The sequence below is a fragment of the Emys orbicularis genome, chromosome 5, assembly GCF_028017835.1.
Source record: "Emys orbicularis isolate rEmyOrb1 chromosome 5, rEmyOrb1.hap1, whole genome shotgun sequence".
Taxonomy (NCBI): Eukaryota; Metazoa; Chordata; order Testudines; family Emydidae; genus Emys; species Emys orbicularis.
Window position 1 is genome coordinate 140,110,971 of NC_088687.1, and position 126,657 is coordinate 140,237,627.

General features: G+C 53.3%; 1 protein-coding gene across 1 annotated transcript; it reads right to left on the reverse strand.

The window, feature by feature from the left end:
- Positions 1 to 32,677: 32,677 nt before the first annotated feature.
- On the reverse strand, positions 32,678 to 111,538 carry ADAM33 (ADAM metallopeptidase domain 33). Its single transcript, XM_065404748.1, has 23 exons — positions 111,418 to 111,538; positions 106,813 to 106,895; positions 89,062 to 89,138; positions 72,410 to 72,488; positions 67,920 to 67,996; positions 64,788 to 64,974; positions 64,099 to 64,164; positions 50,955 to 51,026; positions 50,203 to 50,369; positions 50,007 to 50,091; positions 49,139 to 49,281; positions 47,295 to 47,472; positions 46,664 to 46,753; positions 45,982 to 46,177; positions 44,527 to 44,635; positions 42,604 to 42,808; positions 40,745 to 40,822; positions 39,600 to 39,708; positions 38,828 to 38,975; positions 37,816 to 37,918; positions 35,518 to 35,751; positions 34,738 to 34,892; positions 32,678 to 32,729 (listed from the first exon to the last, which is right to left on the reverse strand). Exons 1-23 carry the CDS (start codon positions 111,536 to 111,538, stop codon positions 32,678 to 32,680), a joined length of 2,814 nt encoding a protein of 937 aa, XP_065260820.1.
- Positions 111,539 to 126,657: the final 15,119 nt, after the last annotated feature.

The following is a 126,657-nucleotide window of genomic DNA, read 5'->3' on the forward strand; positions in this document are numbered from 1 at the left end:
CTATCTATCCTACTGCACCCTTATTTTGCATATTCGTCACACACTGTGGCCCACATTTGGCCCTGGGCGGGTTGAGAGGTCTGCACAAGAAGCGAACAACAGTTTGGGATTCCTCAGCACACAAACGGGCTGAAGTTCCATAGAATCTCTATGGATAGAAATTTCATGCTCTAATAAGAATAACACATTAGGGATCTATTATAGACCACCTGACCAAGACAGTGATAGTGATGATGAAATGCTAAGGGAAATTAGAGAGGCTATCAAAATTAAGAACCCAATAATAGTGGGGGATTTCAATTATCCCCATATTGACTGGGAACATTTCACTTCAGGACGAAATGCAGAGATAAAATTTCTCGATACTTTAAATGACTGTTTTATGGAGCAGCTGGTACGGGAACCCACAAGGGGAGAGGCAACTCTAGATTTAGTCCTGAGTGGAGTGCAGGAGCTGGTCCAAGAGGTAACTATAACAGGACCGCTTGGAAATAGTGACCATAATACAATAGCATTCAACATCCCTGTGGTGGGAAGAACATCTCAACAGCCCAACACTGTGGCATTTAATTTCAAAAGGGGGAACTGTGCAAAAATGAGGGGGTTAGTTAAACAGAAGTTAAAAAGTACAGTGACTAAAGTGAAATCCCTGCAAGCTGCATGGGCGCTTTTTAATAGAGGCCCAACTTCAATGTCTCCCCCAAATTAAGAAACACAGTAAAAGAACTAAAAAAGAGCCACCGTGGCTTAACAACCATGTAAAAGTAGCAGTGAGAGATAAAAAGATTTCCTTTAAAAAGTGGAAGTCAAATCCTAGTGAGGCAAATAGAAAGGAGCATAAACGCTGCCAAATTAAGTGCAAGAATGTAATAAGAAAAGCCAAAGAGGAGTTTGAAGAACGGCTAGCCAAAAACTCCAAAGGTAATAACAAAATGTTTTTTAAGTATATCAGAAGCAGGAAGCCTGCTAAACAACCAGTGGGGCCCCTTGATGATCGAGATACAAAAGGAGTGCTTAAAGACGATAAAGTCATTGCTAAATGGATTCTTTGCTTCAATCTTCACGGCTGAGGATGTTAGGGAGATTCCCAAACCTGAGCCGGCTTTCGTAGGTGACAAATCTGAGGTACTGTCACAGATTGAAGTGTCACTAGAGGAGGTTTTGGAATTAATTGATAAACTTAACATTAACAAGTCACCGGGACCAGATGGCATTCACCCAAGAGTTCTGAAAGAACTCAAATGTGAAGTTGCGGAACTATTAACTAAGGTTTGTAATCTGTCCTTTAAATCTGCTTCGGTACCCAATGACTGGAAGTTAGCTAATGTAACGCCAATATTTAAAAAGGGCTCTAGAGGTGATCCTGGCAATTACAGACTGGTAAGTCTAACGTCGGTACCGGGCAAATTAGTCAAAACAATAGTTAAGAATAAAATTGTCAGACACATAGAAAAACAAACTGTTGAGCAATAGTCAACATGGTTTCTGTAAAGGGAAATCGTGTCTTACTAATCTATTAGAGTTATTTGAAGGGATCAACAAACATGTGGACAAGGGGATCCAGTGGACATAGTGTACTTAGATTTCCAGAAAGCCTTTGACAAGGTCCCTCACCAAAGGCTCTTAAGTAAAGTAAGTTGTCATGGGATAAAAGGGAAGGTCCTTTCATGGATTGAGAACTGGTTAAAAGACCAGGAACAAAGGGTAGGAATTAATGGTAAATTCTCAGAATGGAGAGGGGTAACTAGTGGTGTTCCCCAAGGGTCAGTCCTCGGACCAATCCTATTCAACTTATTTATAAATGATCTGGAGAAAGGGGTAAACAGTGAGGTGGCAAAGTTTGCAGATGATACTAAACTGCTCAAGATAGTTAAGACCAAAGCAGACTGTGATGAACTTCAAAAAGATCTCACAAAACTAAGTGACTGGGCAACAAAATGGCAAATGAAATTTAATGTGGATAAATGTAAAGTAATGCACATTGGAAAAAATAACCCCAACTATACATACAATATGATGGGGGCTAATTTAGCTACAACAAGTCAGGAAAAAGATCTTGGAGTCATCGTGGATAGTTCTCTGAAGATGTCCACGCAGTGTGCAGCGGTGGTCAAAAAAGCAAACAGGATGTTAGGGATCATTAAAAAGGGGATAGAGAATAAGACTGAGAATATATTATTGGCCTTATATAAATCGATGGTACGCCCACATCTTGAATACTGCGTACAGATGTGGTCTCCTCATCTAAAAAAAGATATACTGGCACTAGAAAAGGTTCAGAAAAGGGCAACTAAAATGATTAGGGGTTTGGAACGGGTCCCATATGAGGAGAGATTAAAGAGGCTAGGACTTTTCAGCTTGGAAAAGAGGAGACTAAGGGGGGATATGATAGAGGTATATAAAATCATGAGTGATGTGGAGAAAGTGGATAAGGAAAAGTTATTTACTTATTCCCATAATACAAGAACTAGGGGTCACCAAATGAAATTAAGAGGCAGCAGGTTTAAAACAAATACAAGGAAGTTCTTCTTCACGCAGCGCACAGTCAACTTGTGGAACTCCTTGCCTGAGGAGGTTGTGAAGGCTAGGACTATAACAGCGTTTAAAAGAGAACTGGATAAATTCATGGAGGTTAAGTCCATTAATGGCTATTAGCCAGGATGGGTAAGGAATGGTGTCCCTAGCCTCTGTTTGACAGAGGATGGAGATGGATGGCAGGAGAGAGATCACTTGATCATTGCCTGTTGGTCCACTCCCTCTGGGGCACCTGGCATTGGCCACTGTCGGTAGACAGGATACTGGGCTAGATGGACCTTTGGTCTGACCCGGTACAGCCGTTCTTATGTAAGTTACTACAGGCAGGTCTGGAGGAAAGACCAGAGCCGCTCAACTGGTGCACGTTGCATGGAAACACAGGGTGTCTGAAACTGATAAGCAACAGCAGCTGTGTCACAAGAATCTGCAAACGCTCCCAAGTGAAGCCAAGGGAGGGAAACGCAGCTTAAAGACGGCTAAATCCACAGGGCCCCATCTGAGCCAGCATCAGGTGCATCACATCGGGGGCTGCTAATCGCCTCTCTGGGATGCCAGCAGCAGCCGCAGGAAGGATTACAGTATTCACTCCCAGGGAGCAGGCAGAGGAGTGTTTAAACCCTACTGGGGATTCCCTGGAGCAGAGCCAAGGGAATAGCTCTCCTCCTGCAGCTTGGCCATTGACGCAGATCTAGGCACAACATCTACACACTGCTCTTCACACCTGAAGATCATGAATGAAACTGGAGCAGAGTGACACAGGCAGAGATTCCAAGGCCAGGAGGACCCTTGTGCTCACCTAGTCTCACCTGCAGTGCAGCACAGGCAGAGAACTTCCCCCAAACAATCCCTAGGGCAGATCTTTCCGAAAAAACATCCAACCTTGATTTGAAAACGGTCAGTGATGGAGAATCCACCCTGGGTAAATGGTTCCAACGGTTAATTACCCTCACCATCAAAAAACACCCTCTTTCCTGTCTCAGTTGGTCTAGCTTCAACTTCCAGCCACTGGATCGTGTTAGACCTTCCTCTGCTAGACTGAAGAGCCCATTATGAAATATTTGTCCCCCCCCCCTAGATATTTATAGACTGTCATCAAGTTACCCTTGAACCTTCTGTTTGTTAAGATAAATAGATGGAGCTCCTTGAGTCAATCACTATCAGGCACCTATTTTAATCCTTTCATTATTCTCATTGCTCTGCTCTGACCCCTCTCCAATGTATCAACGTCCTTCTTGAACTTTAGACACCAGAACTGGACACAGGTTCCAGCAGCCGTCGCACCACTGCCAAATACAGAGTAAAAACAGCCTCTCTGCTCCTACTTGAGAGTCCCCTGTTTATGCACCTCCAAGATCACATTAATTCTTTTGGCCACAGCATCACACTGGGGGCTCATGTTCAGCTGATCAGCCATCACAACCCCCCCCCAATCTTTTTCACAGTCCTCACTTCCCAAGGGAGAGCCCCCCATTCTGTAAGTATGGGCTCTATTCTTTGTTCCTCGATGAGTACATTTACAGAGGCTTTGTCTATACTACACAGCTTTTAGAGACACAGCCGTGCCGCTACAGCCGGGCTGCTAAAAGGCACACAGTGTAGCCGCTGTTTGTCAGCAGGAGAGAGCTCTCCCGCCAACAAAAAACTTCCACCCCCAATGAGCGGTGGTAGGTTTATCAGCAGGACAAAGCACTGTTCACACCGGTGCTTTTCGTCGGCAAAACTTTTGTTGTTTGGGGGTGTGTGTTTTTTTTTCACACCCTGAATGGCAAAAGTTTTATCGACGAAAGTCCAGTGTAGACAAAGCCTTAGTCATAATAAAACACGTATTGTTTGCTTGCGCCCGGTTTATCCAGCTGAGGGCCTTTGGATGCTTCCATAATGCCAATGCTTAATACTAACGAATGAGCTGTTGCCGTCCCATTATCTATACATTACTCACCCCATGTGAGTGGATGAGGAGAATGTTACAAGCAGAGCTACTGAGCATCTGTCACGGACTCACAGGACTCATGCTCTCTCTCGGCTCCGTACAGTTCCTGGGGGGAACCCCCTTCAGGGCGACAGCCCTTCTCGGGGGTCCACTCTCTCTCGGGGGTTAAGCCGTAGGCCCCTTCGCCTCCTGGAACTGCACCTCTCTGAGCCTTCAGCACGCCTGTCTCTCGCCATGGACCCCCTCAGGGAGTCCACTCGCTCTGGACCCCTGGGGCCTCCACTCCCAGAGGGAATAATGCAGTCCTGTTCTCTAGACCAGAGCGACTCTCAGCCAGTGTAAAACAGGAGGGTTTATTGAGTGTCTGAACACAGCATAGGAAACTCTCAGGGCCCTCAGGCCTGCCTCCCTAAGCACAGTACATCTAAGTCTCCCCTGCATCCTGGTAGACTTTGCCTGCTCTCTCTCTCCAGTCCAGAGACCCCACACTTTCCAGCTGGGCCCCAACAGCTCCTCCCCCGTCCTTTGTCTTCCGTTCCAGGTAAACAGGCCGCTGGGGCCCTCTCTCTTCCGTCTTTTGTTCCCCTCTGGCTGGAACGGGCTGGTCAAGTCACCGGGATCCTCTCTCCTCAGCACTTTGTCCTCCCACTGGCCAGAGCCGGCTGGAAGTACCAGAGGTTACTCCAACAGGCTGTGAAGCCAGCTCCAGAGCCCTTGAAGCACCCCTCTGCTCTGGAGTCCTGCCCCGGACAGGGGTGGAAGGAGTGTCTGAAGGACTGCCATGAAATTGGACAGTGAGTGAGAGAGTGCAGAGCAGGGCCAGATGTCCAGGCTCCTGCTGCATCTCAGAGACCCAGTTATTTAGCAGCTCTGAGCCTGTGGGGTATGACCCATCAGTCACCCCACTTCTAGGTTACAGCTACGGGGGGAACAGCCCTGATCTCTCTCCTTCTAATCTAACCTATTATCTAATCCGGTTTGCAAATACTTTGGGGTTCTTCTAGATGAAGGGGAACAGACTAACGAAAGTCACCACAGCTAGATGCCACCAAGCAAAGATTTTTGCCATGTGCTATTGCAGTCTCCTAAAGTGAGCTGTAGCAGTAGATGACGCAGGACAGCAACTAGAGGGTTAACCATAACACACAGACCCTTGCCGAGCCTTCTTTACCTGCTCCAACTCCCGAAGAATTAATTTCAGAGGCAAAGCTGTCTTTGGTGGGTCAGAGATTAGCTCTAAGAAATGAAGACGGTATTTTGTGATTCCATCACCTCCTCCGAAGATTTGGTAACTCTTTAAAATGGCACATTTTTCATTAACCAGGGAAAATAAAGGTTAGTTTTTCATCTCCCTGGGCTGCTGTTACTTCCAGGCTGAACGCTGAAGTGGCAGACACAAAGCATAAGTCAACGACAGCTCCTTTAAAGACCTACCAGTACCCAGTGAAAAATGGGGAATTACTTTCTCTAATTAGAAATACAGTTAGCTCAAAGCCCTTCACCGTTCTACTCTGTCCAACCCTTCTGTCCGGTCTCCGAGGGTGAAATTGACCCTGGCCCAGAAAGTCAACATATATTCCATGCACCATTTAAGCACTACATAAGCCTTACTTTGAGGATTTAAGTGGTGCATCAGCTTCTTGTGCGGAAAGGAATTCCCCCCTCATTATTCTCTTGTTCTGCTTACTTAAAATCCCTCCTGCAGTATCAGCTGGGTCTGCAGTTCTGCTCCACTTCCTCTCCTGAACCATTGCGTAGGCCTGGCGTGTGCTGTTAAACAGACACTGGGATGGCGTGTTCACCCCACACTAGCCTAGAAGGGGTTAGTGATGCTGAGTAGGGGCAGGTTAACCAGATAGGTCACAGCTGAGGGGAATTAGGTGGCCTAAGTGATCCCCTGAATGATGATGGAGCCAGCTGAGAAGGAACAGGCAGGGTTAGGATAAAGCCAGGAAGCTGGCAGCAGAAAGGGGCTGCAGGAAGGGAGCCGGTAGCCACTCTCTGGATATTAGAGAGGGAAGGAAGGAACCTTAGGGGAGAGGTTGTAGGAAAAGGCTCAGGGAAAGAGCAGCAAGCTTTAAGATGGTACAGACCTTGACTGCGGATTAGAGGGTTCCCTGAGCTGGAACCCAGAGTAGAGGGTGCGCCCAGGTTCCCCTCCCAACATCCGGCCAGGGAATGGGAAGACTGCCTGAGACAGTTTGTATGGAAAGACTTTGATACCCTGGTAGGAGGAAAGGACTATAGCGACTTGGCCGGAGTCACAGAGAGTGAGAGAGCGAGAGGCGGCAGGGTGCACAATGAGCTGCAGAAGGGGGCATCGGACCTGAAAACAGCTAATCTCCAGAGCGGCCAGGAGGAGACACCCTAGCAGTAAGTGGAGCCCCGCTACAGTAGGCCCTAGCATTTCACCAGTGGTTGCAGTAGTTCCTGGAGGACGGGCCTGATCCTGCTAACCCCCATGCACAGAATCCCCACTGACCTGAGGGGGAGTTCTATGCATGGAAAGCTTTAATCCTACCTTTACCACTCCTATATTACACTTGCATAACGCTCGTCGTCTTCAGAGCTCCAGGCTCACTATAATTACAAAGGAGGTCAGGATCCAGATGCCCATTTTACATGTGTGTTGTACAGCTCCTAGCACAGTGAGGCCCTGACTGTGGTCAGGTCTTTAGAAGTCACAACAATAGAAATGGTGAAAAATAAGCACCTTGCTGCTGAATCAGTGTTTTAGTGGCAAGCAACTAGGGGATCAGGATTAAGATTTAAGGTCTGGGGTCTCAGTGCTGAATGTACCTTCCCCTAACCCAGCAAAATAATCTCTGGGCCAGACCATCTGTTGGAGGAAATCTGTTCAGGAAACACAAGTGTAGCCTTAGAAGATGATAGTATCCACTTCACTTCAAGAAAAGGACAATTAGATACTAAGCAACACAGACCTTTCCGAAATGAAAGACAGCGGGGGGAATTAATGAGCATAAATGCAATCCAGTAATTAATTGATAAACGGCATTAGAGAGCTTCTTAAAGAAGAGGAGCCCAACGTGATTTATCTTTCCAATGCCAGAAGAGAATTTCTCTCTGCTTTCACCTTGTAGATAAGGACACCGAACAGGGATCCTTCAACTTTGAAGCTTAAGAGGAATCTGCAAATTGAAGACAAAACGCAGGAGAAGAAAAGGAAAAAAACCCGCCCACATGTGGGAGTGAGAAACAGACAGGCCCGCTGCCAGCCAAACAGGGAGGCTGCTGTTCCTGATTGAGTTTTATGCATTTGAAAAGTGCTTTGCGGGAGCAGGAATTAAAATCAGCGCAAAATAATAGCGTGTTCCAGGGGTGGGGAGGAACCAAAGTGGGGAAATTCCAGTGGGGAAATCCAGCCTGTAAGTCTTCACCACAAGGTGGAGAGTGGAAAGGTGCCACCAGGGAGAAATCTGGCCCACGGTTTCTGCTGCATCACTAAACTTAGCCACGTTGCATTGCATTCCCTCCCAGTATATGGGCTGCGTTAGCAAACAATACCGTAACGCTTAAATGTGCAGTTGCAACGTTCTCCTCTGTGGCCTGGCAAACACACACACCTGGCCCACTTCAGTCCACAGAAAACAGCTGCTAACGGCTTCTTCCTCATCCGTTTGTCTCCCAGGCAAGTGTCCTAACCACTAGGCTGTCCTTCCTCTCCAGTATAAAGAGGACGGCTGCTAGAAAAGGGCACGACCAGGGAAATTGCGATATCCCATCAAGTTCTGGCTGCTGTAATGGCTGGTTGGGGCTGTTGGCCTCTGGTGCAGTTGACCGCAGCCTTGTGGTTAAGGCATTGGAGGGGGCCCCAAGAGATCTGCATTCAGTTCCTGGTTCTGCCATTGATTCCACGTGACCTTGAAAGAGTCACTTTGTGCCTTAGTTCCTCATCCATGCAAGGGAAAGAACAGCATTGCCTTTGTCCTGTCTGTTTTGTGAGCTCTTTTGGGCAGGGACTGGCTCTCCCCAGGTGGCTGTGCAGCGCCCAGCACTGCTTTACATGCCATTGCAATGCAAGTAACAACCGCTTCCTCTCCGGCTGCCCCAAAGGCAAAGCCAGCAGGTCGAACGGCCCTAATTAACCCTAACCAGGCCCCCTTGCCAAACAAAGCCAACTTCTTTAACCCCAGCTAGTCCTGGATGAACCACTGTCATGGACGGGAGGATAATCAAGGGTTTTCTTCAGAACCAGTTTAGATTGGGGGGCTGACAGCTCAGAAGGGTTCCATCCCCAAACCCCAAAGAACCAATAAGGCGCCTGCCTTTGCCTCGCATTCATAACTATGATCATAAATGCCTTAAAGAGGACACTGCCATGTCGTTCCAGCAGAGCTGGGAACCCAAAACTCATTGCATCAGGCTGAACCCATGAGAAACAGGAAGTGAAACTGACTAATGGGAAGTGAGATCATACCAGTCTGATTTACATAAGAACATAAGAAAGGCCGTACCGGGTCAGACCAAAGGTCCATCTAGCCCAGTATCCTGTCTACCGACAGTGGCCAATGCCAGGTGCCCCAGAGGGAGTGAACCTAACAGGCAATGATCAAGTGATCTCTCTCCTGCCATCCATCTCCACCCTCTGACAGACAGAGGCTAGGGACACCATTCCTTACCCGTCCTGGCTAATAGCCATTAATGGACTTAACCACCATGAATTTATCCAGTTCTCTTTTAAACTCTGTTATAGTCCTAGCCTTCACAACCTCCTCAGGTAAGGAGTTCCACAAGTTGACTGTGCGTTGCGTGAAGAAGAACTTCCTTTTATTTGTTTTAAACCTGCTGCCTATTAATTTCATTTGGTGCCCCCTAGTTCTTATATTATGGGAACAAGTAAATAACTTTTCCTTATTCACTTTCTCCACACCACTCATGATTTTATATACCTCTAACATATCCCCCCTTAGTCTCCTCTTTTCCAAGCTGAAGAGTCCTAGCCTCTTTAATCTCTCCTCATTTCATTGCCCAAGCTGAGTGACGTGCAGGAACTAAACAGCTGCCCTATGATAACAAAAAGCAAAGTTAGACTCTCAGCACCGTGATCCTGTCATTAGCTCTGGGCCAGTGGATCCCTATGCTGAGTGCCAAGAAATTTTGCAAGGCTGGAAAAGACTTAAACTGGAGTCTCATAACACTGATTTTATTGGGGCGCCGCACTGGCAAAGGGGCTCATTACAGATCAGGCCCTTTGTTTTGGACCGAACTTAGCACAAAGGGGTCTGTCTGATCCATGACTGGGGCTTATAGGTACTACCACAATAGAGATACTAAATGATAATCGTTTTTCACAGCTCTAATACTCCAAGGTGGTGTTAGGTAACCGAGAGATGTGGATTCCTGTTATATAGACAGCCAGATTTTCAAAGGGATTCAGGCTCTTAACACCGATTTTAGAGGTAGGCACCTAAAGGTGGTTTGGCGTTGCTGCACTCAGCGTTGCAATGCCTGACTGATTTAGGAACTTAAATTTCATTTTTAGAGAGGGATTTAGACACTTAAGCCTGGTCCACACTAACCCCCCACTTCGAACTAAGGTACGCAAATTCAGCTACGTTAATAACGTAGCTGAATTCGAAGTACCTTAGTCCGAACTTACCGCGGGTCCAGACGCGGCAGGCAGGCTCCCCGTCGATGCCGCGTACTCCTCTCGCCGAGCTGGAGTACCGGCGTCGACAGTGAGCACTTCCGGGATCGATCCGGGATCGATTTATCGCGTCTAGACAAGACGCGATAAATCGATCCCAGAAGATCGATTGCCTGCCGCCGAACCAGGAAGTAAGTGTAGACGTACCCTTAGGAGCCCAAATCCAATTGACAGGAATATAGCTCCTGAGTGATGCTTTCAACAGGCGTTAGATCTTAGCTGCATCGTTAGCCTCCTGAATACCTTTGAAGACGTGGCCCACCAAGCCAAGGTTTCTGCTGCTTGCACCCCAACAGTACATTTGGCCCATGTTTAAGTTTATTTTGCCCCCCTCCCTTTAAACCCCTCCCCAAGGGAACTGAGTTGTGGGTGTGGCCAGATTCTGATACGACTGCTTTTACACCAGTTTAAATTCAGTAGGCCAAATTCCTGATGGTGTAACTCCATTCACTTCCATGGAGTCATGTGAGCAGAGAATTTCGCCCAACGACTTCAGCGGAGTTATACCAGAATTCCCACCTTTGAACAAAGAGCAAACCCAAAGAGCTTCATCCTACAGGCAAAGGTCAACAGGAGAATCATAGTATATCAGGGTTGGAAGAGACCTGAGGAGGTCATCTAGTCCAACCCTCTGCTCAAAGCAGGACCAATCCCCAGACAGATTTTTGCCCCAGATCCCTAAATGACCCTCTCAAGGATTGAACTCACAACCCTGGGTTTAGCAGGCCAATGCTCAAACCACTGAGCTATCCCTCCCCCAATAGGAGCTTGGGTTGCATAGGATTCAGGAGTGTGTACCCTACCTGTCCCTTCAACTGTTCTTTATGCGGCCACAGCATACCTCAGCATCAGACAGGGATGGAGCCATTTTGGTCAGTGCACAGAACAAATTCAGCAAACTCACAAGCAATCTCCAGCGTCCAGCTACCTTCAAATCAGTCACTCTAAATGTCCTGGCTTCATCTCTGGAGGCATCACTGTCTTAGCATCTCAGCCCACAAGGTGATGCTAGCCCAGCAGGGAAGAGGTCACCCTCTTATCCACGGGGCTCTGAAAACAGTTCCGCCCTGCTTCTGTCTCCTTGTATCTGTTTTTCTGAACTCTGTGGAAAGCAGAGAGGTGTCATCTAGATTCTATTAAAATAAAGCCTTCCATTAAAGGGGGGAGGGGGGAAGGGAAGTGCCATGTCCTTGAGGGTCGTGTAATCTAGCAAATCACCCAGGAGCCATTAACACCACGTAAATGACAATAATGCAGAGAGTTAAGCGCCAAGGCGATCCCAAACCCATCAGCTGCCCCCATTATTCTGATGTCACATAGGCGCAGCATATAATCATCCAAATTGTTCCGCTACAAATCATCAGCCGTCTCGCTTTCGCACGTTGTTGGACACTGGGAACCAAGGAGAAAAGATGGACTCAGCCAGGCGTTGCCCTGTGTTCCTGTGCACAGTTTATCCGGCCTCGGAGAGAAGGAATCCCCAAGTAGAACACACACGCCCAGCTGTTGCTAGTAAACAGTTCCTGCTGGTGAGGACACTGTAACTAGCAATCTCCCTGGGAGGGGGAGGATCAGGAGTGGAATTTGCATGAGCCAGACCCACAATCAATAAGACTCTCGATCTGATTTGCTGTTCGAGCCGGCGGGTGGAACAGCTCGGTCTGTGATTGGACTAGATCTTAACGCTAAGCAGCATCAAGCCAAGTCAGTGCGTGTGTAACAATGTCACCTGTGCAGACTGGGACCTCTGGATCCAAAAGCATGAGGCGGCTGAGCTAGAAGACCAAGGCAGTTGTAGACCCACACTGTGTATTGGAGGGTTATGCTTTGAAGGGAGACCATACAAGAACCGTAGTGATTCAGAAGGTGGTGCTCTTCCCTCGGCACTGAGCCAGTTCTCCGGTGTAGCCAGAGGCGCGCCAGCAGTGCACAGAGAAGACCAGCCTTGTGTCACTGAAATCGGAGTAGCCCAGACACTAAATCTACCCCACCCCCTTTTCCAGGACAGTGAGGAAAGGAACAGGCCTGTGCTCGGTTGCTAAAAATACTTACTCGCCCCAGGCACGCACGCCACGGCTCTGACTCCTGGTGAATACCACTTAGGGATGGACACGCTGCCTTCCCTGTTGTTGACACCCTCTCCCCCCCCACACACACACCCTGATTGTCACTCACGACAATTAGGGGTGGAGCCTTGGGCTCTGCCCCAGGGAGAGACTTCTTGTCCTTGTCTCGCAAGAAGCTCCATCCTCTCTAGGTTAGCAGACCCTGTACCAGCTGAGCCTAGACAGGCCACAATGCTGGTGAGAGCTTCTAATTCCAACATGCCAGGGTTCGGTGCTTCATGCTCCCTGACAGAGATTGATCTGACCTCTAGATTGTAAAGTGCTTTGAGATCTGACAGGAAACCGACCAGAATGGCTAGACCTTGCCTGCACTCCTATCTTCATGCAGCCGACACTCCAGATGCCATGCGAGACTTAGGCCTGGTCTACACTACGAGTTTAGGTCGACTTTAGCTGCGTTAAGTCGACTTAAACTTGGACACGTTTACACGACGAAGCCCTTTCTTTCGACTTAAAGGGCCCTTTAAACCGGTTTCTTTACACCACCTCGACGAGGGGATTAGCGATAAAATCGGCCTTAGGGGGGTCGGAATTGGGTTAGTGAGGACGGAATACGACATTAGTGGCCTCCGGGAGCTATCCCACAGTGCTTCATTGTGACCGCTCTGGACAGCACTCTCATCTCAGATGCACTGGCCAGGTAGACAGGAAAAGCCCCGCGAACGTTTGAATTTCATTTCCTGTTTGCTCAGCGTGGAGAGCACAGGTGACCATGCAGAGCTCATCAGCACAGGTAACCGTGATGGAGTTCCAGTCCCAGTCCCAGGATCGCAAAAGAGCTCCAGCCTGGACCGAACGGGAGGTACGGGATCTGATCGCCATCTGGGGAGATGAAGCAGTGCTGGCCGAACTCCGAAACAGTAAAAGAAATGGCAAAACATTAGAAAAGATCTCCAAGGCCATGAAGGACAGAGGCCATAACAGGGACGCACAGCAGTGCCGCGTGAAAATTAAGGAGCTAAGGCAAGCCTACCACAAAGCCAGAGACGCAAACGGAAGGTCCGGGGCTGAGCCGCAAACATGCCGCTACTACGAGGAGCTGCATGCCATTCTAGGGGGTGCAGCCACCAGTAGCCCAAGCGTGTGCTATCAGTCCCTCGCTGGAGACAGGGAAGCGGGTTCGGCGGATGAGGAAGATGAGGATGGAGAGAACATCATAGATAGCTCACAGCAGCAAGGAAGCGGAGAAACCAGTTTCCCCAACAGCCAGGATATGTTTGTCACCCTGGACCTGGAACCAGTAACCCCCGAACTCACCCAAGACCCTGTGGGCACACAGGGGACCTCTGGTGAGTGTACCTTTGTAAATATTACACATGGTTTAAAAACAAGCGTGTTTAATGATTAATGATTAATTTGCCCTGGCAATCGCGGCCAGTACAGCTACTGGAAAAGTCTGTTAACGTGTATGGGGATGGAGCGGAAATCCTCCAGGGACATCTCCAGAAAGCTCTCCTTCATGTACTCCCAAAGCCTTTGCAAAAGGTTTCTGGGGAGGGCTGCCTTATCCCGTCCGCCATGGTAGGACACTTTACCACGCCAGGCCAGTAGCACGTAGTCTGGAATCATTGCATAACAAAGCATGGCAGCGTATGGTCCCGGTGTTTGCTGGCATGCAGACAACATCCATTCCTTATCGCTCTTTGTTATCCTCAGGAGAGTGATATCATTCACGGTCACCTGGTTGAAATGGGGCGATTTTATTAAGGGGACATTCAGAGGTGCCCCCTTCCTGCTCTGCTGAACAGAAATATTCCCCGCTGTTAACCACGCGGTGGGGGGGAGGGGTGAAGTGACCATCCCAGAGAATTGGGTGTGTGGGGGAGGGGAGTTAGTTGGGTTTGTGCTGCATGTTAAACCTGAAACCGCAGCCCCTCCTTTTACATTGCAAACCCATTTTAAATGGCCAACCCAACGGGTGCTTGGTATGGTTAATGAGAGCAGTACTGTTTTAAACCATCCCCACTTGTTAACAAGGTTAAAAAAGCCAAAAGACTGTGTCTTACCATGGCTGCCTGCAAGCTGAAATCTGTGGCCTGGCACTGCGTGAGTGATCTCTCACACCAAACCGGCAGGCCCTCAATATAAGAGGAAAAATGCGACCTTGTAACGAAAGCACATGTGCTGTGTGATGTGAACAGCAAAATCTAACGTGAAAGAGTGTACCCATTGTTCTCAAAAATGTATCTTTTTTAAACAACTCTCCCTTCTCCTCCACCAGCTGCAAATGTTTCACCTTCACAGAGGCTAGTGAGTATTCGAAGAAGGAAGCGAAGGACGCGTGACAAAAAGTTCACTGAACTACAGACTGCCTCCCACGCTGACAGAGCACAGCAGAATGCGTGGAGGCAGTCAATGACTGATTTTAAAAAAGCCCAATATGAGCGAGAGGAGAGGTGGCGGGCTGAAGAGGAGAAGTCGCGGGCTGAAGAGCAGAGGTTGCGTGCTGAAACGCGGGCTGAAGAGCAGAAGTGGCGTCAACTTGTACTCATAAAGCAAGAGTCGATGCTCCGGCTGCTGGAGCATCAAAGTGATATGCTCCTGCGTATGGTTGAGCTGCAGGAAAGGCAGCAGGAGCAGAGACCGCCGCTACAGCCCCTCTGTAACCAACAGCAGGAGCAGAGACCGCCGCTACAGCCCCTCTGTAACCACCAGCCCTCCTCCCCAAGTCCCATTGCCTCCTCACCCAGACGCCCAAGAACACGGTGGGGGGGCCTCCGGCCACCCAATCACTCCACCCTAGATGATTTCCACAGCAATAAGTTTTAAAGTTTTAAAGTGCAGTGTGTCCTTTTCCTTCCCTCCTCCCCCACCCATCCCGGGCTACCTTTGCAATTATCCCCCTAGTTGTGTGCTGCTTCCCTCCTCCCCCACCCATCCCGGGCTACCTTTGCAATTATCCCCCTAGTTGTGTGCTCAATTAATAAAGAATGCATGAATGTGAAGTAACAATGACTTTATTGCCTCTGCAAGTGGTGCTTGAAGAGGGGAGGGTAGGGGAGGTTGGGGTGCTTGGTTTACAGGGTAGTAGAGTTAACCGGGTGCGTGGGGGGGCTGCGATTTCATCAAGGAGAAACAAACAGAAGTTTCACACCGTATCCTGGCCAGTCACAAAACTAGTTTTCAAAGCCTCTCTGATGCGCACCGCGCCCTGCTGTGCTGCTCTAACCGACCTGGTGTCTGGCTGCGCGTAATCAGCGGCCAGGCGATTTGCCTCTACCTCCCACCCCGCCATAAATGTCTCCCCCTTACTCTCACAGATATTGTGGAGCGCACAGCAAGCAGCAATAACAATGGGGATATTCTTTTCGCTGAGGTCACAGCGAGTCAGTAAGCTGCGCCAGCGCGCTTTTAAACGCCCAAATGCACATTCCACCACCATTCGGCACTTGCTCAGCCTGTAGTTGAACAGGTCCTGACTCCTGTCCAGGCTGCCTGTGTATGGCTTCATGAGCCATGGCATTAAGGGGTAGGCTGGGTCCCCAAGGATCACGATAGGCATTTCAACATCCCCAATGGTTATTTTCTGGTCCGGGAAGAAAGTCCCTTCCTCCAGCTTTCGAAACAGAAGAGAGTGCCTGAAGACGCGAGCATCATGTACCCTTCCCGGCCAGCCCACGTTGATGTCAGTGAAACGTCCCTTGTGATCCACCAGGGCTTGCAGCAGCATTGAAAAGTACCCCTTGCGGTTTATGTACTCGGTGGCTTGGTGCGCCGGTGCCAAGATAGGGATATGGGTTCCGTCTATCGCCCCACCACAGTTTGGGAATCCCATTGCAGCAAAGCCATCCACTATGTCCTGCACGTTTCCCAGAGTCACTACCCTTGATATCACCAGGTCTCTCATTGCCCTGGCAACTTGGATCACAGCAGCCCCCACAGTAGATTTGCCCACTCCAAATTGATTCCCGACTGACCGGTAGCTGTCTGGCGTTGCAAGCTTCCACAGGGCTATCGCCACTCGCTTCTCAACTGTGAGGGCTGCTCTCATCCTGGTATTCTGGCGCTTCAGGGCAGGGGAAAGCAAGTCACAAAGTTCCATGAAAGTGCCCTTACGCATGCGAAAGTTTCGCAGCCACTGGGAATCGTCCCAGACCTGCAACACGATGCGGTCCCACCAGTCTGTGCTTGTTTCCCGGGCCCAGAATCGGCGTTCCATGGCATGAACCTGCCCCAGTAACACCATGATTTCCACATTGCTGGGGCCTGTGCCTTGTGAGAGGTCCATGTCAATTTCCTCATCACTATCGTCGCCGCGCTGCAATCGCCTCCTCCTCCTCAGCTGGTCCTCCTGGTTTTGCTTTGGCATGTCCAGGCTCTGCATATACTCCAGGACAATGCGCGTGGTGTTCATAGTGCTCATAATTGCCGCGGTGATCTGAGCGGGCTCCATGATCCCAGTGCTAGCTATGGCGTCTGGTCTGAAAAAAGGCGCGAAACTAGTATCTAAAGACCAGGGGAAGAAGGGAGGGAGGGAGGGAGGGAGGGGCAGGCGACTGACGACATGGCGTACAGGTACAGGGAATTAAAATCAAGAAAGGTGGCTGTGCATCAGGGAGAAATACAAACAACTGTCACACAGAATGCCCCCCCCCCCCAGAGATTGAACTCCTAAGCCTGGGTTTAGCGGGCCGTTGATTTGACGGAGGGAGGGGGGAAGGAAATGAATACAGAACAAATCTATTTTTTACATCTTAAGACGACAGTGCAGCATGACTGATAGCCCTCGGCATTTTCTGGGTGCTTGGCAGCAAATACTTGGCAGCAAATAGTATACTACGACTGGTAACCATCATTGTCCAACGAGGACGGTTAAAGGCAAGGGGTTGCTGCTGTGTAGCAATGTAGCCCCACGTGTGCCAGCCACATGTCTGCCAGCACCCAGATCGCCCTCGGCCTTTTCTGGGTGCTTAGCAGACAATACTTGGCAGCAAATAGTATACTACAACTGGTAACCATCATTGTCCAACGAGGACGGTTAAAGGCAAGGGGTTGCTGCTGTACAGTAGCCAGAAGGATCGGTAAAGGCGCTCAGGCTACAATAATCTATGAGCATTTCAGGCAACCTGTAAATTTACTTGCTTTCAGACCTGAGGAAAGCTCTTCTTGCAGATCTGCTGAGCACCCAGATTGCCCTCGGCCTCTTCTGGATGCTCAGCAGACAATACTGACAGGACGGTTACCAGTCGTAATAAACCATCTACTGCCAAAAGGCAAGGGGCTGGTGCAATGCAGCCCTACGGCTGCCAGCCCCACAGCTACCAGCATCCCGAGCGCCGATGAAGGCTACTACTCATGCTGCACCGTCTACCGCCAAAAGGCAGTAAGCTGCTGCTGCTGTTTAGCAATGCAGTCCCACGTTTGCCGGCACCCGGAAGACATATGGTGACGGTGAGCTGAGCTGAGCGGGCTCCATGCTTGGCGTGGTATGTTGTCTGCACAGGTAACCCAGGTAAAAAGGCGCGAATCTATTGTCTGCCGTTGCTGTGACGGCGGGGGAGGGGCATGACGCAATGTACCCAGAACCCCCCGCGGCACTGCTTTGCATCATTCGGGCATTGCGATCTCAACCCATAATTCCAATGGGCGCCGGAGACTCCGGGAACTGTGGGATAGGTACCCATAGTGCAATGCGCCGGAAGTCGACGCTAGCCTCGGTACTGTGGACGCGGTCCGCCGACTTCATGCACTTAGAGCATTTTATGTGGGGACACACACAGTCGGCTGCATAAAACCGGTTTCTATAAAACCGGCTTCTATAAATCCGACCTAATTTTGTAGTGTAGACAAGCCCTAAGGGAGAGCACTGAAGATCTCTGGGTGTTTAAAAATGCCCAGTTCCAGCTCTGCCCACCCTGGCTTCACAGTCCAACCTCCCGTGAAGAGCTTTTGATTGCATTCTAGTTGCACTTGGTGGACGCTTCTCTAATAAGGCACAGAACGAAGCAGCTATTCCCACTAGAGAAAACCACCCTTTTAAAGATTAATGAAGAAACTTCTTCAGCTGATTGTTTGGCGGAGAGGTTTTTATTTAAAACCATTGTGCTGGTTGCGCGACGCCTGGATTTCATGGCACCGCATTGTTGATTTTCCTTTGTCATTATCTGTCAGGCTTCCAGAGCTGAGCTGGATGACGATCCCAGGCAAAGCTCTGTCGATTACGACGCTGATTTGAAACCTTTCTGCATCTCGCTTAAATTGATTTACTTCTGCTTGGCTCTAAAAGGGGAAGGGAAAAAAATCCACAAAGAACAACCCCCATCCCCATGCAAGTGAACATCAAAGGCAGCTGAGCTGTTTTCAGAGCCGCTACAAAAAAGAAGCCCAAATTGTAAGTCCAGCGCTAATAGAAAGTCCGGCTCGCCATCCCCACAGAGACAGGGAACAAGCACAGCAGGTGTGATTGTAATCGTTGTATTGTGCAGCTAGGAGCCGGGGGAGGTGGGGATACAAAAGCAACGTGCATGCAAACCCTCTTGGGCCGCAGCTCGGCAGCGTGGGGAAAATAACTCCGAGTACCCCCAAGCTCAGACAATGACTAGACTTTCATCTTGCCGCAATGGTTTTTATGCTGGAGGGTGGGGGAGGAAAAACCAAGCGCCTTTGGAAACATTCGCACCCAGCAGAAAATTAGCCCTTTTATCCAAATTACAGGTCATTTTGTGTCCATTAAGCAAAGCCAGATGCAGACTGGCCCTGCGGGTTGGGTTCTTGTCCTGAAGAGACCCCTGCACCTTGGAAACTCTCAATAGTTTGCCAGCTTCGAGCTGCAGTGGTGTGTCGTGAGCCCATTGGAGACCAGGCTCATCCTGTCACGTGTTTGCTAGACAGCTCCTCAGATCCTTTCTTAAGACTCACTTCTTCCAGGTTAATTACAAAGAGGTTAAACAGGCGACGACTAAAAAGAACACTCTGAATGGAACCAACATTATCTGGATTATGTTGCCCTGTTGTGCCGGGCCCAGTGCGAACACACAAGAAGAGACAGCTCCTGGCCCAAAGAGCTTTCCACCATGAGACACAACAGACAGGACAGGAAGCAGGGGTGGAGAGATGAAGTGAGTTGCTCAAGGTCACACAGCTGTTTCATGGCCAGAACCAGGAAGAAAACCCCAGGCTCCAAACCCCAGGCACTCCAAAGTGCCCAGCCCACTGGATCACCAGCTTCCCAAGGAGGCAGTCGCTAGCAGAGCATGGCTTTGCTCTCTCAAGCTCTGGTTTACAGGCCCAGCGTGTTCTTGCTAACGACAACTAGCCGTGCACTGGCTTAAACTGGGCCACCATCTAGTCAACCTGTTTGCCCCCCTCACCCTGCCACCGTCTTATCATACAGACCCCAGTCCTGCAACAGGATCTTCCCTAGCAGACACTTAACTCCGGCAGAGTCTCATTGATGACAACGGGGCTCCCCGAAGGGCACAGTGCAAAGTGCATCTTTTGCCGGGGCTGCTGTGGGAGGTGGGGTGTGGAAAAAGACACCCCCTTTTTATGATGGTGTACAGCCACATAAATCAATACACCATCTCTTTGTGTCATTTCATTTGTCTCTTTAGAGTCCCTTTGGGTGCTGGAATGATAATTATTAATAATAAGGGCCATCTGGTCAGTTTCACATTGATTGCTCTTTGTACATGCAAAGTCTCACCCCAGCCATAACTACAGAAAGAAAGGCCGCGAGGCAGGGGACGGCTAATGGAATACATAACCATTCAGCAAGAGGTTTGGGGTTTATACCCACCCTGCTTGGTCATCACAGGACGCTAGCCTCTGACAGAGGAAACACAATAGCAAATGAGACCGACGACCGTACGGAGAGAGCGCACTGGAGTGGGATTCAGGAGAGCTCGGTTCTATTTTTGTGCCTGCCGCTGCTCTGCTGACTGACCTTGGGCAAGTCATGTCCTGGCCCTGTGCCTCAGTTTCCCCATCTGTAAAGTGGGGATAATGATACCGACTTCCTTTGTAAATCACTGGGCTCTACTGCTGAAAAAGCACCTTCTAAGAGCTAGTGTCCTGTCTCTGACAGTGGCCAGCAGCTGATTGAGCGGCAGGTGTAATGAACCCCCTACTGGGGGGCAGTTCAGTGCTCATCTCTGTGAAATGAGTTTCACGGCCACAGGACAGATAATAGCAACCAAGTGTCCACATCCCAGTGCAGCACTCCGCCCCCCTCCCTCTATGGGTGACTAGCTCACAGGTTCCCTGGTCACACTGCTCCTGGGCGGGTTGTCAGCAGGAGGGACTGGACACGGGATCTCTACGTCTGAATGCATGGGTCCGAGAGAGACCGCGCTCTTAGCTTTGGAAGCCTTCAAGGCAATTGTTGTTGCTCTTTTCATGAGAATGAGATGAAGAAACCACAGACACACAGCAGGGTCCAGAGACCCAACAGACCAGACCTGGCTATGGACACCTAGCTGCCCTGCAACGTAGAGCCCAGACAGCACCACCAGAGGGCCCACACACTACTTCACGGGATACTACCCAATTCCTAGATACTACAGCCATAAACACACCATACGGGTCAAAACATCACAAGCTGCAGAGACTGTGTCTTCCTCCGTGTCAAGTTGCATCTGAAGAAGTGGGTTTTTTTAACCCACGAAAGCTTATGCCCAAATAAATCTGTTCGTCTTTAAGGTGCCACCGGACTCCTTGTTGTTTTCCTCCATGTCCTGTCCCACCCTGAGCATACTTACAGCCAACATACAAAAATCTTTTCAAAGCGCTTCTCTCCTGCACTGGGCAGCCCCATAGATTCCAAGTGTGATCATCTGGTCTGACGTGCACAACAGAGGCCATAGAACTTCCCCAGAATCATTCCTGTTTGAAAGAGGGCTTTTTTTTTTTCTTAAAGGAAATCCTCCACCGCTTGTTTCGGCGAGGTCCCAGGCAATCGTCACAGCATAGCTGGCTAGATCTACAGCAACACGGCATTTTGTGATGTCTTTCAACGAGCCGCTCTGGCCGATCGAATACAGAGCAGCAAAGACTCACTGCCGCCCCACCCCGGAAGTTGGCTTTGTCACCGGCGCACCCTCACCGAATCGCATGATCCGTTCCGCGACACTGCTGCTCTCCGCCGGGCCCAGCTGGTGGCTGAGAGCGGAACGTACGCTGGATGTATGGAAATGGACTTGCCTGGCCTTCGGGGAGTGACTTCAAACACATCGGTCTGCTTTTCCAAGGAGACACCGAGGGAGCATTTTTGAAGGGCGCTGCGTGGTCGGGTGTAGCGCTTTGCAACTTCTAGAGAGCTTTGCCAGGTTTCCCCCTGCAAGAATTTGCTTCATAGTAATGTCACTGGGAAAGGGAGTGTGTGTCTGGGGCTCCTTTCCTTCGAGCAGCTCTCCACTGCGCCAGCACAGGCTGTGCCAATTCTACGGGGTTTGATGGGCACTCAAACAGCTCTAGGATTGGAGGAGCGCCGCCTCTGTGCTTCTTGGATGCCTGTGACACTCTAGGACCTCATTTCAGCTGGATCAGTGACCCCAGCTTGGGCGATGTCAACTGGAAGGTCCCCTTCTGCAACTGCCTCACCCCAGAAGCTCCCGGTCACATGGGCAGCTTTGTCAGCAGGAAGGCCAAGAGCTAGAGGACCCACAGAGACTCAGCTCCCCTTTCTTTCCCTAGAGGTGGCCCTGAGCATGTCACCCAGAGACAGTCCCCGAGCTCAGGCTTGCTCAGATGAGGGCAATGTGGCCTCATGTGCAGGATGTCAACTGATCACTGCAGAGGTAAGGAGGGGATCTCCTCCCACGTCTACTACACTGCACCGTTAGCCTGGTGTGTCATAGGAGCATTCACCTTCCACTGAGGTCTGTGTCAGTGGCCACTGCTGGAGGCAGGAGACTAGCCGTGGTGAGCCAATGCTCTGGGCCCCCCGGCACACACCAACTGCTACCCTCTGTCCTGCCTCCTCCTTGGATAGGACTAAAACAGGATCTCGCACCCAGAAGGAAAGGCCAGACTCCTTTACGCTTCACAGAAACAAGAGTGGCTCCGGCTGTGAACCAAGTTCAGATCCAAACCTCCTCAGGGTTCGGAGGCGGATTGCACCCAGCACTATGGTTCTCCTCCATCTCTGGAGATTGGACTTGCTGGCTCAGGCCTGATCCAGACCCACACTCCCCAGAGCTCAAAGGACATGGGTTGGATGTTCCGGCTGGGCCCATCTCTAACGGAAGCACGGCACCGCGGCCTTGTGGCCGACCCTTTTTCTCATGCAGGCCCCACCTGAACGGTCTGGATCATCTTGTGTTGCTGGCGGCTCACCGGCTTTGAAACCTAGCAAAGGCCTTGTCCATCGTTATCTCCCAGGGTGGGGCTGTGGCTTGTATCTGTTACTAGCACCAGCGGTTGCTTCGAGCCTCGCACTCCCTTTGTCCCCGGCTGGTCGGCAGCCGATCCTAGACGGGAACATCTCCCGGCATGGGCTGCCCTTTCCTGGCCTCCGCCGTGACTCACGGGTGCAGTTACTCATCCCTCACCGAGCTCTGCACACCAGCCGTCGGCTTCCCCATTCACACCCATTGCACGAGCAGCTCATTGGACGGCGAGGTCTCCTTGACTACCAGAACCTCTGAAGCCCCAGGTTCTCTCTGTGTCTGAAGAAAAGATTTTTAAAGAGAGACAGAACTTTATTTTATTTTTTGGCCTGGAAAGCAGATGCCATTCCCCTTCCCTGCCGAGGTGCTTGTTGGCCAAACCATCATGCAGTCTCTCGCTCACACACACACACACAAATTTGGCCACCTCTGGTGCAAAAAGCAGCTGCTCTTTACCAGTGCATTGCAAAACCGTCCAGCGCAATGGGACAGGAAGGGACCCATGCCATGTCCAATTGAAACCGGGGAGGTGAATTTAGACAGGGAGAATATAATTATCCACGTGCCAGGACCCCTGGGTTAACTGCTGGGTCTACTGTCTGCAGAAAATGATCCCGGCTCATTACTGAGCAGACAGGACCTCTTCAGTCCTTGGTTTTGCACCTTCCCACCTCCCTGTTTACATCTCATTCAATAGACAGCCCGTCCACCACAGCTCACGCCACCACCCCCCTGGGGCGGGGTCCATATGGGCAGAGGGGGAAGCATCCCCTTCTAAGTCGTACATTACCCCCTGCAGAAGTAGCCCTCCGGCACTGCACTGGGGTCGTGCAGACAGTGTGGGGCAGCTCCCCCTTACTGAGTGACCTGCATTGCTCTCGGCTTCACGGCACGCCCTCGCCCCAACACAACCGCCTGCAGCGCAGCACTGGCTTCATAGGGGACAGCGCCCCCTACAGAGCCACCTCCCCAGAGCGACCGCGCTGGGGCATTATCCACCCTGAGTCAAAAGGGAACTTTGCATTTCCCGGAGGGCGTCCCTCTGCATGCTGACCTGGCTTCCCACTGCTCAGCTTGCGAAACCTGCTACGAGGCAGCCGCCCAGCCACCAGGCACCGCCTACCATATGCCCAGCGACAGCAGTGGCAGGCTCAGAACGTCGCCCAGGCTAACTTAAGTGGCAAACACGCCACAATGGTTAAATGGCCCATTTTTCTCAAACAAAGACTGAGGGGCAAAGATTTCTTCCTTTTCCAACAGAAAACAGCGCCCCGGGCTGGCTTCTTACGCCTGCCTCGCACTCGGAGCTGGGCTTTACCACAGAAAAGAACAGGGACTCCTCCGTTTGGAAAGCCGCCTCTTCCTTTGACACCCGGCCCACAAAGCGTTCCAGGGCCGGGCTCGTTTTTTACTTCACAGGACAGGGACTTGAAAGACGCGTATTTCTTTAGAAACATTTTGAAATTAGGGAGATAAGAGACAGGCTTTAGGCAACACATCAGTGGCAACACTCGACAGGGTTCCCAGCACCGCGTTCTCCAGGGGCAGGGATGTGCACACATATATATAATAAACTTATACATTTCTAACTTTGATGGAGTGAATTAAAATCAAGCTGTGCTTTATACTTTCATTTTTAATAGGACCACTGAGGGCACAGAGTAGCAAGCCCCGGAATGTCTGTAATGGGCAGAGAGCGATTGTGTTCTGCGGATGAAAAAGAAAAAACGAGGAGAGAGAGAAAGCGACGGATGATTCAACTTTCCCTGCTGCCGGAGACGGGCCGTTAACCGCGTGGCTGCTGCACGGCTTAGCCCGGGTATTCCCTGGGTGGGATGTTAAGGAGGTGCATGATGGGTGATCCGCCAGCAAAGAGATTTGCTGGGGGTTTGGTCCAGAAAATCCCCCAAAGTCTTGTTGTGACGGGGGTGCTCTGCTCACTGCTGAAATGGCGCCTCCTCCTGGCTGCTCTGGGGATTAGCTTTGTGGGGCCGATCTCCCTTCCTGTGCTTGGACGCTGTCTCCCGCTCTCAGTTCACAGCCTCTCTCTCGCTCCACGAGCTGCTGCTGCCTCCTTGTGACTCGGCCCTTCGGCCAGGTCACTTAGTGTTTCCCCCTTCCTGGGTAAAGTCCTTCAACGTCTCTTCTGCTCCAGGGGCCTCCGGCAGTCCTCACGCCCACGGTGACTCAGGCAGTCTTCCTGACAGTTCACTGCCCTGCCGGTGCCACTGGTGGGCAGGGGAACCCAACCCTGCCCTCTAGTCCAGGTTCCAGCCCAGGGACCCTACACCACCCAGCCAAGGTCTGTTCAGTCCCCAACCTTGCTGCTCGCTCCATGGGCTGTTTCCTACCCCATGTCCCACAGGCTCTCTTCTGTGTAGGCCAGGCCCCAGGAGCCTACTCCTTCCCTGGGTTAGTCCTTCCCTCTCTACTACAGAGGGTGACTGCAAACTTCTTCCCAGCAGCCTTTGCTGCTGCCAGCTTCCAGGCTTTATGCTAGCCCAGCCCACCTCTGCCCATGGGAGCTCCCTCCTAATTAGGCTTTCCTCTCATCCTTAATTCCCCCCGTTTGCAGCCTAATTGGCTGACTAGGCCCGCCTGGCCTACCTCAGCCCTCTCTGAGCCAGTGTGGAAAGTCCACCCCATCACACTCACCCAGAGCCACTGGAACATTTTGGGTGCCATTGTTTTTCTACTTCATTTCTCCTCCGTTTCCCGGATTGTTATGGAAGCAGCTGGGGGGGGGGGGGCGGAGGGTCGTGCCCAAGTGAGATCACAGCCCCGCTGGGCTGGGCGCTGTTCAAACACGAAGTAAGAGTCCCTGCCCCAAAGAGTTCGCGGTACAGATAGACAAAGGGTGGGAGAATGGTGGGATTAGTAGCCCCGTTCCACAGATGGGCACGGAGGCCCAGAGAGACTGAGTGACTCACACAGGGAGACTGTGACAGAGCAGGGAAACAAACCCAGAGCTTCAGCTTTCCAGTCCGGCTTCTTAACCACCGGATCACCTTCCTTCCCCCTCCCTGCCCCTCAATCCAGCCGGCTCCTTCTCCCTTGCCCCTCCTCGCCCATTCTACTCCTCCCTCTGGCCACAGTCAGCGTCCTTGAGCCCTCTGCTCTTGAGCCTCAGTTCATAAGGATGCCAGCCTCCCACTTCGATTCCCTGTGTGCCCAGATCCCAGTGCCACCGTAATGCACTAGTCAGCGAGTTACACATCCTGCTCTGTGCCTGAGCTAGAGAGACTGCAGGCCTGCCAGGGCATGTCTACACCAGAGGTCCCCAAACTGGGGGGCACACAGCCCTAGGGGAGCATGGAGGAATGTCTGGGGGTGCAGCGAGTCCAGACCAGCCCCCACGGGGGCAGGGAGGGAGCGCCACCCAGCCACAGGTGCCAACTTTTTTCTGTGCCAGTGGGTGCTCGCGCCCCCAGCCCCGCCCCCGCCCTGAATCCACCCCTGCCCAAAGTCCCCACCCTAACTTCGCCCCTCCGTGCCCCTATTAGACCCCTCCCCAAATCCCCACCCCAGCCTAGCTCCTTCCTCTGACGCCTCTGGTGCTAACCCCCATCTGAGACAGGATGCTAGGGTAGATGGTCCAGGGGTCTGATCCCATCTAGCAATGCCTACTCCAGTACGTCCTGCCTTTCCAAGGCACTATTGGGAATTATGGGCCATCTTATTTGCTTCATGCCATGCTGGTGGGACATCATTGACTGCAAAGAAGAGCCATCACCGTCAAATCTGTGTGATGGACGGGAGACTCAATTGCCTGTACTTAGAGACTTTCCTCTGGACATCTCAAAGGGCTCTGAAAACCTTAATTAAGCCTCCTGTGGGATGAGTACCAGTCTCATTTTATACATGGGGGAAAGGAGGCACAGAGGGGTAACCGGATTGGCTGGGAAGAGAACCTTTGCCGAACCCCCAGATCTGTTAGCCTTTGGGAGGTTCAAAGTTTGATCAGCAGAACAAGTTCTCATGTGTGTCACACGGCTTCCTGCTTTACGTTCATGGGCGTTTAAGTGAGTAAACTAGGGGCGCCTCCTCTGTACACACAGCTGAGCGTGTGCGGCTCGGCAGAGGTTTCATCAACCTGGGAGGCTCCTCTGAATCTTGGGCTGCCGGCCAGGGAAGTGCTGTGCTTTTTGGAGCTTTCACCATGAGCTTCTGAGGTACCAGAGCTCACAGCAGACCCCCTTATTAAAGGGAGAACTTGGATGGAGAGTACTTCAGTCTCAGCCAGTCATCACAGATGTTCAGCATGCTTCATGACCACCTAACATACAGAATAGGATTAGAGATGGGAGGGAAAAGCCACTTAGGAGGATGGTCCCTGCAGAATTCTAGCTGCTCTTCAGACACAATGTGTAGCTGGAGGCCGGTAGAAATGTTTCCTTTCGCAGTCATCTGCCGCCACCAGGTGGATGGTTTGTGAAAAACGACCCAGTTTATTGAACCGTTCTGAGTTAAATCCTTTCACTGGCAGGTGCTTAAGCATGCGATTCCAGTTAACCCCCCACTTAAGTACTGTTCTGAATAGGGGCCTCTGGGGGCTAAACTTCGGGGCTGCGTTATACTGGATTTGTGGGGAGCTCCCAGCACCTTGGAATGCACTACCCACATTCAGGGTCCAATGTGGCTCCCCTGTTTACAGATATTTCCCATCAAGTGATGGAGAACAGAGCAAGAGAGGTTTCCAGCATAGGATAGAAAAGCAGAATGGTGCGCCAAGCTCCCCAGGAAGAAGTTGCTATTCTTCCCCTTTGCACAGCAAGGAAAGATGAATCTGATGGTTGCAGCACTCTTTGGGCCACGGCAGCTCACCCAGCATGGAGATCTAGCTGAGGAATGCTCTCCTCAGAAGAGTCATTGTTTGGGACATTTAACCCAGAACTGAATGGCCGAGAGAAGGGATATTTGGAGCTCCTGTTCTCCCTGTGTCATCACATAAGATTCAGGGGATATTCAAGGAGCCCAAAAGGAGGCAAATTCACAACTGATCCAAGGAAACACTTTTCCATGCAAGGCATCATTGGCCTGCGGAACTCACTGCCACAAGATGTCACTGAGGCCAAGAATGTAGCAAGATTTTAAAAAGGATTGGATGCTTATCTGGATAATAAGAAGAGTCAGAGTTATAATAGTTAATGCTGACAAAGAGAGCTTTGGCAAGGAGATACAGGCCCCTGGCTGCTGGCGAACCCAACAGGGTTTGTCCGTCTCTAACATCTCAGCCTTTGTAATTAAGACTTATGCACAGTAGCAAACATTCAGCTCTTTGACCTACTGCTAAACACTGATATTGACCAGGATTTATAAGCAGCAGAGGGGAGAAAACTCTCAGTCCCGCTCCATCAGGACTGAAGTGGGCCAGGTTCTCAAGGGCAATCCCATCCCTTTGCATTGCTCAGGGGGCACAAAGGAGCTGGATCCTGGCTAGCTAGAATCCTCTGGGGAGGGAGATGAGAGCTCAGTTGGCTTAATGTTGGCAGAGCTGGCTCCAGTGCTGACTGCCCCTTCCCCAGCCTGGCAGATGGGGTATGTCAGAGGAGCAGAGGCGGATTATGGTTTTGTGGGGGCCCTGGGCCAGAGCAAGTGGGGAGCTCCTCCCCACCCCTTCCGCCTGCAGTCCCACCCCTGCTTCCCCCTCCTGCCGGGGAGTGGGGTCGGGATGCAGGGGGGCCATTTTTCTGGGGGGCCCCAATTGGCCGGAGGGCTAATCCACCACTGCAGAGGAGGACAGAGCTCACACCCATCCAATCCTCACATGGCATCAATTAGAGCCGTGATTAGGCTTTTCTAGCTCATCCTGGGACCAGCGCAGATCAGGCCACAGAATCAGGACGCTGGAGCCAGCTCCCTACAATCTCCCCCCCTCCCCCCCAAATGCAGGAGAGAATCAGCCCCTGGGCTCAGCTTAGCCTCAAAGATCCACACGTTGGCTGGAACTCGGTTCGGGCGGAGCGCGAGGCGCTGCAGCTTACTCAGACGGAGACCGGCTCCACCAGCCGCACCTCCTTGGCTGAAGGTGTCCTTTGCTGGAAGGTTGGGCTGGGCCGCCTTCCCTTCGGAGAGGGCGGCTGCTTGCTCTGTCCTTCTCGGAGACTGGGAGGGACTGGAAGAAGCCAGATGGGTAACGGGGGCCTTGCAGCCATTTCTTCTCTGCTCAGAGTGGGGAGCCAGCTGAAGAACAGAATGCAGCCCTTCTATTGCCTCCCATCCCCCACACCCACCAGCGCTGAAGAAGATGGAGTGGATTCAGGGGTGAAAGTAAGTTAAAGGATTTACCGGTACGCTGGAGTCCTGAGCAGGGGCGTGGCCTCGACTGGAAGAGGCGGGGCCTCGGCCACAAAAGGGGGGGGGGCCTTAAATCAAGATTTAAAGGCCCCGGGGCTCTGGCTGGGAGCCCCAGGGCCTTTAAATCACCCCCGGAGCTACCAGCTGCAGAGGCGGCTGGGAGCCCCGGGGCGATTTAAAGGGCCTGGGGCTCTGGCCACCGCTACTGCAGTGGTGCTCCGGGCCCTTTAAATCACCGCTGGAGCCCTGCCGCCACTACCCCAGGGCTCTGGCAGCAGGGCTCACGAGGTGATTTAAAGGGCCCTGGGCTCCAGCCACTGCAGGGAGCCCCGGGCCCTTTAAATCGCCAGCCTGGGGAAGCTGGTCCAGTCCGGCACGGCGCACTGGCTCTTGCCGGTACGCCGTTCCAGACCGTACCGGCTTACTTTCACCTCTGAGTGGATTTGAACCTGTGCTACCAGGCAGCTCGTACGGGGCGTCAAGACCACTGAGCCACCTTCTGGAGCCTGGACCTTGCTCTCTGAGCAGCCTGGGATTGGTCACCCTTTTTTCTCTCCAGTTATTTTGGAGCTGCTTTCTAAGGCCAGAAAGGACCCTTAGACCATGTAGCCTGCCTGCCTGTAGTTCACAGGCCCTGACATTTCCCTGGCACACCCCTTTAATGAGCCCAGTTACGTGGGTTTGACTAAAGCATCCTCCAGAAAGCCTGGATTTGAAGCCAGCAAGAAATGGAAAGTCCACCACTTCCCTGGGTCATTAAGGGCAAATTACTCTCCTTGCTCAAAACTGTGCCTGGATTTGTCTGGCTTTAACATCCAGCTGTTGGATCTTGTTCTGTCTTTCACTGATAGATTCTTCTTCCTGTCCAGAGCGGGCAGCAGCAGCCTGAGCCGTGTCTGGACACTCAATGCCACGTGTGCTGAGAGGCAGAGGCAACTGTGTGCAGTGAAAGCATAGTGGATTTTGGACCTGACCCTCAGATGCTGGGGGATCCGGGTACAGAGGCTCTGCCTCATGCAGGTGATTGTACCCATTCCCCAGAAAAATCAAATACATTTGGCGATCCAGTTTTAAACAGCTGAGGGGTGGGGGCGGCCCTTTATTGCTTTGTGACTTTTGTTTGAGGCGGAAGAGGAGTTGGGTTTTGCGTCTTCAGACTAAAGGAGCAAACACCTGTCCACAGCTGGCTGAAAGAGTCTTTGCATCAATAGGGAGATACGATTGAGGTCTATAAAATCATGATGGGTATGGAAAGTAAATAAGGAAGTGTTATTTGCTCCTTCTCAGAACACAAGAACTAGGGGTCACCCAATGAAATTAATAGGCAGCAGGTTTAAAACAAACAAAAGGAAGTATTTCTTCACACCACACACAGTCAACCTGTGGAACTCTTTGCCAGAAGATATTGTGAAGGCCAAGACTGTAACAGGGTTCAAAAAAGAACTAGATAAATTCATGGAGGATGGGTCCATCAATGGCTATCAGCCAGGTGGCCCTAGCCTTTGTTTGCTAGAAGCTGGGAATGGGTGACCAGGAATGGATCACTGTCGGAAGACAGGATACTGGGCTAGATGGACCTTTGGTCTGACCCAGTATGGCCGTTCTCATGTTCTGTTCTTATGTTCCCAAGTCACAGGAACCCAACCCGCAAGGCCTACCAGGGGACAGCCCTCTCATCCGCTACAGCCCGGGTGGCTCATGAACACAGCCGCCAGTTGTCTGCGGTACAGAAGCAAGGGCGGGAGCTGAACACTGTGTGCAGAGCTGGGCCACCCGTGGGGCCTCAGAGACACTAAGAGAGAGCAGTGGTGTAAATACACACGTTAGCTCATCACGCACTGCTCGTTCTTCTCATAGACTCAGTCAGCTTCCCTCTGCCAGCCCCTGCCCGCTAGTCGACTCTTCTTCGTTACAATATTTCAACAGTAAAGATTGTACTGTCCTCACGCTCCATCTTCCCCAGGCTCCGGTCCCCAGCTCAGCCCTGCTCTGTTACAGATGCTCTCCTACAGATTTCCACTCATCTATGAAGACCTAGGGGGTCATGGTGGATGATTGGCTGAGCGTGAGCTCCCATGGTGATGCTGTGGCCCCAAGGGTTAGTGCGATCATTGGCGATACAAACAGGAAAGTCTCAAATAGGAGCAGAAAGGTCATTTCACCTCCGTATTTGGCACTGGTGCGACTGCTGCTGGAACACTGCTAAATTGGAGAGGGTTCAGAGAAGAACCATGAGAATGATTAAAGGATTAGAGAACCTGCCTTATAGTGATAGACTGAAATGGCTTAATCTATTTAGCGTAACAAAGAGAAGGTTAAGGGGTGACTTGATCACAGTCCGTAATTACCTCTGGGGAACAGAAATCTGACAATGCAAAGGCTGGATGATCCAGCTAGATAAATTCAGGCCAGAAATAAGGTCACATATTTAACAGCCAGGGTATATAACTACCGGAACAATTTACCAAGGGTTGGGGTGGATTCTCCATCACTGACAATCTTTAAATCAAATGGGATGTTTTTCTAAAGGAGAGGATCTAGTTCTCTGGCCTGTGAGATACAGGAAGTCAGACTAGCTGATCGCATTGGTCCCTTCTGGCCTAGGAATCTGTGAGCGGGTTGAGAAACGAGAGCCTTGACAACCACACTTTGTGACTGAAGTGCCCAGGGGACGGCGGTGATTCAGATCAAGCAAAATGAAAGAACGCAAGGAGACCGGAGAAAGGCATTGTTCTCACTTCAGAGACACTGACGACGTCAGGTGTCATGTCACAGGAAAGTGACTCAGACATTAAACACATCGTAATACTTTGCAGCACCTTCCATCTGAGGATCGTAAAGCCCTTGAGAGACATCAGTTTGTCAAACCTCACAACACCCCTGTGAGGTAGGTATTATTACCCCCATTTTACAGATGGGGAAACTGAGGCACAGAGCGGCGCAGCGAGTTGGCCAAGGCCACATAGTGAGTTAGTGGCAGAGTTGGGAGTAGGTCTCCCCGGCCCCCTGCTCTCACCACTGGTCCACACTTCTTCCCCCTTTTCATAATAAAACATTAGCAGCTCAGAAAGCAACCACATGGCTTACACCATATGACGGGAACAAAGCATGTGGCTGGGGAACCCCCCTCTCCCTGAAATAGCCGTGCAGCTGAAACCCCGTTGCCACACGTGCCGCATGAGAGAAGCGCTCCCAGCTGGCTCCTCTTCAGAACAACTTATTCTGCTGGGTTCTCCACAATTGTCACAGAGGAGGCTGGGGAGGGTGACAATAAGGATCCTCCAGGGACACGCCAGTCAGACATCCCACCGCTAGGTGGCGCTGTTTGAGTCGGCAATAGCATGGTCCCCCGGGACGCGTGGATCGCCGGCGCCAGCTGCGGTAATAACGTCCAGCATTGGAGTCTGGTGGCAAGAGAGGCGCGCCATGGAGAAGAAGGTAGCTAGGTGCTGCCTTGGGGCTGGTCACCAGCCTCTTCCATCAGTGCTGGCTGCTTAGGAGACCCAGATCTGCTCCTTCCCAGCCCAGCAGGCATAGCTGGGAAGGAGCAGAGTCTGGGTGATTCCCCTGGCAGGCAGCTGATGCGTCACGGTTAACCCCGCAAGCTGCCCACCCCACCGGTATAGCACCGTACCGCTTTCCCCTCCCCCGCACCCTCCCCCCCTATGTGCAGAAACATTTTCCCTCGTATAAAAATAGTCCTTTGGTATCCAAAAGAGCCCCGTCGCCCGCAGTAGTGCAAATGAGGAGAACCAGTTCGGGGAGCACATTCCTCTTGCTTTGTCCACGTTTGTCATTTCTTAAAGGGGATGGAGGCGGACTGGACTTTGAACCCCGGGGCGGGCCTAACGGAGAGAAGGAGAAAAACACCATGTTCGAGAGAGCGGAAACCAACCAGCCATTATGCAACTCTCGGCATTGAAGGGGCTTCATAAACATCAAGCTCCAACTCACGCCTGTGCAGAAAGACGGCTCGCGGCCCAGGCCCCACCCAAATCCTGCTGACGCCGGGGTCTGGCTTGTCTACTGGGACTGTAACCCTTCGGGGCGCCCCCTTGTGTTTGTGCAGCCCCTAGCAGCATGGGGCCACGTTCCTGGCTGGCCCTGAGGCACTGCCGTAATAAATATGATTACCAATGAGACGCCAGCGCTCTGATATGGGCCCTATGGCCTTGCCAGGAAGGGCAATATTACTGAGGTCCCATTTGACGTACCGCATGGGAATGAGGCCCAGAGTGACTAAGAGGATGTCTACACTGCATTGTAAACCTGGGTCTGTGAGACCTGGGCTTGTGGACTCTGTTTCCAAGCCCACGCTTGAGCGTCCACACCACATTGGAAACTTGGGCTTGGACCCAGGTCTCCCGGCCATGCTAATGTGTCCACACTGCGCTGCATCCGCACTGCACAATGACCGGGGCTTGGACCCAAGCCACAACAGGACTCACCCCTCTAGCTGCATCCTGGGACCTGGAGCCTAAGCGCTTGTGTCCCCGAGTCAGACTGATTTGTGTGTGGACAGAAGGGGGGCTTGGCTCAAACCTGAATCAGAGCCCAGGCTTAGGCCAGGTCTACACTCAAAAGCGAAGTCGACCCAACCACATCGCTCAGGGGCATGAAAAACCTGCACCCATGAGCGACACAGTTAAGCCGACCTGACCCCCCCACAGTATAGACAGCTCTGGGGCAATGATGGAAGAATTCTTCCGAGCGAGCTACTGGCTCCTGGCGTGGTGGATTACCTACGCCAACGGGAGACCCCTCCTGTCACTGCAGCGGTAGCGTTTCAAGTGCAGACATGCCCGTAGTGTGGAGTGGAGACATATGGAAAGTGATGTGCCCAAGGTCTCAGAGGGAGTCTGTGGCAGAGCAGAGGATTGAACCTGCAGTTCCCGCTCCCCAATCCGGCCTGTTAACCACAAGGCCATCCTTCCTGCTGGCAAGGCAAGCTCCTGCCACACAGTGCAGCGTCAGGGGGACGGCTGGAACGGGGAAGGGCGTGGGCTTCAGCCCGGTCACAGTCTGGTTCCCTTGTTACTGCTGCTGCAGCCGGCTCGCTATGCTCTGGGCACACGGCAGGGAACAGGCCCCAACCCTGCAGGGAAATCCTGCACGCGCCACCCTCCCCCCCGCCAGCCCTTCGGGTCTCTGGGCACAGCCTGGCAGGTTGCGGGCAGCTCAGGCTGAAGGAAAATGCCGTCTGACTGTACAGAAATTTCCCATGCCACAGCCCCTTTGCCCGGGCCTCTGAGCGCAGCCCCTTCCCTGCCAGGGGCCTCTCAGTCAGCGAGAACTCGCTCACCCTTGCCCCACAGTGCCCCTCCAGCCACACAGAGCATTTACTACCCCCCCCCCCATAGTGCTTCCTCAAGCATCCAGCTCCCTCCCCCCAACTGCCCCCCGCACCATTCCCCTGGCCCCTGCTCAGCCCCAGCCCCCTCCTCACCAGCAAACCGACCGTCCCCTCGGGCACTCCATCAGGCTCTCTTTGCCCAGACTTCCCCCATCACCACCAAGTGCTGCCTCCTGGGCCAGTCACCCGGCACCCCTCAGCCCGGGAGACTCACTGACTTGGGCCCTCTCAAGCCCCACGGACCATTTGCCTGGGCCCAGGAGGTGCCGGCCGCCGGCTCACTGTTGTTTCACACTTGTCAGCGCTCAGTGCTTTAGAGGCTGCCTGCAGTTCCTCCGTTACTGCCGTAGCAAGGGAATGGGGCATGTCTGCCACACCAGGACCCTGCTCTCTACAACTGCGGGGCAGGGGGGACCTGTCCTGGTAACCTCAGCCCCAGCGCGCTGAACCCGGGATCCTGCCAGGACGCAGCCGAGCTTCAAGCTTTACTCTGGACTTACTTGGTTAGGTACCTGGCAGAGCTGGCCCCTGCCGCCTTGAAGTTGGTGGGAGGGACCGTGACCAGCAGGGTCCGTCCCGGTGCCGAGGGAGGTGTTTTGGCCAGGAGAGGGCTCCCAGGCAGAGGCCGGCGAGGGGGTCCGTGCTTTGGGACGATCTAGAGGAGACCAAGGTACAAGCAGGTGTCAATCCAGCTGATTCCCTGTCCCAGGAACAATCCCCAACTGCCCACAACACGGCCTCTCCCAGGAGGGAGCTGGGGCTGCTGGGGACTAGAAATGGGGTATTGGTGTAGAGGTTGTGCCCCAGGGGACCCAGGCAGACTTCAAAGCCTCTCTTGCTGCTGTATATCGCTAGCTCTGCCCACCACTGAAACAGCCACCTCTTGGGGGGGACCCAGCAGCACAGCACCTCATTGGAAAGAGCCACAGAGGCAGAAATCCCTTCTCGGGGTGGCTAGGGGTGGAGGCCCCGGGGCAGAGTCCTGTTCTGTGGACAGACAGGCCACCAGCATGGCAGCCTCTGGGGCTGTCCGCCACCAGCCCCGGGTGCACAAGGTGGGGTCTGAACCCAGGCCCTTGGGATCCAAAAGCATGAGCCTCTACCGCTGGAGCTAGTGTCAGCTCAGAGGCAACGCATGGCCTCACCCTTAGAGGGGGACAAAGAGACACCCAGCGGTAGCCTGGCTGATTGAGGTGGGAGAGGACACCTCATCGTACGCCAAGAGGGACTGACACAGCAACCAAACCCTTGTGCGTTGGGGAGCGACCAGGGAAACTCACCACAGGGGTCCTCACGGGGCTGCTGGGAAGAGGCTTCTTTGGAGGCAGCAGCTTGGGTTGGGAGCTGATCCTTTTGGCCGGAATGACGGGGGATTTGCTGCCAGGAGGCGGCGGCCTGGACGGCTTGAGGTCTCGGTGGGGCTGAGCGGCTGGGCTGGGAGCCGGGCGAAGGGGGTGGACAATGCTGACGGGCTGGGAACCATTCGGCTTGAGGGGGAAGATGCCCCTGGCTGTCTGCAAGGCCGGAAGAACAAACAAATGGAGTCAAACCTAAGGCCCAGGTCCCCAGCACCCCTGGCTGAGGCACCCAGCAGTTCAGTGCCTATATGTTCCTCTGCTCCTGTGCGGGTCAGTACTCAACTGTTCCCGCCTTTTCTCCTTCCCTTCTCCCTCACGTGACTGAAGGCCACGCTCAATCTTCACAAGCGGAGTGGAACATAGCGCCTTGGGACTGTCGCCCCGAGAGAGGGACTAGGAATAGAGACTACCTTGGAAGTATCCAGCCCAGATTTTCCACCAGACCCAGTGCATTCTGGGAGAGGACAGGAGCAATATTCCCTCTAATTTTTTCCATCCATGTGTGGAATACATTTTGTTACATGCACCGAGGTATGTGCGGATGTGCGCCACCAGGAGAAACAAAAAACCTAGATATAATATATATATTTTTAAAATGTTAAATAGGGATAATTACTCCAGCCAGGACAGGTTAGGCATTCTAGAACTCACTACTCAAAGAATTAAATTTTAAGTGTAAGAGAAATAAAATTTATGAAATGCACAGAAAGTTTCTGAGAGACGCCCTGCGCTGTCTCTTTAAGGCACTCACTGAAAGCTCTCCTGAGCCCTGTCTCCCCTCCCCGGCTCTGCGGATATGGGGTACATGGGCGGGGTGGGGGGGGGGGTGAGAGAGACAGACTGTGTGATGATCTGGCTGATGGGGAAGGCTCAGAGACCGTGCGCTGTCTCTTTAAGAAAGGCACACTCACTCACCCACCATAGTCCAGACCTCAGACCGCAGCAGATCCAAGTCCTGAGCCAGGCCGTCCCCTCTCCTGCTCTGCGGAGATGGGGTACAGGGGTGGGAGGAGGGGGAACACCCTGACGTCAGCATCTCCCTCCCCCCGCACTCGGCACAGCCAGGAGGAGGGTACCGGGAGCAGCTGCAGGAGCAACACGGCTGCAAAGCAGCGGGAGGAGGGGCACCTGAACACACGCCGCCGGATGTGCGCGCTCTGCTAATCAGCCGCAGGGCACTTGAATCGCTCCTGGGCGGCCGCCCAGCTGCGCAGCTTAGAGGGCACACAGGACAGGAGAGTTGCGGGCTCCAAGCAGCCGTCCAGCCAGAGCGGACATGCTCACTAAACCCAAGGCGTCCTTCCACCATACTGATTCCAAGTGCCAGCGCTGGAACAGAACGACAAGCGGCGAAGCTGTCCACAGTCGCCGAGATTCAAAGTAAACTCCTGGCTTTGATCCATTAAAGGAGAGTCATTTGCCACCTCTGATAAGCGGCACCTTCGGGATGTCGTTCTAACCTGCCACAACTTGCCAGGTTGTCCCGGAGAAGATGGGACTTAGGGGAATGGTTCAGAAAGTGAACCACTGTTCAAAAGGCAGCGGTGAAAAGCAAATCAGGAGGAAGAGGCCTTGGTGGGAAAAGGAGCCACGTGATTGGATTATAAGGGTCTTGTCATTATGTATGAGAGCATAACCTATTTTAGCTGGGTTATGAGTGGCTGGAAGCCTTCATTTAATGTAACAGTCAGTCAAGCACCAGCCAAGTTGCAGATTCTTGGCCCAATTCTGGTCTCTGTTACGCTGCTTTCTTTCTCAAAGCTCTGCTCTAGGAATTATCGTGGGGCAGTTCCCCAGCCTGCGTTACACAGGAGGTCAGACTAGATGATCACAACGGTCCCTTCTGGCCTGGAGTCTGTGGTGTAAATCTGGAGTGACTCTTGGCTTCAGTGGGGTTATTCTGGATTTAGAGCAGAGCAGAATCTGGCCCTTCAGCCATGATGCTAATGAAATAAACCATGGCCACATACACCCAGCCACCAAAGTTGTCAGCGGGTGCAGAACCCACACCTCCAGCACCAATAAAACTACACGCCCTGCCTACTTGAGCTCCAGGAATCACATTGCTCCAAGTTTACGTCTCCTCTGCCTAGAGTGGTGCACCAGCTTCGTGTGTTTGTGCTCACGTCTCTCTCTAGTGGCTGACTCCAACACCTCCAAATCTGCTACCCGGCAGACACTAGCAATCGGTCATGCAAAGATCTGAGGCCCCCCACTTACTTTGTTAGTGCTGTTGGCAGCTTTAGCAGAGGAGGAAACATCCTGCAAGGTGAAAGCCGCGTTCGAATGGCCCCCGTTTCCCTTCTGATGGATGGCGCCGTTCCTGCCCCCAATCAAAAACAGAAAACACAGGACATAAAGAAAGTCAAACGCTTTGCAATTGCTGCCCTCACTGGTGTTGGCTGTCAGACCCCGGAATGGACATGTGAACCAGAAGGGGAAGCGAGTATGGTTACATGGCTGCTTTTAATACCCGAGGGAAGGTAGAATTTTCACAGAGGCATATTCTGAACGTGCCCGGGATGTAAATCGACAGATGGGGCTGGTTTCCTTTGCTGTTAACTGTGTTTTTAAATATTTGGGTGGGGCTCAGAGAGGAGGAGGATGGGGACCAGACAGAACACATGAAATGCTGAACTGATCTGGTTTCTGGTTTGACACAGAAAACTTTTGCAGTCCCCTAGGACCAGAAGACGACACCTGGATGGAGGTAGCCAGTGTTCGTGTAGGATGCACCTGAATCTAATGGATCATTCCTGCTCAGTGCTTTGGAGGAGATGCAAACTCCAACTCAGCCAGGAGAAAATCCCTTCCCAACCTCAAATCTGGCTATCAGTTTAACCCCAGGCATGCAAGCAAGAATCACACACACTGATCTCACATCAGCGTATATTGCAAGTAACTCCACCCAAGTGACTCCATGTGAAACTGGCATTAGATCAGATCAGAGGTAGACCCAGATTTTTAGGCGTTGCAGGTGACTGTCAATGGGATTTTGGCTCCTAAGTGTCTAAATCCCTTCTAACAATGAAATTTAGGCTCCTAAATCAGGTAGGCATTGCAACGCTGAGCGCCACAGTGCCTAAATGCCTTTAACAATCTGGGCCCCAAGCTCTATACCGCTAACCCCACCCATTCTCTCCCCCAGTGAGTCGAGGCACAGAATCAAATAATTGTGGGTGTCGCTGGGTCCTCAAGGGGGAGATGGTCTCTGGCTCCATCAGTCGCTCACCTGCCCATCTCCTGGCTCTTCCTCGTGCTCTTTATCCATTTGCTCAGGAGCGAGTTCTTCCGTCTGTAGCACCAGTAGATCCCCAAAGCTGTGGCGGGGAGGATCAGCAGGAAGATGACCAGCATGGCTATCAAGATGGCTTCATGGTCTGGGGAGGAGGGGGAAGTGGAGAGATGAGGAGGGGGCTTGAAGTTGTATCAGCCCCTTACATTGGGGGTGGAAAACACCCGCTCCCATTTGACAGGCGGACGTCAGAGCAGTTCGGCGCAGAAACACCGCGATCGGTGTCTATCCCCTTCTGTTGACTGCGCCTCGTAGGGGCTCACAGCAAACCAGTACAGAGCCGCCTTCTCTGACCACCAGCGCCGCAAACCCAGACCCCGATAGCTTTGCTGTGGGCCTAACCTGCACGTGCAAAACGGCATGCCTAATGTATGCCCCCCCGGGGCAAGCTGGAGTTGCAGGCACAGCCTGTGGCACCTGCCCAGCCACCGGGGACCCGAGAAGCTGCTAAAGAGGCAGCTGTGGGGTAGCATTGCCTACAGCTCTCCCTGTGTATGGGGAGAACAGCTGGAGATGCCGAATGATCCTCCCCACTTGGGTACTGTCCCATCAGCTCGCCGTTCTTGTGGCACAAGAGAGCAGCTCCATGCTTCCTTCACTCCCACCTCCCATCCCAGGGAGTGGCCCGGCTTTGAGCTGAGGGGGGGTGTGGAAGCCCTGGGGCCACCTCCCCGCCCCCCTCCACCTCAGGCCTGACATCAGAACTCACTGTCGTGCTGCACGGGGCCGCTGTCCACGCTGCCCCCCAGGCCTGGCTTCTCGCAGTACGGGGGGGCCCAGCCGGCGTTGCAGTGGCAGTTCTTGTTGCTGTTACAAACCTACAAGTGCGGGGGGGGGGGGGGGTCAGGGCCAGGGCAGAGTAATGGTCAATAGCAGACTGGTAGGAGGACAAAGCACAAGGAGATGAAAAGCCAGTGACGAGCTCCCACAGGCAACCAACACCAGAGGGGGCCCAACTGGGGAAGGAGGCGTAGCCATGGTTAGCTTCAGCCTTCCCAGGCTCCACCTCCCCAGGCGAGCTCTCAGAGCAGTGACAGCAGCACTGGAAGAGCTCCGGACCATCCGTCTAGGTGCCTCTATCACACCTCTCACGGCAGCCTTGGCGAGCCCACGGTTCTGGCCAGGGCATCTGTAATCATGGGATCAAACCAACGTCCTCGTTGGCTGTCCCTTTCCCCCTCCCAGCGGGGTGAAGTGCTCGAGCTGTCTAGCAGCCCATCCGGACATCTGCAGGTCCACTTCCATGGACTTTGGTGAGGCAATGATCTGATGTCGCATCGCTAAACCAACTGTGCTCTGGAAGCCCTTTTCTCCACCCACGCTCTGGAGGGGGGATTTTCGCCTGCAGAACTTTGCACTCCACCCAAACCGTTCCAAGTTCACTCACCCTCTACTCATCAAGGAGTTCTTAGGGGCCTGCTGGGAAGATACTGGTTTACCAGAAGTTCTGGATTCATATCACAGGGAGCCCTGCCTGTGGAGACCAAATCTTCATCCCCTCTAAACTTTTCAACAGAATGGCTCCTTCTGGCATATGAATCTTCCTCCTGCTCGAAGGTCTCAGCCGGGCTTCTGAGCATGGCTGGGCACTAAGCTACGACAGGGATCTGAACCACGTTCCGACCACTCCCAAACTGAGGCGAAGTTCAGATCTAGAACCCAGGTCCTTAGAACCCTGGTGATCCAACCTGCCCCCCTCGAACTTGGCCCCTGACTCAAACAGACCAACTCAGCCCCTTCTCTACTGGACCCAGATGCAAAGGGCAGGTGGCCACTTGGCTGTGAGGCGCTCACCTCACTGGAGAACCTGAGCCAAACTCAGGACTCCACCAAAGCTCGGGGATGGTTACTCACCCCGTGGCCGTGGCACTGGGAAATACACTTCTCCAGCTCAAAGAAGGAAGCGTTCTGGCACCTGCGGTCCTTGCAGACCTGAGGGAAATGAGCGTGGGGGGAGTTAGTGGGGAAGGACCTAGGAGTTCAGATAGGAAAATGTGACCTTGCACTCCTCAGCTAGGACCACGGGGACCTCGACAACTTGGGAGATGGAGCCTCCAACTCCAGTCACTCCGCAGTTGTAACATGCAAACCCCAATAATATCTTAGACTCTTCAGACCCGATTAGCGAATCCAGTCCAGCCATCACTGCCTTCTCCCTTCCCTGTAAGCGCCGGCTGGGTCCCCAGAACACTTCCCCAAGGGCTCAGCCAGGGCGATATTCCTGGCACGCCAGCAGCAAGGATCCACTGCCCCACTTTGGAAACTCATTCCTAGTCTGACCTGGCTGACTTCCTTTGTGAAGCGCGTGGAGTTGCAGGGTGAGCAGTGCTGCACCAGGGCAAGCGATCACCCCCTGTTGGGGTCAGGAGCCGTCCCAGCACGGAGGCTCTCCTCAGCTTGGTTCCGTCCCACCCGGAGGTGCCCTCAAAAGTTCTGCCCCTTCCGCAAACCTGGTGCTTAATAGCTCCATACGCCCTGTTAGTGCATCATCCCTTCGCTCCCGTATCCCGGCTCTACCCACCCCGCCAGGGCATCATCCCTTCGTCGTATCCCGGCTCTACCCGCCCTGCCAGGGCATCGCACCTTCGCCGCCCGTATCCCGGCTCTATCCGCCCTGCCCGGGCATCGCCCCTTCGCCGCCCGTATCCCGGCTCTACCCGCCCTGCCCGGGCATCGCCCCTTGGCCGCCCGTATCCCGGCTCTACCCGCCCCACCAGGGCATAATCCCTTCACTGCTCGCATCCCAGCTCTACCCGTCTTGCCAGGGCATCACCCCTGCGCCACCCGTATCCAGGCTCCACCCGCCCTGCCAGGGCATCATCCCTTCGCCACCCATATCCCGGCTCCACCCGCCCTGCCAGGGCATCACTCCCTCCTTCCCCGTATCCCGGCTCTACCCACCCTGCCATGGCATCGTCCCTTTGCCCCCCCGTATCACGGCTCTACCCGCCCCGCCCCGCCAGGGCATCGCCCTTTCGCCGCCCGTATCCTGGCTCCACCCGCCCCGCCTGGGCATCGCCCCTTCGCCGCCCGTGTTCCGGCTCTACCCGCCTCGCCGGGCATCGTCCCTTCGCCGCCTGTATCCTGGCTCTACCCGCCCTGCCAGGGCATTGCCCCTTCACCGCCTGTATCCCGGCTCTACCCGCCCTGCCAGGGCATTGCCCCTTCACCGCCTGTATCCCGGCTCTATTGCTCTTAACCCTTCCTCTCAGGCCAGCCCTTTGGCTCTCCCACTCTTCCCTTTGCTATGGAGCTTTCCGACGAGGACCCGCCCCCCCGCACACACAGACGTGTGGGTCGTGCTGTGATGTTCAGCACTGGAGGGACGGGATCACATTGACAGCCCAGAGACTGGAGGCCTCTGTTTCGGGCCCCCCGCCAGCCTTGATCTCTCCCACCACCAGGCCTGCACCCTGACCTGCAGGGACCATCTCTCTGGATCTGGAGGGAGCTCAGCAGGGAGCTGGCCCCTCAGCCCAGCCAGTCCTGCCTGCCAAGCAGGAGGCTAACTCACGCCCCCTGCGGCAGTGGGGGCACCGGATCTCTGAAGCCCGTACTAAGGTCAATTCCCTTCAGCTGCAGTGGCGAAGGGGGTCAGGAGCCCCTGTGTCTTGCATCGTCCTGCCCAAGGCTCTGCTGGGTGACTCTGCATGAACCAAAGGCCAAAGCGGCGTCCGACCATTTGGGAGGGTGGGGGGGGAGGGGGCACTTACCATCCCATCCCCGCATTTGGTCCCTGTCATCACCAGGCCGGGGTCCGACAGGTCCCCCTCATCATCCTTGGTGGCGTACATGAAGGTGCCTCTGCATTTCACCTCCCGCCCGTTAAAGCGGATGGTGGTGTCCATGGAGACGGTGTTGGTCCCCTTGGGTTTCCTGGCTGAGCTCTGGCACTGGATCTTGCCGCACTTGGCGTCTCTAGGAAGAGAGGCACCGAGGTTACCGAACGGGCCCTCGCTGGTCGAGCTGAACTCGTCGAGTTATTGGCCCCCCCCCGCGGTATCAGAGAGGATCGGGACGTGCTGTAGGAGGAGCTTAACAAAGCAAGGGATTCTGGGTAATTCACGAGTTGTCTGCTTAAGCACCTGGTGTCTGTTATCTCACATGACACCGCCTGCTAGGCCCAGGGCCCCTGATTCCAGAGAAGTCAACTGCCCATTCCCCAGAAACGCTCAGGCCCCAGAGCTATTTCATTTGGACCCATCTCCCCGCTCTCAAATTAGTGTTGAGAGACCCCTCACTTGCCTAAGTGCCACCTCTAGCATCTAGCACCTCTGCACGAGTGCAGGGGACTGGACTAGATGACCTCTCGAGGTCCCTTCCAGTCCTACGATTCTGTGATTTAGCAGCTGTAGGTTTGTCACCCTCATGTGCCTGTCGGTCAGTGGGCAAGAGGCCAGTGATAGTATTGGAGCGTGAAACGGGTGATTGGAGAGGAACTGTTCTGCATTGCTCCATTGGTAGCACGCACCCTCTTCATGAAGACATTCATGCCACCCCGGGGCAGGGTCTGGTGTAGAGAGAGAATCGTTTGTGGTCCATCCCCTCACCTCCCTGGCAGGGCTGGTTGACTCATCCCTGGCAGACAGATTCATAGATTCTAGGACCGGAAGGGACCTCGAGAGGTCATCGAGTCCAGTCCCCTGCCCGCATGGCAGGACCAAATACTGTCTAGACCATCCCTGATAGACATTTATCTAACCTACTCTTAAATATCTCCAGAGATGGAGATTCCACAACCTCCCTAGGCAATTTATTCCAGTGCTTAACCACTCTAAGAGTTAGGAAGTTTTTCCTAATGTCCAACCTAAACCTCCCTTGCTGCAATTTAAGCCCATTACTTCTTGTCCTAGCCTCAGAGGTTAAGAAGAACAATTTTTCTCCCTCCTCGTTGTAACAACCTTTTATCTACTTGAAAACTGTTATGTCCCCTCTCAGTCTTCTCTTCTCCAGACTAAACAAACCCAATTTTTTCCACCTTCCCTCATAGATCATGTTTTCTAGACCTTTAATCATTTTTGTTGCTCTTCTCTGGACTTTCTCCAATCTGTCCACATCTTTCCTGAAATGTGGCGCCCAGAACTGGACACAATACTTCAGTTGAGGCCTTGTCAGCACGGAGTAGAGCGGAAGAATTACTTCTCGTGTCTTGCTTACAACACTCCTGCTAATACATCCCAGAATGATGTTTCCTTTTTTTTGCAACAGCGTTACACTATTGACTCACATTTAGCTAGTGTTCCACTATGACCCCCAGATCCATTTCCGCAGTACTCCTTCCTAGGCAGTCATTTCCCATTTTGTATGTGTTCAACTGATTGTTCCTTCCTAAGTGGAAATCGGACACTGTGCTACCTGCTAGGAGGCGGAATTGAGCCTGGCCTTCAGGAGGGAGGGAAGGAGAAACCAGGTTCTGGCTAAGGGAAGCCCAGACACCGACGCTGCTGGTGTGAGGATCAAACTCAGGCTCTTCGGCACCGGGAGTACATGGGGCCTCCCCCTGAGCTGCCAGGGATCTCCAGGAGCTAGGAGTGAGCAGCAGGCTGTTACCACAGGAGCCAGCTGCTAGGGGGAGCCGTGATCACACTCACTAAGCTGGTGTGTTACACGTGTGGGTGTGAATCCCCAGCGCCCACCTCCGGTCACATTTCACGTAATGCCCCTGGCTGTCCTTGCCGCAGTTCCCATACGTGTCGCCGGCCGTGTTGACATCTTGGAAACAGGCATCGGGAGCCGGCCAGGCGCCTGGAGGGGAGAAGAATCAAGGCGGCATGAGCATTCCTGCGTGCAGATCCCACGCCGTGGGGATGGCGGGGGTGGAAAGCTAGAGCGAGGGCAGGAGGCTCAGAGGTTGGAGCCGTGTGGAGCAGCCTCTGGGTTTGCAATGCAGGGCTGGAAATGCCCGGGGTGCAGGGTCTCCCCGGAGACGCTTGCAGCTCCAGTGTCAGGCAGCGATTGTACCCAAGCTGCACAGAGGCAGCATGGAGACTCGGGGGGAGGGGGAGGACGAGGAGGATCCGCTTTTGCTCTATGGCTTCGCGGTGGAATTCAGTCTTCAGGGCCATTTCCCCTGCTGCACTGCAAGACTTATCCCTGCCGCAGTACACAGCCCAGTCCAGTAGGTGGCACTAACAACATACTAACGGGAAGCTTCTCCGTCCGTCCGTATGGGAAAACGGGACAGGCCAAGAGCAAAGTCTCACACCTGCTGATCTGCAGCCTACGAGCCAGGCTCCCCCCAAGGCTCCCTGCTCCCGCAGGGCGGGGTGCACTGGCCGCGTATCGCTAGCCTGTCTGCGCTGGCATGCGGAGCCAGCGTGCATGGGCAGCGCGCGTGCGGATGCAGGGTGCACCTGGTGTGCGTATGCAGCATGCACTGGGATGGAAGGGTGGGTGCCCCACGGAGGTGTAACACAACACACAGGTGTCCTGTGTGCAGTGGGTCTTGCCTGGGGGGTGCCGTGTGTGCACTGAGGGCTGGCGAAAGGGGGTGGGGGATACAGCAGAGCTCCCCACACTGTGGGGCACACACCCCTGGGGGATGCAACTGGGGCCTGGGTCAGACCCCACAGCGGGCGGGGAGAGAGCGCCACCTCCTGGCCCCAGCTGTCGGCCCCGTGTCCAGCTCCCACCCCCGGCCCCCTGTCCCCGGAGCTGCAGCCCCACTCTCAGCCCCTGCTCCGGGGGGGGCGGAAGGGGCAGACGGGTAAAGGGGGGCAGGAAGTAAAAAGTTCGGGGACCACTGGGCTACGGATGCCGTGCAAGCAGAAGAGCTGGAGCCCAGCTGAGCAGGTTTAACGCCCGTCCCAGTGACACAGGAGCTACAGCGGGAGGGGGCCGCCCGAATACCCACCCCAGGCCTAATGCAGCCAGAACTGCCCTGGGAAGCAGCAGGCCCAGCCTGGAAACACGCCACCCCTTGGGCCTGAACATCACAGGCTCGTCCCGACTGCAGGGGAACATCGTCGGACGCACCGCCTGGGGCAAGCTCGGAGCTGTTCGGTGTGTCCCACCCCCCCCCGCCAAAGACAGGTGCGAGCCCTGCACACCGAGCGAGAGCGAGGAATGGAGGGGGAGGGAGCCGGGCTCACCTGGGCCCCAGAGCTGCACGCACTGCTGGTGATGAGTCAGGCACATGCCGTTGCTGCAGTACGCCTCCCCGCCGGCGCAGGCCGAACCATCCAGCAGGTACACGTTGCCGGGGCAGTAGGGCGAGGCCCCCGTGCAGTATTCAGGGAGGTCGCAGGATCCGGCCGGCTCCCTGCACATGGTCCCAGCTGTCTTCAGCTGCCGGAGCCAGAGGAGAAGAGAGACTTTTGCACCTTGGTCCCATCAGCCACAAAAAGCCCTTTAGCCGTGCCCCCCGGTAGCCACACCTGTTAGCCTGGTCCCCACCGTCACCCCTGAGCCCCCCAGTGCGGTGGGTTGGAGGCTGACTGGCAGCTGGATTGGCCACTCCATCAGCAGTGGGATTGGCTCTGCTCCCTCCTGAGCCTCCCGCCTGGGGCCCAAACGCTGCTCCTCACAGCCAGCGAGGGCAGGAAATCCAGGCCTCCCGCCTCCCAGCCCCAGGCGGGACCAACAGGAGGAGCCATCAGGGATTCCCGAGGCCCTCCAGAGCCAACACAAGGGCAGGTTGAGCTAGAGGATTAAGCTGGGATCCGCAGCCCCCTGCTGGGGCACGGCACACCCAACAGTGGGCTCCCTTCCTCCAACCCGATCTTACCCAGAGCCATCTGCTCCCACCTCCCTCCCCCAGCCCGGCCCGGTTACCTGGCAGCTCTGGCAGCAGTCCCCGTGGGCGCACTGGGCTCCGGCCTTCAGCGTGCAGTTGTGTGCGTTGCAGCAGGGGTTGGTGCACTCCTGTACGGGGAGAGCCAGCCACGGGGGTCAGCTGGCTACTTGGCCTCTCTCAAGCTGACCCTGGTCATTCCCTTCCCACCCAAGATAGCTCTTCAGCCCTCCTTAGGGGTTGAAGCACTTCACCGAGGTCAGTATTATTACCCCTATTTTGCAGATGGGGAAACTGAGGCACGAGGTGGGGCGCAACTTGCCCTCCCAGGCGAGCGGCAGGACCCCCGGGCTAACAGCCTTTGGCCTGAACCTCGTCCCGGTTCACACTGATGACACACCATAGGGTAGCGCCCAGAGGCCCCGGCAAGATCAAGGCCCCACTGTGCTAGGTGCGGCACAAACGCATTGTAAGCGCTCAGAGTCAGAGGGTCTGATCTAAAGCCCACTGAATTGAACCAAATCCCTCCCCGCTTCTGTCCCCTGTTCACTCCCCCTCCATCCAGGGGATGTTCTGCCCCTGCTCTGCCCCGCCTGGGGCACAGCAGATACCGGCGCCAACGGCGCCCCCATGGGCACAGCTCAGTTCTCCTTGCAGAGCCAAGAAACCTACCCCCAGCTCCCCACAGTCGCACTCCTCCCCGTCCTCCAGGAAGCCATTTCCACACTTCTTGCCCACCACCAGGTCTTTGGTGCTGGGCATGTTGAAGAGACACATCCCGCCTCCCTTGTGGAAGTAACTCTCCAGCTGTCTCTTGCTACAGAGGCTGAACACGCGAGGGAACGGGTGGCTGTGGAGTGGGAGAGAGAGAGAGAGAGATGGGGAGATATTTAAATCGGAGCAACCAGTTCCGAGGGGGAGAAGGAAAGGCGCAGACACACCTGAGCCTGGCAGCCCGAATGCCTGGGAATTAGAGAGCACACTACACATGCAGTGATATCCAGCCCTAGGCACCACTTAATCCCTGTTTTGAAACAGGCCCTGGGGCCAGACTGCATAGTACTGGAGAGTAATGACCAAAGCATCCTCCAGAGCAGGGTCACTTGGGCAAGCAGCCTGTGAAATGCTCAGGTATTGCAGTAATGGGGCCAGAGAAGTTCCTACGGTAGATTATTCTTGGGGGAATTCTGCACCACTGCACAAGTGCAGAATTAATGTCACCCGCAGATTTTACTCTTTCCCCGCAGAAAAATTGATGGCAGCGGGAGGTGGGTCTGGTTTGAGTGTCAGGAGCAGCCAGGGGAGATGTAAATCAGCACCTCAGGGGACGGGGCTGGGCTCTCTCCGCCCCTCTCACTCACTATCGTGGTGCGCCCAGAGCTGGGGAGGGGCTGGGCTAGGGATGCCATAGCTGGTGGCTCCTACTGTGCACCCCGGTGCCAGGGCCAGGTCAGAGTCATACCCGCCTCTGGAAATGTCCCCCGGCTGCAGGAAGCCCCCCAGCGACCCCCCGCTTCCTGCCCCAATCGCTCTCCAGCTGTGGGGGGGAGGGGTCACCGTATGAGGAACTGCCCCCTCTTCTTCCCAGCCCCCATGCATCTGGATCACCCCACACTCAGAAGCTCCCCCCCCCCGAGCTCCACCCCTCCCTCCACCTGGACCACCCCACCAAGCCCCCCACATCCAGACTCCTACCCCACTGAACCCCAACCAGCTGCAACCAAACCAAACTCAAGGACCCCACTCAGCCCCAGGCCCTGCCTCCACTCCACCCCTTCCCCCAAGGCCCCACCCCACCTCTTCCCGCCCCCGCTCCTCCCCCTCCCTCCCAGTGCCTCCTGCACGCCGCTGAACAGCTGTTCCCCAGTGTGCAGGAGGTACTGGGAGGGAGGGGGAGGAGTTGATCAGCAGGGCCCCTGGACCGTCCTCGCAGACCCCTACTGGTCCACGGAGCCCAGTTTGAGAAACGCTGACCTAAATAACTGAAAACAATGTGATTGTGTTGTGCTATTTTGACAAAGCAAATATTGTGTGCAGAATTTGGAATTTTTTGGTGCAGAATTGCCTCAGGAGGAGCAGATAGATAGAACCCCTTTCAGATGAGACCTGTGAAGCAGGAACTTGGCTCTTCAGAGGGGAACGGCTAGTGAGTTTGCCTGTTCGGTGAATCTGTGGCTGGGTCCATACAGAAACCCCCGGTGTCAGCAAAACCACCCGAGGTAGGTGTGGGGAGAGCGTGCCCCGCCTCACCACAGAAACACAGAGACTCTGGCTCTGAGGAACAGCAGCGCTCCTGTTAAATACCCTCCAGCCGCTGGAAAGAGACGTGACCACACGCGTGTGCAGGTCTGAATGGAGGGTAGCGGTAAAACACGCACCAGCTACTTCATGATAACTCAGACACGGCGCTCATTGCTACGCCGGACTCTGGGAAGGGCAGCACCCCTGGGGCCTGCAATGAACAAGGCACTCGGGGCAGCCGTGGCCAGACGCTCCCTTCGCCGACACCCTCTCACCCAGTGGCAGCGGCCATGACGCAGCCTCCTTGAGCCGGGGTGGCCTCCACGCAGCAGCCCTCACTGTCGTGGCTCATGCCGAAGTTGTGCCCGATTTCGTGAGCCATGGTGGCGGCGGCTCCGATCGGCAGGTCCGAGTGGTCCTGGTGCAGAGAGGGGAAGGGACGAAGACAGCATCAGGGCCTCCGCCATCCAGGCCGGGGAGAGCAGCTCGGCCTGATAAGGGAGCTGGTGCCAGCTGGCTCAGAACGGCTGGGATTGTTTCCCAGGCAGTGAGGAAAGCAGAGGATGCCCGTGGCACCTCAAGGCTAGTCTCCGCCTGGAATCCCAGCGCCGAGGGGCACGGGGAACCGAGATGCAGAATGGAGCCAGTCAGAGATCAGGGCCTAGATTTGGACCCAGAGCTTCCCATGGGGAGGTGTCAGATCCGGAATCGTGGTTCAGCCCCCTGTGAAATGCAACCCCAGTTCTGAGTTTCCCCAATTTCCGGGACATTTGGGTGCAGGGCTAAGGCAGGATTGTGTCGCACAGCTCAAGGGGGACCCCAGGATTTGGCCCCCCTGTGAACAAGCGCCAAGGCCTCTGACCACAGAGGGAAAGGGCTCCGGCTGACAGAGGAGCGAGCGCCGCTAAGCTCCGACCCTGGAGCCTACAGCTACTGACACTGCTCAAGAAGGCCTGGGCCAGCGGCTCAGGAAACACAAGGCCGGGCAGTTCTTGCCTACAGATTCCACGGGCACTGGCTCTGGAGGCTGCTAACTTGGCCCAGGAGAAGAGGGAGCAGCAATGACATAACCCCAGCAGGTGGGAGGAGGCCGGGGGGGTGCCCCAGAGACCGAGGGGATAATGGGAACCCCCTTCTCCTTACCGCGCTCACACCTCCCGAGTTCTCTGCGCTGCACATCCCCTCCAGCGGGGCCATCCCAATGGTCGTCCCTCGGAAGGTCCCGCCGCTGTCCAGACGCGCACCGGAAACGAGAAGGGACGGGGGGGCTCGCGTTAGAGCGCCCTGGAGGCAGAGCGCTCGCCTGCGGAGACACCCACAGAGAAACCAGGGGACTCACGTCAGCAGCTGGGCATTGTCGTGTTTCTTCCGAGACCTCAGCGCCTTCTTCCACTGCAGGAAGGACCACAGGGTGGCGTTGGCGTCACTGGTGACCGTGCACTGGTCCCTCTCCGTCCACACTTCCAGGCCAACGAGGGCCACTTTGATATTCAGAGACCTGTAAAACTGAGCGAGGGGGGAAGATGACCAAACAGTGCTTCACAGCTGGGCCTCCGGCGGACTCCTCTGGATTCAGACCACCTCTGCCACGCTTCCCTCCCCACCCCGTGGGGCAGAGGGCGTCATGTGTTCATGTCTCATGTTGCTAGATGACACACTGGTTCTGTGAGTCCTAACCTGCAGTGATCCCGTAAGGGAAGAGCCGAACCTTAGACCCCTAGTGGTCTGCACCCTGGACACGGTGGCCTGGCTTGTGCCAGTGGGAGGCACCCAAACTGGACAGGCCAAAGGGCAGGGACCAGATGAAGAGCAGGTGTGCCACAGCCCTGCTCCTGCCCCAAGTCATGCTGGACAGCGCAGGAAGGATTCAGACTCAGTGGCCCTGTGACTAAATCGAGACGCAACAACGCTGGGAACCTTGGGGACAGGCCAGTGGCGCCGTCTAAGGCAAAGGCTTGCCTGTCCGGAGAGGGGTCCTCAACTCAAGTCTCAGCGCTGTGAGCCTGGTGCCCGGGGACGCAAGGTGCTGTACACACGCGGTGCCATGCAGACAGAGAGCAACCTGCTCTGCCAAGGGCACCCGGGCATTACCTTGTCCACGTAGTTGGCGATCTCCAGGATCCGCTGCTTCGTTTGGCCCAGGTTGCGATTCTGTTTGAGGAACTGGAGAGAGGGGAACAAAAGAGGGATTAGGCTAGGCAGGAGGACGTATTTAAGTCCCTTCTTAAGCAAAGCTACTGAGGGACCTTGCTCGACAACCATACGGGACTGGTGTGGGTGGATCTCACAATAACTTCAGCCATGGTCGAAAGAGATGGTGCCCGTTACCATCGCCCAAGACGGGGCGTCTGGGGTGGCCATGCCAAGCATTCAGGGGCTCTGCGCATGGAACAACAGGGGGGTACAGCTATTTCTATCGACCTCAGCAGCCACTGGCCCAAATGAACTCTGACCGCAGCAGCGGCAATGCGTCTAGACCGACACTGTTGGGGCACGCATGAGAAATCATTGGGTTAGGTTAGCTACCCCCAGGAGTGGATCTTCCTCAGCGACTTCCTGCCAATCTAGCACCTCCAGCTCGGGCAGCTGGAAGGGAGGGGTTCCTGTCTGTTAGCGGAGCGTCCCGTTATTCAGTGCCCTGCCCAGACACACGACATCGCCGCAGGCCCCTAACTGTGCCAACGCCTCCTCCAGACAAGGGATGAGTGTTCCCAGGCCTCTCCTTTGTGGAGAGCTGAACTGCCGGGAGATTTCCTCTTGTGCTTCACCCAGGTCAGCCTCTGGATCTATTGCACAGATTAGCGTCTCGGGGACCACGCTGGGGACCGGCTGCCCACTTCCGCTCCCGTAACTGCCGGGCAACACTGCCGCCATTGCTCAGGTTGGCGACGCACTGCCAGGACAGGAGTCCGTGCGTTTTTAGCTGGCTTGCCACGGGACTTAGCCATGGAAAGCCAGGGGGCGGAGCCAGAGCCACAGGGCCAGCTGACCTCTGCACACCACAGCTTGAGAACCTGTGATTTAAATCTCTGGGCCCAATTCTCGGCTGAGGATGAGCGGAGAGGGGAGGGGGAAGAGAACCGGTTACAGCTCCCTGATCCCAAGGACTAGTCTGCACGGGCCTGGCGAAGGCTTGCGTACCCGAGGAGCTGCTCTAACACGCTACTGGCACTGGCTCTCTAACGGACCCTAAGCCAGCAGAGGACAGGTAGGACAGAGGCCTGCTCTGCCATTCCCAATCTCCAACATGCCCCCTACAGAAGCCAGGGGAATTCCCTGCTGGTTACTCACAGCCAGGCAAGAATCAGGCGCTGGGTGTCCCATTCTCAGCTCCCACACAAACAGGGCGTGGGAGGAGTTAGCGACGACTGCCCCTTGTTTAAAGGGACAGCGCCAGCATACGCATGGCCTGAAATGGGGACCTGGTACAAACGAGCTCTTACAGAACCGCACAGCAACCGGCACGCTGCCACGATTCCTTTAATTTCAAATAAAAGGGTGTTTCTGCCTGGCAAGTGAGCCGCCGCCTGTGGCAGCTGCGGCCCAAACCCCGTGGCCCTGGGAACCTCAGCGGGAAACTGAGTGTGAACCAAAGGGAAAGGGACTTCGCTGAGTTCCACTGGCCGAGCCGAGAGGGCTGCGAAGGATAAACACGAGGACAGAAATAGTGCGAAGCCAATGGGGTTCCCAGGCCTTGATCTGTTGCAGCTGCTGAGGTGGGTGAGCCCCCAGGAGATGAGGTCCTGTGCTCTCAGCACATCAGAACTGGGGGCTAGGAACTCCTGAGCTCACATTCAGACTCCAACACTGACATGCTGTGTGTCCTTGGGCAGACACTGGCCCGCTCTGTGCCTCAGTTTCCCCCCCCAGTGACGTGGAAGGGATTAAAGCCTCACCTTGGGGTGAGGATTCATTTGCTCATGTCTGTCATGTGCTTTGTATATGGGAAGTCCTATATAAAAACCACCCCTCTGAGCTCTTCCAAGGCAGTGACTCAGGAACAGGGCACTATGACGTTGTGCAGTCTACATGGTTTTATAAAAACATGATAATAAGTGAATATAATGTAACTGGGATAGTTTTATAAAAAATTTGATAAGTGACTATAATGCAAATGGGATATGCTTTGTGAAAAAGGTCTCTTGTAAGGTATCATTACAAAGCTCATAATCTACTGAGTGTGATCATCCTATTTGTAGAAATGTACCACTCTTGTATCTAAAACTAGAAATATAAAATGTAACTCTGAGGGCCTATTGTAATTATGTAAAGTGTGGGCCATTAATGATGGTTTGGAATCTTGATGACTCCCATTGTCTGCAGATGGCTGTTTACCTGTGAGTCTCCCTGTATATGTGTGTGCTGGCAAGTGAGTAATGAAGTCTTGCAGTGACATGTGATCATGTCACCTGAACTGGAATCCATCTTTAACCTGGTGCTTTTCCAGTGAGGGGGGGGTGGAAACCCAGAGGGACAAAGGGTTCCCGCCTTATGCAAAAGATATATAAAGGGGTGGAAGAGAACAGAGAGAGAGGAGCCATCATGGAGAATCCCCTAGCTAACACCTAAGCTGGAACAAGAGCTGTACCAGGGGAAAGAATTGTGCCCAGGCCTGGAAGGTGTCCAGTCTGAGAAAAACTTACTGAAGCATCTCTGAGGGTGAGATTATCTGTATTCAGTTTGATTAGGCATAGATTTGCGCATTTTATTTTATTTTGCTTGTGACTTACTTTGTTCTGTCTGTTACTACTTGGAACCACTTAAATCCTACTGTCTGTATTTAATAAAATCACTTTTTATTTAGTAATTTACTCAGAGTATGTATTAATACCTGGGGGAGCAAACAACTGTGCATATCTCTCTATCAGTGTTATAGAGGGCGAACAATTTATGAGTTTACTCTGCATAAGCTTTATGCAGGGTAAAATGGATTTATCTGGGTTTAGACCCCATTGGGAGTTGGGCATCTGAGTGCTAAAGACAAGCACACTCCTGTGAGCTGTTTTTGGGTAAACTTGCAGCTTTAGGACAAGTGATTCAGACCCTTGGTCTGTGTTGGAGCCAGACAGGAGTGTCTGACTCAGCAAGACAGGGTGCTGGAGTCCTGAGCTGGCAGGGAAAACAGAAGCAGGGGTAGTCTTTGCACATTAGGTGGCAGCTCCCAAGGGGGTTTCTGTGATCCAACCCGTCACAGTGGCGTAGTCGGCAGGATCTGTGCACAGCTGATTGCTTTGAGATACTGGTAGTGATTTTAAGTGAGTTTTAAGTGTGGTGGCTGGAGAACAGACAAAGTGGTTACTGGTTTGTTATTTTCTGTTTGCTTATTTCGGGAAAGGGAAGTAGGGACAGAAAAGGAAGCAAAATAAGTAAGAATGAAGATGAAAAGAAGCTAAAACTACACAAGTTGCAAATTGCCCAGAAAGACTGAACAATGGGCGCTGGGAATGTCTCTGTTAACTCAGTTTCAGTGAACTGCAGATGGGTGTGGCCCAACCTCTGTCTGTGCTGAAGCTGACTGGAGTGTCTAATTTAGCAAGACAGGAGGGGAGGGGTGCCTGTTCTGGCAGGAGGGTGTTCTCTGTGCTATCCCAGCTCATCAAGTGATGGTCTCAAGGGAAAACAAATGGAAATTGATGTACAATTTGCCTGGGAAAAGGCTGACCTGGAAAAAGAAAAGGCTGCCCACCAGCCTGGACTTAAGAGACAAAGCAAGTAAGACCCAGAAGCATGACCTGGCTGTAATGGAGTGGAAGAGGTGCACAGAGACATGTATCCTGGAGCTGGAAGTTGGGGTCCTGGTGACTGCTGCGGTGGGAACAAACCCCAAGGACTCTAGCTGGAAGCAAACCCAACCTGAGTGAAAGGGGGGGGATTTTGCTGGCCAGCGAAAGGTCCCTCATGGCTGGTAGCTGTGAGCCTACAGCTGGATCAGGGTCTCTTTCCCTTTTGGGGGACACAGGAGTGTCTGCCCCATAGGGGAGCCCAAAAACGAATTTTAGGTATACTGCCTCCGCCATGGTCAGTGTCCAAGTCTCTGGCAGTAAGTTCAGGAGGAGGGTGTGACGTTGTGCAGTCTACATGGTTTTATAAAAACATGATAATAAGTGAATATAATGTAACTGGGATAGTTTTATAAAAAATTTGATAAGTGACTATAATGCAAATGGGATATGCTTTGTGCAAAAGGTCTCTTGTAAGGTATCATTACAAAGCTCATAATCTACTGAGTGTGATCATCCTATTTGTAGAAATGTACCACTCTTGTATCTAAAACTAGAAATATAAAATGTAACTCTGAGGGCCTATTGTAATTATGTAAAGTGTGGGCCATTAATGATGGTTTGGAATCTTGATGACTCCCATTGTCTGCAGATGGCTGTTTACCTGTGAGTCTTCCTGTATATGTGTGTGCTGGCAAGTGAGTAATGAAGTCTTGCAGTGATCATGTGATCATGTCACCTGAACTGGAATCCATCTTTAACCTGGTGCTTTTCCAGTGAGGGGGGTGGAAACCCAGAGAGACAAAGGGTTCCCGCCTTATGCAAAAGATATATAAAGGGGTGGAAGAGAACAGAGAGGGAGAGGAGCCATCATGAAGAATCCCCTAGATAACACCTAAGCTGGAACAAGAGCTGTACCAGGGGAAAGAATTGTGCCCAGGCCTGGAAGGTGTCCAGTCTGAGAAAAACTTACTGAAGCATCTCTGAGGGTGAGATTATCTGTATTTAGTTTGATTAGGCATAGATTTGCGCATTTTATTTTATTTTGCTTGTGACTTACTTTGTTCTGTCTGTTACTACTTGGAACCACTTAAATCCTACTGTCTGTATTTAATAAAATCACTTTTTATTTAGTAATTTACTCAGAGTATGTATTAATACCTGGGGGAGCAAACAACTGTGCATATCTCTCTATCAGTGTTATAGAGGGCGAACAATTTATGAGTTTGCCCTGCATAAGCTTTATGCAGGGTAAAACGGATTTATCTGGGTTTAGACCCCATTGGGAGTTGGGCATCTGAGTGCTAAAGACAAGCACACTCCTGTGAGCTGTTTTTGGGTAAACTTGCAGCTTTAGGACAAGTGATTCAGACCCTTGGTCTGTGTTGGAGCCAGACAGGAGTGTCTGACTCAGCAAGACAAGGTGCTGGAGTCCTGAGCTGGCAGGGAAAACAGAAGCAGGGGTAGTCTTTGCACATTAGGTGGCAGCTCCCAAGGGGGTTTCTGTGATCTAACCCGTCACAGGCACGGACAGCCGTGCTTCATCGAGCCAGGCGCCCGTCCTTTGACGCTGACTTTTACATACCCCTGCAGTCACCCCGTCTCTCCCAGGACTGATTTGTGAGCCTGATCATCGGAGTGTTAGACCCGCAATAGAAGTTTTTCTACGGGATGGGGAGCAAGCAGATACCGGACAGTGTTGGTATACGATACTTTGAATGCTTTTTTTTCCATATTTTTCTTGGAACGTAACATTGTTTTTGCACAAAGAGTTCTAATAGTCCTTGACCTTAAGTCCTTGCTTCAGTTGCTAACTTGCAACGCACACATTCATGTCAAGCCCGCGTCATTCATACCAGGCCTCAATGACCTAAACAGGGGTAGGCAACCTATGGCACGCGTGCCAAAGGCAGCATGCGAGCTGGTTTTCAGTGGCACTCACACTGCCCAGGTCCTGGCCACCGGTCCGGGAGGCTCTGCATTTTAATTTAATTTTAAATGAAGCTTCTTAAACATTTTAAAAACCTTATTTACTTTACATACAACAATAGTTTAGTTATATATTATAGACTTATAGAAAGAGACCTTCTAAAAACGTTAAAATGTATTACTGGCAAGCAAAACCTTAAATTAGAGTGAATAAATGAAGACTCGGCACAGCACTTCTGAAAGGTTGCCGACCCGACCTATAACATATTACATGGATAGATATGAATCACAATGTATACTGATTTTTATATTATATATAAATCTCCCAACATTCTCCCTTCTTGATACATGATTAATGCCATTCATTATTGTATCACTTTCTAATTTTGCAAGCAATTCAATTGTATATATTACTTGCTTTAAAACTTGTTGTTGCTTTTTTATTTGGCAGTATAAACATAGGTTAACAAAATTATTAATGCAAATATTATTACAGTAGGATGTAGCATTACATTTAAAAGAGCTGTGACACTGGGAGATCATTTTTAAAAAAACATTATACACCTCTACCCCGATACAACGCGACCCGATACAAGACAAATTCGAATATAATGCGGTAAAGCAGTGCTCCAGAGCGGGGCTGCGCACTCCGGTGGATCAAAGCAAGTTTGATATAACGCCGTTTCACCTATAACGCGGTAAGATTTTTTGGCTCCCGAGGACAGCGTTATATTGGGGTAGAGGTGTACCAATGAGAAATTACCAATTTTTTTTTATTTTAATATTTGACCATTGTGGATTAAAATGTTTATATTTTTTAGCTGAGCAGACTTAGATAAATTTTTTGCATATTGCCTGATTTTTTTGCTTTTAAAAACAATAAAAAAAAATTAATTGGTAATGTATTTTTAAATTAAAGGACCATTTTTTGGTTTTTAAACTTTTTTTTTTTTTTTAAATAAAGGACCTTGGTAAATAATTGTATTAATAATGACCTTTGTGACATTACATTTACATGACTTAATTGGGCCTTTTATTGTTATACTTTTTTAACACACACAAATACACCCATTGCCTAAATTAAACACTTTTGTGCCATTAGAGTCTAAATATTGCACAGTACATTGGGGGTTTTTGGACCAAATTTTTTTCCTTAGCAGTTTTCCAATGATTTTTTTTTTAAATTTCAATTTAATAGGACAGTTTTTGTACCACAAAGTTTGAATTTATATAGACATAAAGACAGTCTGCAACATTTTTTTAAGCAGATTACTAAGAGCGTTGACCTTTGCTTCCTGTGCTGAAATTATACTTATAGAATCAGAAATAGTTTCCCCATTAATTTAGACAGCTGCATATCCTGTATATCTTTTAGAGTTCTTATGGTATGAGCTACCATTTGTAAACCAAACTTTTTTTCCCCCCAGAGGCATAGCACTTTATTTACCGGGGGTGCTTTTTTAACTAACTTTGGTTCAGTTTTTGGAAGTGGGCATTTATGCTTCTTTCCTTCCGTCAGGAGGGCATAAGGTAACATGATTGCTTGTTTGTTATTTTTATAAGTAACTTTTTTGCTAGTTAACATTAAGGTCCATTTGGCCATTCTGGTATTTGATACTTTTTTCCCCCTGCAGTTTTTCTGATAAAATATACTTCGGGGAGAGTGAGGTGTTTGGAGGGGCTGTGCCAGTAGTCAAAGCAAAAGCATCAATGGCCCACACAGCAGCTAAACATTTTTTTCCACAGATTCCAAACTGCTGTTTCGTAGGGGTTAATTTTTTAGACTTATATGCTACCGGTATTAACTTTTTATTGGTTTTTCGCATCAATATCATCGCTAGACTGCATTGGATTGCTGCCAACTTAATTACAAACGGCTTGTTTATCTCTGGGAATTTCAATGCTGGAGCTTGCATTATGGCTTGTTTTAAATGACAGAACGCTCTTTTTTGGTTTAGGCCCCCCACTTTCAGTCTACTTTTTTTTTTTTTTTTTTAGTAAACACCACAAGGGTCCAGTTATAGGGGCAAAATTCCAGATGTGTTTTTTTTAAAATAGTTAAACCCTCCTAACATCACCCTCAACACATGAAAATTCTTCGGCCTTGGGAAATTTATTAATGATTTTACCTTTTGTTGATTTACCTGAATTTATTCTTTCCGTAGGCTCACCCCCAAATAATTTACTTTTTTTTGCACTCGTTGGGCATTTTTTAAATTAGCCTTGAAACCCGTTTTCTGAATGAGTTTTAACACCTTTTTAGTTCGCTCAGTCGCCTCCTTTTTAGTGTGTCCCCCCCACACTAATATGTTATTTACATCGGAGCGGACTTTTTTTTAATTCTTTTTGGAGAATTGATCCAGCATTCGCACCACATGTCGGTGCACAATAGCCGGAGCGCAACGTGGGCCCCGGGGAATGTTTTTAAATAAGTACGGTTGTTCCTTACAAGTGAACGCAAAGCGGGCCCAAGAATCGGGACGCAATGGGATAGCGAAAAAACAATTTGCCAAATTTATGACAGAGAGCCATTTAGGGGCCCTCTGTACTTGAGGTAGATCTGCTACTACTGGTGCCATGGGGTGTGTGTGTGTGTGGGGGGGGTAGCTTTATTAATTGGTCTAAAATCCACTGTCAATTTTTAATTTTTTGAGGCTTTTAATACAGGCCAAATTGGGCTATTGTATGCGGAATTTCCCTTTTTAATTACTTCCTGTTGTTCTAATTATTTTTTTTAATTCCTGCCTCTGCTTGCACAGGTTATTTGTCTCTGTGGTGGCACGTTATTCCCCACGACTTTAACACGGGCTGCGATTTTACCACATTTTGCTTGATTTTTAATGTATACATCGGGAAACTCCTTTACCCACACATTCGACTGATCCACTATAATCTTTTTCACTGCTTCTGCAGAGCCTATTCTTGGAATGTCCCCTGCTGTCAGGATGCTTTCCGTCCAGCCGGGCACACGCCACAGAACTCTATTAGTTAAATCCAAAACTAACCGATTTCTTTTTTAAAAAGGGAGTTCCCAATATTACTAGTTTAGGCTCCTGTTCAATCTGACGCATTTGTTTTTTACAACAAAAATCCCCACCCCAGGTAGAGCTATTTTTACTGAATGATACATTTTTTTGGTCACTCCTTCCCCAATAAAGGAGGCTGCTGTAATAATTTCTGACACATATCGAGTTAAATGACAACTTTTAGTTACAATAGTTACACCAGCCCCACTATTCAATAGGGCATCTTTCGGTTCATTCGTTTTTACAATGACAGTTGTCCGAGGCCTCCCGTTTGAATTCCATTTTAATTTAGTTTCCATTTCCCACTCCCGAGGACCCATTTCCAGTGGGAGCAACTTGCCATGGGGGCTTCCCTATAGAGCAGGTGTTTTTGAACCCTCAGCTTCCATAGCTGCATCCCTTTTTTGCTCCTTAAAACATTTTTTTTTATTCTTTGCATTTTCTTTTTATTAATTCATTAGTACGTTTTCCATTGTACTTTCCTTAATTTTAAACACCTCCAAGCCATATTTCAAACTACATTTACTCCTTTTGATTATTTCACCCTCTACCTCCTTGGGGTGGGGTGTTTCGTCCTCTACCACGGCCTCGGCCTCTCTCACGGTATCCTGATTTAGAAGCACTCTTATCTGAATATGTTATTGCTTTAACAAAAGGTACCCTAGGTTTCAATTCTTTTACCTGGCTTCCCCCTTTCATCATGTGTTGGCATACTATCCAGTGCTCCATGCATCCATAACAGTTAACCCCTCATCCTGGCCTGCTTGGTTTACCAGATTAGTAGACATTGCTAATAAATTTTTGTTCAATCCTTTAAACACGTTATTTCAGAATTCCCTCTGATTCAAATCAACTGCCGTTAAAGAATCAGCTGTGACAGGTCTGGTGACCTCTGCCCTGGGATTAGTCAGCGGTTGTATTTCTTCAGCCAATAATCTCAGTGTTATTCTCTTTAACAGGTAATCCCTGGGTGAATTTCCAGACTTCATGTAATCTGCACTGGATAACACCTTCATGGGTTTTTGATCTATCTTTTTTTTTTTTAAAACAGCATAATAAATCATAGTACACCTCTACCCCAATAGAATGCTGTCCTCGGGAGCCAAAAAATCTTACCGCGTTATAGGTGAAACCGCGTTATATCGAACTTGCTTTGATCCGCCAGAGCGCACAACCCCGCCCCCGCCCGGAGCACTGCTTTACTGCGTTGTATCCGAATTCGTGTTATATCGGGTCGCGTTATATCTGGGTAGAGGTGTATCAGTTGGTGTCCTTCTGGCTGCCCGCCCAAAGCATTTTTCACTTGATTTACTGCCTGTCTAATTTTTCCAGTGGTAGATGCCCTGATTAACCTCTAAGATTCATTCTTATTTAAATTCTTTGTTCCTCCTCATTCTGCCCACTGTACCAGCCATGTAGCTAAATTTTTTATATTCACTAGGCCCAATGACTTTACCATCAACTGTAAGTCTGATGAAATCGCAGGAATTATTTGTGTCTGCTCTGACCGTATCGCCCCCGGTCTTAATGGTTGATCTCCGTTCTATCACTGCTACAGACTTTTCTGGCTTAGGCTCTTCCAGCCAGTTTCTTATTTCTTTTCTTAACTTAGCATAAAGCCCCTCTCAAGGTTGGCCAAATTCCCTTGTCTTTTGACCCCCTTGCAGATTTTCTTCATACTAAATATCATTGGAATCCAAATCCAAATTCAATTTTTTTTCTTTTTGACACGCAACTCGCAGCTCCTGTATTTTCACTTGCTTTTTTAATGCTGCTATAGTTTTCTGGCACCAACTGTGAGAAACGCTTGCAATTTTCTCTTCTTTTTCCTTAGTCAAATCCCGAATTAACTGTTTCATTTCTGTTACTTAGTAGTCTAATTTATCTGTGTCTGCTTTAATTTTTTTCCAATCCATCATTCTTTTTTCCAGTTCCCTATTTTGTTTTCCCAATTGTTCTAACTGAGTTTGCATTATCTGTGCCTGCCTCACTTCCCGTTCCAAATTTTCCTGGCCAGTTTTAAAATTCTCTTGTAATGTTTGTAACTCTGCACAGACTTCCCCCTTACATGCAATTGCCTTTTTTACAGTTTGCCACAACAGCCATACTACGGCCGTTTGCTTTTACTGGCATTAGGCTTGTACAGCCGTACATATTTCCCGAACATGTTTTCTAAGGTATCAAGTGTTATATCAGGTTCCACCGCAACTTCCATCCACGGGCAGGTCCCAATAATCTCCTTCTCTAACAGAGAGGGGGCTTTAACTTTAGTCCACTGGGGTGCCTTGTCCACCCCTTTACTTCTCTTCTTTAACAGCATTTTAAACATTATTACACTAACACTACTTGGTATCTCCCCACACGTTTTTTTTGGGGGGGAGGGTTGTTTTGTTTTGTTTTTTTACAAATTTCACAAATAAGGACCCCCCCACCCCCACCCCGCCAACACTGTAAGACCCCATCTTGAAATCTGGCACTCCTTAATATCTCTGCAATCTCCACCACTTGTTAGACCCACAACAGAGGTCTCCCTATGGGATGGGGAGCAGGCAGATACCGGACAGCGTTGGTATACGATACTCTGGATGCTCTTTATTGATTACAAAACAAACTCACTCCACATTCACACCCCAAACATACTACACCAGAGTCCAAAGGGCAGAATGGTCCCGATGGCCAGTCAAGGTGCCTTCCGTCAGGATAAGATCATAAGATGCGGGGAGCCGGCAAAACCACATCTAGATCCACCCGGGACTCTGGATCCATAAACGACTCCAATTTGCAGAAATCATGGGCATCCATTTATAGTCCATTCTCTCACGTCATCGGTTCTTTGCCTTTGTTTACTAGGCCTTCTACCCACACAATTCCACAGAGACAATCCTGGACGGGCCACCATCATTCAAGGCGTGCCAGTGCCTCCAATTCTTATACAATTTTATATCAGTCCAGCTGGTGTTATTTCCTTTTCTAACAATTTTCTGTATTTTTCTCAAAACATAAAATCGTTTTTGCACAAAAAGTTCTAATAGTCCTTGGAACACACACATTCATGTCAAGCACGCATCATTCATACCAGGCCTCAATAACCTATAACATATTACATGGATATATAAATCACAATGCGTGTGTGTGTGTGTATGTATGTATATACACACACACACACACACACACACACACACACACACACAAGCTGCTTGTTAGTTACATACGTTAGCTGCTCCTGTTGGGACAGAGAGAGATGGATAGATCGATCAATCTATCTATCTCCCAACAAAGAGCAGCTAACGTCCCCCGAAATCTCACTTCTCCTGTTGCTTTCTCATTGGCACGAAGCAGCCTGAGAGCAGAGGATGTCCTGGGAGCGCCCCCACACCTCGCGTTAAGTCAGGAGAAAGGGACAAGCCGTTATGAGCAGGCATTACCAATGCACTGCAAGAGCCGTCCATCACTGGCTGGAGGGATGTTACTGCTGGACAGAACTGTCCACCTCCACTTCGCTTTGCCCCAGAGGAAGGACGGAGGAAAGTCAACACAGGTGGTGGCAAGGGAACAAGGTGGGAGGACTATGGAGAAAGCCGGGCACAGGTTTTCAGACAAATCGTTTATTTGCTGAGAAATGCAGTTCTGGTCGACCTGGGAGAAGCGCCTGGAGGTGGGTCCGATATCTCCCCTAAAGCGGCTGTGCAGGGGAAGAGCAAGTCCTGTTCTTCCCCTGCACAGCTGGGACTAGCAGATAGGAGCCCCGAGCAGGGGCACTCGGAAGATCGGACCCACCTCCACCTCTGGGAACCTCTTGCGGCTGCAGGAAGCTCCGGGGCCAGCTCTGGACTCCAGACAAGGTGTGTTAGAACCTGTGCCGTTTTGTTAAGTCTGACTGCCAGGAGGAACGCACCCTCACACCGCGTCAACGGGGCAATCTGATCCTCGCTCTCACTTTAGAACTAAGGCTCCATTCATCGAGGGTTCACAAATGGATCAACCGACATTATAAGCATATTACAGACCTGGGGCATATGTGTTATACATGGTTGTAAGCCCTGGTCATTAGCAACCTATTGACCTGCTGGACTCTGTAAACCTCTGTAACAATTAACCATTTATTACAATATCTATTAAGCATTTATTAACCCTTTATAAAAGGAACCTTTAATCCAAAGGGCGCCCGTTTCCTCTGCAGCCCCACCTCTCCTTTGCCCTACTTGGTCAGACATTTTGGTTACATCTCAAGTCCTTGGGGGCAGAGACCTGTTTTCTCTGCCTGTCACCCAGCACACTAGTGGGCCCAATAACGTAATGATGACAGGTACCTTCTGGGTACCACTGGAAGATTAAGAGTGGATATAATTATCATGGATGGATGGATAGATATGATCGATCTTGGCTATTCCAAAGGACAGAGAAAAAATAAAAACCTGGCAGAAAGACAGGGATCCTGGCTCTTCTGAATGACTGACAAAGACCACACTGTCCCGGCCTCCAGCCTCCCTCCCTGACAGTCGTCCGTGTTCCTCCAGCTGATGATCAATTGGAGCCAGTTTCTGAGAGTTAAATGCTCACCAGGGTGTAATCGGCGACAATGAACAGCTCCATGTACTTCAGGGTCCTCCAGGTGTCTCTCTTGGCCTGCACAACAAATCGCAAGCGTCACGAGAAAGGAGGGAAAGGAAGCAAGTGCAACAGACAGGACTCAGTCTAAATTCTCAGCAACCCCAAGCTTGACATTCAAGATCACGTGCATTGAACAGTGATGGGGAAACGTTCAGAGAGAGGGAAACTGAGGCACAGAGCAGCAAAAAAAAATCTTGGCGGCTCAGATGCAATTTGCTGATCTGTAACAGGACCGTAACACCAACGTTAATCCCCCGTATCTTGCGGAACCCGCTATGGGATCTTTATTGACCAGTGTTCAGTTTCACGTTTCATCCAAACCAGAGCAACCTTTAACACCGTGCTAGTGAACTGGGCTCCATCCCAGCCCAGAGGGAAGAACGCCAGCTGCTGATCCACCAGCACTGCTTCCTGCTACATTTGTTTCCCCCTTAGAGAGCTCCCATCCAAGCACAAACCAGGTCTGACCACGGTTAGCGTCTACAAGCTCACCGCCCACGGTGGCACGACCGCAGGAGGGAGCGGTTATCACACCCTGCTTTATACGGACACACAGGGGGAGCTGCCCACAGCTCTCACCTGCCTCCGCACAGGTAAGGACCATTTAACAGGGCAGCGAAAGGAAAGCAAAGACTTACCAGCCGATGTACCGGCCTGACGAGTCTGGCAATGTCAGCTATGCTGCTTCCTAACAGGCCGCTATGCCCACAAGTCCCGCCTTCGACTGGCAAGTGCTCTGCCCTATAGAGGATGTGATGCTCAGGTTCCGGGGTCCCCAGGGGTTTCAAGTAGTAGCTGTCGTTGGCATTCAGCACGATCAGGCCGCTGGCAATGAAGAGAGGAGAGACATGAATGGAAAGGGAACAAGCCAGTCACTTTCTGCACACGAGGAGTTCAAGGGCAACTCTGACCAAGTTAACCAGGGGAGCAGAGCAGAGACATGCCCTGAGAACATGCACGAGGGCTCTGACCCAACAAAGCACTTATGTGTGGGCCTAGCTTTAGAACGTGAGCAGTTCCGGTAACTTCTAATGACACGTTAACGTCATGCGTGTCACTGAAATGCTGTGCTGGATCGGGGCCCAACACAACAGCCTGTTGGCGTGCAGTCTGTGGGCACTCATTGGATTAGTACGGATCAGGCACAGAGAGGCGTGTGCGCTTTACAGCTACTACAGGAAAGGGGGGGCGTCAGGGAGGACTTTGAAAGGGAAGGCAGGAGTTGCTTGGCAAGCGTTCCCTGGGGGCTGTTAGAATCATAGAATCTCAGGGCTGGAAAGGACCTCAGGAGGTCATCTAGTCCAACCCCCTGCTCAAAGCAGGACCAACACCAACTAAATCATCCCAGCCAGGGCTTTGTCAAGCCGGGCCTTAAAAACCTCTAAGGAAGGAGATTCCATCACCTCCCTAGGTAACCCATTCCAGTGCTTCACCACCCTCCTAGTGAAAAAGGTTTTCCTAATATCCAACCTAAACCTCCCCCACTGCAACTTGAGACCATTGCTCCTTGTTCCGTCATCTGGTACCACTGAGAACAGTCTAGATCCATCCTCTTTGGAACCCCCCTTCAGGTTTTTGAAAGCAGCTATCAAATCCCCCCTCATTCTTCTCTTCTGCAGACTAAATAATCCCAGATCCCTCAGCCTCTCCTCGTAAATCATGTGCTCCAGCCCCCTAATCATTTTTGTTGCCCTCTGCTGGGCTCTTTCCAATTTTTCCACATCCTTCTTGTAGTGTGGGGCCCAAAACTGGACACAGTACTCCAAGTGAGGCCTCACCAATGCCGAATAGAGGGGAATGATCACGTCCCTCGATCTGCTGGCAATGCTCTTACTTATACAGCCCAAAACGCCTAGGGGAAAGGGTGGCACAAGTCAGAAGTGGGTGTGGGAGACAATGCGAGCGGGCGAGAGAAATTCAGATGGAGGGTTAGGGCAAGGGGCAGGCATTTGGAGAGATGGGACAAACAGAGATGTGGGAAGAGATGCCGATGGACCAGCGAATGAATAAACAGCCGTGAATAAATGGATCCAGCAATTTCATGCCTTGGAAAGGAACAGCTCGCTCTGCAGCTAGGGGCCTCGCTCGCTCCTTACTGATTTGATCTGAACCGTTTTGGCGCACCGACAGTAACAAAGGACTCACGCGCTAGCTCATCCCCTGCCCCGCCCCAGCACGCCCCACCAGGGAAGCTGCACAACCAGCTAGATCATGCAAACTCTGAGCTGCTGACAATGCAGGGCCCAAACCAGGAATCTGGTGCTCACACAAAGCCATTTACCCCAAGCAACCACAGCAAGCCAGGGCGCAGGCCTGAGCAAGAGAGTGGGCCCAGAGTGCTGGAAAACAGACCCCTGCAGTCAGCAAAGACCTTGGCATCTTTATGGCACAAAGGAGAACAAACATCAAATGAAATCCCCCAGCTGACAAATCCTCCACCGCTGTCTCGGTCAGTTGCAGGAATCCTGTGTCAGATGAAAGCCGACACCCAGGCCGTCCAGCTGAGAGGCTGGCCCCACCGTCCATAACATTCCCCCATCAAATCGAAATCACATGTGCGCATAGCTGGGCGATTACTTCACCTGCTTGGATTGTTTAAGATGTGGCTCAGAATCTGCCATGTCCTTAATCCTCCTGCTGTCGCCAGAGAGCAGAGGGCAGCGCTGAACAATAGGGTACAGTTTCTCCTCCTCCTCCTCCTGAGCCATGAAGGCTGGAAGCCCTGCCAGATTTCATTATTTAACCACCTAGGCATTCGGACGCTGATCCCCAGCTCTTCCACAGTGCTTTCAAAGGAGGTCGGTATCATTAGCTCCATTGTACCGATAGGGAAACTGAGGCACAGAGTGGGAAAGTGATTTGCCCAAGGTCACCCTATAGGCCAGTGGCAGAGCCAGCAATAGAAATAGGTGATAGGAAGCGCAGGACTTCTAAGCCCCAGTCCAGAGCCCTATCCACTAGGCCACATTGCCCTCATGCTCCCAGTGACGAGTGAGAGGCAAAGACCTAGACAGACAGACCAATTGTTTAGACGGCCTCCCCCTCAACCCTCCTCACTTTATTTAAAGTGCTACCAACATCAGCCATTGCTATTGGATCTGCTGGTAAATTTCCACACGGCTCCAGCCTTGGGAGACAGCTCCATTCTCACCTCTAGCCAGTCACACGGATTCTGCCATTAGGGGCCGTGCCTGGCACGTTGGCCTTTTACACCAAAACGGCAGAGGGGAGTTAAATCGCAAAGCGAGCCAGTTCCACAGGAGATTCCTGACCCATCCGATCAGCTGTTGCTAGAGAAGATTGTTTATAGCGTGTCCGGCACTTTACTGACAAAGAGCCCCGTGCTCCACTGCCCTGCATTTTGCATAGTCAATTTCATCAGGGTAGAGCACCTGTAACAGACTCCCAGGTCAGAACGGTGCCCGAAGGCACAAAGCAATGGAGAAATGGGGCCAAAGTCTCTAGCTAGCCATCCAGCTTCTTATGCTGTGCCCATCACTGTGGCATCAGGGCAACTGCGTCCAGATGATTTTACAGTCTTGTCCACAGCAGCGTCCTTTGCACCAGTGCACCTGACTGGGGCAGGGAAGCAATGAAAAAAAATCAAGTGGATATTCATCGGCTTGGCCAGGAGGAACAAGGACCTTGACTACGATGTATGAACTGTGCTTTCCCTGCCGGGAGTTCCCTCCTCCATTGTGCGACACAGACCGAGCCCGCACCCTGCCCCCAGTTCCCCCTCCACCCGCATGCCAAACTCTCCTCCTTACCTGATCCCCGAGCAGGTGCTGAGAACCACCCAGGAGCCCTGGTACCCTCGCACGTGGCCGTGGTAATAACAGTGATCCTGGGAAAAGGGCAACAGACAGCAGTGATTGGCTACCATTGGCCATCAGACAAACAGACCCTGCCGCTTGCTACTCCCACCCACTGTTTGGTGACAAACCAACCCGGCTATGGCCCCAAGCCAAGACTAAATCATGTCACTTGCCAACCCACTGCATCTAAGGGTGGGGAATTAAACACACCTTGTCTGCGCCCCCCCGTAGGCCATGTGATGGACTGCACCAAATTCAGCCACCTGTCCTGTCCAGGCCCAATCGCACTCCCATCAAAGGCAAGGAGTGTTTCACCACTGACTTCCACGTGAGCTGGACCAGGGGCCCCGTAGTGCATCTGCCCAGGTGATCAGAGCTCTCTCACTTAGAGCACCTTGTAGCTCTGGGCCATACACGAGGCAGCCCGAAGGGGAAATAATCCCCACCCCAGAGAATAAACCCCACCCAGCTGCGAGAACAAAGCCAGACTGACCACGAGTCTGGTTCCCAAAGGTCACTGGACTTGGGCCTCCTGGACTGAAGGGAGGGGGGAGCAGAACAGGGGGCCGGAGGAAAGCAGCTGCCTTCTGCTGCGTGTTTCTCTTTCCCTGGGATGGGAGGTGCTGTATCCCGTCCAAGAGACACAGGCAGCCGCGTGCTGCTCGCATTCCTAACGCTACATGCATCAGCCCCGCTGCTGTCAGGGAAAACAGGTCACCCCGGCTGCTCACACAAGCAGGCCCATGGCGAGCCGCGCTGGGAGGGGAGGGTGTCCGGTTATCAGCCTCGGAGGCCTACGTCTGCACATCGGGGGGCCCTGTTTCAAAGCAGGCAGCCTCAGTGCAAAGCTTTCTGGGGGCTGGACTGTGCCCACGCGCGGGGGAGGGGGGGCTTGGGGCAGAGCTGCACCCACAGCAGAGGGGAAACGAGATCAGCGGGATCTGCACGGGCCCGGCCAAGCGAACCTGAGCTTCGGGGGACACGCTTTCAGCCAACCTGGCATCCCAATGTCATCACACCACAACCCCCGCCCGGAGGAGCCTGCCCCCAGCAGCCTGGCCCAGGGAAGGGAGGAGAAGCAGGGCTTCATGGGTCTGGAGAAACCATGCTCGGGCCAGCTTTGTGATTTGGGGTGTGGGAGATGAGTGGGGGGACAGATACCCTGAGGACAGGCTGCTTAGACTATCACACGTTAGACATGGAGGGATGATGCCCTGGTGACAGAGTATCTTAAAGAAAAAGAAAGAGAGAGAGAGAGAGACGTAATATTGAGGCTCTAACAATGACAGCAAGGGTGTGGTGGATGGGGCAGCCTGTGGCCCCATCTCCCCTGGCCACAGAACTGTGGCTGTAACCACAATTCAAGTCTGGTGCCAGACGAGCTGGTTTCTAACACCCCGTTCGGCCCGCAGCGGGTGGGTGTGTGAGTGAGTGAGTGAGTGACAGAGAGAGATTGATTTAGGATCACCTCTGCCTGTAGAGAAACAGACCCGAATGCGTTGGACGTGAGGTGCACTGGGGCTCCAGCGTGGTTTTTAAATATCTTTAGCACAGCCTGGCCCCTACTAACGCTGCCTGGCCAGACAGCAACTGCTTCGTGCCATCGGTTGCTAAACAGAGCTCGCCACTGAAACCAATGGGGCTTGAAACCAGACAGCAGGATCCGGCCTTGTAACAGAATCCAGTTTTGCTCCAACTGGGTTTAGATGGCAGTGTGGTCCTGGGGGAAGGCAGAATCGGTGCAGCAGGCTTTCTGTGAGGGATTGACTTTCCCCCTGGCTCCATCCATCCACCCACTTCCTTTCGCTACGACAGCTCCACTTCAGGGCTGTTTGCCCTGTCTGTCCGGTGGGAGCCTAAAGAGGGACTCCGTCTGGTAAATCAAACGGTCTTTCCTACACCCACCTCTTCCCCAGTTCGGGCGAGGTTAGCTGACAGTGCCATGCCAGAGTGGAGGTAAGGGATACCTGGCAAAGGCATTGTGCCCACCTCTGGGGTGGAACGGGGCTGCTAATCCACAGAGCCCAGAAACAACCTGCAAATTATAGAATCATAGAATATCAGGGTTGGAAGGGACCTCAGGTGGTCATCTAGTCCAACCCCCTGCTCAAAGCAGGACCACTCTCCAACTAAATCATCCCAGCCAAGGCTTTGTCAAGCCGGGCCTTAAAAACCTCCAAGGAAGGAGACTCCACCACCTCCCTAGGTAACGCATTCCAGTGCTTCACCACCCTCCCAGTGAAACAGTGTTTCCTAATATCCAACCTAGACCTCCCCATTTAGGACAGGATCTGAAAAGCAGAGAGCTGGTCAAACAGCAAAACAAATGGGAGAAGGAATTTGGTGAATTTTCCTCCCCAATGTTTCCTCTGTTTTACAAAATGTGGCGTGTGTCTTTCTTTTTTTTTTACTTTGAGAGTTGGTTAAAAACCAGGGGGAAATGTCACAAAATGTGTCAGCGTTTTCCCTGCACTGTTTGAATTGCAAAGTTTGAAATGCTGCGGAACGTTTAGGTTTGAAAGCCACCGTCAGCCATATGCAGAAGAAGATAGTGCTCAAGGTCTGGGGGTTCGGCAGAGAGCAGCTCTGGGTAAGGAGAGTGTCTGTCTAAGGGGCTTGGATGGCCCCCGTGATAGTCGTATCTGACAGTCTTTAATGCGTTTATCCTCACAACACCCCTGTGCAGTGGTGAAGTCAGCTGGAGAGCTCACACCCTTTGAGAATCCGTGCCGTAAACCAACCACTGCCCTCGGCGGCCCCCCAACAGAGCAGCCATGTCAGCCCTGTGGAGCTACACAGGCAGGGTGTGCTGTCCGGTGGTCAGAGCAGGTGCCTGGGAGTCAGGACTCCTGGGTTCCATTCCTGCCGCTACACTCGCCGGCTGTGCTTCAAGTCGCTCGACCGCGGAGTGCCTCAGTTTCCACTCCCGCAGCGCGTGTTGGTTTATGGGGGTTTCCATGGCCACCGCCTCAGCGCGGGAGCCGAGCAGCTCCCCGACAGGAACAGTCAGATGGGGACAGTGAGCCACCCTGAAGTCTTTATTGACCGTTCAATGCCCAAGAACCTGGCTGGGAGGGGTTTATATTATTACTCTGGGGGGTCCCCTAGCCTCTGGGTGCCATAAGCAACCCCCAATAAAGCAGGACTCCCGAAACCAGAGTCATACGGCGGCTCCTCAGAGAGCCTTCGAGCAAATAGCGACAGTCCCGTCCCGCAGAAATCTCCACAAACCATACACACCCCTGCACTGTGGTCCTGATGGAAGCCTGTCTATGCATCTATGGGACTTATCTGGCCCTCCCATCAACACCGAATCCGAGTGCCTCCCAGGCTTTGCTGCAGTATCCTCCCAACACCCCTGGGAGGCAGTGCTATTATCCCCATAGTACAGATGGGGAAACTGAGGCACAGAGAGGCTAAGTGAGTCACCCAAGGTGACATAGGAGGGCTGTGGGGGAGCAAGGAATGGAACCCATACCTCCCAAGTGCCGGGTTAGAGCTCTGGCCATTGGACCATCCTTCTTCTCCGTGGTTTGGCTTGTATTGTGACTTATAGGCTGTGACTTATATTGAAGGGGTGACCCTCACAGCCACTGCTATCCTCCATTCCTACCAGCCTGCACCCCTGAAGGGTCACCACCTCCGATCTGGAGGCGATAGGACACAGGCTGGTGAGAGGGAGGAGATGCGAGAGGTGGAGCGACACCGATTAGTGCAGCGCTGGTGAAAGATGCTGGCGGCAGGGAGCCTAGAGAGATAGAGGCCAGATTCTCAGCTGGTGTAAATCAGCAAGCTCCAGTGATTTCAACGGCATGATCCTGATTTACACCAGTCTCTTCCATGAGTGACTGGGCAGAAACGACGACTACCTGACCTGTACATTTACCCAGCTCCTCTCATCCCACAAGACCCCAAAGCACTGTACAAGCATGAAGCTGTTTAGCGAGCTCTCTAGGGACTTATCCTGATATCCGAGCACCTCCCAATACCCCCCGAGTCCAGCTGGGCCGGCTAGGCACACACCGTAAAATCTCTTTTCCACCCCCCTTTCCCAGATTAGGTACAAGCGCTACACAGGTATCACTTTGCCCACCATAGAAATGCAGCCACCTCTGGGGTGGAACATGGCAGCTGTTTAAAAGTGGCACCACATGATAGTTTGGGACAGGAAGTGAAGGGGGTTATAAATAGGTAGAATGCAATAACCTGTGCTGGGTGAAATTTGCTTGGGACAAACACTCCCAAGCTTGCAAAAAGTGCCACCAGACCCAGAACGCCCACAACGGGACAGATCCTGAGCTTTCCAGGTCATTCAAGGGACAGCGCCGCCAGGGGCACAGCACCCCGAGCCGGGCACTGGTTCAGCGCTGACTCAGAGGGAAGAGAGTCACCAGCACCACTGCAAAATCTCTGCCCTTGGCAATGCCGGGCACCCTACTCACGGTGTAGTTGGGAGACAGCGTCACCGGCTGCCCGCCGGCTGCGTAGTGCGTCTCGGTGTAGTCCGGCGACAGCAGCCTGCTGGGAGAGAACAAGAGAACCCGGTGAGCAGTCCCAGGTCTTCCTAGTCCCTCCTTATTTTACTGCCTAAGAGGGGCAAGGACTAGCCCAGTAAAAGGTGGGGGCTGGGGGATCAGATCTGGGGCCTTTCTGCTCCAGGCGGCTACACCAAGGGCAGACCAGGCCACTAGTGACCGACAGCCAGGCCCGCCTGATGGCTGCTTGGCGGCCAACTTGTGTCCACGGCACAGAAAACCCCGTGGTCGCTGGCACTGATTGCCGCCCTGCCAGTCAGACTGGGCTAGACGCTCAGCCCGGTGGCGGCCGCACCTGCCACAGACTGGGCCGTGGGAGCAGTTGCTTCAGTGGAGGGCGGCCCTGCTGCTGCTCCGGCTGCACCGGTTCTGTGGATCTACCGAGAGCCTCAATGCAGATGCCTTCCCTGCAGGCCCCTCCTGCTCAGCACGTGGCGTTAGCATCACGCCCCTCCCGCTGAATCACAGCGCAGACGCCGGCCATCCCCGCAGGCAGACACCCAATGGACCGCACACAGACGTGTCCCTGGACGCACACAACATGGGAAGATCCACACAACACACCGAGGCCACGCAAACACCGCCACAACCGCATCCACACACCTCGCTATGCGTTCACACAACTAGACATGCCCAGGCAAACAGGAGAGGAGCTGGAGCTGGGAGGGTCGATCGGGGAGCAGGGGGGTGGGCAGGGGTAGGCCGGGAGAGAAGAGCCGTGCCTGGGGAAGGGGATAGGGCTAGGGGAGCCTAGAGTGCATACGCCAAACCCGGAGCCCCTGACCGTCTCCCCCAGTGCTGTTGTCTTGGAAACAGAGGCAGCCCCACAGAGGGAGCCATTCAAAACCAAGGCTGCGGCCTTCCCCAGCCCCAAGACCCCCTTCCCTGTCTGCCCCCTCTCCCCCACCGTTGTTACTCGTCGCATTGGCGTAGCCCCAGCTGGGGCCTACATTCGGCTTTCACGGTGATTCTCCCCATGGGGCGGCTGCGGCTCGCCTCATCGGGCCGCGGAGCGGAGAGCGGCTCGGCTCTGCCCCAGTCACCAGCGCTGAGCAGTCAGGGGCCGTGGAGCGAAGGGAGTTCGGCCCGGAGAGGCGCGCAGACCCAGGGCCTGCTCACAGAGATGCCTGGTGGGGAAAGGAGCGCGGCTCGGCCAGTAGGGTTGGCTGCCGCCTGGACCCCCTCCCCTGCCTCTCTGGCTCTGGGATTAGGAGACATACGCTGAGCATGAATCACGGCTTCTTTCCCAAGGCCTCAGAGCCCGAAGTGCTTTGCCCCCTTCTGGCCTCCCCTTGGGCTCCCATCTCAGCACAGGCTGTCCGCAGATGGGACACTCCTGTAACGTCCTTGGGGGGGGGGGGTGGAGGCAAGGGGAACGGACAGCCGGGCCAGATCTGAGGCAGGAGGGCAGTGGGGAAGTGGCCGGGTCCTGCCGCTCCAGCAGGAGGGAAGGAGTGGGTGACCCCCACAGAGCTGGGGAAGTGGGGCAGGAACTCAGAGGGAGGTGCAGAGAAGGGGCTGTCCGGGTTTTAACTCCTAAGGCCAGAGGGGATTTCAGATCTAACTCCAGGGGAAGTTGGACTTCCTACAATCCCACCCATCCACCCACATACCCCCCCACCCGTCCCTGACCAATGCAGGCCGGGGCTGAAGACTGTCAAGGATGCCCAAATCCAAATCTGCCTGCCCCCCTCCTTTGGGAGCTGCCGGACCTGGGGCGCGACAGACTCAGATAGGCTCATGACAGGGGACAGGGGCGATGACTCAGGAGAAATAAAACAAACCACAGTCACAGTCAGCGAGGTCTTTTCCCTGAGGAACAGCATTTAGAGTGAGAGATTGCAACAAGAAAACTCCCCGATGCCACGGCCTGGGGCGTGAAGCCCACCCCTCCACATTGTCAGGCCTCCCTTAGTCTCCGCTGGGGGCACGATCACCACCACAGGGCCCAGGCGGAGTTTGAACCCAGCACCAAAGCACAAACCTCTACCACTTAAGTTAAAGGAACAATGCCCTTAGCTGGCAGCAGAAGTAGGCTATTACCCTCTGTGTGAGGGGGATGCAGCCTCTGCTTTACAGGCCTCTGACACAAACAGCCAATGTACGGCCCTGCCAAGGAGCAGAGGGGAGAAGCTGAGCTGGAGTTAACCCCTTGATTGTCATGAATCCGCTGCTGCTGGGCATGAAATATCACCGAGGCAGCAGCATCACACTGCAAGGTTTGTAATAGAGCAGCATGGTGCGTTTGTCCCTGCGAACGCGCTCTGCACCGCAGAGGGGCGGGAGGATGGGAATCAAACAAGAAAACAGCCCCAACGTGCAGGGGGAGCAAAAAATTTACATAGCCCGGGGGGGAGGCGGAAGATAAGCAAACTTGTCAGAGCCTCAGAACAAAACCAGGATCCTAGTTTTTGGGGGGGGGGGGCCTGGGGGTCGGCTCACTCCCCGTCTCTGTGTTACCGGCAGGGCAGAGGGAGGAGCGTGTGTGCAGGACCCAGCCCCGTGCTGACAAAGCAGCCCGCAGGGGTGGCAGGATGATCCAGGCAGAAGGATGGTCCAATGCTTAGGGCACTAGCTAGGCCTTGGGAGACGTGGGTTCATTGCCCGGCTTTGCCACAGCCCTCCCAGGTGACCCTGGGCAAGTCACCTCGCCTCACCTGCAAAGGGAGGCGTGAGGATAAAGCCCGTAAAGACTGTGAGGCGCTGAGATACTACAGTGACAGGGGCCTTCTAAGCCCCTAAGCCAGAAGAAGCTGGTTCTGAGAAGCAGCAAACCCCTCCCCCCCCGTACAACCCCCCCCCAGTGAGTCACTTTCCCACAGCTGCCTGCGATCTCTCAGCAGCCCCGCTGCAAAGCTCTGCAACTGCCACACCCCCAGCCCCGCGCTGACAAATGGCTTCCTGCTGTTTGGACGGACGACAAGCCTCGGGAACAGAGACAGAACGTGTCTAAAACCCAAAGCGAAGGCGGCGTTTGCCTCTTTCGCGGGGCTCCGGCGCGGGGGAGGACGGGGGTTAGACTGGAATGACCCCCACTGGAAGTGGGAGAGCAAAGATGGCCAAGTTCCTCCCCTTGCAGCCTATAAGCCAGAGCTCCTCGGAGGAGCTCCAAGCCAGGGTGGTCCAAGGGGGAGCGCGGTCGGAGGAATGGGATGAGCTTGAGCAAAATTGCTAATGGTGCAGCATGTTAGCCTGGGGAATCGTCTCTCCAGGACATGGTGGCCCCATCTCATGGGGCACTTAGACGAGGCTGCAGAATACGCTCTGATGCGCCACACTGCTCTGGCCACAGCACGGTCACCCTTCAGGACCCCCAAGGGCTGCACAAGCTCTGCGCACGTGGACCCACATACTCGAGCAGTGGAATCCGCCCCTTGTGCGCCATAGTCTCTGCTTCCATTTCAGAAACACCCTCTAGCCCTCCTGGCTTTGAAGGAAACCTTGGCAATGTGACCCAATGCAGTGATGCCTGCCTGAGTGTGCAGAGAGTCTGAAGCAAACGCAGAGGTGTGAACTGAGAGCCGAAGAGGGCAGTCTGAATATTAACCTTGTGAGCTATTTCACCACCGAGCAGTTTGGCAGAAACATCCAGCTACTGTGCTTCGCCCACAATCACAAACTGCCTCTCCAGGTGCCTCTCAGCTAGTGACCCAAACCTCCAGCATCCCTCCAGCCATTTCTGGGATGCAGCCACACATGGTCCATGGAAAAGTCTTTGGCATCCAAAACTGCAGCTGTGGGGACAATGAGTGAGCTGAATTCAGCATCAGGATAAATGACCCAGGAGCTGCTGTGCTGATCACAACAATGTGAATTTTCATATCTCGACAAACATCTGGATTTGAATTGAAACAAAACCGCTGCAGAATCGAGGGCTCTTGCCACAGAATTCAGCTTGCTGCTGAGTACATGGGGCCTTGGCCTGGCCCCAAACACACAGAAATTACATTAATCACCTCTGAAATGCGGCCACCTCTCGGGGAGCCGGGATGTGGTCAGCCAGACAGGGGGCAGCTTGCCGGAAGCCACGCAGGATTTCCAGCGTGCAGCGAGAACGGCCATGGTTAAGATCTCCTCTGAAAGAGCCACGCAGAGCCGTTGGCACAGAACCGCGCTCGCCTAGGAGGTCGGAGATGGCTCTGCAGGGGGCTGAACGTATGGTTCCCAGGAATCCACGGAGCTGGAATGTCCTGCTTGGGCTAATGAGTCATTCCCTCGGGCTCAGCGGGAACTTTCATGCACTGGCTGGAATGGGGGAGAGAGCCCTCTCCATGTCTGGGATTCAGATGGAAGATGCCAATGGACGCCCATCCTCTCCTAGGCGTGCTGGCAGGAGGAGGCTCTCTGCACCCATCCAGAAGATGGAGGAGGACATGGTCTGGAGACACCTCCAGGGCAGCAGGCAGGAATTGAGGCGTATGCTAGGAAAAGGCTCCAACACGTCAGAGCAATTGGGCATTGGGCAGGCTCCTCAGGGGAGGCAGCGGAGAAGCCCCGGCTATGGAGGCTGGAGAGCAGGGGGAGAGGCAAGGGGCAGCACTCCGCGGTGCCGGGGTCTGGCCCGAGTGTCCCTTTCCAGGCCCTCCCAGCGGGGCCCTACGTGTGTGTGGTGACAGCCACCAGCCCGCGGGCAGCGCTGTGAGCAGTGACCATTGTACAGTAACAGGGGACGGAAGACAAGAGGCGACCATCATGTTGTGGCGGGAAACGTGAACCCAGAGCGCGCTTCTTCTGGCCTGCTCCATTCATCCCCATCCCCCTGTAGCATCCACTCCTCTCCTTCACTTCTGCCCCCTCCACCTTCCTCTCCCAGCCCCCGCCTCTCCTACCCTTGTCCTGAGCCCTTCCCTCTGCTCTGACAGGCTGCACCCAATGCCCCGGGGCTCTCCAAGGATGGCAGGGAGCTAAGCTTTCACGAGTCACAACCATGAGGCCACGTCCCCAAACGAAGGGAGACCCATGATGAGTTCCCATCCAGACAGTACCGTGCCCAGATACCATGGTGCTGGGCACCCGGGACACATCCTAATGAGGATGATGCTATTTAAGGGCCCAATCCCACAAAGTGAATTCAGTGAAGTCAATGGAGCTGCACTGTTTACATCGGCTGAAGACCTCGCCCTAAATACGTAGGTTACTTCCATGCCCACGGGCCCCACCTGGTCTATTTTATACCACAGTAAAAGAGGGAAAAGCAGATGGAGAAAAAACAAACAGCAGCAAAAAATAGCAGCCAACGCTTTCCCTCTCTCCTGGTTTCTTATTTTGCAACCAGCTGAGCTGTAACATGTATTTGTGGATTCTGGGACCACCCACTCCTCGCCCACCCCACCTCTGCCTGGGCCAATCAGCTGGCATTGACCAAGCTGTGGTTTCCCACCTCAGGGCAATTAAAAAGGAGCTAAAAACAAACAAAAAAAACAATCGGGCAGCATGACCTTTAGGGCCCCATGTGTCGAGAGCGGGGGCCGTGCTCTGCTCTTGTTGGTGGAGCACTGGAGTAACTCCACTGGCTTCGGTGACTGCAGCTTTACCCCAGTGTAACTGGAGCAGAGTTCAGTGCAGACCATGGGGGCGAGATTTGAACAAAGGCTATTTCATGGCGACAGGACGTCTGCCATCAAAAAGGACGTGACGTTCTTCACAAACCGTCCACAAGAGCCCCACCAAAATGCAGCCACCTCTGGGGTGGAGGGCAGCAGAGATGGGGGGCATTTTGGCCGAGTACAGCAAAGCAAACCCCTACGGTTATGAAAGTTCCTTGAGATCTTTAATGCCCCCAGGACCTACCTGATATTCTTTATGACCTTTACTCTCCCTCCCCTTTCACCCACCGGGGCCAGTGCCCATCCCCAAAATCATGGGGATGTCCGATCTCCTTGGATCCATCCCACTTCCTGTCCCTCGGACTCGCAGGACAATTAAACAGTCCCAGATGTGTGCTGGATTTCACAACACTCCAGGGGGAACTAGCTGTTACATGCAGTGCTCAGTGGGTGCCTGGCATTTAAAGCCAAGCCCCCCGCTACCAAGACCGCTCAGGGTCACAATCCCGTTCGGCAGGGAGGGAATTAAGAACCACCACTGTCATGATCCCACTCCACGGCACCTCTGCCCAGCGCAGGAGATCGCTAGATGTATGGCGATCCCTTGTCCTAGCCCTGGGAAAGCAGCACTAGTGACCACGGCCGGACAGTGCTTAGCTCTGGAGTTCCCAGTAAGAACGCCACAGCTACAGCTGCCACCAGCCGCCCATCAGACAGTCCAAGCCACTTTGATCCCGAGCAACGTCACTTGAGCTCTTTCCCCGGGACACATGATCCTTGAAAGGCCCTTCAAGCTCTATGGGGTAATTATCCTGTGTCCTCCGACAGCACCCGTCATGCAAAGCTCTCAAGCCACGGTACAACGAATGAAGGCTCAGGGTCTCGGAGGTAGCATGATTATCCACTGCACAGACTGGCGAGCCGAGAACACATGAAGCTAAGGGCACAAAGTGACTCAGTGGCAAAGGCCAGGAACAGAACTCAGAATTCTCATTTCCCAGCGGTCTGCTCTAGCCACCGGACAATACTGCCTGCGATTGCAACAGCGGCTACCCCAGGTCCGTACTAGAGACCGAATCTAGGGCCTTCAGCACCTGAGGTCTAGACCTCCTGAGCTAAAGGAGTAGCTCCATTAGCCTGTAGCAGTAGAAAGCTGTTAGGACACTGAGCAAGTGAGCCACACAAGGTGTATAAATCATTAACGGGCTTTAATTCATTCACCTATTAGAACGCTAATGGCCAAACGCTACGACAGCTGCTTTGAAAAGTCGATGCAATATACACATCCATCTCTCTCTATGAGAGGGAAGGGATTGGTGGCCTGTTTACAGTGAAATAATTCATCTGAGGCCAGCTCCTGAGAAGATTTGACCTCTGGGCTCATGAATGAGGGGTCAGTACTGCACTGGTGCAAATGAGATATTGTTTCCACAACAACTTTCACAGCGTTTAGTCACTGGGTTGCCGTGTGCAAAGTGGGCTGCCAGAGGACTGGCTGAATTACCTCCATCAGGGTCCTACCATTGCAGTCAAAATGGGAAGCTGCCACCAAAGAAAGCCTGAAGAACTCTCCCGTGAGCTTTCCCTCATGTTTTTCTGGCAAACGGCATCTTAGAAAAATAAAACGGGGGAGGTGAGAGGGCTATTTAGGATGGGATTCAATACCCTTCTTTTCCCTTGCTCAAGGGGAATCAAAACGATTTAAAAAAATATATGAATTGAAAGGTTTAGAGTTCCAGATCATGAATGTGTACATGGCAGATAGATGATCCCGAGCTAGTGTAAACTGACCTTGATCCATCAAAGTCACTGCTGCTGTGTCGATTTAAACCTGCATGGCCCAAGAACTGCACACGTGTTTAAAACAAACTGGCAAAGTCCGTTTCTTCTACTTCCCCCGTCAGGGCTCAGCATCTCCCTTTCGCTCGCTGATGAGGTCACAAACGCCTACAGCTTCCTCTGTGGTTGTAAGAGCAAAGGAAGCTGGCAGGTTTGGTAGCAGAGATGCAGATCCAGGAACTCAAGTCAAGAGGGGAGCCTCAGTGTCACTTTTACTATCTCTGGATATAGAAAACAGGGGGCTGGATGGGGGAAATGAGGCTACACATGTTACAGGCCAACAGCCCCAAGCCAGCTCCTCCTTGCTCTTACCGGATCTGATCCAAAGCACTTGGAAGTCAATAGGAGCTTTTCCACTGACTTCCGATCAGACCCATGGTTCCCGTGGTGTTATCAGAAGCCCTGGGGGCGGGGGGGTTGCACACACATATATCCTTGTAGTATATCGGATAGACAAACCCCTCACCCCCATGCTCACAACGCTCTGTAACAGCCTTCTGCATACAGTATCAGCAAGGTCTGAACCTGGGACATTCACCACCACAGCACAGACCTCCACCACTTGAGCTAAAGGAACAGTCCCTTTAGCCAGCAGCAGTAGCAAGCGGTTATCACCTACAAGACCAGTGGTAGAGGGAGAAGTGACACACCCCTTCCCAGAGTGTTGTGCCATTGCCCCTTCACAAATGCAAACACATGCATGGTCTCATGCTCCGCTCTCCCATGCCAGCACCTTTGCACACACCTTACGTGTGTGAGCACACACTCTCTTGCACACCCACCTCCTTGCATGCACAGCCGTGCTTTCTTCCCTGCAGGGAAACTCCGCTGCTCTCTGCTCAGAGCCAGCATCATTACTCATCAGACTTCTTCAGCAGTCAGCATTTTTCAACGAAAGCAAGCTCTGGTTTCCTTCTGGCTTGTCCCTCATTACCCAAAGCAGCCAGACGGCCGCAAACGAGCCTGGCTTCCAAACGTTTACGGCCCAATACTAACAAGGGAAGAAGGGGAGGGCTGGGGTTCCATCCAAGGACTGGCAAACAGGGTGCATCAAATTAAGCCAGAATGAAATTTAAACCGGTCTCCACGCACCGCTCTCTCTCTCTCTCTCTGCTTACAAACTGTGCATGCTGTAATAAGAGGAGTGGGGAGATGCATGGGAAGATTGGAAAGAGACTGTTTTTTATCCCCTACCCGATCACAGACATGGGTCAGGGTTACAAAGGTTACACCCCATGTCAGGACCGAGGCCAGTACCCACTGCCTCCCGGCACCCCAGTTATGTACATAAATGTACCCTTGTGTGTCACGTGCCTTGTACTGCATCGGGCTATGGGAGTGGGGACCTGTGTTAAAACTGGGGTTTTACTGACCTTAATATATCCAAATAACCAAACAACACCCCACATTCGCTCAGTCTCCCTGGTGCCTCCTCTTCCCGGGGCCACGCCTTGCTTCCCCACTGTGTCCCCTCTAACCTCTTGGGCAGAGCTCCTGACCCGGGATGGAGCTCGGCCTGCAAGCAACAGGGTGCCGAGAAACGTAACGCTGGCGTTCCGGCGTGAGTGCTACACGCGCAAAGCAAGCGTGATGCCTGCGTTTAGTCCAGAAGCCAGTATTAGATGCAGGCGAGGGGGGGCCCACTCCGCATAGAACTAAAACTAAACTTTTTAACGCTGCTGCCAACTCCCCCTGATCCCCCGGAAGGCATCGCCCCGCAGGCGAGAACCCTCCATCAGCAGGGGCTCCGCAGGCTAGCTCAATGCCCCGCTGCTTCCCGGCGGCGGTGACGTGCCAACACGGGTGCACCCGCAGCAAACCCCGGGCCGGCCTCAGGCTGTTCGGGAGCTGACCGAGAGAAACCCAAGGCAGCCGCCTGGCTGTGCCGGAAGTCTCTGCCTCGGCAGAGTGCGGAGAGAGAAGAGCCTGGCTGCACGTGGTGCTAGTGAAAACCCTGCAGATTCAAGCCCTGTCTAGCTACAAACCATGCATGATTGGAACCGGTGACTGGACAGGGGAGGACACATGACCTTTCTCAACCCGCTGGGTCATCCCCAGGGCTCCTTCAGTCAGTATTTCTGTGGTTAACTCTCCTGCACCGTAACAGCGCTAGCCCTGGCCAGCAGCAGGGATGGAACCTAGGACTTTCAGCACCTGAGCCGGGTTTTCGTCCGGGCGCTGAGTGAGCTCTGGGCTGTAGGGGGTCAGTGGGTCTCACTCTCTTCTCTTCATTTGTTGCCCTTCCTGACCCTCCCTCCCCAGGGCCCAGAGCCAGCACAGGCGGGGATGCTGGGAGACCACTTCAGCTTACGCTCTCACCTGCTCGCACCTGGCTACTCACGTCAGCACCAATCAAAGGCTGATGAGTCTGGGTTACGCAGGTCGGGTGAGAGGATCACAAGGGGTCCTTGGAATTTCTGAATGACCCCTCCCCTCCCCAGCCAGGCCTGAGGATCCAACACACCAAGGAAGGGGCCACAGAACAAAGGGCCCAGCCGGGCCGGAGTCAGATTTCATGAATGGGCCTGCAAATGGCTTTCCCTGACTTTCGCCCAGGCAGACAGATGTGATGTGAGGTGACAGCAGGTCCAGCCGGACGTGAGAGGAGGCGACCCGGACAAAGGCCGCTACGTAGCAACTGGGCCTGCTCCTCCTGCCGCTGACACCAGTGTAAATCCGGAGCAGCTCCACTGAGGTCAGAGGATACATGCCGGTGGAAGAGCAGAACCAGAGAGAGGAGAATCAGGGCTAAGCGTGAGCCAGACCCTCCGCTGGTGTGAATCGGCAAAGATCCACTGACACCAGAGCAAAGGGAGAAGAGCCAGAGACTCCCCGAAATCCACTAGGGACATTGCTATTCATTTAACATGGAAAGAGCTCGGATACCACCATGATGGGCAGCCGCGTAGAACCCTAAGATGGACAGACAAACCGATTCACACCAGCTGGGGATCTGGCTTGTTGCATTGCGTGAGGGGAGGTACAGACCTTGGTACAACGTCGGGCCTTCCTGGCCGACGACAACGCCGACGAGCCCAGACTGTGACGAGGTGCTGGGGTGTGAATGTGTCCTGTGCCCGCTCCGGCCAGGGGGAAGATGCCGCCCCAGGAGTCCTTGCCCAGATCAAACCCAGTGATTAGGAAAAGACAAAGAAATGAGCACAGGCCCCTGCTAGGATTATTATGCCTGAAGCATTCTCTCTTTCCCCCGTCTCTCTCTTCTTGGTTACTTTGGAGAGCGTGCGTTTCTTCATTTCATTTGGTTTCCAAAATCAAGTCTACCCTCCAAATACTTCCTGCCTAGGCCAGGCTCCAAGCTAAATACGATGTGTAGCAGCGCTGCTGGCAGGAAAGGGCTGTAGTCTCTTCTTTTGCTGTTTTTTTTTGATCCGCGCGGACGCAGTGTGTAGAAGAAATAACATTCCAGATCCCCGGCACGAGGAGGGTTTCAGGCCAGAGGGTGCGGCACAGGCTCCGGAGAAAGGATGCTGCTAGCACCAGCGCACATCCAAACCAGCTCTGAGCAGAGGAGATGCAGCGACACAGATGGACCAGCCTCATTAATGTTGGAACTGAGTGCAAACCAGCACACGGGAGAGTCATGTCAGGCAGACATTGGCTGCTGGGAGAGTCCCCAGGATTTCCCCCGCATGGCCTGCCTTTGCTGGTGTGATCTCACCCGCACCAGGAGGGGCCCCAGAACAGCAGGGGAGGAGGCTTCTAAGCACCCAGCACTGGTCTAACAGTCCCACTCCACTGGGGGCCCAGCGAGGCACTTCTGAAAACCCCACCCCTTGGCATCTTGAAACGCTACCCGGGGCCTGCACGCTGCCACTCTGGTGAACTGGCCTCATGGCTGGCCGACAGTCCAACGCAGAGACCAGTCCATACAGCGTTTAAAAGAGAACTGGATAAATTCATGGAGGTTAAGTCCATTAATGGCTATTAGCCAGGACGGGTGAGGAATGGTGTCCCTAGCCTCTGTTTGTCAGAGGGTGGAGATGGACGGCAGGAGAGAGATCACTTGATCATTACCTGTTAGGTTCACTCCCTCTGGGGCACCTGGCACTGGCCACTGTTGGTAGACAGGATACTGGGCTAGATGGACCTTTGGTCTGACCCAGTACGGCCATTCTTATGTAAACCACAAACTCCACCCTTCTCTGCTGGTCCTGCTGAACGTGCCCAAAATGTCCTTAGTCTGGTCCCCTCATTACGCATCCCGCGCCTGCCCATTCCAGCTGGGATCCAGTGCCAGGGACGAGATGCTCCACAGGAAAGGCTATTGTGGCAGCATTTCCAAAGAAAGCCAGAAATCCCAGAGGAAAAGCCTTTTCCCAGGAGATTTCTAGTGCAATATCCAGACCCAACAGCCTGAGCGAACGCTCAGAGATGCTGGGGAAAGGTCTGCACATCAATGCAATACACTTCCGCTGTTGCGCAGATTCCTGGGTGTTTAGCTGCAAGGACCCTCCAGATCAGTGTCCATCACTGTTTAGGACCAGAGGGTGATGGATAGTCTTGCGTTAGCTAAGGGGTGGGGGCCGAGGGAGGGGTGGGTGTGGGACACGGAAAAGAGAGAGATTAAATTCTAGCGCGAATTTAATCCAGCTGGCTCGGGGAGGTTGATTTCGGCAGGAAGCTCACAGGGTTGGTACTTCCCTTGCAGGACAGAAGAGCCAGGGCAGGGACCGTACTATTGACTCAGTAGGGGAAGGTGAAATCACCCCGTTCACATGCACAGGGCTCAGGAGACAACAGCGCCGCAGTCGGCACGGGACCCTGCCCTGGGAAACGCCTGCCTCGCTCCCACGGCCCAAACAGGGGCCGACTCGCTCTTCAGGGAGAACGTTCCACTTGCTTCCCGGCAATTGGGAGGGAGGCCTGGGACCAAAGTCCTGCGGCCTCTTCCACGGGACCCAGGGGTGACAGGCCTTGGGATTCTGCCATGGGGAAGACGCCTCGGGAGCATCTCAGACCAGCGGTGGGGACGCTGGCGGTACTCGCCCTTCTCTGGGTGTCAGGGAGGCAGGAGAGACACACGGGTCCAGTGCTAAGCCCTGAGGGCAGCTCCTGGTGGAAACCAGAGAAGGAAAAGCCCCGGTCAGGCTGTGGAGCCCGTTCCCCCAGCAATGCGGGTGATTCCTCACAGCCTGGCTTCCCGTGTTTGGCTGGTCTAGTTTTAAACGGCCCCAGCGATGGAGCGTCCGTCACGGCCCTTGGGCAGGCTGTCTCCCAGCCTAGCAGGCAAGTGCTTTGTGGTGCTGGGATGGAACGTGCTCGCCCGGAGCGCTCAGATCCACAGCGAAGCTGCGTTACACATGAGGTTAGAGCTTCCTTTGGTTAATTACGCCCCCGCTCACTCCTCTCGGCGGGCACTGCAGCCGCCCCCACGTCCCCAGCAGCAGCCAGAGAGCTGCAAAGGAAAGCGCCCAGGCTCCCTCTCTATTTAGGTGCTCATCGGACCCCCAGCGGGGTCTTATCCTCCCTACTGCTCTAACACTAGCTAGTGAAAATCATCACTTGGGCTTCTGATGGGAGGCCATTGCAGGGAGTAAGTGGCTCCCCACCCCCGTTTACAGCTCGGGAAAGGCTGACGCAGGGGGCGTGGCTTAGATCACCTGGTATGTCCATGCGGCTTGAGTGAGCTTGACTCCAGCTAGCACAGGTAGCAGCAAAGACAGAGCGGGCTAATGAGCCAAGTACGTACTCAGGGGCTGTGCCAGGTCAGAGCTACCCACTCGCAAACCTGAGCTGTGCTGCTTCCAATGCTCTTGAACCTGCGCCAGCTGGATTCCTGCCAGGATGAGACTCCAGACCCCTGGATGCCCAGGCCCGTGGCCTCTAACCACTGGACCACAATTTTCATGACATCCCTCTCCCCATCCCTAATGTTATAGAATCATAGGGTTGGAAGGGACCTCAGGAGGTCATCTAGTCCAACCCCCTGCTTAAAGCAGGACCAATCCCCAGACAGATTTTTATCCCCGTTCCCTAAATGGCCCCCTCAAGGAGGAAACTCACAACCCTGGGTTCAGCAGCCCAATGCTCAAACCACTGAGCTATCCCTCCCTCCCATAAACTTTCAGATCGCAGAAGCAGCATTTACAGCTCGCAGAAGAAGGGTTACAACGTCATGAATCCTTTACAGACAAGAGATCCCGGAAACATCCCTGAAAACATATAAGGATTGGAGACTCAAAGCTGTACAGAAGTGGGAAAAAAGGCAGAAAATATGGAGCAAATAACTGAAAAAAGGGGTGGGGGAAAGATGAGACAGAGCTAAGAAGGTGACGGGTCTACCTTTAAAGGCTGAGTTTATGACTGTCAATCAGTAGCCAAGTAATTCAGAACATACTCAAACTCCAAAACTCTAGGGTAAGAAAAGCATAGTCATTGTGGCACTACGTTTACAAACCAAGATTTGTAACCTATACAGGCAAATAGGTAAGAAGATAGTAAGTTGTCATGATTACACCACATGACAAAGTGTAAGCAAGCCTTAATCAAAATATTTCAACATACATAGCAGCCATTTAAATCTGATGTGTACGCTATATTTTTGCCAGGGACTGACCTCTTCTTGGAAGGTGGGTTTTTCTTTTTTAAAGATTAATCACTTCTGACTAGTGGAGACTTATAAATTTAAAGATGCTGGAAGGGAAATCAGTTTTTGGTCTCTACTCCCATCTCCACAACAGGTGTGTGTCTTACTCTCCTCTTATTCCAGCTTCCCTCACCGTATTTCATCCCACATGGGCTACTTCTGCTGCCGCAGTGTGTCCCTTGCCCTCTTCCCAGGCCAAGATACCACCGAACATCAGCAAACATCATGCTTCAGGGCACGGGCTGATGGCCTGCGGGGTCAGGAAGGAATGCCTCCCCTCAGCCCACCCCGCTCCATATATATATGGAGATATACCTACCTCATAGAACTGGAAGGGACCTTGAAAGGTCATCGAGTCCAGCCCCCTGCCTTCACTAGTAGGACCAAGTACTGATTTTGCCTCAGATCCCTCAGTGGCCCCCTCAAGGATTGAACTCACAACCCTGGGTTTAGCAGGCCAATGCTCAAACCACTGAGCTATCCCTCCCCCCCCCTTTAAAAAAAAAAAGAGCAACAAATGGTATTTGACGGGGAACAGTCTGCCCTCCATTGAAGCCATAGGTACTGGCCACTGCTGTAGGTTCCAGTAAGAGGGAGGCTAGATGGATGAACGGTTAGTGCGGCAGGCAGTTGGATACCATGTTAGGGTTCAGGATGGGGCAGAGAGATAACAAGACTCCTTAGCCCAGAGATCAGATCCAGTGCACCGGGAAGCGGCAGGCCGGCGGGGGCCGGGCCGGTTCGCCCACCGGGAGGCGGCAGGCCGGCGGGGGCCGGGCCGGTTCGCCCACCGGGAGGCGGCAGGCCGGCGGGGGCCGGGCCGGTTCGCGCACCAGGCCGTGGGATATGGAACCAGATGGCCCAATTCAGTACAGCAGTTCTTACTGCTTCTCTCACTCCCTTCCTGCTCACCAGACCGTGCTCCCCAACATCCTTCACTCTGGGCTTCTCTTTCCCCCGTCTCTCACCCCAGACCTCTCTCCCCGGGCCTCTTTCACTGCTTGATCTAACTGATCTTTCACTGCTTTGCCCCTTTGCTGCTGCATTTAGGAGGGAAGCTGAAAACAGCGTCTCTGGCCTGAGCTTTCACTGGTTTCACGCCCTGCCAGGGCACAGCCCATCTGCAAACAAATCCCTGTCCCAGCGGGGCCCCCAGCACCACTGACCCCCCCCGCCCGCCAGCGAGAGCCCCAGGAGCCTGGCAGTCTCCGGCTGCTGAAACCCAAACAGTCTGGCCGACTCTCCCCCGCCGAGCTCCATGCAGAGTCCAAAGAGCTCAGCTTTCATCAGCGGGCAACTCGTCAGGACCGCTCCGCACCAGTTACTCAGCCGGAACAGGGGAGCACTGGGTCAGAGGGGGACAGGGAACGGAGTCACTGGGACGCTCTCAGGGGCAGGCATTTCCATAGGCCGGCGGGGGAAGCCAGCCCTGCACAGGAGGAAGAAGGGGCGTGTGGTTACGGCACTGACTGGGACTCCTGGGACCTCAGTTCAAGTCTCTGCTTTGCCACAGAGCAGTCCCTGCTCCCCCTCGGCAAGTCACTTAACCTCCCCGTGCCTCAGTTTCCCCAGTGGTGCAATACCAGCACTGCCCTCCCCTGCTGGGAGGCAAACTTCACTGATACGAGCAGGGCCTGCAGACACTACAGCGCTGGGCGCACCACGGAGATCAAGGGGTTAATGGTTTCACAGCTTTTTTGAATTCCAAAACGGCAGGGGGAAGGAAATCAATCAAAGCAGATGACTTCTGAGAGACCCTACAATAACAAGCCACGGTGCTCAGCCCCGTCCCTGCGAGCAACCCTGTAAAAACAAACCAGTGTGGACGGACGAACAACCCTGCAGCTACAACGGACGGCACACAGCCCAGCCCCCACAAACACCCTGAGAAGAACCGACAGGCCAGCCCTCACACACACCCCGACACTACCAAAGCAACCCACCGCTTAGGAACCGCTGCGTTCCGGCTGTGATTCGCTGAGAAACCACGGCGAGCCAGCAGCGGCTCCCTAACCCAACACATGCAAGTCGCCCACTGTCTACAGGACGAGTGCGGCTTGCCTGAGAGCGGGCACACATCCGTGTGTCTGAGCGGGCCCCCGGGAGAAGGGGTGTCTAGGAATGCCCAGCCCCCCGGCAGCATGTCGTCGTTCACACCCAGTGCCAACGGAGTGTAACATGCCACCAAATCCGGCTCACACCGGCTCCCGCTGTGTGAATGACTGCGCCGAGGACGGGGCAACCACATCTCCGGCACGCGTTTGCACCAGCGCTGCAGGGAGGGAACGCGCCAAGCGAGAGGCACGTTCCAGGCTGGCAGGGGAAGGAGGGAGGGAGCCGATGGGCAGATGAACCAGGGACCGGACAGTCGACAGCGTTGGTGGCTGAGCGGCGACACGAGGGCGTGACAATCCACGGGAGCATCACTGAGACGATTCCTTGCACGGCCAGGTGGTCCATGCAGACACCCCCACCCCGGTCGCCCCTGGACACCTGCTGCACGGATCCAGGGCCAACCCTGCAGCTAGAGTCCTGCAGAGCCCCCGTGTCCCAAGGTGGATACTTACTGGTTCCTTTCCAGTGCCAGGATGAGCTCCCTGCCCTCAGCAGTCACGGCCACATCCCCCGTGGCGGGCGCTGGCACCTGTGGAAGGAGAGCAAGGGAGGAATCGGGTCACAAGGGAAAGCCAGGGAGACACCAAACCGCTGCACAGTTCTGCTTCCACTGCCAGCTCCCCCCAGGCCAGGAGATCTGCAGGCTGGGGAATCTGGGAACGGGCCATGCCCATTTCCCCTGGTGTAACAAACCCTCCTGCAGCAGCCAATGAACGGATCAGCCCCGCACCTGGGGAGGCGGGACTAGAACCCTGCTCCACCCGCTGCAAAAATGCAGGCCCCGCCCGCCCGAGCTAACAGAGATCTCCCCGAGGCGGAGCGCTGGCACCTGTAGCCTTTTGGGGTGTACCCTGAGAGAGGGATATGATCACATACGCTGCCCTCTAAAGTGGGTTCCTCCCAGAGCAGGGCCAGTCGCCGGGGTCCCTAGACAGTGGCATGGCCTCTCCCGGGAAGGGGCGGAGGCTCGGTTGCTGGGAGCGTTAAGAGCACTGGAGAAGGGATGGGGTCTCAGCCAAGGGGGTCACGACTGCCCTTCCTCCCCCCGTTTTTATCTGTTGGCACATGGACTGACGGTGTGGAAAGGGCTGAGACTGAGCCGCTGCTCTGCAGGGCGCCATCCTGTGTTCCCGGGGGATGGGCTGGCTGACTTCACAGGGCTTCCCCCCACGCCTCTGAACCCCCAGGCTGGGCTGGCCCCGCTCCTGCGTTCGGCAGCACATGCTGTCCGACTGCCTGTACACTCTGCTGGGTCCTCCCCACCCCTGGTCCAGCTTCCGGATGGGCAGCATGCCAGGGCCTCCAGAAAGCAGAGGAAAGGCGGAGATACCCTCCCCGTGCCTCCATCTCGGTGACACTGCTCCTCACCCCAGCCCAGACGCCAAACTCGTCCTCACGCAGCTCTGCCTCTGTAACGCTGCCAAGATCTGGGCTCTGGCACCCCTGAAATCCCTGCTTGGGTCCTCGCCGCTTCCCACCTGGACACCTGAAACCCCCAACCCGACGTCGCTCTCCAGCCCCTGCTCTCTCAGGCCAGGGAAGCCTGTTCTCAGGCCGTCACTCGGCTCCCCCAGCCCAAATCCAGTTCAAACCCCTCTTAGGGATTCGCTTCGCCCACCGGACCTCTGACCTCACACCTGCCCCTCGCTCTGCACCTCCCGTCCCGGCTGCCCTCCCGCTCGCGGCTCCCGACAGGGGCCCGTCACATCGCAGTACGGAGCCCAGGGCAGCCGGCTCCACACGGCAGTTAGCGCATGGCCGGCTGGTGCACAGGACACTCACGCCCAGGCTTGCCGCGCGCTGACGGACCGTGTGGACAGGCCGGTGAAGTGGATCCAGCGTTGGTGCAAGGTGCTGCCCAGAAAGTCCCGGCAAGTGAGGCACGGAGCAGGGGCAGCCCGAGCCGCCCTGGAGGGACCAGTTCTCTGGGCAAAGGGAGACTCTCGGCTCCGGGGTCTCTGAGTCTGCCAGCTCTCAAGGAGGTGCCCTGGGACTGGGACGGAAACCTGCCGCCTCCTTTCACAGAGGCCCCCAGACAGCGGTCACATGGGGACAACTTTCCAGTGGCGAGCGGTCTGATGGGGGGGGTCGATACCACGCTCCAGCCTCAGTCTATAAAGAAAGACTCAATTCATTGTCCCCGCTCGGGGCATTATTGGTCTTGAGGGACCTTCCGCTGATGCCTAAGCGCTGCATGAACGCAGTCCAGCTCCTCCCTCCAGAAATAAAACCACCCTATTGGGTTTAGCTGGGAGATCTTAACTCTCCGAAGGCAGCCGGACACCCCTCCAGGGCTGGGGTTCAAAGGGAGCTCGGGGGGGGCTTTGGGGGCCCTGAATTCGACAGCAGCACCGGGGGAACGTGGAATTTTCACACCAGTGGAAAACGAGAGACGAAGAACATCTGAGAGGTGGGTGGCTGACGACTCTCTGCAGAGACACGCATGCGCACGAGAATGAATTGGAAACATCCCAGGAAATACACAGAGGGACGAGACAGGATCCCCGCCCCAGATCGGAAAAGGGACAGCTCTTCCCCACGGACAAAAATAGTTCCTAGTGTTTGCACGATCCAGGCCCAGCTGTGCTAGGAAGGGACCGTCCCTGCCCCAAAGAAGTGAACTGAAAGCGGCCAGGGTTATTACCCCACCGGGCAGATGGGGACCTGAGGCAGAGATACTAGGGGCCTGTCCAAGGACGCACAGGGAGTCTGTTGCAGAGCAGGGAATTGACCTCGGTCTCTAAAAGTCACAGTCCAACTCCCTAACCACTAGGCCAGCCTTCCTCCCTGAAAACTGAATTCCAGCCCTGAGTAAAACATCCCCTGTCCCCAGGAGCTAAGACGCCCATCCTGGGGTGGGACAAGACATCACAGCTACAACCCAGCCAGCAATGCCTTGGGGCTGGCCCCATTCCAACCCATGCTGGCTAGCGATTGTCAGCCCACAGGGTAAGAACCCAGGGGACCGTGGCAATTTTTACAAGCAAGAGAGGAATCCAAGTGGTAAGCTCACGCCAGGGGAGGCTCCCTGCAGCCAGCGTGGGAGCCAGCAGCTCTGCTCCCTGGGCCCTGCTACAGCTGGAGAGCAGGGAGGACAACCTCCCCTCCCTACTCCACAAAGAGCTCTTCCTCTCAACCCAGAGCTCTTGCTTTTATCGCCCATACCTCCAAGCCCTGCCACTTCCCTCCTCCCCACCAGCTCAGCCTCCCACACCTTGAGTCCTGCGCCCGGGGGGCTTGATTCTGCATTAACTTGCACAGCCACCGACACCAGTGCAAAGCGAGCGTGAAACAGCCCCCGGCGCTTTGCACTGGTGGTAAATGGCTGCACGGCACAGTGGAGAACTGGACCCTTGCTGTTCATTTCCTCCCCTTCCTCTGCACCCTGACAGCTCCCTCCAGCTGGTTTGCCAGCTGTCCAGGCAGGGCCCAGCGTCTCAGTCTCCTCAGGCTGGGATCCGAGCCCTGCACTCGGGTGACTACAGGGTTTGTCATGCCAGGGCAGGAGAATAAATAGAAATCTCAGCTTCCGGGCACTGTATAACACACAGCTGTTAAAAATACCGGGTGCAAGGGGAGGAAATCATTGACTCAGCTTCCCCAGGACGCTACAGGCTTCTGGGCTGGGCCCGCCATCCAGGGCCTTGTCCACACGAGAGGCTCTGGCAGAGATCCCATCGGAGCCAGCCCTGCTTCACACCAGGGTGGTCCATCTCCACAGGGGCTTGGCACCAGGGTACAAATCCTTGACGTAACAGCAGCCCTTCCCCCCATACACCCATGCTCTGTGGGCTGGGGCCACTGGCTAAAAACAAAACTCTCTTTGAAACAAGGTTCCGCTAAGCCTCATGCCCAGCAACCTGGTGACACAGACTTGTGCCCAGTACCCCACCCCGTGGGATCGATACTTCAACATAGGGCCTTGGACCCCAACTGGGGCAGTTCCTGGGATTTCAAGCTGCCCCTACGGCTCCCACCTCTTGCTAGAACCAGCAATTCCTGCCCATACACCGAGGTCCCGGGATCACAGTGCTGCAGGACAGTGTCCAGGCAATGGGGGAGATTCACAGCTCATCCGCAGAGTCTCTGACACAGAACCGGGGCGGGAACGAAGAGCTTGCGTTTGCCCGGCGTGTCCCTGCGTCGTGCATTTGTCTGGTGATTGGCCAGCACTCTGCCAGGTGGAGCTGATCACCGAACAGATCAGAAAGAAATATCCCGTGCAAACTCCATGTTCGGGTGCTGAAGTGACTCCAAAAACTCCCACCGCCTGTGCCAGGGGCAGACACACGACCTGTCGTGGGCTCCCACATTCTGTCTCAGCTCTAAAGCACTCTTCTCCCTACAGAGAGGAGTGCAGCATTTCTCCAGGCCTCCGCTACGCAGCCAGAGGGGAGCCGGGAACTGGCCGCGAGCATAGGACGACCACCTTTTCAAAAGGCAAAAGCGGGACGCATGCCCCGCCCCTCATTGGCCCCACCCCCTACTCCACCTCTTACCCCTGAGGTCCCCCCAAAACCAGAGTCAGGCCATGGTAAGAGCTGCTCAGAGAGCCTGGGCCACTGTAGAGGTCCAGACCCTCCACCTGCCCTGGGTGGGGGGGCAGGGTGCCTGAGAGCAGCCCCCAGCCCATGTCCCTGCCCCCCATGGCACGCCACCCAGGGCAGGTGGAGGGTCCGGGGCTCCCCACAGCAGCCTGGACTCCCTGGGCAGCTCTGGCTTACAGGCTGGCTGGAGGTGAGGCCTTGGGGGAAGAGGAGGAGCAGGGGCGGGGCCTCATGGCAATGGGGGGGAGCTAAGGTCCAGGTGGTCACCCTACCTGGGCACCAAGTGAATCTAACAGGGGGGACTGTGGGAGTTTGGCCCCACTTCTCCCACAATTCCTCAGGGTTCCAGGAAGCATCCTACAATCTGCACCCAAAACTGCCGAAGGGAGTAAGCCCAGAGGCAGTGCAAGGTACCCTGGGATACCTACCCACGATCAGGGGCGGAATCCAGGCCCCAGCGCACTAAGCGCGTACCTGGGGCGGCAAGCCGTGGGGGGCGGCCTGCCGGTCGCCATGAGGGCGGCAGTCAGGCAGGCTTCGGTGGTGCGCCTGCGGTTTCGGCAGCAATTCGGCGGCGGGTACACCGAAGGCACGGGACCGGCAGACCTCCCGCAGGCGCGCCGCCGAAAGCCGCCTGACTGCCGTGCTTGGGGTGGCAAAATACATAGAGCCGGCCCTGCCCACGATGCAGCACGGTGCTGGGCAGAGCCGTGGCCCCAAATACAACGAGGCTCACACCAAGCCGAGCGCCACCGCGCGAGTGCCCCCAGTCGGCGGGATTACATCAGCCAGAGCTGGGCGGTGTGTGCACAAGGCCCGGAAAGCTGGATCCTTTTCTCTGTCTCTCTCTCTGTCTCTCTCTGGGCGTGGGGCTCGATCTCTGTTTATGTCTCTCTTGCAATCTGCCCCTCCCAACAGACAACGGTTTAACATTTCCCTTCAGCAAACAAGGCCCTCGCAAGCCAAACGACACATTGAGTCAGGCTCCGGTTTCCCAGCACAACTGCTGTCATTCCAGAGCCATGTGCTTATCGGCAGAGCAGAGGGAGAGCCCCGGGCGGGCTGCCAGCCCCTCCAAGCCAGAACGTCCTTCCAGGGCCCACTGCGAGGGTTGGTGCTTTGTCATTGTTTAGACACATGGATTAATGGGACCATCATGATCATCTGGTGTGACCTCCCTCACAAGCCAGGCCTGAAAAAGGCACCCAGCGATCCCAGCCAGCTGCTTCATGGGAAGGAGTTTCTGAAGTTTGCAAAGGTAACAAAGCTTTTGGCCCACCTCAGTCTCCATGGCTCATGTCATCTCTGGCCTCTGCTGAGACTGCTCCCGCGTGGCAGAGCTCACTGGAGCACCTGTGCATGAGGAAGTCAGCTACAGCCCACCACCTACTGACAGGCAGCCACTTCTAGATTCCTCTACTCTACTGGGACTGGCAGGGTCCCTTGGCCTCTCACCTGCCACTGAGAGGTCCTCGCAAAGGAGGAGGAGAGAGGCTTTGTTTCCTTTGGGAGAACTGCCTGTGGGTGGAGAATCATAGAATCACAGGACTGGAAGGGACCTCGAGAGGTCATCTAGTCCAGTCCCCTGCACGCATGGCAGGACTAAGTATTATCTAGTTTCTAGACCATCCCTGACAGGTGTTTGTCCAACCAGCTCTTAAAAATCTCCAATGATGGACATTCCACCACCTCCCTAGGCAATTTATTCCAGTGCTTAACCTCTCTGACCGTTAGGAAGTTTTTCCTAATGTCCAACCTAAACCTCCCTTGTCCGATCCTCAGAAGTTAATGAGAACAATTTTTCTCCCTCCTCCTAGTAACAACCTTTTATGTACTTGAACATTGTTACCATGTCCCCTTCTCAGTCTTCTCTTCTCCAGACTAAACAACCCCAATTTTTTCAATCTTCCCTCATAGGTCATGTTTTCTAGATCATTAATCATTTGTGTTGCTCTTCTCTGGAATTTCTCCAATTTGTCCACATCTTTCCTGAAATGTGGCACCCAGAACTGGACACAATCCTCCAGTTGAGGCCTAATCAGCGCGGAGTAGAGCGGAAGAATTACTTCTCGTGTCTTGCTTACAACACTCCTGCTAATACATCCCAGAATGATGTTCGCTTTTTTTGCAGCAGCGTTACACTGTTGACTCATATTTAGCTTGTGGTCCACTATGACCCCCAGATCCCTTTCTGCAGTACTCCTTGCTAGGCAGTCTAGAGAACATTTGCAATGAAGCCCCGGGTGCCAAGCAGGGCGATGTGGGCTTCAGAGATCCACATAGCTTCCATCCCCATAGAACGGCCGCTGCTCAGAGCTGGCTGCCGGGCCGGACTGCAGTGACACTTAGTATGGGGAGGCTCTCGTGGAGAGCAAGACAGACAAGCAAACACATCTCTCCGTCGACACCGCGTATCCCTCCGAGAATGGCCCCATTGGCACAGGGCCGTTCTCACCCCTGCTTTGCTCATAACGGGTCCCACCTTACACTCAAGATGCAGGCAGCACCACAGCCAGGAGGGACTTTGCCTGGACAAGAAAGAATCAGCCGTCAGAGCGAAATCCCACTCCCAATGAAGGGCTTCGCCTTCCCATCTCTTTGATCGCCACGCACGCTGGTTGAAACTCAGGGGGCAAGACGAGCGAGAGGAACTGCCATGTCTTCGCCCCAATTCAAAGGCCCACCCACGTCCAGTGACAACCTTCCCCCTCTTTAATCAGCCAGCACTTCTCGATCACAGACAGCCCCAGCCTTGCCCGTGGGAAGCCCAAGTCCCAGCACATTGCTCTGGGAAGCCCACGGGTGCTGCACTGGAGCCTGAGACTTCAGACTCTGACCTGGGAACCCGCAAAGCCCTGGGTTCAAATCCAGGCCAGCAGTGACTAGAAACTGTCACCAGCTGAGGGCTCTTTGGTGGCCTGGGAAGTGAAAAAGCCATGCCCACAAGTGGGGCTAATTATGGGCAGCCCCTACAGAGAGCTAACGGAGCGACCTGGCCGTGGTCTCTATGCCAGGGCAAGGAAGCTGGTGCTGCCACAGCTGAGGGCTCCAGGCTGCCAGACCAGCAATGCTAAACGCATAGGCCATACACCCAAGAGGCAGCGGTGGGATCCGCAGGCTCCACCTCCCTAGCAAGGCTGCAGTTTGTTCCTTATTGTACAACTTTCGGTGTCGTCTGCAGGGCTCCAGGCCGGCTGGGTAGGGGCAGGGCTCTCCTCATGGAAGGCACAAATCTGCTCTGAGTAGCACAATCCAGAGAGAAAACACTAAGGAAAGAAGATGTGGCAGTTCAGGCACTTCGGGGACTGGGCCCCTGGTACATCATGTTTGCTAGGGCCCCACCCCCTCCCATTTCACCTCAGTTACAGACATTTGCGGGGGGGGGAGGGCTGAGCTCGGGGCTCTGGTACAATTGTCCCCTCTTTCCTCTCCCCTCTCATCAGCCCTGGCCTAAGTGGTTTAGGAGCCTGATGCGCTGTGTGTGGCTCGAAAGCTGGTCTCTCTCACCACCAGAAGTTGGTCCAATAAGAGAGATTCCCTCTCCCGCCTCATCTCACTGAAAGTCAGAGGCACTCAGGCTGCCAAGGGGGAATTTGCAAAGGCACAAGCGGCGCCTGGCTGCCAGACGCCACCTGAACGCCAGGGGCAGTTGGGCGCCCGGCTGCCATTTGTACCTCTGAAAAACCTCCCCCCCCAAGTGCCTTTATTCCATGTGAAAATGAGGCGTCCAAGGTATTTAGGCACCAAACCGCCATAGAACTCAGGAGCCATTGAGGATCTGGGCCGCCGTGCTAAGCAGTTGTGAAAATGTCATCCCCAGCTTCTCCCCGCCTCAGCTCCCATCCGCACAGTGGGGATCCCAGCACTGCCCCTCCTCGCAGGGCAGCCGGCAGGAGAAATACATGGAAGATGGAGGGGCTTGGCCTCTATACACACCTATGCCAGACTCACTGCCACATGGTGGCAGCATGGGGGAGATGTCATGGGGGGCCTTGAAACTGCCAGGTGGGATGTCGCAACAGTCCCGCTCCCGCCACCAGAAAATCTTCCCAGCTCCAAAAAAGGAGACCAGAGCAGACAGGGGGAAAAAATCCACGTTTTCCCTGGGAGTCCCTTAGTCATTCCCAAAACACGGCCACTCAGCTCCCCGCGCCAGCCGGGCGCAGCGCTGCGGTGATTTCACAGGGGGAGGAGGGGAGGGAAGCAGAGGGTCCCTCTCCCTTGGCAATGCTGGGAATGGGCTGGATTTTTAGAACATGATCTTATACAAACAGCGCTGCCTTGGCCAAATATGGTCTGTGCGTTTTTCCGTTCAATTCCCTTTTACCCCCCAGGTGGGTCCCAGTTCTCCCCCCCTTCTTCCTCCCTCCCTCCCCCTCAAATCCCCCTTTGCTTTCCCCTTCCCCAGCGCCCTCAGTGGAGTTTGGCTCCTTCAAATTCCCCAGCAATTACATTGTGTGTTTGCATAAGCAAATTGTTGGCAGGATGCTCTTGTCAAACTGAATTCTTAAAGGGCCATGCTCACAAAGCTGCCTCTCCCCCTCCTAATCCCCCCCCCCCTTCCCACACACACACACCCCCCAGACTCAAAGCCCTTGGCAGAGAAGGTGGTTAAGGCCTGGAACTAGTATGCTGGTGATGCCAAACTCCCCGTGTGAGCGTGGGGAAGGGAATTCCTCTCTCTGGGCCTCAGTTTCCTCTCCTGTGCCTTGGGACTGATGAGCTTGGAGGTATTGGGATGAGAAGGGCCGAGGGTCACTCGCAAAGGAAGATTACAGTCTCCTCTGGCGGCGCACAGGGAACCGCTCTCTGCCTGCTCAGTCCATCTAGTCATGTGGGGCTGGAGACTGCTCCTGAGAAACCGATGGAAGAGCTCCCGTTGCCCACAGTGGAGCAGGACTGGGCCCTTATCCGCTGCATGCCGCAGCCAGCCAGCCCCGACTGTCCAACAGCCTTCACAGGGCTTCCCCAAATCCTTGCTGAATAGAGATATTGGGAAAGAACAGGGGGAGGTCAGCAGAGCGCCCTCCAACACCGAGGTGGCCCCTTTAAAGCCAGCTGCCCCTGCACTTCTGGTGCGGAGTAAGGAGAGGACTCAGGCAGGCCCCCCTGCCAGCCAGATGGACTTGCAAGTCCCTGGGGGAGACGACAGATTCAAGCCAAGCAGATGTCGACTCCCCCCAGGATTTTTAGTTCACCCGGGAGATGGGTTATCACAAGATGCCCATGGAAATGACAGGACGGGACTGAGTAGTGGAGGCGGCAGCGGGGTCCGCAGGGCCGGCTGGCGAGGGCTCCTGGGCGGCCAGCATTGCCCAGCAGAGAGGAGGGAGTGGCGGGTTCTGCCGGCAGCCCCAGAGCCCCACAACCCAGCGCACCGGCTTATCCACAGGAAATAGAGGCGGCACCTGCCTTTAAGCAACCAGACGAGGGCACCGTCCGGCACCTGGGCGGGCTGAGTCAGACACAGGAAGCTGCCGGCCGCAACGGCCCGGGGCTGCAGCTCAGAGTCCTCGCCCGATTCTCAGCTCCTGCCCCTGGCACAGACCGGGGGCGGGGGGAGCAAAGGTGGCTTTAAGCCCCACACGCCCCTGCCCAGGCCCCAGTAATTTACGCTCCACTCCCCCTGGAGACAGAGAAATAGCCCAAGTGACCTGCACACCAGCCAACCACCCCCACTCTTGGCACACCCCTGACACTGGGGGCCTGGCTGGTGCAGAGCCAGGGGGCCTGGCTGGTGCAGAGCCAGGGGGACAGCTGTGTCTGGGGTCTCACTTCCACCCCCTTCACAGTGCCAGAGTATAACAGGCCACAGACCCTCCCCCAGCAGCCCCTGCAGCAGACAGAACCAGTCTCCCCTGCTAGGTCTCTAGTCCTGGGGCTTCTCCAACAGGGGTCAAAGCTCGGAGACCGAGGGAGCTCTAAGGCTCCCATCCATAATGGGCATAACTGCGCCACCCTGGGAATTCCTCGCTGAACTGGGCGCGTGCCCTGGACCATGAGGATTGATAGCCTGTATCTCAGCTAGTGGCAAAGCCATTCGCCTCCAGCATACCTTGCAGCAGTGAGCCCCGCCCGCCAGCTGTCCTCTGCTGCAAGACACTTCCCAGCCATGCAGCCCGAGGGGCTTAAGGAGACGCTGGCGTTTCCATCACTGCCGAGGCTAGAAGCAAACAGGGGAATCGTCTCTCCCCATGGCGCCTGCAAGGGGTCCTGTCTGGGGACACTCGCTGCGCAAGACTCCAGCTCCAGGCTCCAACAGCCCGTCCAAAATCCATCAGCTGTGGCGAAGTTCACAGCAGCTGAGGAAGGAGCCACGGTGGCGGAGACCCAGCCCCGGCGGGTGGAATTCAAGAGTATTTTTCTTTTTCAATCTGCTGATCAGAAAAACCGCAGAGCTGTTGCTGGAGGAGCCAAAGCCAAAGCCTTTTGTTTTTCTTTGAGGGAAAATGATCTTTGGTTCTCCGCAGCCCGCGGCCTCACCCAGGCCACCTGCACCATCACTGCGCGGCTCACGACGCCAAACCTAAGAGCAACTGGCGACCCTGCCCAGAGGCACCAGCTCAGGCAGCGCCAAAGCGCCCGTGAGATCAGCGGCTGCTGGGTGCCTTAACCTAGACACCGAGGCTGCCGTGGGAGCTATGGAGAAATCAACCCCCTTCTGCCCGCATGGAGGGCACGTGGAAGTGATAACGCATGGCAAGACGGGTGGGTCTAGTTCCTGGGACCCCTCTGCAGCCTGGAACTGAGAGATATCAAGGCAAGCTCCGCAGAGACAACCTTGCTGGTTGCAAGCTGGAATTCTCAGCTGGAACGTCACACAGATGAGAGAGATTGTTGTATGGCTCCCCGTGACATGGATCCACCACACACACACACACACACACACAGAAAGGACAGTCCAGCGATTGGGGCACTAGTCCGGGAGACTCGCACTCAATTCCCTGCTCGACCGCAGGCCCACAGTCCCACAGAGTCATTCAGGCAGATCCTCCAAGTCATGGAGATATTTCATTGATTTCAGCGCGAGTTGGGAGCCTAAATATCTCGGATGATCTGGGTGTTGGCCTCCCCATACCATGGGGACAATGGTACTGTCCCACCTACCAGGGGATTGGGGAGGGTAAATACATTAAGGTTTGCGGGGTGCTCAGATACACGCCCTTCCCCCAGTGCCGCAGTAAGTACCTATATCTAAGGCAGAAGCAGGACAAAACTCCGGAGCCTGATTGTGCATTGCCTTGTGCCTAGTACAGGCCCTGACCCCCTTCCCAGTCACAATGGCGGCATGTCCCACCCGCTGGGCACTGGCCTTCCAAGCAGTGCCGGGAACAGGGGAGACCGGATTCGGCAACCTGTGCCGAGGGAACCTGCCCATGGAGGATCTGGAAGAGGCTGCCGGTAAAATCCACCAGCCTCAGATGCGCTGACATGCAATTGACGTCCTCCCTTACACAACGTTTCTGGAGCTCGCCTCGTTGCGTTGACAGGGGTCTTGGCTGGTGCAGCACTTGGGCCCGAGGGGCCGGGAGAGAGCAGGGCTGCTGGGGCAGAGGAGGGCAGACCCTGCTGTTGCGTTTGGGGGAAAACAGCCCAGCACCTTTTAAAATGACTCAGAACCAACGATGAATCCTTTAAGTCAGGACTGTTTCTTACTATGGGGCTGTCTGGCACCTCACACAACAGGGCCTGATTCTGATCAGGGCCTCTGGTTGCTGCTGGAGTACACAGAACAGGTAAGAGGGTGTCAGTCAAAGGGGATCTAACAGTCTAAAATGATGTGATTTATACCCTCCCTCCAACCCCAGGATAAATTTCACCACCTTAGATTTCTGCTCTGGGTGTTTGGCCCCCAAAGTTCAAACGAACTAGGACTTGGCTCTAAAATCCAGTTCAGGCCACGGGTCTTCGTAACCTTTAGCCCTTCTAGAGGGCTTTCCTAGTCAAAACACTTTAGAAGCACTAACTAATCCTCCCCACCCTCACTTCAGGAAGGGATTCTCTCTCCATATTGTATAGATGGGGAAACTGAGGCAGAGTAGCTAGCGCCACGGGCAAGATCCCAGCCAGTTCTAGCTTCCTCGTCCCAACGACTGTGCGATGGTTCAGAACGAGGCCGGGTCTGGTTTCCTCAGAGACATTCACACACACCGACCAAGCACCCAGCTCTGCCTACGCGGTTGGTACTAGGGCGTAGGCCAGGATAGTCACACAGGCTGCTCTCGCTTTACACGGTCAGCAAGAGGAGGTCCACACTGGTTCCTGCAAAATCACATAGCCTGGGATACCACTGTCATCAGGTGTAGTGGCCCAGAGGCCCCAACTGAGACCGGGACCCCATTGCGTGGGGCGCTGTGCGGACACAAAGCAAGAGAATCCCTGCCCCCACAGAGCTTACCATCTGCACAGTCAAAGGTTGGGAGGGAAACTGAGGCACAGAGAGAGGAAAGGACTTGCCCAAGGCCCACAGGACAGCAGTAGCTAAGCAGGGAACTGAACCAAGGTCTCCTGAGTCCCAGTCCAGTGCCTCATCCACGGGGCCATGCTGCCTCTTAGCTCCTCCCTCAGCCCGTTCGGCCACTCACAGGCAGCCCCCTCTCCCCCGCCCCGAGACACAGGGCTCTCCTAGGGCCCAGGCAATCACTGCAGAGTCCAGCTGCCCCACGCTCCTCCCGCCAGGGCTCTCGCTGCCCCAGCCTGCCGTGCTCTCCCCCGAGTCACGGTGGGAGCACAGAGCACTCGTGGTCTAGGGGGAGGGTGGTGGTTGACACAGAGGTATCTGATCAGAGCCACCGGGATGGCCAGTCACAGCAACCTACGACCTCTCTCCTCGTGTCACCCCCACGGCAGAAGGGCGGCAGCTGGCAAGAGCAGCCAGCAGGTTAGCCGGCTCGGTGATGCACGCAGAGCGAGGGGGAGAGAAAGGAAACAGGATACAAGAGACGTCCGCCCTGCTGCCTGCGAGGAGCACCCCCTCCCCCCCCAGCGAGACCACAGCGAACACGAGGCCACCCACGCACCTGCTCCAAGGCAGGGTTAGTTCTTCTCCCTGCCTCTACTCGCCCCAACCCCCAGGATCCTGCACAAGCTGCTACGTGGGGAACAGAGCAAAGCCTCCTGGCCTTGGGCAGATCCCGTCACTGTGCCCCTGGGATGGAGCTTCAGGCCAGAGGGGAAGCGCTGTGATCATTTGGCCTGACCTCCCTGTACAGCACAGGCCACAGCCCTCCCCTGAATTAATTCCCCAAGGCCCCTCGCTCTGGCTGGACGAGAGTGGATCTTCCTGCCTAGATCTGCCGATCCCCAGCGAAGGGGGGTCACCACAACCCTCGGTAAGCTGGTCCAAGGGGGCGTTGGCTCCTCTCGTCTGACCTCCTGGGCGTGCCAGGCCGTTAAACGTCACCCAAACACCCCTGCATTGAGCCAGTGACGCTAGTTAGCCCAAAGCATTTCAGTCCTGCGAGCCACCGGGAGAGACCAGGGGAGACTGAGGTGCCACCAGTGCCACGGCAGGGAATTGATGAGGTGAGCTGTGCCCAGATGATCCACCCCAAGGTCCATGGGGAGAAATCCCTTCCCAGCCCCACATCTGGCCACCAGCGTCACCCTGAGCACCTGAGCAAGACACAGCAACCGGCATCTAATAAGTGGATTCTCTGTCCCACCTCAGAGCAGTCTCCAGCCAGGCTAATCTCAGATGCTTCAGAAGCCCCTGAGGCTGGGGTGGGGTGGCAGGGGGAGACAATACATCGGATCATTTGTGCATCGGGGGGAAAAACGATTCCTTCCTGACCCGCTTCAGGCGACCAGCTGAAGATGGAGATTTGATTATAGGCACAGTGTTAATGCAGAATTGCAATTGTCAAGATGAGCAGGTTGAAGGCAGGCGGGCGACCTGTTCTCCCGGAAGGAAGGGGATGAACAAGAGGATTCATAGATTGACAGACTCCCAGGTCAGAATGGACCACCCTGACCAACCAGCCTAACACCCCTCTCCCCCCGCACACACACGCTGTGGAGTTGCCCACAGAAGCTGGATTAAAGCTGTCTAAATCAAGGTTTAAATTTGGCTGTCTTCAACTTCCAGCCCTTGGATCTCGTTATGCCTCCTGATCAAGTTTGCCGAGGAGACGAAGGGGATTGTTCCATGATACGTCTCCAGACCTCTAGGGAGAGCGGATCCAAGTCACCACTGAGGCAGGAAGGCAAAACACAGAACCAGGCTATCCGGGCTAGAAAGAACCTAACTCGGAACTTGTAAAGTACCCGATCGCCTAGTGCCAGCTCTGCCACTAATTTGCCCCATGACCTTGGCCAAGTCACTTCCCCCCGCTCCATGCCTCAGTTTCCTTCTCTCTAAAACAGGGATACTGTTTTCCCAGCTCACGGCGGGGTTGCGAAGCCGCGTTCACTCATGTCCCCACAGCACTCAGAGACCCTCGCGGGGCGGGTGTTAGGGAAAAGCAGAATGTTATTTGCACAGGACTTGGGGCCCTGAATCCTTGCCTGGGCCCACCTACCCCCATGCCTGGAAGGTGCTAACCTCTGATGCTTTGGAGGAAGGTACCTAGCCAGATGTGCACGGCCATACGCACGGGTGGGGAGGAGAAGTTGCCTTTGTGCCCCTGGAGGCTGGCAGCACGAGATTTGATTCCTCACCTCTCTGAGCCACAAATCTCATTAGCAGCCTGGATGTTACCCAGCCCCTGCTCAGCTCCAGCCTCCCCTCTGGGCAATGGGCACCCTGCACTAGCCCCGCACCACTCTCCCCCCGTCTCACACGCTGCGGGTCAGAGATTGATCTCACAGCATGAATAGTAACCAGCCCAGCCACGCCAGCAGCAGCACTGGGCTTCTGGCTTCACTGCATGTGACCCAGGCTGCGCCGTGCCCTGGCGGGCTGGGGGCATGCCAGCTCCAAAGAGGTCCTTCATAAAACAGGCGGGTTCTGACCATTCACGTGGCCTCGTTGAGTCTAAGCAGGCTCTTTGATGTGGGGGCGAGGGGGAAATAAGACAGGATATGCAGAGCCCTGTCCTTGGTGTAAGCAGGGGGTTGCCTCGAAACAACTGTCATTCAGCGCCAAGATCCCACAGTGAGGGGCACAGTACTGATGTCCACTTTAGAGCTAGCGCCTGGAAATTCTGATCCCCTGAGATCGCCGAGAATACAGATCTGCCCTCCCACAACCCCAGCCTGGTTCCCACAATCCACCCCCCTGCCTACACACACTCTTCCTGCTCTCAAGCAGCACTCCCTCCCCGCCAGGACAGCCGCCTTCTTGTCTTGCTCTGCCTGGAGTCACTTGAGGCAGAACAGATGCCAGGAAATGAACAGGGGTCTCGCCCCTCCCTCCTTGTAATCCCGCTGGTAAGTGATGTTTTAACATTGTCTCCAATGGCCCGTGCAAAGCCAGGGCCCCAGCGCGCGCACGCACACACATGCACACACGCACACACACAGTCTCTCCCAGTGATCTTCCCCCAGTCCCAGCATCTTCTGAGTGGATTCCAGGCAGAGGGATGTAAGCAGCAATATAAATAAACTTCCTGGCTATCCCGCATTCCCCGCCTTGACTGCCCTCTGGCCTATATATAGACCTGGGCCCTCTCCCCCTCGCTGCTGTAATTCACTGGGAATGGAGCAATCCCTTCCTATGAACGGACCATGGGAGGCATAGCAACCCCGCGGGCTAAGGTGGGAGGGCGCCTGGTGCTGATCCCTCTTGCTACGGGCAGGGAGAGGAGCCGGCCAAGGGACGCAGCTGCTGGATGAAGACGTCTCACCATGGAATTCAATCATTCATTGGCCACTAACAACCTCAATGTTCCACCCGGGGGCTATCACCCCAAGGCCTCAGAGCGCTTTACAAGACATCAATGAGGCCTCACAGCCTCGCCAGGGAGGTGAGTTGGTAACGTTGCCCCCATTTTACTGAGGGGGGAAACTGAGGCACATGGAGGGGGCATGAGACAATTGATCCCTGTACCTGGGAGCTGGGTGGGGGGGGCAGGAGATGAACCAAGATGGTGAGCACAAGAGCATACAGGCGAGTCATCTTACGCTGGGGTTACGTTCCGCTGTCAGCGCGTAAAGCGAAAATCGCGTATAGTCAAAATTACATTGAGTGTAATGGCGGGCGGAATCACCCGCACTGCAAGTACAGTATTTAAATTGTTATTTTTCTCTTTTTGTTTTGTTTTGTTTTTTGTTTTTGCCGACCGCACAAAGCTGAATTTGCGCATGTTAAACGCGCATAAGTTGAGACTCGCCTGTACCAAGCGGCTGAGAGGCCAGCTGTTCGAGACGAGTACCAGCACCCGAGCTCTGGGATCCGTGCCAGGCCCGGGCAGAACCAGGGAAGGTCACAGAGCAACATCACACAAAACACGTTTAAAAAAAAAGGGGGGGGGGGGGAAACTGGTGACTGCAAAGGCGGCCTTGCAAATGAAGGCTGCACCCACCATGCATAGCAGCACACGCCAGCCAGGTGGGGCTGCCCCAGGCACTGCTTGGCACTGTCCATCTCTCCAAGGTCTCCTGAACCATCGTGGTCTTTAAGAGTCTCCCCCAGTGTCCTGGCCGAACTCCAATCAAAAGTTACATTCCATCCTCCTGAGTCCGCCTGGGGTTGCATTCAAAGATGTCATCTCCCACTTCCCACCTACAGATCACCACGTAGCCACTACAGAACAGATCCCACGTGCATTTCACTGCTCCCCGCACAAAGGGTCTCTAGTGCTTTGGGATCCTTCGGGATGAAAGGCCCTATATTAAGGAGGCTATTTACACAGTGGCGGCCTCACCCAGCCCCTCCAGGCTACGTGCACATCCGTCTGAAACTCAAGGCCTCGTCTGAAACTCAAGGCCTCCTCCTCACAACTGCTCCTTGTATTGCAGGAGCAGCGGACAGCTTAGCCACAAAGATTCTAGTAACATGACAGAAACAATCTTGCTGAGACAACGGAGGCTTTCCGGGGGTTTTCTCACCAGAGAGCCAAATGCATGAGAGCCAGATCTTCATTGCCACTTGCCTGCTGGAACAGGAAAGAAGTCTTTTCCCCCTGCCATTGCAGAATCCCCGGACAGCCAGGAGTCTGCTACTCTGCCCCTTACCCAGCCTCTTGTGTTTGAGGTGCCCTTCTCCTCAGAGTAGCCCTTTTCCGCAAGGAGCAGCAGCAGCGTGAACGATACAGAAATCGAGTCAGTTTCCTGGCCGAACAGCAGCTGCGAAAACTGACCTAATAATCTGGTGGAGTTCTGTTCCAGATCCAAACTCACAGCTGGTACCTATTGCCAGCAGGAAATTCACACCCTAAATAACAACTGGCCTTGGCCAAAACTCTGAGCAGCAGCAGAGGCACTGGGGCTGCCGGCCTGTAGGGGCAGGGGGACAGCCTTACACTGCACTGTGGGGAGAAGGTTATTTCAGCAACCTACAGGGCCAAAAGATCTCTTCAAAAAAATATCTCACAGCTCAGATTGTGCAGATATTGACTTCTTAGCCCCATACATGGACACTGGGTAAGGAGAGCTTCCCACTCGCAATACAAGAGCATGTTGCTCAAGCCCTGACTTAACCCTTTATGTCCCAGACCACTCAGGGTATGGCTGGAGGGGGAACCATGAAACATGCTTGCTTTCAATCTCACCCACCTTTTCGGCCACGCTGACAGCTCGCCTGCTGCGTCCTCTCAGAAGCCAGTGAGGGGTGACCAGTTCTCCGTGCAGTGGCAGCCCTGCAAGCGAGAATGTCAAGGTGAACAGGTGCAGAGAACACGGGCAGGGGTTCTCCCCGCCCCGCAAGAGAACAAAATCGAGAGATCGGAACATTTCTCGTTGACGTGCTGACGGTTGGACTCCCCTCCGACTGCACCGGCAGAATGCGGCTGAGGAATTCAGGCTGGCCAAGCCCTTTGAGAACTCTCCCATCTAGTTCAGGCACTTATGTGACAACACAGGCCATAACAACTGAGTGGCTCGCAATATTTAATGGGTCCTGGTGGTTTCTCCATCCCCGGCAATTTTAAAATCAAGACTGGGTGTTTTTCTAAAAGATCTGTTCTGCTTCAAACAGGAATTACTTTGGCAAGGTCTCTCGCAGGTATTATTCGGGAGGTCACATTAAATTATCACAGTGGTCCCTTCTGGCCTTGGGACCTACGAATGTGTGCATTTATTCTCCCTGTGAAATAGGGAAGTGCCGTTCTATAGATTACAGGAACTGAGGCACATAGAGACTAAAGTGACTTGCCTGAGGTCACATGGGAAATGTATGGTGAAAAAGGGGATTGAACGCAGGTCCTCCAATTCCCAAGCGACCATTCTAGCCACTGGCCCATCCTTCCTCTCAGGCAGAGCCCCCCCGCCCCGAAAAGTGCTACAGGAATGTAACAATCAGTACAATATATTAATCTGGTGGAGCACTGTTCCAGATCCAAACTCACAGCTTGTGCCTATTGCCAGCACAACGTCTGCACCCTGAATACAAACGCATTGCTGGCGAAAGATGCCAGACTGCCCGCCTGGAGACCACAAAGCTCTAGTTAAATCACCCAGCAGGCACAGCACTGACCCCACTGCATCACTTTGCTGTTGCCCTATCCTGGGGCCACATCCAGAGTGGAGCTCATTCACCATGACTCAGTTCAATCCTTGGCTTCTATACACCAGCAAGGAATTTGGCCCACGGAGTGAGTCTCTCCACTTCATTTCACACAGGTCATCAAACAGCCGCAAGTAACAACTTTCACTGATCTCCAACCTGTATTTGAGCCTGCAGTCTAGCGGTGAAAGGACCTGCCACCCATCATCACTTCCTCTGACCCTTCCCAACTCCCCAAGACAAGGCAATGCGCGTAGCTCCCCTACCCGATTCGAGACATGCGAGTACCCCGAGTTTTCATAACAATTCCACTGCGTTTGACTGCAGAATAACCAACAGTGACTGATGACTCAATTTTATAAACAAACAAATCTGTTATTGCTGAAGAAACACGGGAAACTTGCAAAACAGCACAAGATCTTCCAAAACCTCAAGCGACAGGGACGCTGTACAAACCAACGCATTTTCAGTCAAAGTTTGGATTTAGTCACAGCCCAAAGGGGAGGGTTTAGGCTCAGAACAGCAGGGCCTCCTTAATTCAGGGTCCCACCAGCTTGTTTCAGTTCCTCGGTGCGAATAGCTGAAAGCAGACTGGGCTGAGGGAGATGTGAAGGATGGAGTTTCTGAAAACCAGGGTTTGGTCTAAAACCAGCTAAAGATTTGGTCAGAAACCACATGCACATTAAAACCAAGGCTACAATAACAAGAGTATCAAAAGCGTAGCTGTGTCAACGTCGCACAGATTCACAGCTTGTAAGGTCATCTTGTCTGCCCTCCCCCATCGCACAGGCCACAGAACTTCCCCGAGTTAATTCCTGTTTTAACTACAGCAGATCTTTTACAGAAAACATCGGATCTTGATTGCCAGCGATGGTGACCCTTGGTCAATTGTTCTGATGGTTAGTTATCCCCACTGTTAAAAATTTGCACCTTATTTCCAGTCTGAATTGGTCTAGCTTCAGCTTCCAGCCAATGGATCTTGTTCGATCTTTGTCTCTTAGGCCATGCCTATACTACAGGCATTACAACGGCACAGCGATGGTGCCCTACCTATGCCACGGTAGTGCCATAGTGCAGACGCTTCCTACAGCAACAGAAGGGTTTTTTCCTGTCGCTGTAGGTAATCCACACACACACACACACCCTGCCCCCGAACAATGGTAGCTAGGTTGATGGATGCATTATTCCATCAATCTAGCCACGTTGCCACTGGGTTTAGATCAGAATGGCTACGGCACTCAGGGGTATGAATTTTTCACCCCCGCAAATGCCGTACCTATGTCGACCGAACTTTTAAGCGTAAGCCAGGCCTGAGACTGAAGAGCCCTGAAGTCTTGTTCTGTAACATGAATATGACACTGGGTGGGTCTGAGATTGATTTTGTTTTCTCAAACGGTAGCTTAATAGACTGCATGAAGAGCAAATATATGAGCAGCTTTCGTGGGAGGATCTCAACGTTTTTACAAAACACTAATTAAGCCTCAAGCCCCTGGAGGTAAATGACTATTTCCCAGGCAGGGAAACTGAGGCACAGAGCAGTGAAGTGATTTACCCTCAAAGCTGCCAGAGCTTGGATTAGAACTATAGGCCAGCATCCCAACCCCTAGGAATCATTTCCCTTTGTGGTTTTCTAAGGCCTCATTACAGGATACCCAGAAAGGGAAGGAAGGGGAAAAGCAGAACTAACTGTTGCTATACTGCTCCTACTCTTGCTCAGAGAATCCGGATTCCTGACACAGCTGGGGGCAATCTGTGGCTTCAGATTTTTGATGGAGGCAGAAATAATCTTTACACTGAAAAGGCCAAACAACCATGTAAAGAAAGGACAAGTTCAATACCCAAGTTTGAAACCTCCAGCTGTTTAGGGAAGCTTCCAGGAACCTACAGACAGGCTGTGAGGCCCAGATCCTCAAGGATAATTGATTGATTTCAAATGGATTACCTTTGAGGATCAGGGCCTTTCCATCCATCCAAGTGAGCAGGGGTCCTAACCTTGCTGGATACGCTGCAAAGCCCACCTTTCTCCAGGGGTGTTTGGAGATAGGATGGGACACAGGGAGTTGTTTATAATGATTACTTGGGGGAGGCCTGCGGTCATATCATAATGGCTGTTCATTATTATGCTAAGATCCTAGCTGTGCTGAAAACTGTTCTTGCAGTGAATGGGAGGGGCTTAGACCCTGACATGGTACCCTGTTAAAATCTAAATCAAATAAATTACAATGGGACTTTTTTTCCAATCCATCTCCCTGTTTTTCAGGGAATTACATACAACCCCCCCCCCCGCAAACATGCTCTCCAGAAGCACCCCTTTCCTGCAGTTGATATAGCTGTCATTATGTATTTGCATTGGGGTAGCGCCTAGAATCTCCAGTCACAGAACAGGGCCCACTGCAAGGTGCTGTACAAACACTTAAAGGCAGTCCCTGTCCCGCTCGAAGTAAGCTTTCCGGTCCCCGTTCACAGCTCCCGCCTGCCCCCAAACTTGATCAATTATTTCTGCCAAGCCAGGATCCCCGCCCCCCCCATTCACCCAGCTCTGAGGGGCCTTTTAACACGCGGCTGCTCAACACCATGCAGTGTGTTTTCAGAAAGAAAAAGAAAAATCCAAAGGATACAGAATTGTTTTCGCATCATTTCAAGCAGAAAAATTTCATTTCATTTTTCTGGAGGGAACCCACCCTGCACACACCAGAAACGGAGACCAAACCGAACATTTCGGTTTAGTCAATAGCAGAAAACGTCAAAGATTAAAAAAAAAAAAAACTTTCCCAGAAAATGTTCCTGTCCTTCCAAAAAGCTGGTTTTCATCTTAAAGAGGGTGCACAAGGAAACCTAGCTCCGGCCCCTGGGAGTGGTGGCTGGGGTAGCTGCGGATTGAGTGCAGGCTGGGAGCCCCTCCACCCCACTCGGGTGGGGACCCTGTAGAGGCGCAAGGGGCCACTGGCTGCGATGTCCGACAGGGGCCCCCTATGGATGTGCCCCCGGAGCCGATGTCTGCAGGGCGAGAGCTCGCTAGCCCAGCCCAGGGCAGAGGGAAGTTGGCTGCGAGCAGCAAGCCACCTCCTGATCCCCCAGCACGACCATATAGAGGCATGGAGTGGAGCCTGCTTGGCCGGGGGCCGCAAAGCGGGAGCCTCTCCACTAGGGCAGGAGGACGATACCCCCAGCTCCGCTCACATCGCCAGCCACAGCCCCCTCGGCCCGCGCTCCTATCTGGCTGTCTGCCGGCTCCATTCAAAGTCCCAGCGCCCTGCCGGGCGCACCCATGTGCACCCACCTCCCCACCAACCAGACCCGGGAGGGCTCCCACCCCCACCCCTCCCCCCAGCCACACCCAGGGGGCTGCACCCCATGTGCACCCACCCTCCTCCCCCCAGCCAGACCCCATGTGCACCCACCCCCCTCCCCCCAGCCACACCCAGGGGGCTGCACCCCATGTGCACCCACCCCCCTCCCCCCAGCCAGACCCAGGGGGCTGCACCCCATGTGCACCCACCCCCCTCCCCCCAGCCAGACCCCATGTGCACCCACCTCCCTCCCCCCAGCCACACCCAGGGGGCTGCACCCCATGTGCACCCACCCCCCCTCCCCGCCAGCCAGACCCAGGGGGCCCCTCGGGGATCTGCCCTTGCGACCGCCCCGCTCTCCCTTACCTGGTGCCTCGGAGGCGGCCGCGGGGCCGGGGAGCAGCAGGAGGAGGAGGAGGAAACGCTCCCCAAGGGGTCCCGTGAGCGCACTCCGGCAGCAGGGCTTGCGGGGGGCGCCCGTCTCCATCCCCGCGGCGCGCTGCCCTCTGCCTGGCAGCCTCGCTGCCTCTGCCCGGCCTCTTATACAGCCCGGCCTCCCCCCGCCCCATCTCGTCGCCGCCAGCTGGGGCCCCGCTGCATCCTGGGGCTTGTAGGCAGCGGGCCGTGGCCTTGTTCGGGTCTAGGGCTTGGCGTGGGGCTTGTCTAATGAGAAACAGACGCTCTGCTAAGCGCCCCCCTTGGCTGCAGTTCCCAGGGTCCCCCCCAGCTCCTCGCACGGCAAGAGACTCGGGTCTGGTCAGACTTTGTGATACACGCAGGCCAGGAACACAAAGTCCCCAGCACACACACACACACACCCTCCGCAACACCCCCCCCCCCCATACCATACATTGTCCCCCTGCCCCGCACTTTCTTCTGGCTCCACATGGGATAGTAGCTGGCTGGGGCACAAAGTGAACAGCTGTAACTTTCTTTTGCTGCAAACTTCAACCTACAAAAAGAGGAAAAAATAAAAGGCTTCATCTCCTATCGGGAACTTCTTCAGAAGCTAGGCCAGGAGAGAGCAGAGTCTCCCTTTAGTCTCACTTTTGACACTAAAGGTGGTGTCAGTTTCAGGTAGTCATAGGTTTACAGGTGTAGATGTAGTGCTATAGATTTTCTCTCTACACCAGGATGGGCAAACTACGGCCCACGGGCCACATCCAGCCCTCCAGGCTGTTTAATCCGGCCCTCGAGCTCCTGCTAGGGAGTGGGGTCTGAGGCTTGCCCTGCTCCAGCTGGGGAGCGGGGTCCGAGGCCGTGCCGCGCACGTGTGCCGAGGCTCCCGGAAGCAGCAGCATGTCCCCCCTCCGGCTCCTACGTTTAGGGGCAGCCAGGGGGCTCCACGCGCCACCCCTGCAGCTCCCATTGGCCAGGAACCGTGGCCAGTGGGAGCTGCAGGGGCAGCGCCTGCAGACAGGGCAGCGCGCAGAGCCGCCTGGCCTCTCCTCTGCATAGGAGCCGGAGGGGGGACATGCCGCTGCTTCCAGGAGCTGCTTGAGGTAAGTGCCACCCAGAGCCTGCACCCCTGACCCCCTCCCACACCCCAACCCCCTGCCCCAGCCCGGAGCCCCCTCCTGCACCCTGAACTCCGCATTTCTGGCCCCGCCCCAGAGCCCACACCCCCAGCCAGAGTCCTCACCCCCTCCCCTGTGCCCCAACCCCCTACCCCAGGCCTGATTCCCCTCCCACCCTCCGAACCTCTTGGTCCCAGCCTGGAGCACCCTCCTACACCCCAAATGAGCCCTCTTCCTCCCCCGCACCCCAACCCAGAGCCCCCTCCTGCATCCTGAACTCCTCGTTTCTGTCCCCACCCCAGAGCCCACACCCCCTCTTGCACCCCAACCCCAATTTCACCCACCATACAATTTCTATTCCCAGATGTGGCTCTCGGGCCAAAAAGTTTGCTCACCCCTGCTCTACACACACAGTTCCCATTGTGTACATAGTACTCCTTTTCCTGCCTTTCACTAGCTCACAGCTCTTCTCCAGGGTGGAGCAAAAGCATGAATGGCTTGCAGCAAGCATTCAAACTGGGTGCCTCTCACCTTCCTTTCCAAATGTGCCTGCCAAAAAAAATACACGTGAGTCTTGTTCATTGCCACAAATGACTTGACCGCTTTCCAAAGGTCACAGATATTCCTCCCCTGGGGTTCAGCTGATGTCAGGACTTTTCTCAGGATGAAGGGAATGTATTTTTCTTTAGCTTCCTGGCCCCGCCCTCCCCCCTCCTTTCCTGAACCTAACGCCCCAGCTGGGTGTTAGCAGAGCAAGACCGAGCAATGTCCCCTACACATTGCTGAGATGTAAAAACAGAGAGATCCCGTGGCACTTTTCAGAACACTATTTTTTGTTTAAATCTGTGCTGTAAACAATCAAAACAGGTCACTCTTCATCCAAAATAGGAGTGTCCACAGCAGAGGGCTGCATACAGGAGCGCCGCCAGCTTTTCTGCCGCCCTAGGGGGCGGAAGGTCCTGCCCCGAAATGCCGCCCCCCACGGAGGCGGCGGAAGGTCCCGCCACCGAAATACCACTGCGGTCGCTGCCCCCCAAATTGTAGTGCCCTAGGCGACCGCCTAGGTCGCCTAATGGGTTGCACCGGCCCTGGCTGCATAGATTTAGCTAAATCAGTATGCAAACCGGCCCTCAGAGTAAAGTGGCATGAGAAGAGGCTAAGGGAAGCAACGGCCCACTCTAGAAAAGGTCATTCCCAATCCTCACGACATCCTGCTCTCTGAGGACCCTCTGGCCTCTTGACAGAAGGTGGAGAGTTTATATCAACTGTTAATCCCAATCCTCATTATTCAAGTGTTCCCAACCTTTACAAATAAAACCAGGTTGAGGTACCCAGTCCCATTCAGAGAGGATACTACACACAATATGTCAGCAAAGGTGACCTCCTTCCTGGGAATCTGTAACTACCTCCACACCTGTGCTGAGACTAGGGGGGCTGCCTCACTCCCTGGCTTGAAGTGGTTTCCATCATATACAGGGTTTACGGTTTGGTTCAATGGCTCTCAGCACCCCCACTATACACATTGTTCCAGCGCCCCTGCCTCCACAAAAGGCAAAATGCTCTAGAAGTTAGAGGAGGGGACGGGGAGCCAGGACTCCTGGGTTCCAGTCCTCAATCTGCTACTCACTAGGTGACCTTTGGCAATTCACTTCATCTGTGTGCCTCCATTTCCCCATCTGTAAATTGGGTCTAATAATTCTTACCTACTTCAGATGGGTGGTTAGGAGGAGTAAGCGACAGTCAATTCGTTTGAGATTCTCATTTGATAAATGGGATGCCACTTAGCAGCACATGGATGTCACAGTCATGTCAGGGATAGAACTCAGACTCCCCTACTCTAAAAAGCACAGGCCCCATCACTTGAGCTAAAGGAAAATCTTCATTAGCACTTTACAGTACAGTATAGGGACCATAAAACAAAGGTCTGCAGTTCAAATCCTCTCCAATATGAGGCAGTGATGTGAATACACACACACACACACTCACCACCCACCCCTACCCCCACCAGTTCATTGGCATAAAAGTTACCCTAAGCAATAAACCTGTGTAAATGTCATGGGAGTCTTCTCAGAACAAGGCGGGAAATAGCTTCCCATCTCACATAATTAATTCCCGGACATAGGCATGGGAAATCCAATATAATGCTGCTATAAATCAGCAATAAGTCACAGTTTCAAACAGATGAGAAGGATTTTCCCATTCCACCCACTGGAGAAACACACAATGCAACAATGACAGGAGGAGGAGTGTGTGTGTGTGTGTATATATATATATATATATATACACTCACATAAACACACACACAAAACGGCAGAGTGCATGGTCAAGATTGGTGTGGGGAGGATAGGCCTTACCAACTCAAGAGGTTCCCACTCAGCCAAGGGACTGGATGGCTCTGGGGACTCCATGAGGTGGAGTTTAGATAAATGAGGATCCCAGGCCAGAGGTGAGGTAGTGTGGAGGGGGAGCGGGGGAAGACTCACTGCAGGCATTCGCCCCACTGCTGCAAAGCCTCTCGGACTTCCCACTCCAGTCTCCAGCAGCCCCTAGGAGACCATCAAAAAGCCTCAGAAACAGCCTGCACCCAGGAATTAACAACTTAGGAAGCGGCAAGTTTCCTAAGCGTTAGCTGTTCATGCACATCGCCGGCCAAGCCACGGTGATACACCTGGCTACACCACCGCCTAATTCTCAGTTACTCTGCTCCAGCCCTTGGGGCAGGGACAGCAAAGGGCAAAGATGGCTTTAGCTATGTCTACACTGGGATAAAATACCCACGGCTGGCCCGGCTCAGCTGAGTCAGGCTCGCAGGAGTCGCGGGGCTCAGGTTAGGGGGGTGGAAAAAAAAAAAATCTGTGTGTAGATGCCCAGGCTAGAGCCTGAGCTCTGGGACCCGGCGAGGGTGGAGGGTCCCAGAACTAGGGCTCCAGCCCGAGCCCTGGCATTTACACAGCAATTTTTAGCCCCACAGCCTGAGTCAGCTGATTTGAGCCAGCCGCGGCCAGGCCATGGGTCGATACTTGAGCTGTGCAGGGCACTGCCTGGGGCCTGGTATACGTTAGGCCAGGGAAGTCATCTATACCGAGGGCATTCTCAGGGGGCATTTCCACCTACTTTAAGACCCCTTTACAGTGCCGGGTTTACAATGGCGCCAGTAGCGCCATGGAGCCGGGCCATGCTCAGAAGGGGCCCCGGCCTTCTCTGCTTGCACTGCGCCCCGAGACCCTGCCAGCTCGCTGGCTCCCCCCCACCCTCTTGCTCCTCTCAACCTGCCCACCAGCTGGCTGAGGGCTCTTCTCCACCCCCTGCCCCCACTATGTCTCTGCCCCCCTGGTCAGACCCCAGTGCACCTCCGGCTCCAGGCAGTCTCTGCTTCCCACCACCTGTGGGGCCCCACCTGTCTCCCCGGAGCTGAGCCGGCTGGGACTGGTGCAGAAGCCTGGCCAGTCTCGGCCAGTTGCGGGTTGGGCTTGGCTGGGCTCCTCCAGGCAAGTGGGTCCTGAGGGAGCCCGGCTGGGGCAGGCCCTGGCCTGGCTGATTGTGCCACTCCCGAGGGACTGGAGCGATTCCCCACCCTGGGACCAGCTCTGGCTGCGCTGCCGGCTCAGCCCGGCAGATACAGTTGCCTCCCAGCAGGGCTGGTGAGTGCGGCCAGGAGGCAGGGCATGGGGGAGTCTCTCTCTGGAGGGCCTGGGTGGGGGGTGCTGGGCTGTGAGGGGGTGGGGAAGATCTGTGTGTGTGTTGGGGCCCTTTCTGTGTGGGGTGCTGGGCAGTTGTGGTGGGGCTGTGGGCAGGGGTGGTGTTGTACAGGGCGCTGTGCATTTGTGGGTGGGCCGGGTTGGGGGGTGGGGTGCTGGGCATAGTGGGAGGCTCTGGCCATAGGGAATTGGGGGGGGGGTTCTGGTGTGTGTGGGGGGGGGATGTGTGGCGTGGCATGGGCCCACCCCCGAGGGGAAGGGGCATGCTGGCAGCACAGGGCTGGGCAGGCCATTGTGTGGCTGGCAACTGCCAGTTTGTAAACAGTGCCCTCACACTTGGCTGGGCAGAGCCGAGTCACCCCAGCCATGATATGACCCTGGCCGGCCCCTCACTCCGGGGACCGATCTCCCCACGCCATGCTCCATTGCTCCCATGGGGGCCCACAAACATGTTCTGCACCAGGCCCACAAAAGCTTAATCTGGCCCTGCGCCTTTATATAAATGAGAACCAAGCCCTCCACATCCATGTCCCATTAATCTCTTGGCTTTAAGCACTGGGTGACATCAGTACGGATATAAACCTACAAAAACTACTGCCACCGAGTGCATTCTGCAGCTGGATCACGCTGCCAGGCAGCTGTGGTGCAGATTCACAGATCCGTGCACGAGCCAACAGCAGCACATGGGCAGTGGAAGGAGGGATTATTAACAAAGGTTGCACACAGAAAGGGTAAGCACTCCCTTGGCACTTCTTCTTCTCCACAACAGACTCAGTGATGGACCTAACACCTTCCCAGTCCTCCATGTCACTCACTCTTTGTAATCCCACAGGAGGTGATTTTCAGGCAGTGATATGAGGAAGATACTCCTCGCACCCCCACTTTGACACAGGCTGCCACTTCCTTGGCCCTCAGCACATCTCCAGCAGCACTTTGGTCCTTTAGCAGCTTGTTCTGCAAACGATATAGAGAAAACTCTTATGTGGTACTAGGTGTATGGTTTATTCAGTCACTTGCAACAATCCGTGGCTGAATATGCAGGCAGAAGTCACTGGCCATGGTGGAACAAGGGGAATTTTCTTGTAGGGGAAATCCACAAGCTCAGCAGATATAGGGTCTGCCCACAAACTGTCCCCAGAATCTAAACTTTCAGTGATGTTATGTACCAAACCTTTCATCACAAAGCACTTTTCAAACAGGCTACACAGCACCATGCTAATGCAGCCACAGGGGAGACCAGTAGCCTGCTGTAGGACTGGAATGGAAACTTTGGCCAGACATACCAGGGGTGACTTCTACAAAAAGCCCCAAGGGGACCATCCAAAAAGTGTCAATATAGAAATGACACTCTCTTATAGAACAGCTCTGCTCTCTGGTTGTATTCAGGGCCAGATCTGCTAACCTTGGGAACTCCAACAAAACATTACTGCTTTGGACCCGATAGCCCTGTAGGAGCCACCACAGCTACAGGGGAAGGAGCTGGATTCTGTTCCCTTTTTTGCATCATCAAAAATAGTCTATCAAGTTCCAATCCGTTACACCGGTGCTAGCTATGGAAAGTAATAGGGTTGCAGAGATGTCACTTAGAGCATGATATGAACACAACAGGACTGCATATTGGCTCTTATATTTCCCTCATCACTGTGGTATCTAGAAGTATACTAATCAATATGACTAGCATTTCTCATGGGGCATTTGTTCCTTCCTCTCCCCCTCCCCCCGGGCTTCACTTAGCCTTTTTATTGAACTGGCGACGTATGAGGAGAAAGGAAACCAGCTTGATTCTCAGATTTTGTCTGCATTAAGGAATTGCACTTTTCTAACTTACAGCGGCTCAGCTGAACCTGTTCAGCATGCTCACGCTGAGCACTCCCTACAACTCTGTGGCAGGGCCGCCCAGAAGGGGGGGCAAGTGGGGCAATTTGCCCCAGGCCCCACAGAGGCCCCCACGAGAATATAGTATTCTATAGTATTGCAACTTTTTTTTATGGAAGGGGCCCCCGAAATTGCTTTGCCCCGGGGCCCCTGAATCCTCTGGGCAGCCCTGCTCTGTGGGTCCCTATCCTACAGTCCGGGATGTGGGGAAGTAGCAGTCCACAACTGGAGAGGGGACTGCATTATTAATTATAGATCAGCATTTTCCAGTGTATATAGTAGTAGGTATTTCACAAAATTACATGGCCTCCGTAGCACATTCAAGCAGTCTATTTTTAAACTTTAATATTGCTGCATTACACCTTATTGTGCAGAAAACTCATATGCCTCAAGTTACAGAAGCTGCAAATAGCTCAAAACAAGAAAGTACAGAGTACAGGAAAACCTTACACCCAGTGGTCACACACCTGAAACAGGATTCAACAGTGGCCACTGTTGCTCCAAGCAAGGGCATTTGCATCAGTGCTGGCAATACCTGTGCAGTGCTACAAGCACTTGCACGGCACACACCTGGTAGGGGCTTGCTAGGTTTAAATGCCTCATGTTTAGGTGTGCAGGGCTGGCAGGTAGAAGACCCACCTTTGTAGTCACAAATGGAGCATGGTTAATCTGGACTAAGAATCAATATACATGGACTCACCATGCCATTCTTGCTGGAATCTCTTTTCGGGACAGAATAGCATTTTAACAGCTACAAAAGCCAGGATGCATTTCAGGTCTTGTAGAAGGGTGAGTTTACCTGGTCTGACATCAGGAAGATCAGCTGCTGCAGTTTCCTCTTATTGGGCTCTCCAGTAATAGTACAGCCATATCATTGGCTCCCTTCTTGGGAGTGTGGCTTATTAAAATGACAGTTCAGTGTCAACTCAAATGAAAACCAGGCTCTTCCAGACTGTACAGTTCATTCAGCTCCTTACTGGACCCCACAGTTTCTTCCCCGAAATCCAGGGCCTGCTGCCTCCGTCCCGGTCCTCTTCCATCCTTCATTATAGTAGTTCCAGACAGCACTTTCCAACGAGCTGGTGTGGAGAGCCTCTTTCCAGGTCTTCTTAGACCCTGGACCTCCTGCAGGTGTCTCTCATCTGACTGAACAGTTTCCCTCCTATTGGAAGCCTGGATTCCTAAGACTCAGGTGGCCTCCAGGCGATTACCTCATCCCTAGCCTCAAAACCCATCACTGGGGAGGCAGTCAACTAGGCAGAGGCCAAGCTGAACCCAAGTCTCTCAGGGTATGTCTACACTGCAACTGAACACCCCTGGCTGGCCCATGTCAGCTGGCCAGGGGCGGCTCCAAGCACCAGCGCACCAAGCGCATACCTGAGATGGCAAGCCGAGGCGGGTGGCCTGCCGGTTGCCGTGAGGGCGGCAGTCAGGCTACCTTCGGCGGCATGACTGCGGGAGGTCCGCTGGTCCCGCAGCTTCGGCAGCAATTCGGCGGCGGGTATGCCAAAGCCGCGGGACCGGCGGACCTCCCGCAGGCATGCCGCCGAATCTGTGTTACCAGCAGACCTCCCGCAGGCGCGCCGCCAAAAGCCGCCTGCCTGCCGTGCTTGGGGCGGCAAAAAACATAGAGCCGCCCCTGCAGCTGGCTCAGGCTGTGGGACTGTAACATTGCAATGTAGATGTTCACCCTCAGGCTGAAGCCTGAGTTCTAGGACACCGTGAGGGGCAAGTTCTCAGAGCCCAGGCTCAAACCCACGCCCGAATATCCACACTGCAATTTTACAGCCCCATGAGCTTAAGTCAACTGGCACAGGCCAGCTGCAGGTGTTTAATTGCATTGTAGACTAGGGTTACAACATGGTATGGCCACAACCACGTGTAAACCATTGTTATTTTTAATAGGGTCAGCTGTGTTATTCTGGGCTCCTTACCGTCTCTTAAAGCTGGTAATGTTGAAAGGCGCTAAAATGATCTGCATATACACCTCTACCCCGATAGAACGCTGTCCTCGGGAGCCAGAAAATCTTACCGCATTATAGGTGAAACCGCGTTATATCGAACTTGCTTTGATCCACCGGAGCGCGCAGCCCCGCCCCCCTGGAGCGCTGCTTTACCGCGTGATATCCGAATTCGTGTTCTATCGGGTCGTGTTATATCGGGGTAGAGGTGTACTGGGTTAGATACTGGCTCCAGTGAAGTCAATGGGAGTTTTACTGTTGACGTCAATAGGGCCAGTATTTAATCCACCGATCTTTTGTTCTATGCCCAGGGTTCTCAAACTGGGGGTCGGAACCCCTCAGGGGGTCATGAGGTTATTATGTGGGGGGTCGCAAGCTGTCAGCCTCCACCCCAAACCCCGCTTTGCCTCCAACATTTATAATGGTGTTAAATATATTAACAAGTGTTTTAATTTATAAGAGGGGTCGCATTCAGAGCAGGTTAGACAAACACCGTGGTGAAAGGGGTCACCAGTACAAAAGTTTGAGAATCACTGTTCTATGCCCACCAGGCCCAGCTCTTTAAAGAGCATATATGCAGCACTGTGGCTGGCAGGGTGTGTTAGGCAGAACACACCTGTAGGAAAGCAGGCTGCAAGACAATTATCCATTGGAAAAAAAGGGGTAATGGTTAAAAGGGCCTGGGATCTGGGGAGGTTAGAAATTCTAGGGTTTTCCTAGAATCTGAGATGCAGGAGGCACCACTCCCTTTCCTCGTTGACAGTTCTCAATAAATCATTTAGTGAGATGGCTTTAAAACAAAAAAAACCCAAACAGATTCTCTCCTAAGATTGCCCATTCATCATAAGAGACTGACTCCTACCAACAACCTTAAAGCTCCTAGATGGACTCCACAGAATATAATAGCATTACCGTGGAGTGAGACTATCACGCTCAACATTGCAGAGGAGACAGGCCCTGTCCCAAGGACCTTACAGTCTAATTCAGATTCAGAGGTCCTGATTCTCTTCTCACTCATACCATTCTTACGTTGGTGTGACTCCATTGGCTTCAGTGGGGTTACTCCCAATATATACTACTGTAAAGGGATAATCTGGCTCGAAGAGTATAGACCAGGGGCCAAATCCTAAAGTCCTTCCTTACTCAGTTTTTACTAATCCCTTCCTCAGGCAAAACTGTCGCTGACTTCAAAAGGGTTTTTCCTTAGAAAGGCCTTTCAAAAGTTGAGTAAGCACCTCAGAATTTGACACCTGAGATGTAAGAGCCCCCATGTGATGGTGTTTCTAGCAGTGGTGGTAACTAGGAGAAGATCAGCCTTCAAAGACTGCATGGAGGAAACAAAGGAAAAGAAAGCTGTTTGGTACAGGAAAAGGGCATCCCTTCCTCTAAACCTGGTTCCCACCCCCAAACAATCATTTCCCCCACACACACCACATGCAGTTTCCTATCACCTCTATTCCAGCCTTATACATGTTTTATCCTCCAAAGGGGGCTAAGACAGCAAACCCAATTCAAATGTGCTAGGTATCTAAGGCAGGGTGCCAGTTCCCATACTATCCCCTCAGCAATGCATATGGTAGCAAATATACACTAAGTGATAACAGTAAAAGCTCAAGGCTTCTCTCAGACTCTGGTGACAGGACTCAAAATCACAAGACAGAGCTGCTGCTCAGCAAGTTGAGATAGATGACCATGATACCCAGGGTCTCAGTGATGTTTACACATATTCCCTCTCTGCACATTGGTAGTAGCAGTTGTGGCAAAAAATACTGGGTCAGATCAATGGTCCATCTAGCCCAGTATCCTGTCTTCAGACAGTGGCCAGTGCCAAATGCTTCAGAAGGAATGAACAGAACAGAGCAATTATCAAGTGATCCATCCCGTCGTCCAGTCCCAGCTTCCGGCAATCAGAGGCTAGGGACACCCAGAGCATGGGATTGCATTCCTGACCATCTTGGCTAATAGCCATTGACGTATCTATCCTCCAGGAACTTATCTAATTATTTTTTGAACACACTGGTTGACTGTGCATTGTGTGAAGTACTTCCTGTCATTTATTTTAAGCCTGCTGCCTATTAATTTCGTTGGGTGGCCCCTGGTTCTTGTGTTATGGGAAGGGGTAAATAACACTTCCTTATTCACTTTCTCCCCCTATTCATGATTTTCCAAAAAAAAGCAGACAGCAAAGCATCTCAGGCAAAATAAGAGATCAGAGAAACTGCACAGTCTCTGGGCCTCCACACAAATGCCTCTGCCCTCCATCGATGTCCAGAGATCTGTGGGAATTCCTCTCATAATGCAGCTCGGCAGGGAGTTAGGAAAATCATGTCCCCTGCTGTTTTCACAGGCAATTACAATTTCCCTGAGGAAATGATCTGAAGGACACTGCACAGTGGGACTCATGGGGCTTCCTGGCCCTTCAGCATTCCCCCCCCACAGCTGGAGACAAGACAGTCCATTATTATTCATTGATTGTTCAGTGTACTCAGTTCTGTACAAAGCAAGGGGGAGACATTATCTCTGCTCCAAGGGTCTGACAGAAGAGAGGCCAGGTGGATTGGGAGGAGGAAGGGAGTTCCAGGTGTAAGAGGCAGCACAGAAGAAAGTACAAAGAGCAGAAAGAAGGTTCATAAGAGAGGTGGGCCCAATAAAATCCTGAATTCAAACAGACCAGAGTGTTTGGAAAGGCTGGATCTGAACTTTGCAGTTTGGGCCTAACTCTTGATCATAAATTCCCCCTACTGCTCAAACCAAAGGAGTTGCTCCTCTACCTCACTGAGTAATTATTTTATCCACTAGAGTGCCTGCCTTTCCCATCAGGGTGCTGTACAAACCATTAAAATAAGAGTAATAATTTACCACGTAAATCAAAGAAGATAGAAAAAAGGGGAACATGGATCTCACACAAGGACTGATCATTAAAACAATTCTCTGGAAACACGTGTGGTTTTGGTGCTGGGAGTTGTGGGTTCCACTCCCCCTTTTGTGGTTACAAAACTGGAACAAGACTATTGCAAAGAACTACGAACCTCAGATTCTCTGCAGCAAGCGTGAGTTCCACCTTATTTGTGACAATATGGAAGAGAATAGTGAAGTATGTGTTGAATCCACCACTGCTCTCCAGGAGGAAGCAGGAAGAGAGATGGATGGCCACGGGATTGGGGAGACAGGAAACCTATGTGCTAACTACACACTTGCTGTGTGACTTACAAATCACTCGGACCCAATTTCCATAGGTGCTGAGAACTTGCCGTTTATGTTGACTTCAGGTGAAGTTGTAGGTTCTCAGAACCTGTGTAAAGCATGCCTTTACCCTCTCCACGCCTCCTTTTTTCATCTGGAAGATAGAGATAATATTCCTCTCTCTCCCTGGAGTATTGTAAATATTAAACAACGGTTAAGCTGCTCAAGTTCCTTGATGAATGATGCTGTAAAAGGACCAAGCATAAATTCCAGATGCAACACAAACTGTACTGTAGACTCCTTGAACATTAAGTATGTCCACCAGCAGAATTGTTTTTCAGTTGTCCACCAGATTAGATCACCAATTGAGGGGTTATGGCTGTTTGTTGCGAAGGCTTCAAACCTGCAGCTCCAGCAGCTTCTGGAAGTCCAAGTGGCAGTGACCGCCAAGAGCATTTAAGAACCAGACTGTGAGTGTTTCTTTCAGAAAGAGATCATGTCTAAGTCATCCATTTCTTTACAGATGGTGCAACGTGTAGCTAGCTGCTCATTGTTTATTATTTCTATTGTGGTAGCACCTAGGAAAGCCTCAAACAGTTTAATGGACAGCCTCTAATGTCCTTTTGACTTGCAATACGTTTGATTGATGTTTGGCTCTTTTAGTTTCCTGGGCAGCTAGACAGGTATAATGTAGAAATCTAAATATAATCAAACCAAGCAGAACTAACTGAAAATAGGAAGGTTCCCAAAGCTTACCATTGGGCATTAACAGCCATTAAAGGTCACTGTGGACATGTGCTTTTCATCAGCTGAAAACTTTAAAAAAACCCTCGAACAATGAAGCTAACTGACTTTTTAATTAGCATCTATGGCGAGAGAACACAAACCCAAGCAGATTCCATACAGCTACACCTCTACCTCGATATAACACGAATTCGGATATAACGCGGTAAAGCAGTGCTCCGGGGGGGGGGGCGGGCTGCGCACTCCGGTGGATCAAATCAAGTTCAATATAACGCGGTTTCACCTATAACGCGGTAAGATTTTTTGGCTCCTGAGGACAGCGTTATATCGAGGTAGAGGTGTATATTCCTTTTCATGGGGGAAAAGGTCACCCACGTCACTCTGTCCTCTTGACTCTGGGGTAGAGCATGACAACTGCTTAATAGCACATGATACCACTAGTTTAACAGAGGTGAAAAATATTGAACTGGATCCTCACGTGGGGTAATTCAGAGTAGCTCCACTGACTTCACTGAAACTATACCAATTTACATCAGCTGAGGATCTGGTCCATCATATGCAATGGAATGCTTCAGGGGGAATTTAGCTCGGCAGACTGTTTAGTCAGGACACTGGAGCTTTCATCTCTTTTATGAAAAGCGCTGTGAAATTTTTAATGATCACAAGAGGTTAAGGCTCCTTTTATATTTCACCCTTCTAGATGAAATGAATACAGAAATATACAATAAAGCTTTATACCCAAGAGAATTCTTTGTAATTAATAAATAATATCTCCACCTTAACTATAGTGAAGCAGAAAATATTGCAATTATAACAACTCTCAGTTTGCATGTACTTGTTTTACTCAGATGCCTTTCCTGTTTATACATTCATACAGTTTCCTCTTTGGTAAGCTACAAAAGCCTACTCTGGGTATCAGGTAGATACCACAGCCTTTACAATTTGTCTTCTATCATTGGGACATCAGTTATGTATATAACCAAACATCCTGGAGAGGGCATCTAGCTAACCGAAGGTGGATTAGAGAGAGAAAGAAATATCAGTTCAACCAGAACTGGGTTTAAAATTTTGCATCAATAATTTTCTGTCCACTGAACACTTACCAAATTAGACTTCTTTATCATCATCATCTTCCTGTAACACAAGTCCAATGTACCATGGGGACAGTTTGCTGCCTTACCTGCTCTTATGACACTTGAGAATGGACTTGCTGATCATCTCAAGATAGACTCCCTAGTGGATAGGAGGGCAGGGCATTCTCTTCAAAGGGCATGAGTCTAAGAAATCATCTCCACAATTGATGTATATAATTTGTGCTCGTTAATGAAAATTCAGCATTGTTGGGTGGTGGGGACAAGGGTTTTTTTTCCATGTGACTGTGGTAAGATGAGGCCCTGAAACATAAACCCGTGTATCAGAGGCCCGGTATGAGACCTAAGGCCTGACCTAAAGTAATGGTCAAGACTTTGCTAACATAAAGCAAAGTTAAGCTGTGAACCAGAGGCAGGCCCTGCTCACAGAAGTTGGCAAGAAGAAGGCTGCTAATTGCACGTATACACATAGTTAAAAGGTATCAAGTACTAGCAGGATGAATACATGCCAGGATGGCACCAGAACATTCTGGTACGAACACATTCCACAGAGATAAGGAACAGGCTGACCCATCCTAAAGACAGGGTCAAAAGGATAACATGATGGATAGACTTGTTTGTTCGAACCAACATGTACTAGGAGAGAGGTAGCACCCTAACGCGTAAAGGGGTTGTACTCAATGTGTCAGGAGTGATGTGTAACTTGTTTGTACCTGTGTATAAGAATGCATCCCTGAGTGCATGTCATTGTCTGGCCTAGGGGGCAGTGGTAAATCCCGCCATTGACTGAGCCAGTCCATTGTCAGGGAGCAGATATGTACTAGCAGAACTGTAGACATCTGATCCGGGGAGCTAGAGACTGTGTTTCATTTGGCAATAAACCTGGCTGGGTTCCTTCGTACCTTATCAGAGTCTGTGGTCATTGGGCAGTTCGCTCGAGATCTGCTGTGCCAGCTATCTGCGCAGAGCTGGGACAGCACACACGCACGCAGCCGACTGTTATCAACATTGAACAGAGCAGAGCACCATACAGGTGACGTTTGACGACACTGGTTAGCATTTATTTGTAACTGGAATCTTGACTTTTTTGAGTTGAGGCATTTTAGGTCTTCAGGATTTGAGTGCCAAAAAAATTAAAACTATTATTCTCTCTGGATATAGTTTGGGAATGGGATAACACTTTGGGAATGGAAACAGTGAATTCCCAACAAAATGGAAAAATACATTTTCCATTGGCCTCTACTGGTGAGTACAACCGGATTGTACAACTGTACAGTCATTATTAACGGATGGCACAAATCTAATCCACTCCATAGAGTGCTAAAATTGTCCCACCTTAAAGATGATATCAGCTACAGTCTGCAGGCTTATCCTACCCAATAGAAACCTTTCATGGCTGTTTAATTAACTCACTTTTGTGGATGCCATACATACCAAAACTGTAGAAAAATGACTACTGTAAAGTGACAGTTACTGTAAATCAATCTGAAGCTATTTAATTTTTTCAGCAGTACAAAATAGTTACAAACAGTGAGCT

What these genes read in the sequence shown, in the direction of transcription:
- ADAM33 (XM_065404748.1), bottom strand. Translation starts at nt 111,538, where the DNA reads ATGGAGACGGGCGCCCCCCGCAAGCCCTGCTGCCGGAGTGCGCTCACG. An exon ending in GTCATGGCCGCTGCCACTGG is followed by an intron (nt 47,473 to 49,138) that starts GTGAGAGGGTGT and finishes CCCACTCCACAG; the next exon opens with CCACCCGTTCCCTCGCGTGT. An exon ending in TCTGCCAGGTACCTAACCAA is followed by an intron (nt 32,730 to 34,737) that starts GTAAGTCCAGAG and finishes TCTCTCCGTTAG; the next exon opens with GCCCGCCCCGGGGTTCAAAG.